The 139,471-nt window shown below is 38.0% G+C and overlaps 3 protein-coding genes and 2 long non-coding RNA genes across 8 annotated transcripts in view; 2 read left to right on the forward strand and 3 right to left on the reverse strand.

The window, feature by feature from the left end:
* LOC103142280 (cadherin-related family member 1-like) overlaps positions 1-4,102 on the reverse strand; it is a 19,170-nt gene extending 15,068 nt beyond the window's left edge. Inside the window, exons 1-4 of one of the 2 annotated variants that reach the window (XM_007558263.2) lie at positions 2,251-4,101; positions 1,172-1,267; positions 425-570; positions 289-339 (exon numbers count right to left, since the gene is read on the reverse strand). In XM_007558263.2, the coding sequence (XP_007558325.1) occupies positions 289-339; positions 425-570; positions 1,172-1,267; positions 2,251-2,311 (354 nt within the window). In that variant the 5' untranslated portion in view covers positions 2,312-4,101. Of the gene's footprint in view, positions 1-288; positions 340-424; positions 571-1,171; positions 1,268-2,250 lie in introns of both variants that reach the window. The other variant, XM_007558264.2, reaches the window with a different exon arrangement.
* Positions 1-8,214, forward strand: part of LOC107836899 (uncharacterized) — an 11,056-nt gene extending 2,842 nt beyond the window's left edge. Inside the window, exon 3 of the long non-coding RNA XR_001662873.1 lies at positions 7,346-8,214. This is a non-coding gene — a long non-coding RNA (uncharacterized LOC107836899). The remainder of the gene's footprint in view (positions 1-7,345) is intronic.
* On the reverse strand, positions 5,429-10,872 carry ghitm (growth hormone inducible transmembrane protein). The gene is made up of 9 exons (XM_007558265.2): positions 10,770-10,872; positions 9,599-9,760; positions 8,872-8,974; positions 8,661-8,772; positions 8,417-8,558; positions 8,201-8,309; positions 6,917-7,105; positions 6,176-6,347; positions 5,429-6,063 (listed from the first exon to the last, which is right to left on the reverse strand). The coding sequence occupies exons 2-9, from the start codon at positions 9,728-9,730 to the stop codon at positions 5,976-5,978; spliced, it is 1,047 nt and encodes a 348-aa protein (XP_007558327.1). The 5' UTR covers positions 9,731-9,760; positions 10,770-10,872; the 3' UTR covers positions 5,429-5,975.
* An 882-nt stretch (positions 10,873-11,754) lies between these two features.
* chst3b (carbohydrate (chondroitin 6) sulfotransferase 3b) lies at positions 11,755-20,926 on the forward strand. The gene is made up of 3 exons (XM_007558266.2): positions 11,755-12,029; positions 17,236-17,463; positions 18,035-20,926. Exons 2-3 carry the CDS (start codon positions 17,384-17,386, stop codon positions 19,248-19,250), a joined length of 1,296 nt encoding a protein of 431 aa, XP_007558328.1. The 5' UTR covers positions 11,755-12,029; positions 17,236-17,383; the 3' UTR covers positions 19,251-20,926.
* A 36,673-nt stretch (positions 20,927-57,599) lies between these two features.
* Positions 57,600-119,783, reverse strand: LOC103142283 (uncharacterized). Of its 3 annotated transcripts, XR_001662860.1 has the most exons (5): positions 119,470-119,783; positions 114,131-114,204; positions 113,928-114,051; positions 97,818-98,020; positions 97,558-97,728 (listed from the first exon to the last, which is right to left on the reverse strand). It is a non-coding gene; the product is annotated as an uncharacterized LOC103142283 (long non-coding RNA). The 3 variants fall into 3 exon arrangements; XR_001662861.1 differs by lacking the exons at positions 97,558-97,728; positions 97,818-98,020 and adding an exon at positions 57,600-58,561; XR_001662862.1 differs by lacking the exons at positions 97,558-97,728; positions 97,818-98,020 and adding an exon at positions 102,761-102,939.
* Between the last annotated feature and the right edge of the window lie 19,688 nt (positions 119,784-139,471).

The following is a 139,471-nucleotide window of genomic DNA, read 5'->3' on the forward strand; positions in this document are numbered from 1 at the left end:
ATTAAGTTGTTGACAGTCACTCACTTTGCATCAGAATTACACAAAAATATGAAGGAGTCAGCATAAATAAATAAAAGCATTCAGAAAATTAGTTTAAAAATTATGTTCTCCAATTAGATTTAAGAGGAAACAACACGTTACATAAATAAAACTCTCTGTTTTCTATTTTAAGTCGCCAATATTGTGCATAATATAAGAACACATGTACCTCTTCTAATTAATGCACGACATGTAAGTTGTTCAGCAACAATAATAATCGAGCCAACAAAATCTACACAGCAAACTTACTTTGTTGCGTCCATCTGTTATGCTGACAATCACTGAGATTTCATCTTGTTTCTGGAGAAAGAAGAGGATTACTGTTAAGTTCAGGTGAAAGATTCTAGCTTGCTTTAAAATCTAACATGTTCATCAGCAGGCTCACCTCTCTGTCCAGCTCCTGAATTAGAGTCACGTTTCCTGACTTGGGCTCCACCCTGAAATATTCAGTGGAGCCTTTTTCAAATGTGAGGCCGTATCGTACAGGATCCCCCTCTGGATCTGTCCCGTTCAGGATGTATATCTGTGTTCCTGTCAACCACCAAACGCGGGTGCAAATTTAAGGCTACATGCAGGAAAAGCATGACTTGAAGTTCATAGTTAGTTTATGAGTAGTTAAGTCAGATCAGCTACTGGATGAATAATTTTTATTTAGCTGCTTTCTGTTCCAATTAGCCCTGTCCCTGCAGAAGGAATAAATTCCCACAGCTTGATGCTACCACTGCCATGTTTCATGGCAGGGATGCATGTACATCTTGTATGTAGGCCAAAGATTTCAATACAAACGCTTGCCAGATGCATTTTTTTGCATTTTTATTTGCAGGATTGAAAATTGTGGCTTAGCTTCCTCAGCTCCATAATTATGCATTACTTTGTATTGGGGGTATGAATACTTTTGCAAGGCACTGTGTTGTTTTCTTCCTGCGATGCTTCGACATGCGTCACAATCCTAAAGGCATTATAACTGTGATAAGCCGCAGCGCCGGTACATATTCGAGAAATTTCAGGCTTAACAACCAAACAATGTGCAATGAATTGTTTTTCTCTGCCACACGTCATTATAAAATGTGTCACAAATTATTCAGATCTTAACATAAAAAGGTGGAAACATTCAAAAACACAGTGGACGTACCAACAGGTGTATCCTCAGAGATGCTGAACAAGGCCATGTTCCCACTTATGCTGCTAGGACCGTTGTCATAGAAATATGGAGCATAGTCTGATTGCCCTGCATGACAAGACAGATAAAAGAGATGAATAAAATCGTCTGAGAAGGAAAAAAAATAAGCAAAGAAAGGCATTCCATACACTCCACAAGTAAGATAAATAACACAAATCATATAGATGTTATTCAAGATTATGTTCAAAACATCGATGAGTATTCTATATGAATAACTGCTATGTGTGTACGGACTAAGAACAGCTGCAGTCATTCGCTAAAAACAGCAGAAATCCTAGACAAGAGTGGGAATAATGGAGTCATATCCTGTGTGTGTTATGCTCTCTGTATAAATACACAGCTCTGGAAAAAAAATTAAGACACGACGAAATGATCAGTTTCTCTGATTTTACTTTTTATAGGTGTATATTTGATTAAAATGGACATAGTTCTTTTATTCTATGAACTACTGACAACATGTCTCTGAAATTCCAAGCAAATATTTTGTATTCATTTGCACAAAATGAGAAATGGTCACAACAACCAAAAACATGCAGTGCTTTCAGATTTCAAATAATGCAGAGAAAACACGTTCATGTTCATTTAGAAACAACAATACTAATGTTTTAACTCAGGGAAAGTTCAGAAATCAATACTTGGTGGAATAACCATCAGGTTTTCATTGGGATGCTCTTCATAGTGAGCTCTTCATTTTTCCCAGAGCTGAATATATATCCATATATATAAAGTTTTATTGGAGAGCCTATGTGCCAGAATCATAGTGCAACAGAATCAAAGAGCATTTTACCAGAATCAACATAAGAAATAATTTATCCATGCACAAATTCAAGTTTAATTGTTGAAATTCAAATGTATATATCAAAATACGGTGAAGTAAATAACACACAAGCAGCCTGAACAGTTTACTGTAAGATGGACATGCCCTCTTTGTGCTAGAGGATTAAGCAGATAAGAGCAAGACAAGAAGTCTTAACCACACACACACACACACACGCACACACACGCAAGCAAAAGAAAAACAACAGTCTCACCCAAACTGTAGTGAAGTAGCAGGAGGAACATGAACGCATGCGTTTTCTTGTATTTCTTCATCCTGGCGCGGAGCTAAGGCTTGGCTGGCTCATGTGGAAGGCTTGGTGGAGGGAAAGCGAGCGGTGAGTGTCGTGCCCTTCTGGAGATGTCTCAGCAGGCTCAGAGAGGAGAGGCTGGGGCAGATTCTCAGGCACTAATCCAGTGACGCATCCCTTCTCTTTACAGGCATCTTCTGCCTCGCTGCTTGTGCTCCAACCTACCCGGGGAGGCAACAGATGCAGAGCTGGGAGTTGGGGTTTCACACGTTGCGGTGTGAAAATTACACTTCTGCACACACGTGACAATCTGTACATGGGCTGCCTGCATCAGTGATTACTGCTAACTCAGTTTCTAGGGTGCTGTTCAGTTTTGCGACAGGGAGTCGCATCATCAGGTGCACTGGGTTTCACGTGTTGCGAGCCAGAGCCAAGAAACTCAAGTGACCTGTGTGTTTACTGAGGTTAAACATGTCACATTTATGCTTTTTGTCTTGCCACACCATACCACTGTCATGAATGAAGGACTTCAATAACAACAGAAAAACTAACCACAGGGCCGTCTAATAAAAACAGGACTAAAAAACAAACATATATATTCATTCAAGTTAATTTTATTTCATAACTTTATAAGTAATGACATCTCTAAAGTAGTGACTGTACATTTCCACATCTACAGCAAAAGTTAAAAGTAGAAGAAGCTGAAAGTGTGACAAATAAGACTGTGAAAATCCATGTTTCTTTACACAGTTAAGACGGTGTTGCATTTTGCTGTCCGATTTTTTTGTTATTTTTTATCTTGAATGGCACTTGTGTTTTATAGACAATAAGTCAAATGCATTTGTGTAAATGACCCAATTTCCATTTGTTCAATTAACAATGAAAAAAAAGTGGAATTGCTCAGTCATAATCTTAAGACATACTAAGAAAAAAAAAAAAAATTGTTGCATGCTGAAAATGATGCTTTTCATTATGCGTGGTTGATGACAGTTGTTAAACGTCACGCTTTTTATTTTTGAACACTGTTTTTCACCTTGGCCGGAAAGGAGAGAGAGAGAGAGACAGACAAAGAGAGAGAGAGAGAGAGACAGAGAGAGCTTTTGCACCTTGTCTGAAAGAAGGTGTTGAGCGAGTGAACAGTTGTGTGACGTCTCAGAGAAGTGTGTGAACTGCACTGACTCATGCTGAGGTGCAGAGTGTGTACCTCCTGCATTCACAGCTATAAAAATAGTCTCCAGCTGAATATTAGTCAGTAAGTAGAGAAAGCAGAAGAGGTGGAGAAACACGGTGAGGATAATAGGAAATATATCAGAAAAAAAAAAACCCATTTTCTTTGAGAGTCCATGCATGCACCATCGCAGGAGATTATTACATGTTACACGGTTTTGTTAAATCTTTGTTTCATGCAAGAAACCATTAAACTCTTGATCCAAAAGTATTTAACATTTAGATTTTTCTTGATCAAATACAAGATCATTTAAGGCCTGGTGTTTCAAAGAGGAACGCACATTAAAGAGTTCAGTTTCGCGCAAGTCAACAAGAACGTAAGATGTGAAAAAGTAACTTAGTAAGACGAATCATTCCTCCTTCTCAGAACCTTCAAGAATCAAGTCTGCCTAAATGTTCCCGTTAAAGTTCATCAGTCCACTGCTTGTACGACATTCAACACCTTTGTTCTGTTTTTCAAAATAAAATTTGTTTGCACAAATGAACAAATATGTGTGTAATAAATCACTTTGTCAGTGCTGTGGGGAATTATCAGTGTACTTTAGCGACTTATCTAAATATGTAAACAAGAAAATGTCTTGGCTTTGCTCAGATTTTTAAACTTGCTTTACTTCAAATAGACGCACGATAATCCTGAAGCCTCTAAGCTTGTAAAAAAAATAAAAAATAACCTTGGAACCACACCAAACATTATTCATCAATTTAAAAATTGACTGGCAGATGGACGTTTCCATCCCAGTTGATGGCACATCACCTCACACCAAAAGCCTGCTCCAATCTCATCCATCACGCCCCTCTTCATCCCTCCCATTAGGGTCGTTTTCCTGCCTGGTATTTGTACCAAATCGTTCACATGATCTGAGCAGGTTTAAAGCAAAGAGCTTGGCAGCTGCTCGCTCCACGTGCCCGCGCCTCTTCCCAACACCTGTATATTTACAGATGTTAGCATCTGCTGCAAGTGCCCTGGTTTGATGGTTTAATTTTAGAGGAGCAGCCAGATGGTGGACAAGAGGATTACTAGGCTAAGCCTGCTTCACACCGACTTGTTTATGGGGGAAACGGGCTACAGGGTGGACCCCTGATGGTCCATCAGTCTGGCACAAACAAGCGAAGAGCGTGGATGACAAAACGGTAAAACCAGCAAGTATTTATCTGTCAGATTACTCAGCAGGAAGTTAAAGAAGGAAGCCGCAGGAGATCAGAGATTTATTGTTTGGAAACCTGAAGTTAGCAGGTTGCTGGATGTCATCAGTGGCTTCAGACTTTAAAAATGTCCTACAACACTTTTAAGAACGTGAACACGTTACTGTAAATGCGTCTCTTTCCAAACAGGGATTTTTAGAATGACTGCAAGAAGAAAGTCAACTGTGTTTTTAAAATATAATGTACAAAACCCTTTTAACTTTCAGAATTTTGCAGGTAAATTGTGTATAAATTGATATGTTCTCATTTATTTGTATTACTTTAATTAGTAGGAAATGGAAAATTGATCAACATTTGATGTGTATTCATGAGTTTGATGATAGCATTTGATAAAATGTAATGTTTATTGGTTGCTCACAATTGGTGACTATGATGTCTTAACGATGAAGCAGTTTACTTTACAGTAAAGCAAACTGTTAAAATGTGACCAATTTCATTGTGTGATCTCGATTAAATAACTCATTGAGATTGAAATGTCGTTTTAGCAGAAAAGAAATGCAAGTGTTTACATGACTGAAATGTTAATTATAATAATACATTTTTATCATTCTATTACTATTTAATTAGATCAAGTAGAATCTGGTAGAATAAGGCAAGAGAACAAGGGTAATGTGCCTTGGATATGCAAAATGTTAACTTATAAATTATAAATATGAAATAAAATCACCCCAGAAAGAAAAAAAAATGAAAAGATTCAGACAGAAACATCTCACAGAAGAGCTATTTTAAACTGTTTTAATTGGTGTTGAAGTAGTTTTGTGTCATTTATAAACATATGAACTAATGTCACGTATTCACCATGAAACTGAAGTGACATAACAGTGAATGCTTAATCAGAAGCGTACGCCGTTGTTCTAATGTGGAAGAGCTTTGGTCGACATGCAATACTTCTGCTTAAGTCTGTCAGCAAAAATAAATAGAAAACAAAGTATAATACAAAAACAGCTCCTCTATGTTAGACTGAGTGGTTTACCAGATCCCTGCACTCACAGAATAAACAATCCTTCAACATTCAATTAAGAGCTCCATCTCAGGGTGTAATCAAAACACATAAATTTGTCTTCTTGATTTGTAGTATCAACATGCAGCTCAGAATCTCATCCCCTTCTTCAACATTTTTCCAGAGCCTTTGTTATCATCTACCAGCCACATAAGATTTGTATTTAAAGGATAACACTTGTATGCTGACTTGAAACTTTGTTTAGTTCTGTGGAGGAAAAAAAAAAAAAAAAAAAAAAAAGTAAAACTCCAGTGGATGTCTACTTCCGTTTGCCGCCACCGCCGTTGGCCAGAATCATCACCAGCCTCATGAAAATGTTGAGCGTGTCCATGTAAATCCCCATACACCTGTGGGGTTAATCCACTCATGAGATGCACATACAACACATTACAAACTGAAATTGCAGAAAAATTAAACAAAACAAAAACAAAACAAAAAAACAAAACAGAAATTACTCACGCATTTATGGGGTCATATTTCTGTGCAGCATACAGTGGGTGTGTCTCCGCTCTCTTAATGACCTTCTGTGTGTCGTAGAGGAGGAACATGCTAAAGAGAACGAGGCCTCCGTAGACAGCGACAGAATACAGGCCTGCTCCAATCGCTGAGGTGGGTGGCAGAAACATCGACCCTGAAAATTAAAAATAAAAAAATTAAAAAAAAACCCGTAAGGGTCGCTTTGCTTTGAACAAGCAGGAGAATCAGGTGCAAGGGTAACCCCAGAAATGAGACTTTTATGAAAGAATGTTTTGATTTTGTCACGACTCATGTGATGGAAGCAGGAGCTCTTGTTAGATCAAACCAAAATTTAACATTCTTGAACAATCAAAGCGCTGTGTGGTGGAAAACTAACATTGGACATAATCCTCAAAACACCATCCCTACAGTCACTCATGGTAGGAGTGGCAGTGTGAAGCTGCAGGAACTGTTTTAATATGTATAGCAACATTTCATTTGAAACTGTATTTTTAATTAATTATCACTTTTTTTTTTCTTTGGGCACATCACTGCTAAATGTTAATGTGTTTGTTTTCAGTATTATAACAAGAAGGATCATTAAAGCTACTAGAATTTAAAAAAAAAGGCTAACAAGACTAATCACTACATCACTTTATGTATTGCATAATGAATAGCCTTCAGCCAACTTGTAGTTACCATTCTACTCATTATCACTGAGTGAGACATTTTAACTGTACTAACCAAGAGAGGAGGCGAAAACCACTCCAAAGCCGACAGCAAGCGGACCTCCCATGTTGAGGAACTTCTCACTTGGAGCGCACATAGCCACAGTGGACAGACCTCCCACGATGCCTGCAGTGTACCAGGCAGCCCTCATCATCAGAGGCCCACCCAGCAGAGTTAGCGGAGCGATGACAGCACCCATCACACCTTTTCAACAAATACAGCAACCAAATAAACATTACAAACAGCAGAAACAAAACAAATTCTCATAAAAAAAAAAAGGTAACTTGGATGTGTCTACATGAGCAGAGTCTGACTAATTAACCAGCTAAGAGTGGTTTGTTATACGCTTTTAACAAAAAGTGGTTTTCATTTGTGCAGAACAGGACAAAGTGATAATATTCAGCTTAAATACTGGCTAGCATTATATGCTATAATTCTACTTAGAAACATGGTAAGAATACAAAATATAAGGTAAAATTACTGCAACAAATAATATGTTAAGTTTTTACTTCCTGTTTTTAAAAAAAAATAAAGTAGTACAATGAAACCATAGTACTTTTATTCAAAGTGATTAGAGCTATTAGAACTATTATTTTACCAGCTTATACCTACAACAAACTAAACTTCAAAAGTTTAAAAAAAAAATCACATTTATTGATTTTCCCTTTCCTTTACTGCCCTCCGGTGCTTAAATAAAGTAACTGCATACCAGAAATTACAACGCATGTGAAAAATCTTGTTTTTCACCAACTTTACTGCTTTTTTCCCCCCAACGATGGCAATTTTTATTGAGCATAGGTTGCTAGGAAGAATGTTAAAATGAAATAGAAATAAATGCAAAGTTGTTTATCGCGAAAGAAAATGTATTTTGTCACAAAAAAAACAAAAAAAAAAAACAAAACAATATTTGCACCTTGTTTTAAGTCTGCCACAAAAATTGCATACCACCAACATTTTAAAGACAAGGCAGCTAATATTTTAACTCATTCTGAGGGAATTTGAAAATCAGACTACTCCTGTTCAAATAAAACATCAAAAACAGACTTAAATTGTGTGGGAAGCACCAGGATTGGACTACAGGTATTCCCTTAAATGCCTATAGGCTCCCTGGGATGTGTGGAAAAACAACTGTCCAGATTTAAAAAGGTTAGAGCTACCTTGAGTCCTGTGGCCTCTTGTTTGTATTTATGGGTGGGTGTCTAATAACACCAAAGCAATGAAGTTTGTGAAAGTCATTCTGTCATTTCTAAAACTTTTAGTCACAACTTTAAAAAAAACATGTTTTGTCTGCAAGCAAACCTGCATGCAGCATCCAAGCCAGATGCTTGGGCATCGGGCTGTGCTCATAGGAGATAGATCGAACCAGCATCCCCGCTCCAATCATTGCTGCAAAAGTTGCTCCGATTGCCTGGTAAATAAAGAACAGGCATTGCATTCAACAAGAAATAACAACTGATACCCAAATTAATTTAATATCCAAACAAAAAGGCTTCAAAGCGCAGCTACAAAACTCACCATCCAGGACCCCCTCATCATCAGACCCATCAGCGCCGGGTTCCTGCTAACAGCTACAGCCGACAGGGCCGTCAGCCCAATGCTGCCTGCAAAGTACATGTAGGTGGAGTGGATTCTGTCCTTCACATGCTGAGGCCAGATCCTAGACGAAGTGGAAAACGAGCCTTAGAAAGTACTGAACAGAACTGAAAATGTGCGATGCAATAAAGTGCAGCGTCTACTCGTAAGCATCCTCGTCACTCACATTGATTTCTCAATGGCGCCGATTTCATTGGACATGCCAAGACCGTAATAGCAAAGTGCTCCCAGGCCCACCACTGCACCTCCGGCAAGAACCATTCTTCCCATGCTGTCAACTGGCAAACAACACAAAAGACGATTTCATGTATAGTTTGTCAAAGCCACAATATCGTGTTGATTAGTAATACTTATGTATATTTGTGTAAAGCAATCACTTTTGATGGCTGTGTCGGTTGCTGGTTCAAAAGCTGCTTCCTTCAGCTGCTCCCTGCTGGTTTTTGCTCGGCGGAATCCAAATCTGGCCTTTGAGGCATAACCCTTTGGATGGAGGAAGAAATTTGACAAAAACTTGTAAATGCCGTTTTCTAACTGAAGTTTCAGGATCAATTTTCAGCTCACATGTAAATCAATACAAGTCAACAGCAAAACATTCCATTTTATCATCTATGAAATCTATTAACCCAATTTTAACCAGTACACATAATCAATGTGTCATAGTCAATAAACTGCACTCAAACATATTGAGTGTCAAAATAAGCCAAAGAATATCCAAAGATTTAATCACTTAGACCTAACTTACTGTACTTGCTGTACCTATAAAGGTAATAAAGCTTATGTGTGAAGTTTATAGGGCTTTCAAATCCTTTAATATTTTGAGAAAGCTCACCATGACGACAGACTGAGAATGTTTACTACGCATTAGGCTGTTGAGTATATTTAAATTGGTCAATTAATGATGAATATTAAACACCAATATTGCAATGATGCTATATTTTCAATACACCGTGCAACCCTACGTAAGATGCACAAAAGATCACAAAGTCAACTGGGAACAGTGTTGTGCCACCTTATGCTTCCTTCAAATCGATAAAACTGAACATAGAGGAACATTAGAGAGATTATGGATGTTTGCTAACCAAGAGTTCAGAACCTATACGGTACCTGCTGCGGCCTGAGGAGGGGTGGGCAGGCCTTCAGGGTGGGCGCTCTCAGGGCTGAGGAGCCCTGTGACAGCACAGGACGGAGCCCGACTAGCGGGAGACTCCTCAGGCATGTTAGCCTCGCCACCAACATGTCTGCAATTTCCTTCTACTTTGTAGTGACCTGAAAACACACACACACACACACACACACACACACACACACACAGACAGACATGTACACAAGTGTCATAAATATTTATTTGTACTTTATATGTATTTGATTAATTTAGCAATATTAATAAAGCTTTTATTCTTATCTAGCTTTTTCATCTATTTTGCAATGTCTTACATAAAATTTAAATTTTAAATGACTATTGCTTACTATTTACGTTTTGCATTTTTTTTTGGAAACTTATAGTTTCTATATTTAGGATGTTTTTTTCCTATAATTGCTTAAATATAATAAAAAATAATAATTACATTTCTACCTTTGTACAACACTTTATGTTACAGATAACCAGATGAAAAGTGCTCTACATATAAGATGCAATCATGACATGTTTGGTGTCAATCCCCAACAAAGGCCTGCTTGTTGTGTTTAAGAACCATTTGCTTTAAAATATAACTCACAACAACAACAACAACAAAACATATTTAAGGCCTTGCAGTAAGTTATTATTATTTATCAAAATGTTTTATGTTACAACCATTTTTAAAAATAAAGACACGAAAAGCTGCTTTCCGATGATAAATTGTTAACAAAATGAGAATTTAAAAGCTTGGTACATTTTGCAGGGCCAAAGACAAAAGCTAACGTATCTAATCAGTTGATTTGTGGTATATTTAAGAACTTGAAAACGCAAAACATTAGAACAGTAAGTTACTTAGAAAGAGTCCAAGAAAGGGAAACGTTTTCTCGAACCCTAAATTGATATAACTGTCACAGCAACATACCTATATAAGGGTATTGCCCGTTAAATAAAAAAACGAAACAAGAAATGCAGAACCAGTAATTTAATTCAGTGAGGTAGCTAACGTTACGTAGCAATGTTTAACTGCGTAGAGGATGCCTGAAACATTTCTGAGATTAACCTGATTTGCAATGATGAAACTAAATAAGTCACTTAGCAAACAGAGGAAGATATTTTGCATAGACAAAAATTCTTAAACACAAACTGAAGGCTTCTTACCGAGAGAAACAGAAAAACGTCCGAGGTTCACCTTCCTCGTTAGAAATGCGCGAGTCTCTGACGTAACTATTTTGCAACGAGCTGATAGACCTTCCGGAAGATTCTGGATTCTACGTCATCACCGAGCGACGGAATATCAATTGTAGTTCCGAATTGTTAAGCATTTTAATCGTAGGATTATGATATAAAGAAGCATGTAAACACACTAAAACGCTTTAAAAGCACCTCGTGTCTATATATATATATATAAAATGTAAATGTAAAATAGTTTATATAATCCAAAGGAACGGAAATCAGATTGTTGCATCATGTAGTACCCCGAAATTTTACTAGCTGTAACACTGCTGTAGCATATTTTTACTGAAGTAAAAATAAAAAAGTAATCATCAAAGAAATTACTCAAGAATGAGTAAAAAGTATCAAAAACTGATCAGCTACTGATCAGAACATCTGATTTACTTAAAAATTCTGTCAACAGATTATGTGCAGATTCGGGTATTTTTTTAAGACCAACATGAAAAAATAATATAAATAATTGACATAGTAGAAAAGGGTAAACTACTTCAAGTGGCGGTAAATTGTATTCACTGTATCTTCATAATTTACAAATGTCACAAAAGGCTCAGCAGATAGAAGAACATTAGAACAACAATTGCTGTGTTGTCATATACCCCATAAAGCTCTCAATAGGCAACTAATAAAGCAATATAATGCAGGGTAAACATTTCTCCACTAGATGGAGTCATTCTTCTTTAGCTGAGACAAAAAGATAACCGCTAAACCCTGAATTTTTAATTCCAAAACTACATGTTAAACACGTTATAAGCCACAAACCTACACTTTTTTTCCTCTAAATACTGATAAGAATGTGCGTGTAAAGTTTATTTGACGAGTAATCAATTTGTGGGTTCAATGCATGGGATCGTTGGTGGCGCGCCTCCTGCTTGAAGCTCCGCTCCTCTGTAGCCAAAGTTGATTCAGTGCGAATCAGTGAGTTGCAACTGCTGGAGTTCTCATTCACTTACAGAGGATGCTCTCCCCACCATCCTGATCAACATGGTTTTATTGAACTCCCGTGATTTGCTTAGCGGAACTCCACCAAACGCTTCTTCGTTGCGAATGGATCGTTTTCTGTCGCAGAATTAAAGGCGCATTTTGAAAGCAATGGAATCAGTTTCCCTGCCGAGCCGCACTTTGAGAAGAGGCTGAACAAGTGGAATGAAAGCGGGACGCCTTCCGACATCATAGCTCATCATAATGGTTGGTTCTTAACAAGTTTGAGTTTGACTTTACTGACAGCAACCTGCTGAAGAACAGGAACAAGTTCAAAGTTTACAATATATCTCAAACAGTAAAGTTACTCCAAATAAGACACTTGTGACTTTGCTCATGCGACTTTTATTAAGACGACATGGTTTAATTTGTCCTCATGACTTAGGGGGATGATTCAGTCAGATTTATTTATCTTGAGCTTGTTTCTCCTGTAGACTTTAGTTTTCTAAATAGTAATGTTGTTTATGCTTCTATAAATCAGTGCATGCAAGTGCTTTAAGTTTGCTGCGCAGTTTCTGCAACTTTTTCTCATCAAAAACCACACGGTTTAATACACTCATGAAACTGTGGGTGGCATTTGTATTCAACTTTGTTTGCCACTGGATGAAATCGAGCGCTACCAATCGTTTTGTAATTCGTAAATGTGGCCAATCTTAATCACTGCAGAAATACAGATGCTTTATGGAGGGAGATCTGTGAACAAACTGCATCATGAAAAGCAGGGCTAGGATGTAAAGCAATAACCCAACTTTTAACACTTGACTCTAGAAATAAAATTAGGCAAAAACGAAAACCTACTGACACACGAACCCTTTATTAAGCTTACGCAAGTTATGCACGACATCTTTATTCGGAGAAGCTGCCAATAGGTCTAGAAGCTACAGAGATCCACAGAGCAGGTGGAAGAAGATGTTGTAATACTATTTGCCATGCTCTCCATAGAGATGACCTGTATTTTTTTTTTTATGGACAGGGAAGCTGCTCTGAGTTTGTGGAAAGATGGTTGAGCTATAGAGCAATCCCAAAATAAAATCTGCAAAGACAGGGAAATCCTTCCAGCAAGACAGCGACCCCACACACTCAACCAAATCAGCGACAGAAAAGTTTGAATATATCTTAGTCAATTTCAAACAGCTATCCCTAACTGAGAATCTGTGGACATGAAACAAGAACAAGAGTGTTTTCACATTCTCTTTATCCAGTCTGATGTCCAATCTTTTGAAAGCCATATGCAAATATTGTGCTAATCGTTTTAGTTTTGCCAATGGCTTTACCTGTTATCGGTTTTATTTAACAGCTTGGCTCTCCAGTTTTATTTATGTGGGGAAGGATTACATAAAATATGCCCTGTGCATATACAGAGAACTGGTGGTTTATCTTGGTGGCTACTGAGCACAAAAAATTTGTTAATACCAAAAGCTATGGAATATACTCAATATTCATCAAGATACTTAAATGTGGCAAAAAAATAATAACCTTTTTCTAATAGCAGTTTTAAGCTGTAACTTTTCTAATTTTCTATATCAGCTAGCTGTACCACATCTCTAACATTAGCTTACACATAAACATGAATAACATGTTCTCTCATCAATAATAATAATAATAATAATAATAATAATAATAAAATCTGTTATTAAATTAAGCTACTACGACTTTCCGCCACCAGAAAGTGGAGTTGTGAGTGATGACAATTTGTGTTCCAATACTGAAAATGTTATTTGAATAGAAAACAGTGAAACTGACAAAACATGTGCATCCAAACAACAACATAAACCCATGTGAAATCCTGATATTTTAAAGGCTAAAATGTAAAACGATGCATGAAAACACAATAAGAAATTATTTCAGGAGATAATACTCCCCCACATCAAATTTATTTAACATAAATATTTCAAAAGCAATACATAATGAAGCTAATGTGTATTGGAGAGTAAATCTATTGCTGCCATTCACTGTTCACTATATATTCACCTGGTACAGCAGACTCAGTAGACAGTTTAGTGTTTAGTCAAAACATGTTTATTCTTCATTCACTGAAGCAAACAGAGCAACGTAGAATATTCAGAAATCTTACTCAAGTAAGAGAAGCGTTATTTCAAAAATATATAGAAAAAACATTAGAAGTATATTTTTTCCCAATAAGCGACTCATTTTTCAATGTTGTTTCAGAATTTAACATGTGAGAAGAAAGTGTAAATAAAAGATCATCCCTATTTATCCTTCAACTCATATGTCCTTTAGTCTTATCTTATCTTAAACAAAATAAAACAATAGTGCATGAAACTACATGTCAGTTTTCATGCATTTGGTGGAGAAGAGAAAAATTCAGACTTTTCTGTATTTGACTTCCAAATCACCAATCAGAAACGATCATGAAAAACATGCTAAAGATTTTTTTATTTTTTTTTTTACATTCTTTGTAAATAGGCCCTATTTGCATGCAAAGCCAAATTCCATAGTTGTAGTACAGTCACATGCAAAACAGGCTTGGGTGACTGCTGCTTAATTTGTCTCCACATAAGATTTACATTAAATAAGAGGCAGCTATTAAAGGCATTTTGTAACAAGATGATAAATGGTGCACAAGCGATTTTGTTATGAGCAGATGATCAAACGTGTCATATGCCTCAGTGGCTTGTGAATATTCACGAATGTCAGCTCAAGTGTCCCCCCCTTTTACACAGCAGATGCAATAAGCTGAGATAATTGGTGTACATCTAATTTACTATATAAATGACAAAACATCTGACTACTTATTTACTTGATGAATTGTGGATGTGAAATATCTTTTTCTTCCTGAAATTATATTATGTGGATAAAAATGCACATTTAGCTCTGCAGAAAGCTGTCAAAAAAGCTTGTAGGGTTTGTCAATAACTGTCTTCTTTGGGTCTTTTTGGTCTGTTACTTAGCTCAGGTGCTGCCATTTAGCACACGAGTGGCCGAGATAAAACTGGAAATTCTCTCAGGTGTAATACAACTTTGCTCCTGAAGAGTGTCGTTTCTCAGTCGAGGCCGATTGCGCACGAGTTACGACATCCGAGATCTAAGCCACTGATGGTGTGACGTGTAAATGACCAAGCAGTTTGTGTTCTGCTGCCTCACCCCAAAAGCAGGGTTCAGAGTCACTCCCGTGTAAAGACCCCTTTGTGGTCGTGGCATGCGGCAGAGTGGTGCAAGACGGCGCAGACTTTTCCTTCCGATGAAAACGCGTCTCATTGCACGGCTCACCTTTTTTCATTACATACTGTTCCACGTCAACAGTGCTTTCTCTCTGCCTCTACTGGAGCTGCAAAACTTCCTGTTCCCACTCGAAGAATTTCACAGGCACCGTCCAACCATTCCCTGTGTTTAGACTGCAGTCATTTGGACCTGCTTCTGTGCTCGCAACTGGCCGGGGCAGAGGTCGCAGCGGGATGTGAGAAGTGAAACGCTGCTTCTGCTAATACAAGAACCTGAAGGCACTCAGAGTTCAACGCAATTCAGAAAAGAGACTGGAAACGCTTACGTGAAAATGTAGGAGGTGGTTTCAAGTTGCATTGTTTATTAGCAGCAGCAGTTTGCTGGTGCGTCTCAAATTTGCCTCCGTGTTCAGGCTGTTTCGTTAACTGTGTTTGTGTTGTAGTTGATACACGAAAGCAAGGAAGGTAGGCAAGCATCTGCATCACCGTTGCCATTTTTCAGGGCTGAATGCCTTATTATAAATCTTTAGTGGCCCCCGAATAATTCAAATTTGAACAAAATATTGAGACAAATAAACAGCAACATGCCTGGAAGACCTATTGAAAAACAGCCAAATGTCTTTCAAAATTAAAATGGGCAATAGTTATAGATCATTTTCTTTTACTGAAGAATCCTTAAACTGCATGATGTTCACGAGAAATATAGTTGCGTTCAAGTGCATATAGCTTTTTCACCTCTTTTGGGGCATTCTGATTTATTATAATTATAAGTTATATGTTTTTTGAGAATTAATAATTAAAAAAAAATCCATAGAAATACAAAGGTAAAAATGACAAATCATGGTACAGATAAAGAGATATCATTTTGTGGACGAAATAAAAATAACTCAATAGAACATACACTGCATGTCACACTGAGCACACACACAGTGAAAAATGGTCAAGGCAGTGTTATGCTTTGGGGCGTCTTTTCTTTCACTGAGACTGGGAAGATGGCAGAGCTGCATAAAGGATTGTCCTGAAAGAAAACTTTTTTTGTGTTTTTAAAGGCTGCAAATTTTGACAATTTTTTTACATTGGAAAAAACAAAAACTAAAGCAAAACAAAACTGTATGTTCAGATAAGCTGCCTCAGTATGGCTTCATGTCCCTGTTTGTCAGGATTACACTAAACTCTTAAGATTAGTCAGGGATCTAAGACGCACTGCAATTATCTTTGAGGTAAACCAGTATCATTCTTTCAAAAATGAGCAGTATGTTAGCAAATAGCTGCTATTAAATCCGCCCTTTTCTTCATTTAACTACCAAGCACCTCCAGTCTAACGACTTATAAAAGTCTCCAGCGGCCTCCAGGTGTAGAGCTCTACAATTTATGGTGCTGTGACAACCAGGCCTTCGCTTTCAGTTTCAGCACAGCACAGTTTTAGTTCTCAGCATCTGGACCTGTGCAGTCTACACAGCTTAGTTGCTCAATGTCATTCAATGAGGACCACTGTTCACAATGTATTCTCCCAGTGTTATCAAAAACGAGAAGCTGTAGCTTTGGACTTCAGGCTGCTCTGCTGCCTACGTCTGTGGGTGGTAGACAGTATCACTTAAAGACCCGACAACCCGTGAGTTTTTTTGGCACGCAGCTTCGTAGAAGTGGGATAACAGTTTAATTGGAAAGATTGTGCTTGATTGCAGCCTGTCACTCATATTTTACTCTGCACTCGGTTGTTTGTCTGCTCAGTTTTTTAAAAGAACTTCTAGGCATGACTGACTCGTAAATACAGTGTCTCTATGTGCCCCAGCCCTCAGTCTGGCATGGTGGGTGGGCATGTTTCTAAAATGCACTGGTGCACTTAAAGATAACAAAGACTTCCTCATAACAAAGACTGGCTTATATCTGAGACTAACAATGTTTTTTTTTTTTTTTTACTTTTTACCTTATTATATGAAATGCTTTTGTGTTTTAGTAAATGCCTAAAACTCTCTTCTTTTGCAAAGGAGAGATACATGGCTGTGCACACTTATAAAAATTAGGGAAGCAAGAGTCTTTGGAACGTAAAAAGGCTTTGTGTAACGGTTCTTGTGACTCAGCATCACACTGCATTTTTGTGTCCACGCGATAGCATCAACTTCCCCCTACTAAATAAACATATCTAAAACACAGAGGCGTTTTTCACAACTGCCTGTCTTCAAATGTGCAGCATGTGATGCTGAGAGATTGATGTTGATTTCATTTTACAGGATGGGACATTGGCTACATTTGGGAACACAAATAACTGGAAGGCTCCTTAAGAAGGTGGCTGATGACCTGAAAGACTGGCAGAACCCATTTGGAAGCAGAGTGTAAAAAAAAAAGCAAAAAAACATCTAGACACAGCCGCGTCCGAGAATGAGAATCAAATACACAATACCCATTGTCTTCTTTGTGGCACTTGTTGTCATTGAGAAGGAAAACAGGATCATCTCGAGGTGAGTCCAATGTTCTCGTTTTGTCTCTTTGCCAATTTGTGCTCGCATCTCGTCCCATCCTACTTCCATTTCATGTCTGCAAACTAAATATTTTGTGTCATTGTGCTTGAAAGCTTTCATAATTACAAAGACAAATGTTAATAGAAATGCTAAAATCTCATGTCTACTTTAATTCCAGGATACAACTGATGATATCATGATATTTCTGGAGAATAAAAGTTTAGCCCCATGACCAACATATGGACCATTTGACTTTCATGAGATATTAGAGATTAGGGCCTCTGATCAAACAAAAATGACTTCGAGAGACCTCCTTGTAGCAGACATTAATTATTAGAGTCAGGTTTATGACTCCAATAGTTAATATCCACTATAAGGAAGAGATAATCAGTAAGAAAGAATGAGAAAGCTTTATGAAATTACCTTAAAAATTGATTAATGGTAAATATGAAATGCCAACAGGTACGCCTCAGCAAAGGTTATAGCAAATTAGATCTTTAAAACTCCACCACTGCAACTGCACTGCAAAACTGTCTTTAAATTTTAAAACTATGCTTTTTCATGTTTTTAGGGTGTCAGATAAGCTCAACCTGAAGCAGACCCCCCAAACTCCTCTACAGCCTGGTGCTTTCTCCCACTTAGTACTGAAGCACAATGTCTCCTTCCCCGCACTCAGCAAAGACTTCAAGGTGATGAAGCGGCGCCTAGAGAACTACAGCGAACACCAGGAGGTACCAAGAAAAGGAAGGAAACATGTTCTCCTGTTGGCCACCACCAGGACTGGATCCTCGTTTGTAGGCGAGTTTTTCAACCAGCAAAGTGACAACATGTTTTACCTATTCGAGCCTCTGTGGCATGTGGAGAAGATGTTGACGTTGGACACTGGAGGTACCAACGCCACTGCGTCGGCCAAGGCGTACCGTGACGTTCTCCAGCAGCTTTTTCTGTGCGACTTCTCCCTGCTGGAAAGCTTCATCGACCCGCTCCCTGTGAACCACATAACCACTAACCTCTTTCGCCGGGAGTCCAGCAGCTTTCTGTGTGAGGAGTCCGTCTGCAGCCCTGTTGTCAAAGGTGTTTTTGAGCGGTACCGCTGCAAGACGAGACGCTGTGGGCCCCTGAACCTGACCATGGCATCAGAGTCCTGCCTGAAGAAGGATCACAAGGTCATCAAGTCTGTAAGGGTTCGGCAGCTTGAAAATCTCCGTCCACTTACTGAGGATCCGCGTCTTGACATCAGATTCATCCAGCTGGTTCGGGATCCCCGGGCTGTGCTGGCCTCGCGAATGGTTGCGTTTGCTGCCAAGTATAAGAGCTGGAAGGAGTGGGCCCTGGGTGGGGAAGAGCCCCTCAATGAGGATGAGGTGAAGAAGCTCAAAGGCAACTGCGACAATATCCGGATGTCTGCGGAAGTTGGCCTCAGGCAACCCCCGTGGCTGCGTGGTCGGTACATGTTGGTGCGATATGAGGACATTGCTCGTTTTCCCATGAGGAAGGCAACGGAGATGTTTCGATTCTCTGGAATTCCTCTCACTCCACAAGTGAAAGCCTGGATCCTGAAGAACACCCAGGTTTCTAAGGAAACCAGCGGGGTTTATTCTACCCAGAAGAAATCCTCTGAACAAGTAGAGAAATGGAGGTTCAGTCTGCCATTCAAGATAGCCCAGGTTGTGCAGAGAGCTTGTGGGCCAACACTGAAGCTGTTTGGGTACAAATTTGTGAGCAGTGAAAAGATGCTAACAGACAAATCTATAAGTCTTATTGAAGATAAAGTCTTTAGGGTTTAAAATAAAAAAAATATCACAATAGCAGAACAAATAGAGGAAAAAGGACAGTTATTATTTTTTTTACTTTATTTTCTTGAAGTGAGGTTCAATGAAGTCATTATCAGTGATAGTTTCCTTACCTGTAGTAGACTAATGTCATATTAGTAAGTTTGCAGGAAGAGGGATGGGGTAGAGTCATTCAAACAGATCACATTTTAGATCATTTTAACAATATAAAAACTGAAAATGTTTAGATATGTGAATGGGTTAACCATCCCATCTGTGGTCATTGTGCTTCAGAGATTTGTGTTTATTCTAAGTCTTTTATATAATGTATAAGGCTGGAATTATTGTCTTGTTACTGCATTTCTTTTTGTCAACCTTAGTTCCTTTTTTAAAAAAAAAACCTACTCTGACTCATTTGTGCTGTTTCTCTTCCTATTTTCATTATCTCTGTTTCTAAGGTTTCCTTTTTTTTGTGCCAAATTCTAACTTGGTAAATTAAATTATTTTCATTTTTGGTTATGTCCTGCATTTGTCCAGTTTTCTGTTTTTTTTTTTTTTTTTTTTTTTTGCATGTTAGCTTCTTTCAAGTGTCCCTCTGTTGTATTATCTCTCAGATTTCTCTCTCAGCTTTTTCCACAGCATATGTCACCAGTCGTCCCATTATTGTACCAATAAGCACTCTGACCTGCAGATGTTCGTCTCCGTTCCCTCCTCTCATTGCAAACGTTGGCAGTTGTTTGTGCTTCTGGTTTCATTTCCGCCTACATTGAGGTTCTGTTCGCACTTTTCCTTGACATTATTCACGGTCAGGAGACTGCTTTTAAAGTTGTAAAGTGTAGATGGTTGATGGTTAATATAAAAGCATCAGATCATAAAAAATGAGTAACCCTGGTTAGCAATTAGCTTTCCAATGCTCATGTAGTTCATATAATTTTCTGTTTATTGATGCTGCATATAATTTATGGCAATATGACATCATTACAAGTAAGGGAACTTTGTTCTAGATTTATTTTTATACTTAATTTTTATATTTTTTATTTTGTTTTTATCTAATAACTTTGCAGAACCTCACTTCAAAATTTTTTGAAATATTCCTTTAAAACCTGTTTGCATTGATTATATTTATTGTGATCAGTCCTCGTAAAACAGATGATCTGTTTTCATACCTTTTGTACAATTTAACATAGTTTGAGGTCATTATTTATCCGAACTTTAAAGCTCAATAAAATACAGTTTAGCTCTTTTTACACTCACAACTACTGCAACCCCATTGTCTGTTTTTTGTTCTGAAAGACCAAAATTTTATAGCTGTGGCTTTGTGAACAACAATGAGCAGTTTAACTAAAACACTTCCAGGAACCTCCACTCATTGTTTTTTGTGAAGTTTTTTTTTTTCTGCAGGAACAACAAGAATTATGATTGCACCAAAGACACACAAACCTGAAATTGTGTTGTATTGCAGTGTCTTGCCATGCAAATAGTTTATCTTTTGACTTTGGGAAGTAATCTCTCATGAAAATGTGTCTATTTGTTTCTCTGTCTATACTGGCTGAATCTGCTCATTTTGCACCTTTGCAGAAGTTACTGTTTTACAAATCTGTATTTTGACTTTGTTGAGGAAACATTTTGTCACCTCCCTAAAATAATGGCTTATGTCTTTTTTTTATTTTTATTTTTTTGCCAAACGTAGTTTTGGCAAAAACAAAAAAATCTCTCCCTTTTTATTGTTAAAAGATGATTTAGGGAAAGACTCACTTTTAGAAAAAAAAAAAATAATAATAATAATAATAATTAATTAATTAATTAATTAAATTAGAAATTACTTAAGCCGTAAGTTTAGAAAGGTGACAATATTTTGCCATATGCTGTTCAAAATGTTTGCTAAAGATCACCTGAAGCAGATGTCGCTACTCTACTGTAAGCTAACATTCCAACTGCAGCTGGTTTGCAGGATTGTGCAAGGTTTCTCGACAGGTCTCTGTTGACACAGCTCTTTTGGCAGGTGTTGATAAGAGGCCACAATACCCTGATCTCTATTTATGTGCTGATGCTTGCCTTTTGTCTTTTGCAATAAATCGACTTTTAAATTAAATGCAAATTGTTATTTCTTGTAAATGGGGGGAAAAAAGAGAGAAGGAAAACAAAGAAAAAACCATAACGAACAAAAAAAAAACAAAAAAAAACACTGCAAACAGATCCGGAAACAGTCTCCAGTCCTGACCACAGTAAACTGGATGTGTTTCAAACTGGAGATTGTCTCCCAGACTTGCAGCTCCTGCCAACACGTAGGAGTAGTATTTAGTGAGAAAAGCTGAGATTTCAGCTTGTTGCATCAGTAATTGATGGACGATTGACTGAGAAAAGCACACATTACCACAGAAGCCCTGCTTTATCAATTAAAGTCTTAATCTGTTTTATAGCACTAAATTAATTCATGATTGTTGGTTGTAAAACAGAACTACCAGCTGGATGGTGTGAACCACTAAACAATGTTTTTAAATTCTTTTCAGACTGTGATAAACTAACAAGTGGTGACGATTTGACTGAGATGGATTATTAAACGATATGTTCATAAAGCCTCATCTTTTCAGCAAGCTGCTGTATGTCACTGAATAAGAAAATCATCAGAAAATAAAAACGGATTTCAATTAAAAAGTTTAAAAAACATTCAAATATTTTTAGCATTGATTGTGTATTTTTTATGATTATGGGGGAAACCTTACATTCTGTTTTTCAGACATTTTCATAATTACATGAAACTAACAAAAAGGGGTTTTTAATGGAAAGTCAGCCAACTGTAAATTAGATCTCCACACTGCACAGTATAGGTACTGAATACTTGATCTGGGCATCTTTTGCATAAATTACTCCATCAGTGTGGAGAAAGCCTGGCATGCTTTCACACTGGACATCAGGAATGGGTTAAAACAAGGACAGAGTTATCCTGAATACAGCCGTCTGTGGTTGTTCTTAAAGCTCCGACTTCAGCTGCAATTTACACCTCATGAAATTCCCTTAAATTCTTCAAAGAACTTCACTTAACAATTTTTTGAGGGTGCAGTTGAAGGTGCACCTTTTTCTACTACTCATTTTTCCTTTCACTCAACCTGAATTGCAGGCTCTTTAGCAATGGCCTCCATTTGGAGGATGTCATTGACTCTCTGGCAAACAGCTCTCAAGTTAGGACTTTTCCCTACGATTGAATTGGTCACAACATTTCTGTATTATTATTGATTTGATGCATTTCTGGGAATCTGAATCTTGGGTTGTCATGTGAAAACTTGTTTGTTTGTCGTCTTTCTCTGGATGGGTTTTTATTGAAATAAAATTTTGTTGCGCTCCTATCTGATAACAATAAAGGCATTTGGATTCTGATATAAACTACAATCATCAAAAATAGCAGAAATAAATGCTTGGAATAAATTGATCTGTGTGTAAGGAATTTATAAATATTAGTTTTACTTTTTGTTATTGAAATGCAGAAATAATTAATTTTTTGATGATCATCATCTGGTCAAAAAAATTATCCAAACACAAATTGTTTGGATAATTTTTTTATCCAAACAAATTATCATAAGGTTTGGCACTAAAAATGTCTGTGCTGTGATGGTGGGTGGCAAAGGTAAAATTATAACCGAAATAGCAAAAGTAAAACAAAAAAGCCAGTGAAAGGCCTGTTTATTGCAACAAATTATTACAATAAATGAGCTGTGAGGAAAGATGTGAACTGTGAAAACTCCCCTCCCTCCTGTCTTTTTTTAGTTTTTGTTCCATGTGTTGCTTTAAAATCTTCTGCCAGTCTAGGTGTGGATGTGTTCTCTGTCGTTTTACTTTACAAATTGAGCCAATAATTTTCTGTTTTTAGTCTGTTTGTCTTGGCATTAGCCACAGAGAAACCACTAAACGCTGCCATCATCTGTACGCATTTATGCATGTTTGGACTTGTAATATGTCCCCTTGTGGACGCCCGCCAAAGTCGGAGGAATTCCTCACCGTGTGACGCCTCCTCCAGTGGATGCTTCGAGGCTCATTCACTGCAAACGGGAGTCGGTTGAGTACGTTTTTAATCAAAAGATTCAAGAGCAAACTACAAGAATCAAGCTACAATCAAATCAGTACGTTTACCTCAGCTAAAACGATGGATTTAAATCATTCTCCCTTTTAATCCTTTACAAAAGCTTTACAAATGTTTGAGCTTTCAGCACCAAACTAGTGGAATAGCTGCAGCGGCAGCTGCCCTCACTGCCAGTGTGTTTACCACTGTGGGCCCGGCTATTTAAATCTCCCAAACCAGTAATTACCCCATCCTTACATATAGTGTGGTCTAAGCCATTTCAGTCCACCTGACCCCACCCGCATACACAACTGCAGCATTTATGCAGTCTTTCTCTAACTCCGATCCAGTTTTTTCTCCTTTTACACCAAAAATGATTTATTTGATTTAACGTCTATCCATTCATTCTCTGTTGAGCTTTACAGCTTGACAGCAATTTCACTCAGAATTACAAATCACTGTCTTGGTCTCAGTGGTTGTGCTATTTTTGAGGAGAAAAAAAAAAAAGTGATCCCGGGTCTTCAGAATCAAGAAAGAAATTGTTGCGAGAAGAGGCTCAGCATTCATAAACTCCTCTGCTGTGACTTAATGTGGGATGTGTTGAGGGTGGAGTCGCTGCTTGGTTGGAGCAAATATAGAATAACCACTTTCCGCTGAATTAAAGCCTTCTCAGCCCCCCTCCTCAGCCATCAAATGAGGGCATTTAGGTAAACCACACCCTCCTGCCTTTTTATACGGCTCTCTGCCACATCAACCGTGAGCAGTTTGAAATATGCAAAGCAGCCCAATCTGTGACAAACAGAGAAAACTGAGGTGATTCCAACGCGTCTCAGAGATGCACATAAAACTTGCGCCGCTGCTAAAGATAATGATGGCTGAAGAGAGGAGATGAATCTAAATACACGGCAAATGATCACATACTGAGGAATGCAATTCATAAAGCTCAAGTTGTTGCATGCGATAATGAGTGACTGCGCGAGACGCGGGAAGAGAAATTTACACTCCAGACTCACAGCAATAAACTGAGATAAGCAGAGAAAAACTGAGCAGTTCAGTCACCTAAAAGTGGTGTTTTGTTTTATGTAACTCTTCCACGGGAGTATTTTAGCCAAACATAACCTCTGTTCAGACAGTTGGCCAATTATTTGATTTAGTTATGTGAATGACACAATTCTTTTTTTTGCTGTCATGCTCTCTACAAGACAAATAAACACAACCTGTGTTTTAGGAGGCTATGAACAGCTGATGTACCAGACATAAAAAGATGAACTTCTCAATTTTCTTCTATGCAGTGCCTGTCACGATTCTTGGGTGTTTGGCTTGTGGCGCTTATGATGGGTTATTTAGGTTTCAGAGTTCATGTTAGGTCTGTTTTCACAGCTTGTTCTTGTGTTCCTGCTGAATAGTTTCTCTAGGATATTCCTTAGGTTATGTTATTGTCTTTCTGTTTTATTTCAGCCAGTTTTATTACATGTTCCCTTCATTCCTTGCTCGTCAAGTTTGTTTATGCCTAGTTTCATAGTTTATTCTTGAGCCTGGATTGTTTTTATTTTTTTTCCCCTGACGTTACTCCTGTTATGTTCTTTCAAAGTTAGTGTCTTGGTTTTGTTTTTACTCTTTGTTCGTTTCTCCGCTGTCTGGGAGGTTTTGCTATGTTTCATTTTTTTTTTCAAATTTGCATTCATTTTCTTAGATTCCTCTCAGGCCGGTTTCACCTTTAGATTCCTATTTTGTCTCAGTTCTGCTCCTGTGTCTCTCCAATTAAACCCAACAAATCCACATGTGGAACCCCATCTCAGATATCAGTTGCCTGTTTCTCCAGCTATTTAAGTTCCTGGCTGGATTCTCTGTTTTGTTTTGTTCTGTTTAATCCCATGGTTGTGCCACGCCTAATCAAGTTTTTGCCTTTTTAAAATAAATCATCACCATGTCACACTTCAGCAGTCCTTTGCACACTGACTCGGCAAGAAATCCCGTGACGTTGCATTCACGTCCATTAAACGTTTTCATGTATTGCATTGCCACACCCACAAACTTTCGTACAGTTTATTGGAATCTTATGTGATATACCATCAAAATAAAAAACAAAAATAATACACATGAAAATCGAAAACGTGCACTTGCCTTTTTGTTCATTCTCTTTGCATCAATAGCTTTCGCTCTAACAACAGCTTTGTAGACGTCTCTACAAGCTTTGCACGTCTAGAGACGGAAACTTTGACCTGTTCTCATTTGCAAAATAGTTCAAGCTCACTTCGATTGGATGGCAAGCAACTGTCAACAGCTTTTTTCAACTCTTGCCACAGATTTAGATTATTTTATCTATCCCATTGTTGCTCTGAGTTCATGTTTTGTATTGTTGTCATGTTGGAATGTGAACCTCCATTTGTTATTTTTATACAGAATCCAAGATTACTCTGTATTTAACTCCATCTGTCTTCTAATAGCCTCTGACCAGCTTCGAGGTTCATGCATTTTCTCACAATGATGCATCCACCAACATGTGGGAGACACTAACACCTAACCTGTGCGTCTGTGGAGCTCTCAGAGTCGCCATTGGCTGCTTCAAGATAAATGCCTTCCCTGCCTGGGAACAGTTGTGTTTTGACAGGTTTTTAAGTTCTATAATTTTCTTCCCCTATTCAGATGATGGGTTGAAAATGTTTGGATGTTGATTTATAACCTAACGCTGCGTTGAGATTAAAACCTTTCAACAAATTTCCCCCTGACCTGCATGTTGTGTTTTTTCTGTCAACATGACGATATTTGTTCATTCGCTAATGAAAACTTTGAGGCCTTCAAAGAACAGCTCAGTTTAAATTACACACTAGTGGATTTCACTATTAAGGCAGCTTCTGAATGCAGCTGGTTACACTGGATTTAATCCAGGAGGTTGTAGGGGGCAAATGTATGCTACAATTTTCTATTTATGTATATATATTTTTAAAATAGGTTAATAAATGAAGGGATATGAATACCTTTGCAAGGCATTGCATGAGCAAAACCTAAGAGCAAAAACATTTCAACACATTTTTCATCTCTATCTATATGCTTTCTCATCATCCAGAGAGAAGTTTGCTGTTGTTTCCTTATTCTGGGCAACAGAAAACTTTCAAAATCCCAATTAAGCAAGCTTTGAAATTAACTTATGGGCAGTTTTTTTTTAACTGCTCATCTGTTAAATAGCAATTTAAAATGTCAAAGTAATATGCCACATGGCATCATCTGAAGCTGCTCTCTTTTTTTGGTGGACTTCATTGTGGTTAACCACAGCTTAGTGACTTAGGACAAAACGGAAATGGATGCCTATTTTCTTGGCATTTAAACTCAACAAAATGTAGGAAGGTGTGGGCAGAGGCTCGAACTGTCTGACCATTACAGCCACTAAAATGTAAAAATGACACAAAATGACAATAATTGCAACCAACTGTGGTAGCAAGAAATGCAAAAAATAAGCTAAGAGAATGTTCTCTTTCTGATGTGCTGGTCAGAAATATTCTCATTAAACATATTTTGGAAATGCCACATCTTGGGTAAAAATGTGACTCTAAGTAAACTCAGTAAAATCCAGTTTGTAGTTATATTTCAGTACTGTGCATTTGTATTGCAATAAGGCTTTATGTGGCGAGGCTTTGTTTGATGATGAACTCTGGACAGTAAATCCTTTCAAAGGGCTAAATATCACCACATTTTGGAGTTAGAAAGAAAATATATGTTTTTGGAGCATAATTAAAATGTCCTTTGACTTAAAAAGGAGCCGTGCACGCCTCTCCAGAAACATTATTTATGCAACGTATGAATGATGACATTGCATTTAAAACAGCAGAGTGTGACTGTTAATTGGGTTGTTTTCTGAATGGAAAAAAGAAGAATGTGTCGAATGGATGCGTGGTGGTAACACAGAAAAGTACGAGACGGGCACTCTTAGTTTCCACCAGACTTGTTTTGCAGGAAAAGTATGTGAGAGTCATGAAAGTATAAACCAACTTTTTGTCCTAAAATTAGGAAACTGTTAGGAAACTATTAGAATTTTATCTTCCAGAGAAGGAACAAATCCAGGCTGAGTGCTGAAGGCACAACCCATTTCAAGCCACGGTGATGAAAGCCACGTTCAGTGGAATCAGTAGCTGCACAGTTGGGTGACAGGTATGAAAGTCTGCGTCCATTTTTTGTTATAAAGGATGTGGTGATGTCCATGGAAAACTTAGAACAGGTGTAAAGTTTTAACCACGAAAAATGAGTGCAGATTGATATTTTCTTCTCTGTATCTGAGCTAAATGAATGAGGACGTCTGAATGCAACTACCAACCAACTGTAATATTTTGGCTCCCATCTAAAAACAATGTGGGACATTTGCTTTAACCTGTCTGTCACTAGAGGACCCAAATTTGGGTCCTCTCTCGTGACAGCGGTGTCAAACTCCAGTCCTCAAGGGCCTCTGTCCTGCAACTTTTAGTTGTGCCTCTGCTGCACCACACCTGAAAAGAATAATTAGGTCATTAGCAAGGCTCAGGAGAACCGATCTACACAGGGAGGAGGTAATTAAGCCATTTCATTCCACTGTTTTTTACCTGTTTCACATCTAAACACTGCAGGACAGCGGCCCTTGAGGACTGGAGTTTGACACCCCTGTATTGTGAATGACAACCTGTGAATGACAGGTTAAGCGGCTTCTATGGTCTAAATAAAATGCTTTTCTGAGAAAACTGGTGACAGGTGGACCTCTAGAGTTTAATAGGACTACTTTTTTTGCCAGCTATGTTTAATTTGGGAATTTAATTTCCCTGTTTGTTTTCAACCATTGCAAGGTTGTGTAATATCAAAGAACAAAGCATCAAAGGAGAAATTTAAGTACTGAGGTTCATGCACATTAGAGTGACAACACCAGTCAGAATCAAAACAGATGTCAGGGTGTGCAACAGACTGATTTCAAATTCCTGGGTAGGGCATATTTCTGTTAGGAGGTCATGCTACTGCACTCAGACTACATTTTCTCTGATTTCCCATTCCTCCCTGGACAAAGTCTGACATAAAAAGACTTTCTTCTCCCCTTTGAGGTACAGTATGTCCTTCAAGGTGTTCCTCAATGGATATAAACTTTGGGGATTTACTGTCCAAATATGATAAAGTATTTGACTTATTTGCATAACTTTTAAAACTGTTTTCACAAGCTTTCCCCAGAACAGGCTTATCATTTCTTGACCTCAGCATGTATACAAAAAGCTGCCAAGTCGAGAAAGTACATGCTGAGAAAACATATGCTGAAAGATTTGACTCTAAATTTAGACCAACAATCAAGGTAAAAAAAATAAATAAAAAAGAGGTCTTTTCCATTTTGATAAAGCTGGTCAGAAAATGGCCTTGTCGATGGGGGTGGCTTGGGGACATGGGTATGGGGGGTTGGCAAAGTAAATCGCCGGGGTTAGGTCAGTAGGGTGTGCAAAGACAACAAGATGGCTTTTTGTATTCTTGTAGCTCCTTTTGTTTCCACATCTTTTGGAAAATTTCCCAGGGGATGAACTCGATCCTGCTTTAATATGGAGGCATACATTACAGGGCACTGCATTTAAACTCAGTAAGAACCAACACAACCTGAATATATTCTTCATAGTTTAGATTCAGATACAGATTTAGATATTGAGCACCAAACACAGTAGAGCCTTTCTGCATTTTGAAGCAAAGTTCTCGGGGAAGCCCCTTCACCTCCCCCCCTTCCCCCACAAAACTTCAGTCTTTTCTTTCATGAATACCTCCTTTTGTGTCAGAACCACTGAGCAAGAGTGAAAAGCCCTTCAGAAATAAATTTAGGGCTACTGAATGGGTCTCTCCATTTGTCCCACTCCACTGGCTTTGCTCCAAACACAGTGTAAGAGTCTTTCCTCTGCCAACACTTGTCACAGTAAAACATGCATTGCAGTCTGGGCCTCTGAAGGAGCAGGAGTTTAAGGAGTGGCTAATGAGAAACATCATGCATCAGCACAGAACTTCCTTATTCCCCATAAGATTATCAATTATAGATTAATCTCCAGCCTTAACGGCTTAATGACAGGCGTTTTCCTTGATGACACGTGAGAAATAACCTTGTGACTCTGCAGTGCGACTGCCAGAGACCAGTGACATCAGTAAAGATGGTGAAAAATGTTTGTAGGACAAACCAGAGTGACTAATGAATGTTGATATCAGTCATTCTGGACAAATCTCCATATTCTATATCGCTATACAGCCAATTCCACCAAAAAAACCCATCAAAAATATTGTTTTATTGTTAAACTGATTCTTTTACACACATAACATTTCTGTTATATCATTATTGTTTCATGGGTTGCATGCTGGATCAGCTGGTAGCAATGTTTTGTTTACATCTCTGAGCAGTTTGTATTCAAGGGATATAACTGACAAAAAACAAATGTAGATTTTTGATTTTTGCATTGATAAAACTGTCTGCTTAATCAGTCACCAATTGCTGCCTGTTTCAATAGAGTATAAATATGAAGTGACCGAACCTTTGAGCCATCAGCCACTCAACTTGAGCATTCAAGTCTACCTTGCCACCTCGTGTTGTCATATCCTGGGGGGTTTTGGGTAGTTTTAGTTTGCCTGCGTTTGCATTTTTTTACTTTTCTCACCTGTGATCAGCTTTAGCTTCTTTTCTTTTGATTAATCTTGTCTTTGTAGTTGTTTATTATTTAGGTTAGATCTGATGTTCATTCTTTGTGTTATGTTAGTTGTTCTTTGCTACAGTTCGATGTACATTTTCCCAGCTCCCCTGTTAGTGTTTGCTCCTCGTTGCTCCTTTGTGCCGTCTCCCTCTTCCTCAGCCTGCCTTCTGCTCTTTCCTCACAGCTGCATCCTGTTTGTAATTAATCAGATGTTGCTGTTATCAAGCTCCCGGTATTCAAGCTGCTAGGGAATCTTTGTTACCATGGTTCAGGCGACAAAGATTCACCTGAATCATGGACTCTGTCTCAGATCTCAGTAGCTAACTGTCTATCTTAATCATATAAATGTGTCAATAAATATCTGACTGAAAACAAAGCTATCTGATTGTAGTCAGAGATGGAAGACCTTAACATACATGAGTCTAAACCTCTGCCTTCATAATAAACAAACACACAGTTTTTAAACTCAACACCATTAAAAAAATAATAAAAAATCCATCCTGACAAACTAAAAATAGGTATGTAAAATAAAACACTTCTTTGTTTTCTTTCCTCTTTGTCTTTTGTTGTGTTTATCTCTACCACCACTAAATATACCTTGAGTGAAACTGCCAGGATAGTCAAGTCCTCATTCTTCACAGTGGTCACTCCTTCTGATTCCAGCAGTTAGACTGAAACATTTTTATACCTCTTTGGACGTGCCATTCCTCGGACACAAAGCGGCTCTATTTTCAGCACACAGGGCTGTGGTCTTCTGCAGTTTGTGGACTCAGATAAAGTGTGGTTGAAATTCCCTGTTGAGAAAGAAAATGTTGGGAAAAGAGGCCAATCTTTCAGTTGGGCTAACATTTACCTTCTTTCATTGCAAGATTCTTATCAAAAGATTGAGGTCCAGCCTGAAGAAAGAACTCAACAAAACCCGGCTTCATTGTCAGCATCCTAAGAACCTCCTCTGTCTTTTCTATGAGTAATTCAAGCTGGCTTGTAGTGACACTACAAGCCAGCTGCAACTAACACAGAGGAAAAGGGTTTAATTCTGGAAACAAGGTGGAGTTGTACAAAACACTGTGCGTAATCGGTGTTTCAGAGTGGCATAACTAATTTCAGTGGCAAAATGTAGAAAAGTTCAAAAGGTATAAATGCTTCCAAGGCATTGTGTAGATCAATAATTCTACTTGGGTCACAAATAAGTAAGCATGGGGTCTTGAGGTTGTCTTTAGAAAATAGCCCATATTCCAAAAATAATAAGTGCATGCATCCCGTAAACAGTGTAATAGAAAAAAAATATGCTGCTTATTTTGCAAGTGTACCACTTTTTAACTGTTATCAGAAAAAAAATGCTTGACTGCTGAATAATGAGTTGGGATTTCATACTTCTTGCATTTTTATGTTGTGGGGCAGAAGGGAACTGCTGGAGTTGATGTGGGTTTTAACATTTTTGCTTGGCCAGATCACAAAGTCAGTGGTTTTTGTTGTTTTTTTTGTTGTTTTTTTTTTTTTTTACAAGCAAAGTGTTGTTCAAAGGTGTCACTTTAGGGTACAAATTGAGCTTTAAACCACTGAGAGGGTCTCTGTGAGCCATTTCTGTATCTGCATTTTAATACAGCAGACTGACACTCCACAGCGGTAAAATATTGCCACTTAACTTTCAATAGAAACATTGTGTGCAAGACATAAGATAACAGGAAGCAAAATGAGCTCACTCACTTTAGAGCTCCCCCCACCATGTTACGGCAAACTTGAAAACTAGCTAGACAGAGTAGATCACAGCAAAAACACTAAACACATCTGAAGACAAATATGCGGTGCAAACAGCAAACAAGATCAGTTTTCTCATATATAAAATATATTAACAGCATAACAATCACAACTTATTTCTCAGGTCTTCAAAAGGGAATGAGAAACAGTAGTTTTACTTGGTTTAAGCATTCATTCCTTGTCACATCATCAGAACAGGATTAAAGAAAACTATGGAAATATGGAACGAGAAAATTCAATAACTTCTGTGTAATGAAAAAAAAAAGTTTGAATATTGTATATTTGGCTTAATGAAAACATTGGATTTTTTTTACAGATACTATGGCAACGGTTGTTTCTCTTTGCACGGTTGACGGCAGCGTGGCAAGTATTTGTGGTAGGATGTGGTTGGTGTGCATCATTTCCGAGAGAAAGGAGAGTAAAATCTTGACAGCAGAAGTAATTCTCTTTTAACAGATTAGGGATGTGTGAACGTTATTCTTTTGAATAGAATTTTAGCAGTTTTAAGAGGAAACAAAACAATTTAAACCATGGTTGGGTGAACCTTTTCATAAGCCTTGAGGAAAGATTCATAGCATTTGGTTTATTTTGTGTGACAGATCAGTACCGCATTTTGCATAATTGTGAAGAGGAAGAAAAACGATTTTTATGTTTTGTAAAAATAAGAATTTGCTTGACACCCCTTTTATTAAGGGGTATTATATTAATTCTAATACCCCTTAATAAAATCCAGACTAACTGCCTTCAAAAGTGCCCTGATTAGTAAAAAACAGTCCACCTCTGTGGGATGTCATATTGGTAATGGTTAAGCAGAGACATCATTGAATGCAGAACCTGTCAAGATACCAAAGGTACCTCAGGAGGAGATGCAGCAATCCACAGCTCAGGTGAAAAAAATCTGTCAACAGGACATCTATTAGTCATGCACTCCAAAATCTGGCCTTCGAGGTTGAAAGAAAACCATACAAAGTGAGATTTGCAGTTTGCCATAAATCATGTAAGGGACACTCAACAGGTGGAAGAAAGGCATCTACTTATAAGATGAAAATTGAACTTGGGAAATACCATGTATGGAGAAAATGCTACATTAACCTGAAAACATCACCTGTACATAAAAAACAAAACAAAAAACATGGTAGTGACAGCACCATGCTGTGGGGATGCTTTTCTTCAGCTTGAAAGAGTTGCTGAAATGGATGGTTTTGAATACAGGACAATTCTGGAGGAAAACCTCTTAGAGGCAACAAAGGATGTAAAACCAGAGCAAACATTCAGCTTCCAGCAGATCATCAAACATACGGCCAGAGTTACAGTAAAACGATCTGAAATGGAGTAAGACTCAGTCAAATCAAATGCTAAACCTAACTGTTTTCATTAGCTGTTGTATTATATTAAGATAGAATAGAGAGACAATGTGCTGCATCAGAGAAAGAAGAGTGTCAGTGATTTAGTAGGTTAGCATTTCTTTAAGAATTCGGATTTCAGACAGACTGGGTTGGTAAAGTGAAGACAGATGGAAAGGTTAATTCACCACCCCTGATTGTTGGTTTCAGAGCCTACCAGCATCATTCAAAATACAACAATTATATCTGATAATTTTAGTAGATTTTCCCTGAAATGAGCACCATATTTGGGGATTTGGTACAGCTGATATGCGTTTTTGACTGGTTTATTAAAATAAAAATGAATAAAAAAGATTCTGCAGGAAGCAATGTGACATCATGGCAAGTTTGTTATGTAATGTTTTAATTCTACCATCAAAAGTTAAATGTCTGTATGTAAAATGGGAAAAGGAGCAATTGAGCAAATGACTAATAAATCTCGATGCGCTCAGTCTGACTCATGTAGTTAATCTCAGGCTAAAAGTAAGATGATGTCATAAGACAAAACCAATATAGCTGATGTCTATTTTCAACACCAAACTGAGTCTATTTCATATTGACCCATGATTATTTTATTTTCTTTTATCAGGATTTGTACATTTGTAAAGCCACATTTGTGGAGTTCAGTAGTAACAATTTACAGTACAAAGTAACTTGCATAATGTGGAACTAAACATAGGCTTCTCTTATAAAATATGTTTATCTTAAGACCAAATTTCATTCATATTATTTAAAGCGTGGTTTGGTTTGTAAGTTCTCAAAAATATGTATCTACAGTGTTTGACTGTAAATTTTTTACATTAGCAGGAATATACTTCATAATGTGTTTTTTAAATTAACTTCAGCAAATCATAATTTTCCTTCTGTTAAAACCATAATTTGAAATGTTTGTGTGTGGGGTTGCCTACAGTTTCCTATCAATCAGCATTTCAATGTGTAAATATGTGCACATTTATGCGCTACGGATGGTCACTATGAGTAGAAGAACGCTACATAAAGCGAATCCTTTTACCATTTATATTTAATTGCTTCGTGGCAGAAAAAGGAAAACATTAAAATCTATATGTGTCATTGTAGGCAATGTGGACTTACAGTAAAAAATTGTATTGTATTCATAAACCTACCAACTTTTTTTCTTTTTATGTATTTTTGTACAAATATTTTTTTACCTGTAATTTTAATTTGCTCCCAAATGTCAGCAAAGCACTTGTGAGACTGGCACAAACCGATGCGCTAAAACAAAACAAACACCGCCGACCGGTCCTCCACTTTTCACGTCTGTTCCTCACTGGCGATTCTCACAAATTCCCCATTTTCAAAGCGGCCTTACATAACGTAGCTCTGCCAAGTTGGTGACTTTAAAGACAGTGGACTTGGAGGAACCTGTGAGAGCACAGCCATCTCATAAAGGAGATAATTCATATGTTTGTATTTTGGCTCCTTTCAAACCAAACTGTAAACTCCCACTGCGAGCGTCAGAGCACATCTGTGGCTCACAAAAAAAAATGAGTCAAAACTCTGGGTTTACGTGCAAACTTTAAATAAAATCCACCTCCAACCCTCCACTTTAGCTACCCCTGGCTTAACCAAATCAGTGATTTAGGAACAAAAATACAGAAAGCAACTCTATGGCAGAACAAACCCCAAGTATACAACACTGCACTGCGGGACTGGAAAACATGCTAACAGTTTACCAGATAGACCACCAAGGGAAACCAGTAAAAATAAAAAAATAAAAAAGCTGCTGCTTTTTGTGGCATTTATACATAAATTGTGACTTTCTTTTGGAACTTTTTAAAGCACTTTGATCTTTTAAGTCCTATTTGACAAATATGAAAATATCCTTTAACTCCCAGCAGAGCAATTTGGCATTTGGCCCCCGCTTAGTTTTCCCCACAAGAAGCAAAGTGATTCATTTTGCCACCACTCCCACTGACATTATCTGTCCATGTACGTTCTTAACTTCTTTCAGGGTCTCCACATGACATCATAATGATCTCCTTTTGGGCAAGTTTTGAGGTTAATTTACAGCCTTGCGCTCTTTGTAGTACATTTGTGTTGACAGACATATGAGAAATTATGAGACTCACCCTTTACTCTGTTTTAATTGTAGTTTTTTTGAAACTGAGTGGCAGGCATGGACCATTTCCTAAACTTTAATTCCCTCCTGCATTTTCAGATGTTGCTAAGTTTGCACAAAAATCTCAGCTATCCCAACCAACAACTGATTTAAAAAAAAAAGTCACACTCAGTACCATCTGTGTGGTTTTATTTTATGATTTTTCTTTTCCTGGTTGTCTATAGCAAAGAAGTGTGAGGAATTACTTCCCCAGCAGCACTAATCCCCCGTTAATGGTCAGCAGAAGCAACAGACCCCAAGGGACTGAGAGCCAAGGATTTCAAAGAGAAATCCTTTTCCAGGTAAAAAAAAAAATGAAAACACGTATGGGAAATTAAATTTGCTCTGTGTTCAGTCATCTGAGATTCTTTAATGCTTAGGAGGAGTAAAAATAAAACAAACAGAAAATGTGAAAGAATTCAATACTGAACGTGGGATGATCATTACTGTCATTTCTTGCAGGACTAAATGACTGAAGCTGCCGGGAAGGTTTGTTTCTCTAAAAGAAACAAGCACAGCTCTCCCTGGTGGCCTACGGCTGAACCAACAGACCATAATTGAAGATTCTTCCAACTTAGATCAGAATTTCTCCTGCCTGCAATTTGGTGATTTTTTTTGCTTTGGATGGATGAGAGAAACTGAGGAGCAAATTCATCAAACCGTATGAGTGTGCTGCATGTATGCACACCTCAGTTTGCTCATCCTTCAATTTTTTAAACCTGAAATGAGCTCCGGCTCCGGGGGCAGTTTGCTCACATTTAAATGACACAATATGCATGCACGTAGAAAAATGTCTATTCATATTTATGCATTTTCGGGTAAATTATAGTTAAAACAAATGGCAGTTTTGTTTGAATTACGCAGCTTATTCTGAAAAAAATATGGCCTGCTAACAGCTGACAGGGAAGGTAGAATTGATCCTCTTTTCAAGTGGGATCTGTGGGATATTTAAAAATATATATTTTCAAGTCTAAATTGTGTTTTTTTTCCCCAATACATAATGCAGACTATGAAATATTCCAGTTGACGTGAAAGTTAATAAACACAAGCAAAACATTAATTAACAAAAACAACTGATACACAAAATATGAGTCGATATACACATTTCCATCACAGTTTTATTATGAAATATTTATTGGTATTTTAAGCTATTATTTTGCTGTATGACTGTTTAAATGGTAGTCATTTATTTCAACAATAATTCAATGTTCTACATTTTGCCTCAAGTAGCGTTTTCAGAAAAACATCTTTGGACTTCATGAAAAAAATTGCCCTGGAGATGACGCTCTCAGTTATTTTCGACGAGTATCTGATATGACAACAGCAGATTTTCAGAGGAAAGAACCTCAAATGGGTCAAATTGATCCCTACAAATTGGACTTTGATGCCTCAGCATTTGTTTTGTGAAATCAGCTTGAAGAAATAAAGCTCACAAATAAGAAGCGGTTCTTCTTATTTTATGAATTTCACAAAATATGAAATAATTCTGGACAAATTCAAGGTCATATTTAAAGAAAGAGTATTACATATAAAGCTCAAACAGTACTTTTAAAAAGCAACTCCTCAATTTCATAACATATACATATCTGCATGATTCCAAGCTCTCTTACTGTTATTCATTTATTAATGTGCAAAGGTGAAGGATATGCTCCTGATTTTCTTCATGCTATAGCAATATTTCTCTCAGGATTGCCAACATTTTGATTGGTATTCTCCAGATTATTTGTTCTGCTCTTCCAATATTTATGCCCACAGTAATGGGTGACAGGTACTGCAAACATCCATTGGTCAAACCAAAAGAATGTTGAATCTTTAATCGCCCAACCCCTTTAGCTAATTCATAATTCAGGGAACCGGATTGCGGAGCATTCAACTTTTTCCTGACCACGCTCCGCTAAATGAAATGGTGTGGAAAGTGTGAGGTCATTAACCTGTTACTGGTATGTTCCCTCCTAATATTGGGGATAATGCATACCAGCCAAGTGTGACAAAAAAGAGGGAGAGCTCGCTCGCTCCCAGGTAGGTGCCGGCTCTTCGTTTCTGCAGGAAGCTTCACTTAGGACCATTAGGTTATGAAAAATTAATATCTATTTTAATTAGGAGGAATATCCCTTTAAATCTGGAGGAAATTTCCACTCTCCTGCTTGGGGGCCTGTAGAGTAAGAGAGCAGGCTTCCTGCTATTCTGCAGATCTGCAAATCCAATTTAAATAATAACAATAATAATATATTTTTATTCTTTTTTTTCTCTCTCTCTCTTTTCATTTCCAAGTGTCCCGGGATTTTCCTTCTGTACATCAGGAAACTTTCAAATCATTTAAATTAATTTCAGACAAAGATTACAGACTCAAATGGGAAATTAAATGCTTAAAAAAAATAAAGTTTAAATTAAATGTTTTTTTTTTTATTTATTTTTTCAATCATTTTAAAGTCTAATTAAAATGTTGATGAATTCCTATTCATTTTCACTGGAAAAAGATAGGGCTTACTTCCAGGTGTTCTTCTACATCCACAAAATGGAGTAAAGAAAATGGATTTTACCTGTTTGTCTGGTTCTTAAAAGTTTAACAAATCGTGTAAAAACTACTCATAACAACAGTGCAGTGTGTGTGCGTGTCTTTCTCCTTCTGTTTTCTCAAATAACCGAGAGGGAAGAACAAAATAAACATGATTATCAGCTGATCATCAACATATTGCCACGTTTGGGAACAAGCCGGGTCTTTGTGCCATCCTGCTTGTAACAAAATGTCAAAAAAATAAAAAAAATAAAAAATAAAAATACAAGGAATTCTGAAGAAGTTATCAAAAGATAAATTTTGTTTTCATGAGGAACAAAATTTTGTTTTCATGTATGCTTTTAAAACATTGTTTAAATTAAGTAATGTTGAAAATATTTTTTTTTTGTTCAGATCTGGTGATTCAGTATGGTTTTATGTTGTAAATTGAAACTAACCATTAAAGTATAATAACTACCAACTTTCAACAGATAATGCAACAAAACCATGATTTCTAGTTATTGATGATTTTTTATTTTATTTTACATACATAAATAATTCATTTTTTCTGTACATGTTGCTGATCATGAATGACTTGTCAGAAGTCAGAATAGTAACTCTTTTTTTTTGTTGCATCCGTTTGTTTGCAAGCCTTGCATTCATCTAAATAGACGTGATGTTTTCAGGACCCATCCTTTCACTGGATTCAAATGAGGCCAGAACTCCAGACACCTATTGATCCTTCAGCCTCCGCCGGATTTATTCCTCACAGTCTATACAAATCTGCTTTTCCTGCGCATCCTCTTGTACAAGAGGGGTTAATGTATTATACAAAGTGTTCAGATTCAGGGATTAGATCTCCCACCCCCCTCCAATTCCATCAGTCAATTCCCGGTGCTCTCCGGGGCATTCATCATTTTGACAGTTGCAGATAAGGCAATTATTTTCCTCAAGCAACTACAAAATGTAGACAAGTGCTGCTGTGACAGTGTGTCTGTTTGAGAGGGGGGGGAACACAAATATTATTGCAGCAGTCGATGACAGCACATATCGCTTGCTGCAAAGTGAATATCCTCCGTAACACAAAGGGAAACGGATGTTTGAAGTGTCCCAATTTTACATTTCGCCGTTCCTTTTTGTTTGCATGTGTGAATACTAACTGAGGCGCACTTTGAGGAACGCAGTTAAGCTTTAACAGTTAATGCCAAGCAGTTGTATTGATCTCAAGAACTGAAACAGAAGAACCCCAACTCTTTTTTTTCCCCAAGTGTTGGTAGAATGGAGTAATTGAGTTTTGCTTTCCGATTTTTATTTCTGTGCCTGATTTGCTTCATTTCTGAACCTACTTTTTAGAGATATGTTTCTTGAGTCTTTGTTGAAGTCCGGTAAAAATCATTTAATGGACTCTCTCTTCAGCTTCTTCTCTCAGAGCCCCTGGGGGGCAGCAGAGGACCTTAGTTTTTACAGCTGGAGCTGCTTACCGCTGACTTACACCACTGTCACTTTACTGCAAGACTCAAGTCAGGGAGCGTTTCAGGCTGCTGGTAAATCTTTCCCGGTGACACAGTAAAGTTTCTCTAACAAACAAACAGGCACAGACTTCAGAGGAGCTCGAACAGAGTTCAAATGTGCACAGAAAAGCCAGAGCTGACAGAAAAATGTTTGTTTAGATCCAGGTTTGGTGGTAGGCTGTCTTCAGTGGAAGGCAGAAAAAGTTTTGGTATCAGTTATTTGCTCTGAAATCACAAAGGGATTACCTGTGATGTAGAGTTAATAAAGAAGAGGAAAAAAAATGAATTATTAAAAAGATGCACGTCTGTCCTTCATCGTCTCAAAACTGTGTAGCGAGGGAGAGGATTTTGGAGAAATGTCCATTTAAATATTAGCAGAAGATCAATAAAGAAAAATAGTTGATATGCTCAGGAAACTGGATAGCATCTATGATTAATAGTTCAACCATTTACCAATGTATTGCTTTGCATCATGTCATTTAAAAAGCGTACTAACATGCTCACTAAATACAGTTAAATTGCCAAATGTCTGTGAAACAATCAAGAAAAATAATATATGTATTCTTTTTTTTCTCTTTTCCTGTGGCTGTAGTTATGTTATCTTGCGAGGTTAGACTTGTTGAAAATAACCAGACTTTCCCATTCAAAATGTTTGCATCTTATGATCTTTTTTTTGTATTTTACAACCTTTATCGCAAAAAATTTTACTTTTGAGGAAAAATGGAACTCATGATTAAACTGTGTTATTTTACCAATCAACTCATTCCACTGGATAACAATGTTTTTATTTTTTTTATTTTGCTTCACAAAAGTCATTTTTTAATTTGTCTTTCAGAAATGAGGTGGTGTGTTTGTTTTAAGAAGTTTGTGAACTACAAATATGCAGAACAAAAGTCTGTCACAAAATCTAGTCAATAATTTTGTAACAAGCACACATTTCCGTTTAAAAATGACTAAAGCAAAATAAAGGATTTTGTTCTCTGCTTTCATTTGGAAAGCAGAGAACAAAGCTTGACTTCCTGAATCTAAACAACTGCATGACAACAAATAATTACAAACACAGAGTGACATCGATGCATTTAATTTTGTCCTATCAAATTGTCGTCGTTTCCAAGTGTGGGTCAACACTAGTATGCAAGAATAGGCTTGTGTAAAGTGAGCCATTTTTTTTAATATAATAATCTATATAATCTATCCAAATATCCAGCACTCTAACATCCAGGTTTAAGTTTCTGTAAACTCAGTTTGCATTAGGTTGAAAGGTCTAAATCAAAAACAGAGATTTCTGTAGTGTAAAATGCTCATGCTGAAATCTGTTGTGTGCAAAACAAACAAAACTGAAATGTTTTTTTTTTTTTTAACAGAAATCCTTTGCGTAAATTCAGGTGCTTTTAAGAGTCGCTTCCTGGCCTGCAACCCGTCCTGATTTAGTCTGCTTGTTCCTGGGACAAGCAGGCTTTGGCCGCTTCCTAAAGGTTTAAACAACTCAGCAAAAAGATTCACTCCTCACTCTCAAATACCTTTTTAAACTTATTCTGAGCGTGTCTGCCAGATTTCGAGACACATTCTTGCTGAACTTCAGTGTGAAGAGAGCAGCGAGACGAGAAGAGGAGGAGGATGACGTAAGGCCGAGCTCAGATCTGTCATCGGATCAAAGAGGGGAACTTGTTCTCCCATCGCTGTCAGCACGTTTTAATGACCAAGGTGTGCCTCCCTAAAAAGAAAACTTTCCCATCCAGAGTGTCTTGATATAGACTCAAGGCCTAATCATTAACTTGCATGTAATTTGTGTGGAGAAAAACACTGAGAGCTGACATTATGCAGACATATTTTGGCCAAAGCTGCTCATGTTTGACACCAAGAATAAAACAAAAACGTAATTTATGGTCAAATTTGATTGGTCTAAAGCAACTCTGCTTGTTAATTTGTCGTTACTGCAGGGCGTTGCAGAAAATGAGAATAAACAAAAGTTAAACTGTGAGAAACGAGCATCAGAAAAAGGCGACGATTTCTGATCGTCAGACATCTTTAAAAACGTTTGACTGCTTTTAAGCTGTTGCTGCTCCCTGTCATCCAAAAGACAGTAAATACATCTTCATTCTGCAAGTAAGTCAAGTGCACAGCACTTGTAAGAATGCACAAGGAGAAATTAAAGCATGACAGGAAAGAAGCTAAACATGTTTCTTCTTCAAACAGTACAAACAGTGATTAGAAGACCTACAAAGGCTTCATGTGACTGAGCTGAGCTACTGCCACAATAAATCACACACGGAAAGAAGGCCAAGGCCTTTATGGGGAGTGCCTCCCATATATTGACTTCACATCATAGCAGTCCTCGTCTTGTAGGCCGCATTATAAATCCTGTTTCTAAAAGATATACGATATGTTTGAAGTGGAAGAGTTGCCTCTACTTTCCTGACTAAATTGTATCAGAATTAAAAAAGAAAAAGAAAAAAAAAACAAAAAAAAAACAAAAAACTTGCAACTAACCAAGCAGTTTGTCCGTAATCCTCGCAACACTTGAAAAATAACTTACCTCTTATTTTGTTTGAGTGTCGTTCCTTCCTGTGTGTGTCTGACAGGATGTGAGATGCGTTTAATGAATTAGGCAGCTTGTGCAGACTTCTGTAGGGTTGAAGAAGTGGTTTCAAAGACACAAAGAGAGAGAGAGAGAGAGAGGAAAAAAGAGAGAAAAGGGATCAGTTAACAGATGAGAAGCGGAGAATTCAAGCTGAACCAGGGATCGTCCCCCTTAAAACTGTCCCCCCCAAAAACAAGTTCCCCTCCCAGACAAAGCTCTGATCTTTCAGTTAAAAACAAGTCAGGACTCTCAAAATGTATTTATTTTTTTAAGCTGGAGACAATAATTTAGGTTTATATTCTCTACAAACGAAGGAAACTAATTAAATATAGTTTTTTATTTTTTTTATTTTTATGAAGATCATCTTAGCTGAGCTTTTAGAAATTAAATAAAAGTTAAATCAACAAAAAACAATTATGACACATATTTCCCATGGAGTAATAAAACAGCATGAGAAAGACGCTTTCTGTAGAGAGATTTACTGTTACAGAAACATAAAGAAAAACATGTATAGACAATGCAAGAAAATATCTATAAAAATCTGCAGATTTTTGAAGCAAACTTTAATTTTGGCTCCAACTTTCATTAATAAATCCTTACAAAGTGGCACATGAGTTGGGGAGTGTTGTTTTAAATTCGAATATACTTAGATCCTTAAAAAGATCAGATCGTTTATACAGTTTGAAACAACAGAAGTGTTAAAGGGTCAAGATCTTTCCAATTTTTCAGTGAAATTATTTGCATGGATCACTTTTAACACAGCCAAAAGTAACACATGGTGCAGCACAAAATGTTGTGGGAAAGAAAAAAGAAATACATTAAAAAAGAATGTGAACTGATTTAGCAAAACACAAAGATGTAACAACCAAAATATGTTTATTATAAATGTAGAACCAAAAAAAGGCTACCGCAGGTGTGAGGAAACACCAGAGGTCAATATAAACAAAAAAAAACAACCTTATTTTTAAAGATATAATCTATAATTGTGTAAAAAAAAATATAGATCCAGCACATTAAGATCAAAATAAAAATGCTATAGAACAAAACAAAAACATTTATAGTTAAATTTGATGGACAGACAAAGAAGCAAAGTAAAAAATATGGATGAAAATAAGACAGGATAAGTAAAATAAAAGTATGAGTCAGGTCGATACTGTGTGCTTTTACTTTTCTTTTAAAAACCCATCAGCCGCCCCCGTCTTCAGAGAAGATGTTCTAAAGGTAAGGCCATAATAATTTAATGAAACCTCACCATGAGCTTTAGGTTTTACTTTAGGTACCAATAAAAGACCCTCCTCAGAAGACCTGATGAGTCCCAAGTGCTTGTAAAGTAAGGATGTCAGGATAACAGGTTGAGTTAAAAGTGTTAATTGTTAAAAAAAAAAAAAAAAACAATAAAAAAGCACCTTGAACTGGTTTCTAAAATGCACAAGTGTGCAGAAAGTTTTAAGTCGATCTAATGTGGACTTGCTTTCTGGGCCTCGTCAGCGTTCTTGCAGCTAACTTTTATAGCAACTGTAAAGAAACTGTGTTCTTCTCAGAATGATCAAGCAGAGCACTGCAGCAATTAATCTGCTGCGTTTTTTTAAAGCCACAGATTATCTTTAGATTTACTGGAGAACATTCACTCTGGAAATATTGTACAGTTGAATTAAGCTTTTTTTTTTTTTTTATGCTATGTAAAAAATTTTTTTTTGATTTTGATTAAATATAACACACAAGTTAAATTAGATCTCACGGCCATTATCCAAACCAGTTGTGGGAGTTTGTCTCTTTGGGAGTAAAGAGCAAAATTTCAGTTTGGTCTTTAACATGAAGCAAACATGTCTGCCATCTGTGAATAATACCTGAAATCCAATAGTGAAACTCAATCAACTGGTATTTGGTCAATGGTCAATGATGAGACACGAAAGAAAGCAATTATGAAAATGAATTTAATGGAATCCAAAGACTTGATGACACCACCCAGTGGCAGCTTATAAACATGTGGTAATGTGGGACCCAGAAATCAACCTATAAATAATAAAACACTGGCCACACTTTCGCTTATATCTGACTTTTGTCTCAATGGGATCATAAAGTGTCCAGCATTGCCTTATTATGTATGTAACACTGACATATTCACAATTTTGTCTCAAAATAATCCAGACTGCTACTTATCTTTGACATTATTTTGGAAAAAAATAAAAAATAAAAAATCCTTCCTCCCAGCAGCTGTTAGACCATCACTATTCCCAACAAAATCAATAAGCGTTTACGTCCCTGCCAGCATTTACAGTTTTTTCTCATTTCAAATAACATTTCTGTTTTTATTTGCACCACTATGTTGTTTGAACAGATTTGTCACTTAATGTATTTTTTTTTTCTTAATGGATTTAAGTACACCATCTTTAATAACTGCACAGTGCTTTAGCTGTAATTTTGCATTACTGTGAAATGTTATTCTTAATTCTGTATTTATATATTGTCTGTAACTTTGCTGCTGCAGCGGCATCCCTCCCACCCCCCATCTGCTTTTATTCTACTCTACTATTCCAAACCTCATGCAAGCCATTCATATCATACATGTGTGCTAGTGCTACAGCACTGATGCTAACAGTTCCAAAAAATGCATAAAATGATCCATTGCATCACATGGAACACTGCGAAAATGCTGTGTCAGCTTAACTCGCCTGAGAATGCTGAATGCTTGAAAGTGAAACTGGCAGCTTGTTGCACTTCATGAATAGTGTGACAAACCTTTTCTGACCACTTTAAGGCCAGATGGTCAGTTGATCCTTAAATGTTTAGAGGAAAAACCCTTGATCCTAATTTACAGACACTGTTCTGAAGAAGAGTACATTAAAAATGACATACATATTTCAAAGACATGACAGGACTTTGTGTCAAACAAAATGTATTTCATTTCCTTATGCCAACACCTGCGTAGGGTGAGATAGTGCTGTTTCTGTGCTATGATTGGATCTTAAACCTGACTGATGTAGCTCATCAGTTTCCAATATTCAAGTGTTGATTTATCTAATTAAAAACTAAGTTTTTGGGGACAAAAATAATAAACATTGGATTCATCAACGTTACTTCTCAAAATATTAGAAGACCCATCCGAAAAGTTTTTGTTTCAACATGACTGTTGAAGTAAGAGCTTTCCCATTGATATATTTATTAAAAAGAAAACAATCCTGCAGGTTCCTGGTTATTCTTTAAGTCCTCACTCTGTGTTTCATTTGTCAGACAGAAACACGCTGGCAATTAATGCCTCTAAATTGTCTTTGCATAAGGGAACATATTTACATTTCCATTGCATGAATGGCGCAGAAACTATTATTGTGTCTAGAGTGACTTATTGCAAGTTTACAGCCAGCGATTTGGAACACAAACACACCCATCCAGACAGAGCCACACACTCACACATCAATACACACAGGCACACATACATATATAAATAAATACACACACACACACACACACACATGCATCCTTCAGAACCATTGATTCTGTTTTGAATAGTGTATTTTCTCCTCAGTCTAGATAGTCTTGCCACTGCCCGTGCCGTTAGTGCGCCAGGCATTTTCAAACTCTTTACATCCATTACATTCCACTAGGTAAATACCTAATGCTGGAAACATTTGTCAATGTATGCGCCTGGCTGAACAGAATAGATTATTGAGGTGGGGGGGCTGAGCAAAACACACTGCATTTCCAAGCAGCAGCATGCCTGTGACATATTAAAAACTTTACACCAGAGTCTGAGGAGTTTTTTTTTGTTTTCTTTTTTTTTTGCCCCTGCAACAAAGTTTGAATTTTTCAGGATAAAGCTTATAAACAAAGAGAGATGTTCACTGGGATAAGTGGGGATGACCCCATTTTCACAGCATCAACATGTCATTCCAACATCTTTATTTCCTTTGACTTTAAATGTGAGCGAATGTAAACAATATCACTTAACATTCTATAATAAATATGTTAAAGTAAAACTCCTTAAGAGAGGTTTCAGGCATTCAATATCATAGTTTGTCACAAGAATATGCCCGATATTCATTTTCTGTATAATGAATATATGTTGTGTGCAATTGCTTGAAGTGAGGTTTTTATTGTGCATTGCTTTTTGTGTCTGTATGATGATAGATGTCATTATCTGTTGATTTAGAACCACTGCAGCATCTGTTTAAGCTCTAAATGAGAGAGACTGAAAAGGGGAGACTTCAGAAGATTGCCTTATTCTCATTATTTTTAGATGTTCACTATCATTTTTGGTAATTGGAAGCTAAACAAATATGCAAATATGGTTATTTAAGGCAGTGTAACTGCTTAATGTTCTAAAACAACATGTTTCCTCTACTGTCTGGTAAAACTCTGGCAGAAATTTTCTCTTTAATTTTGAATTAATTTACTTCTTTCAGCAAGTCTAAAAATTAGCTGTAATGTTATCAAGTTTTTGTTGTCAAAAAAATACAGAAGGTACTGGATAATTATTACCAATACATTACAGTTAGTTTAACTATAAACAGTGAATCTTGGGTCATTATTATTTACTTCCTTCATAATGATAATGAATATGAATTGCATATGCTTTTAATCCTTAATTTTTTCATATAATTTCTCAAATTGCCATTTTCTTGGATACATTTTTCTACTAAAGTACATTAGTTGCCTTAAACTATATCTACATTTTAAAATACTTGTCAGAAAAAATGGTTTCCAATGAAAGTGAGGTTGGCAAAAAAAAAAAAAAAGAAGTGAATTAATCCTTGAACAAGAAATAATTATCAAACAATTCAAAGTGTTTATTGGGTGCTTTTAAAAAAAACATTTTTTTTAAATCATATTCAGTATGTTAGGCTGTTGTAGTCTTGTAATCATAACAAAAAAAACATGAGACTTAAATAGCATTTATCACTTTTACCATTTTTAAACTGTTCCATTTTTTTTTTTAATTACATGCATTTGGCATTCATCTGCGTGAATTTTTCCAAAGATATTTACTTGACACTGACAGTTTTTATGGCAAATACTACCTTTGCTAAAGGGTACCCGGAGAAAACCCACGCATGCACAGGGAGAACATGCAAACTCCATGCAGAAAGACCGGGGCCGGGAATCAAACCCAGAGCCTTCTTGCTGCAAGGCAACAGCTCTACCAACTGCGCCACTGTGCAGCCTGGAGCTAAACATTTGAAGCTTATTCCATGTGAAAACCAAGTTTATCGGGATTTCAAGCAGGAAAATTCCTGCTCAGTTTTGAAACCCTAATACTTATCAGTTGTAATGGAGAAACAAATGGAACACTAATATCAGCCATAAATATGGATAGAAATCTTAAGTATGTCTAAAATACTGAGCATGAGAGAAGACACTGTCAGCTTAAAGTTTCCAGCAGTTGTTCCAAAAGTTATATCATTAGCGCTGTTCGTGAAAGCAATGACATGAGTAAAACCTCGTCTCTTCTTTGGTATTCCAAGTATCTCTCTCCAAAGTGTGTTTGTTGTGGAATATTAAAGAATATTGTATTCTTTAAACCATGCTTTACAAATTTTCTGGACTTTGTCATCTTGTTCTCTGTACTGTCAAATCCATAACAAATTATAATTTTTTTCTCTTGCCCTTTGATGAAATAAACAAAGGCTCAGAAATAATAATAAAAAAAAAAAGGTCATCTTTTCATCCCTCTTGTGTAGCCTTCAGAAGACACCGCTTCAGTCGGAGCGTGGCTCATCTTTGAGAGTTGTAAAACATATTTCCATAGATTTGTTTCAGGTCATTTACATTTTTTTCCCCAACACAACATACTTCTATGCCCTTCAGTCTTTGATCCTCACTAATTAACAGAGAATAGGAATCTTGTGGCGGGACCGTCTTCAGAAAACATACACAATAAAGAAGTTGTGGCTAAGACCAGACAGGGTGATATCGGGTCCCTTATTTGGGAGGCATTTCCATTCATTCCTTCAATATTCCATTCCTGGTTCTGCTTCAGGGGTTTGTCTTTTGTGGAGCGCTGAATGGGAAAGCGAGGGAGCGTCTCCAGCTTCCGTTAATTAGAGCTTTATGCAAGCTTCCGCTTCTTGAAGAGTCAAAGTTTAAGCAGTGGGAGAAAAAGAAAAACAAACCCTCTGTTGTTGCTTCAAACTCTCTTGTCCACTGCGACTTCAAAGACGCTAAAAGGTAGAGCTGATTGTTGGGTTTGCGTGGCAGGTTGAAATCCTGAAAAGGAGAAATTTTCTATTTTCTTTTTACGGAGTAAGGCAGGTTCAGAAGCCCCCATTTTCAACCAAGATTCTTTGGACATTCTGAAATGACTTTCTAGAGACGTCTCCCCCCGTAGAGACGGACTGAGCCTAAACGGAATGGAATGTTCAGCCCTGACCGACTTACTGGTCGGAAATTCAAAAATCCGATTTCCTTTCTGGTTAGTGAATGCAACAAAGTACTGACAGTTTGCTGAATAACACCACTCTTTGGTGTGGAGTTTGTTACCGCAGGAGGAAGAGAGAGACTTTCAGCAGACAACAGGAAGGCTGATTACAGAAGATGAAAGGTGCTCGGTTTTATCATTTTGAGTGTTAAGCCTCTAACTGTCATGGAACCAACAGGATTGGGAAATGTTGGCTTTTTGGAAATCTCATAGTTAAGGTAAGGTTCTCCATACTCTAGAAATATACAGACATCACATTTGAAGTTATAGACACTAACCTTGCTAATCACCAACATAAGATGCTAAAGACATAGTTAAATCATTTTTTGCAGTGACTCCTTTCACAGATATGCATTAGCTAAACCATTAGCTAAACCTATGGTTCTTGTTAATCTATAAAAATATATTTTTAAATGCTGTTCTTATATCTTTACATGCTATAGTTTTTAAGGAGAGACTGGAATCAATAAAAGGGAATCGGCAGGTTAAAGCTTTCCAAAATAAAAATCAGTGCATCTGAATAGTCCTATATTTCAAGTGGAGCTCAAGGAGATGGCTCATTCAAGGAAATATTAGATGATTTTGCAGGAACACATGCAGGTTGTACACATGAAATGACCAACTGTTTGTGCAAGCTTAAATGAAGCACGAGAAAAAAAAAGAGAAGAAAAAGAAGTCCTGGGGTTTGTTATGACATGTTGCTATGGGTGTTCTTTTAAACCTTTAGATTTCCCTTTGCCTCATTAGTTAACACACTTTCTTAGTTTTGAACAATACCTTAGCTTGAGGTCTCCCAGCAGAAATCCCCCCGCTCCGTCGATACTTCCAGGGCCTGCAGCAGAGTTTCAGAGAGAAGGCCTGTCCCCCCTCTACCCCGTCCTAACAGCTTTAATACTTGTAATTATCTCTTGCTGGGGGAGGCTGGAAATTGGATTAGGGTGGTGAGTCTCAGCTGAATGAATTACCTCCATCTCCCCACTTGGTGGGCCACACGCTGATAAACTGCGGAAAAACGGATTTGGATTCAGCCTTAGCATTCATGGCTTCCTTGTGGAAAAATGAAATTTTCCAACAGAAGGGGCCAGCGTGCCAGCAGTATCTGTCCACAGCATGTTTCATCTGCTCCTGCTCTTCTGGAAATGCAATTACCTGCGTTATCGGGGCCTAAATGGTGACAGTTTGGCAGGGGAGCTGTTACACCTGCCAAAGGCATCCTTCCACGCTGTTTTTTGTTGCATTCAGTTTTCTTTCAGTGTGAAATTAGTTCTCCTCATTTCCACCTGTCAGAAGTAAAACAATTTCTGGATTTGCTTACAGGTAGAATACGACAGCTTGAGATTGAAGATGGAGGTACATATACCTAATTTTATTATCAAATTAGATTTTTATCCCCAATTTTCTCAAGATTTTGCCCTTGTCAGAAGAGACCAAAACTCTTCTGACCACCACAGTGATGTATGGTGGTGGCAGCACCATGCTGTAGAAATGCATTTTATCAGCAGACACAGTGAAGCCACTTGTAGTTAATGGGATGATGGATGGAAAGAACTACATGAAGAACAGCGGCTCTAAAACGCCTGACAGTGAGGTTTAGATGCTTTTACGTGGTACTTTAGGTCATCCACAGCGTCTATTTTTCTCTCTTTTCCTCTCCAAGTTGCAAATTTCCCATAAATGTGGAACTTTTTGTTCAGGACATTGTGTTCGTATTCTCTGTAGAAAAAGTTTGATGTTCTGAAAGCTAAAATTAGATGGGAAAAAAAGTGTTTCTTTGATTTTACAGAGACAAAAAAATTCTAATAATATAGTAATTGTCATAGCACTTAATAAGATGTCTTTATCTTCCAACTTTCATGCAGGTTTTATTTTTAATTAAGGAAAAATATGCCAAATGCCATAAAGATTTTCCAAGAGATTTATACGTATTTATACAAATGTTTGGTGAAAAAAAAATGAGAAAAGTGAAATGTTTTTAGGGGAAAATTTTAGGCTGAAAGAAGTGAAAACAAATTAGAGAAAAACAAATCAATCAAGCGGCAACACTGTTTTGTTTCTGTACTGTCAGGATGTCTTTCACATGAATCGCTGAACATAAATCAAAGATTGATACTAAATTATTTACCGACATCAACTCAACAACATGTGTCGTTTCTCTCAGAGGAGAAAAAAGGTGGCGGCCTGCCACTGTGCACCTCTAATACGACACAGTGAGTAATTAAACTTCAGGAATTTATTGTATTTTCTCTGACAACAAAAAAAAAAAGACAAAAAGACATTTCCCACACTTTTCATGTCTCCGGGTATATTTCCCAGTCAAATCCCTTAAAATGATCAGAAAGCATGAAACACTTCCCCAACATTTTCAGTCCAAATGAAGCCAAAATTACCTCAGACTGAGCTGAACCAAACAGATGAAGCTCTGAGAAGTTAAAGACTTTCACTTGAGCTGGAATGAGGCCAACTTTGTTTTCCCGTTGTTCATTAGGCGGAGGTTTAATTTCGGTTTCATATTTAATTTCCCGCTGTGTCATTGTGAGGAAGTCAGATCAAACGGAGGACAAACTGGCCCTACAAAAGCAGCACTCTCAAACAGAAACCCCCCCTTGTCGTTTCCACTTCCCATTCTTTTAACCCCCTACCGAGGACAATCCTGGAAGGTAGATAAAAAGAACAACAAAAGATAATTAAATCTAAAAAAGGAGGAGAAAATCTTTGTTTTCTCACTCAAACAGTTGGGGATAGATTTTAGCACAGTACGAGTTGGGCTAATGTATGCGATAGCCCGATGGGAGTCCTTCAACTTTTACATTCTGTCTCAGACACGCATGTGTAAGCGCAATATTACGCTTCCCTGTAATTGTAATATATTCCTATTTTTACCTCCGTACCTCGTTTGGAAACACAAATAAAGCAATACAGATTTTTTTTTTTTTTAAATCAGCAAAAGCCAAATTTACAAAAAACAAAAAAAAAAAAAAAATCTACAATTATCAATTTACACGTGGAGTGAAGTCTGCATTCATGTGCATTGTTGTCCCAACTCAGGTCAGTCCCATCAGTGACAAATTTAAAAGTATAATACAGTAATGCTTCACATAGACCGGGCTATTTAGGCGGGAATTTAATATTCATTGCTTTTGCAGCTTGGTTGGCTTTTAGGTGCTATCACCCTCATCCACCCTCCTCCCAGCCCCACCCACTCCCAGCTCCGCCGCCATTTACACCACTACATCCAGCAAACAGGGGCAAACGGCAGTGGCTGGGACAGACATCTGAACGCACATCTAGCCGTCTCTTTGACCCACCCTCCGTCAGTCATCCCCCCCCCCTATTCTCTGAGCAGGGCTGCCTCTCTCTGTCCCCCATCACTCTCCCTGTCCTTGTTTTTGATCTTCAAACGCTGGTAGGGATAATGACTACAAATCAGGGATGAAGGTGAGTGATCACAATGTGGCCCACCCATCCCAGCTGGCCTTTTTACTCCCCTCGTATGATGCATCTTCCTGACTCTTTCTGAGAACTCGCTGAACTGTACCGTAAGGATTTCGTGTGTGGTTCACGGGAGGCAGAATGTGGCAGGACACATCTTGTGTGGAAGACCTCCAAAAATAGGCATGAGCACACTGTTTCGACCTGATTTAATTTTGTGCTTGAACGTTGGCTCACGCAAGTTTTATAACAACTTTACTGATATTTTGGGAATGTGAGTAATGCTGTTTTTTTTTCCGTAACGCACAAACATCATAAAGTTAGTCAGTTTTTTTTTTTTTTAGCACAAAATAGCGCATTCAGCTAGCGATTTTCAATGATGACCTATTCAAAAAAAGGACAGGTTTTAAAAATGTTTAATACAAACAGCCCTTTGTGCAAAACTCATTCAGATGTTTCCATCTGTCAGGTTTTTTTTAATACATAGATTTCGGTTTGTAAAAAAAAAAAAAAAAATCATAAATACATGACAATAAATGTCTAAATTTCCAACTGCAATAAAAAAAAGAGAGAAACGTTTCATGAATGGCATTTAATTTAAAACATTTAGAATTTTTGGAGTTACTACACCATTATTCTGTACATTTTTAAATCAGAAGTTGGTAATTCCACACCTTGAGGATTGGTGTGTTGCATGTGTTAGATGTTTCTGTGATCGAACACAATTTAATATGTATTAATAGTTCAATAGTAGGCCGCCTGTTGAAGCTGGCGACAACACTGAGGAGATAAATCAATTATCTGAATCAGGTGCTGGAACAGGAATATGTCTAAATTGCACATAAACAACAAACTTCCAAATAACAACACCCCATCTTTGTTGGAAAAACTTCTTGTTCTAATGACAACGTTCATGCGACTTTAAGATCTCCTTTCTGTTTGGCCATCAAATCAAAAAGTGTCCTCCTACCAGGAGTCATATCCTTTCACATCATAAGTTTCTAATGGGCAGTTTAGATGATTCATGCCAATCAAACATCTGTTCTCTGTTCCCTTTGTCAAGAGGAGCACCTGTTGACCTCCGAATGACCTCTGCTGGTAAGCATTGTGGTGGGAGAAAGCTATACTATAGTTTCCTGTTTCAGACCGGAGATTGGGGAAAGAAAAAAAAAAACATGAAGAGGTTTTATGACTACTGTTTACCTTAGTGGAGAACTGCCTCTTCTCCCCCTCCCCCTTTTTTGTTCTTAATGTGCTGCCGAAAAAAATGTTTCACTAGGGAGCAGGAGGTGAAATTTTTCTCATCCAAATGGATGGCAATTTCCCACCATTTAGCACCTGAAGGTAATTAGCTTGAAGAGATTGCGGAGTGAGAAACACGTTCATGGAACATTAACTCTCGTACATTCTCCAGTTGCAGAGAATTAATAGGAAAGATTAAAGTTTAAAGAGAGCAAATGCCATTACCACACAAACCACCTCTCTGTGCCACCATCTTGGGCTAACTTTTCCCTCTCTTTATAATAAGTCTGCATTTCACAATGGCACTGGAGTCTGGTGTACAATAGCAGGTAATAAATGGTGGAAATGAGACAGTTCTTTAGGGTTGCTCCATGGTTCTGTATGAGATAATGGGGAGCCTCAATAGCCTGCAGCATTATTTTTCTCCTTAACAGCTTTCTGCTTGCTTCCACTACACTCTGATGCAGTATGCTAATAACCATTTCAAACACCCTTGTGCTCATGAGAATGCTAAGCAAATGCAGACTTCAATCTAATGAAGAATTTAACACCTTCAATTGTATAGGCCCCACTTATCTAGCCTTTAAATATCATTTTACACTGACTTTATTAGGTACACCTTTGCTAGTAACAATTTGGACCCCCCAACTGCCTTCAGAACTGCCGTTCTTCTTTGTAGCATACATTTAACAAAGTTGTGGAGACATTCCTCTGAGATGCTGGTCTATATTAACATTATAGCATCACACAGTTGCTACAGACCTGATCAGTTTCGTTGGGGAGCAGGAAGTGCCATGGATCTCAGATCCATATTTTAAATTTTCTGTTCCCTCTCATCCCAAAACTGCCCTACAGCATTGAGATCTTGTGACTGTAGAAGCCTCGTCATTTTTATGTCCATGGTTCTTAACCAAAAAAAATAAAAAATAGACTGCTCCCTCTTGGTTAGGTGTATCAAATGCAGGAGTTAAAATGTCATGTCTTGTAGATGAGTGAGGGTGGGATGGAATCATAGATGGATCGATGGATTGGGGTATCATCTTCTGTAACGGAGGCACTGTTTATGTCTGTTGTCATGAAGAAAGAGCAGAACCAAAAGGCAATCCTCTTGGCTTACTGGAGAGCTATGGTCCAACCTTCACCTACAGCTGTGGAACATGGATTATGAGAGAAAGAAAGAGATCCAACATGCAAGTGGGTGAAATGAGTTTTCATTGTAGGTGGCAGGGTTCCCTCGTAGAGAAAGAGTGAATCTCAGTCCCTTGGGAGAGGGTTGGCATGGTGTCACTGCTCTTTAGCATTGAGGAGTTTCCTCATGAGATCTTCTGGGTACATCCTGCTAGAAGGAGACTCTAGGGCAGAATCAAAACTTACTGATTTACTTAAACGTTCTCACTAAAACCAGGAAGATAGAGCAAATAACACCAGTTTTAAAGTCCCTACACTGGCTCCCTGTAGCTCAAAGAATAGACTTTAAAATACTGTTAGTTTATAAATCACTGAACGGTTTAGCACCACAATACCTTAAAGATCTGTTATTACTGTACCAACCGTCTAGACCCCTCAGATCTTCTGGTTCTGGTCTGCTCTGCATCCCCAGAACCAGAACCAAACGAGGAGAAGCAGCATTCAGTTTATATGCACCACAAATTTGGAACAAACTTCCAGAAAACTGTAAAACAGCTGAAACACTGGGTGCCTTTAAATCTCAACTTAAAACCCACCTGTTTAGAGTTGCTTATGGCTAAATTAGGGTTAGAGCCCCAGTTAGACGACATTTAACTGAAGTCCCAAAAGGGGTGCGGGTTTTAATGTTTTTATCTTTTTTAATCTTTTTCAAAATGTCTTTCTCTTTCTCACTGTTTATTCAATGTCACATGCTGCTTTTATTTTAATTATGTAAAGCACTTTGAAATGCCTTGCTGCTGAAATGTGCTATACAAATAAAATTTGATTGATCTGATTGATTGATTGATTGATTGCTAGGTATCATATCTGTGCTGGGGATATTATGGGATCCCCAGAATGATCTAGAGACCATCACTTGGGATTTTTGTTGTGGGATTTTTCCTAGAATTACCTCTCTGACACACTTATACAAAAGAAGAAGGATGGATAAATGGTACACGGTGGTCATAAAGGTTTGGCTAATAATACTCAGATTGACAAAGTTCTTAAATGGTCTTAAATGGCCCAGGAAAATAACACCATCTTCTTAACTGTAATTCAGAACAGGATGGATCCACGCCTTTGTGTTTTTAACCCCGAATTCTTACCCTATGGCAGATATTCATTGGCTAAGCCTTTGTGCAAACAGTTAATTTCCATTTCTGGTAAGCCTGTGGTTACTGAAGCCTCAGTTTCCTGTTCTTGGCCAGCAGGAGTGAGATCAGCTTCATGGTGTAAATGCCTAAATGCATCAATGTGCTACCATCCATACCAACAAGAAATTAAACATGTGTTCCTAATAAAGTGGCCAGTGAGTGTATGTGCAAAATGCAGAAAGAAATGCTCTGCTGTGTTTTAGAAGTACACTCATCTTGTAGCTTCTAAGCTTTCTGTGCTGAGGAACAGAGTATTCTAAAGTAGATCAAACCAATGCGATAAATCATACCTTTGTATTTAAAAACTGAAAGAAATTAAATTGAGACATGCTGGAATTTATTGCCCAGAAAATCCCATTCTACTATCTGATTTGAAAAGTCCAGTCCTCCAAGCTCTAGAAAATCTATTTTCCACATTTTAATACCCTGCATAACAGTCCTCATAATTCATTCGAGTGTGTTAAGCACAGTTTTATTAGATCTGAAACAAATTTTGGTGGGGGATCCTATAGGCCATTAACCATGGAGTAATTTTATCCTTGTTTCCTTAATGATGCCATAATGGCGAGTGAATTTCTTAACTAAAGACCAAAGAACATTTTGAAGGTCAGCTTCATCTACAGACTCCTTCATGCGCTTCTGTGAGAGATTGGAAAAGTCTTAGAATTTTGAAGAGTCATTAATAACGCTAAAGCTGAAGGCCTATTTGTGTTATAGCTTTCTACCTAGTAATGTAACAGTTTCTCCCTGTTCCTCTGCCCCTTTTCCTTGCTTCTCTCTGCTTTGCAGCGCCTCTCAAGCAGAAAGAATAGAGTGCTGATTGAGAGGGTGCAAATGGCAGCGCGGTGACAAACAGATCCCAGATGTGGGTGCCTCGATAATTTAAATTTTATGCCTTTGTTATCACTTTAATCATTTTCTTTATTCGTTTTGTCTCAGTGATCGGAGAAACAGTTGATAGGCCGAAATGTCCTGGGAACAATTTTTATTTGGTGTGTGGTGCAAAGTCTAATTAGAATTAGAATTTTGCTGAGCCTTGAAATGGTTGGTGCTTTATCCTGATCGCCTTAGATATTGTTCGAAGTCAGTCATTTGTCATAGCAGAGCATGCTGGGAAGGCTGTTGCTAATCAAGCCCCTATCTCCTTCACTCTTTTTCTGCTGCCATTGCACCTCTGTCCAAATAAATGCTGTTAGGTAAGGATGAATGCAGCCTTGGCTCTGACACTGAATGGTGTGGATGCCCCACAAAGCAGCATTTAAGACAAGTTAACCCAAAGTGGAACTTTAAAAGAAACTTAGAATTTTCATTTTTTTAAGGAACACCGACATTTTTTCTTTGCTCTTTGTAAGCTTATGATGTCTGGAAGTGTCTTAACTTATGAGCTTTTCACTGTGTTCGAGTGTTTTTACTTAATCTTCTTTTATTAAAGGCTTTGTGATTAGTTTATGTTCATATGTTTGAAATTCCATTTTCTGTACTTCATTTTAGTTAATTCTTCTGTTCAGTTTCTTTGCCAATTCCTGTTTCTAATTGTCAGGTGCCTCAACCTTTAGTTTTCTGGTTATATGGCTTTGTTAAGATGTCTGAGTGTGAGACAGATATTTCTAAAGCAGAACTAAACATGGAGAAGCAACATTCGGTTTCTATGCTCCACTAATCTGGAAAAGACCTCCAGAAAACTGCAAATTAACTAAAACACAGAGTTCCTTTAAATTAAGGTTACAAACTCACCTGTGCAAAATCTGCAAAACTGGTAGAGACATATTCCAAAGTACCAACAGCTGTAATGTTTTGCAAAAATGGTTCTACAAAATATTAAAATAGACCTGCTGAATCAAATGCACACCACACTTTCAATAGTTTAAATATCTGTTAATTTGCTTGGGTCTTCTACTTAACATTCCAATAAACTGCATTGCAATGTGTGCATTTATGAAAAAGTTCAAGCATTTTAAATCAAATACCAGAACTTTGGAAGTTTCACAAACGACATCTTTGGTACTGACCTGGACTCATCTCTAATGAATTATGAATTAAGTCAGACTCATTGTGAGTTATTTGAGTTTCTTGAACAATTATTTTCTGATAAAGAGGCCCAATATATTAAATACTGATTATCCTCGCAGTATCAGTGGGTGCAATATTGCAATAGCAAAGGAGTGCTTGTATACAATACATTGAATATATTTGTTTTAAGATTCATGCTATCAAAATTTGTCCAGTATGAATGCTAAAAGTCATGAAGAGACTTGAGTTCATTGTGAAACAGTGAAAAGAAAATGTGGATTATTTACTCTACTATCTACTAGTATCACCATTATATATATATGCTTACAATTTAAGAAGCTGCATTTCATATTCTTCTCAAAAAATGATTATTGTCAACTCTGAGAAAATATATGTAAACCAGTTTTATTGGGTACATTCAGAAATAAGTTACATTTAGTCGAAATGAATCGTAGATCCAGAGATGAAAGAGCTCCTTCTTTTACGTGAAAGGGAGAGCTGCGGAAACTGTCAGCGATTGTATTTAAAGAATCTAGGAGTCTGTAGAACTGCCCGAGTCTTTTGTCCACCAGGTGAGCAGGGGTTCATTCAAGAAATTGAAGCTGACAAGCCTTAACATTTAGAAATGTAACAATAAATGGCTTTTATGCAGACATGTCCCAATGCATTGGTGGCACACACCATCAGGAAGAAAGCCGTCGTTCACAGATGTCACACTCAGTGAATCTATCAGGGTAGGGGAGCCCTCACTAAAATAAGACCCCAAGAGGACTTCAGCCATCAATCAGACCCATCACATCACACCACTACCAGTATCTTAAATGTATATTATGCCCTTTATACTTGTGCGAGGTTTTTATGTTTTATTTTCTATTTCTGTTTCAGTTTTCTTTTTCATTTATAAACACTGTACAACCATTCTGTGACCCGTAAGTACATTCACAGACATCCAAAATCAGCTTTTTGTAAGTTCTTTAGGAATTGCCAGAAAGCCAGCATCTCCCTGCGACTCCTCTTTTTTCAGATGCTAAGAAATTACCCTCAGTGGGGGAAAAAAAAAAAAAAAACATAGCAAAATGTACCTTTAATAGCTCGAGACATTTTTCTTTTTCAGCAACAAGTTTAATTGGAAAGAAGTAGATTTGTCTTTGAATGGGCAGAAAAAGAAATAAATCGGTGTGACAAGATGATCGATTAGCTGTAACTCTACCTGACACAGAAATTAGGGTTTTTTAATGATGGGCTGCCTCTTCTTGGACATGAAATTCAAATGCTCTCCCAAAGTCTACCTTCAGCCATCACTTGTCTCCCTCGCTTGTACGCTCCAAACGCAGGCACTTTGTCTTTGTCACTGAAGAAAGGACATTGTTATTACCGACATGTCTTTGTATCAGCCAATTTCATTCCTTTACAAGTAACATCTCATTGAGTTTACCTATGCCGCTGGCTTATGTTTTATAACCTGCAGAAAAAGCTGGACGATTAGGATTACATTCTTACTTTATCTATCTTTTATTCTCTATCTAATTATTCTGCACTCATACGAAGGATTGTTTTAAATAAATGAAACTATACTGCTGACTGTATGAAATTATCTACAACCTTTCTATCTACGTATTTAATATATTTTGATACTAAAATAACCAACCATGAAGAGGCACTAATTTACAGTTCATAAAATGTGCATATTTCTCATTTACGACCAGAGCGAGGCATAACGTGGCACTTTTTTCTATCAAATTATAGGACAAAGAGCGTGATAAAGAGTCGGAGGACTTTTGAAGCTTAAAGGTAGCTTATGAGGCTCAGCAAGCAGGGGGGGTGGGATGTGGGGTCGGTGCTGGCTGAGAGGGTTAGGTGGTCGCAAGGTGTTCGCCTGTGAGAGTAGTGATGCAGCTCTCAACCGTCTGTCCACATGGCTGGAGGTATTGATCCAGTTATCATTGCTAGATCATCACTATATAGACTCAGGAGCACAGAGCACTGGGATGCCAACTGAGGCTCACTGACTGAGAGACTGCCTGGAGGAGAAAAGCTGCTGCGCTAAGGAACGAAGTGATATTAAAAAAAAAAAATAATAAAAAATTGCAGGGTTCACCACATGGCTGGTTCCAGCATTTTTAAAAGCTCTACAGAGTCTCTGAACGGGAATGCTTTTTCTTACCTAGCAGCCGCGTGAGCTTTAAATATTTGCTCAGGTACAAAGTTATCAATCTGAAATGTTCAAGGGCTCAAGGTTGAAACATAAGAAAGAAAAAGAAACGGTGTTGCTTTTTTTAAACATTCAGAAAAAAAAAAAGCTGTATCAAAGCAAAAACATCCTGGATGTGACGTGTCACCAACAGTAGTACGACAATAGATTCAGTCAGAGCAAGCTCCTACTGACGCCCTGTACTTCAAGACATAAGGAGTTTCTTCTGATTATCTGAATGGTGTAAAGTTGGGACTATCCAAACATTTAATGCTTTGTAGTTAATGTCTTGTGCCATAAGAAACAGCACTGCCTGTCATCCTGGCAGCAACCCTCTGGTCTGATTCTCCCAGTAGAATTGTATCTTCACACAACTGAACAGTGAAAATCGATGTAAGTTTATTTTCAGATATAGGATGGAGCTTTATTATTTGAAAGTAATCTCAGAACAGGGTCCCTGCTCCTCCGCAGTGAAAAACGTGGCTTTCCAGTCATCTGATTAGCATGACTTCTGGATGCCTCCCTTTGAAAGTTTTCCCAGGATGCCCCAAGGAGAGCAAACCGTCTGCGCTGCCCCTGGCCTTGAAATGCCTGGACATTCCCTGGAATGAGCTGGAGAGAGGAAGTTCTGGGTTTCCCTTCTGGATTCACATGGAAGACAATGGATGGATGGAAGCCACAAGTGTTAACACTGATTTTGTTGAATGTAAAGCATTAATTTATTAGCATTTAAGTCCAAGTCGTGCACCTAAAAACAAATCCTATTTGCATTTTTACCGTCTCCAAGCCTTCAGACAACACCAGCAAGATATAAAATGTTCAATGCTCTCTTAGACAGAACATGCAATAAGAATAGCAAATTGCCCGACGCCTTAAAGGTGAGGGCTTTCTGAGAGCAGAGGCTATAAAGCTCACCTCTCCTCACTACTAAACGTCCAATATTTCATTTGCTTGATCACCTCGCCTTAACAAAATCCCCTCATTACAGATTTATTGCAGCGTAGGTCACAGTGCAGTGGAGGTGCAGCATTCTCCAGATGTTTATGAATCCTAAGAGCTTTCTGCTTGCCCAACTTGCACAGTCTTTGTCTTATTTAGAAAGAAGAAAATGTGATATATGACAGGTGATAGTGCCCTCATTTGTTCTGTACATTGCCTCACGCACACACCCCACCACATGTCAGTGCCAGTCTCGGTCTACCAGCAACTGCCCTCCCCACACCCCTCCCCCCCGACCCGACCATGAGAATCAACCCCCACTCTCCCACAGCTCTCACTTCCACTCCACTACCTCCAACTCTCCAAAATGATTCTGTTGTCCCTGGCGTCCACCGCGAGGAGGTAGGCCCAGAGCTGTGGAGCACAGCCGCCACCACCGCCAGCATTGCCTCTGAAGGATAATGCTGTTTATTGCATTTGTCAGGTGTTTGCAGCAATACTTTGTAAGTCTATTGCCTACTTACTGCCTTGTACTTTAAGCTAGAGCTGATGTGCCTCAATTGTGCATTTCTGGTTGTGCTTTTTTTGGCAAATTGATTCATGGCTAAAGGCTTGTAAATAGGAAACGGCTAAAAAAATTGCCACATTATATTATTCTGTTTTCTTTTTCTCTTATTTCAGCTGACAGTGCCTTGCAAAAGGAGTGTTTACCGTTTGAGTTTTTTTGTTTTATTTTACATCCAATCAACTCAAACTTGAAAATATTTGATAATTTTTCCTAGACTCACATGAAGTAATGCTTATTTTTTTAAAGTTCAAGATAAATGATCGTTCTTCTTTGTTCAGTCACCTTGATTTGCGAGCGGCCGTCTTGGCTAACTTTTTTATTAACTAGGTGTAATCTTTCCTGTAAGACTCCCAGAGTATCCTTGCATTTTGGTTTTCCATGCTGAGGAACCGTTTACCCACAGCATGCTACTGCCACCACCATATTTCTTTGTGTGGACGGCGTGTCCATTATTTTTCCATCATTCATATCCTTTTGAATGTAAGGAAATAAGTTACATTTTTGTTTCGTCTGACCAAAAACGCACCTTCCACATGCTTGATGTTTTCCCCACACATATTGTGACAAATTGAAATTGTGGCCTCCAGGTTTTCTTTTAACAACTTACCAAAATATCTTAATTTTTAATAAAGACCCATAATTACAAATTATGGTGACTTCTGATTAATTTTCGCTGAGTTTTCTTTCATTCATGCAATATGATTCAGACTTTTATTTGTCAAAAGACTTGGAAAAGCATTTAAAATACATCTGCACTTCACAATTATGCACTTTTCTGTGTTAGTCCATCTAACAAATTCCCATCCAATAGATTTAAATTTGTAGTTGTTATGTGAAAAAAGGTAGACAAGTTTAAGAGGTATTATTTTTCCCCTTATTTTATCAACCTGGTTGTTCTTTACTGGACCAACTATTGTTAAAATAAGTGATTCCATTCAGTGTTTTCTTTTATAAAGCCACAGTAGCCTGGTATGTGAGTGCCACTGTAACATTATTGATGAGATCATTATTATGTATAGAATCCCTCAGTGAATAATATCCCATTATCTTTCATTTTTCCTGTTTTTGTCAGTGGATGTTGGAAAGGTTAGGCAATTTATTTTAATGTTAATACTGTCAGGCACTTACAGAGCCATGTCTTTGTTCCCAATGCATTTTCCACATGGGGCCATGATTGGTTTTAAACTAGACTACATCTTTGAACAAGCTATTCCAACAAATCTCAGTGCAATTCCTTTTCTTTTCATTCAGTTAACTTCAGGTCACATTAGCGCAAAAATACAGAAGCCCTAATAGTAAAGCTTATTCAAAATAATCCTGATCTGACCCACAATAAAAACAGAACCACAACAGAGTGCAGCTGAGATCTTCATTTTAAATCCTGCAGTGATACAAAACATAAGGCAGCTTGATAGTGATATAAATATACTTCCACCCATAGACAAAGGGAAGGGAGAGAAAAAAAATGCTCTGAACGCTTCAGTGCATTTAAATTTATACAAACTCTCCTTCTGACAGTGATGAATGTTACACTGTATTCTACAATATGTTTAATGCATAGGCCTGTTAAGTTTTCTATTCCTGTGCTGCGGCGTGGAGTCACCTCCTCTGCAGTTTACGAGATACCAGATAATAAAACCAGAGTCAAAACAAGAGTACATCAGTCAATATCCGCATGGATGTTTTCATCATGTACCTCGTGTATTCGATTCCGACGGTAGATTCGTAAGATACAACGTTAACATGAACTGTAGGAATAAATCTGCAGTTTTAATTTCTCTAGCATTTCGTGATTTATTTTCCTTCAAATGTACTTTTGCACAAAGAAATCCTCTGTTTAAGCACAGCTAACACTTTAAAGGGAAAACTGAGTTTAGGAACTGAATTTACTTTAATTACACACACTTCCCATATTTCAACTACTAGTATCATTGAAAAGCAATAGGAATAGATTGTTACCTCAGTGCCACAGTAAAACCTGTAGAGGATTTGCTTACCTTAACTTCTAGATGATTAAAATACTGCCAACATAAACAAATCACATAAAGAAGATGGAAGCTCAATAGGTTAAAAAAAGAGCACCTTTTCTGTACTTCATTGGGTCTAGATGTTTGTCTCTCTCTCACACACACACACACACACACACACACACGCACACACACACACACACACACACACACACACACACTTTTTTGCAGCCTGAATGAACCATGGACATTTCTTGATATGTTGTAGAAACTATATATATATTTATTTAAATACATTCCATTCTACTCTTTTGAGGGTTGTCCATTCTAAGTTTACTGTAAACACCTTACTGATAGTGGAAAAAAAGATAACTTTGTCTTCCTCACTCAGTAGCAACCTTGACACTGAAGAGTGTTTTTGTCAACATGAACTGGTGTCGCTTTGATAAAAAAAAGATCCGTCCATCTGTTTGTCTTTTGCTCATCCAAAATTGATGTAAGCATCAAGTATCCTGCATGGTTTTATTACACTTTACTGAATCAATTGATTAACTTCCCATGGTTATTTTACACATCGTTCACTCTTTTTGTGCTTTTTTTAAATCCATATGAGATTATTTTTGTTGTGATTTTTTTTAATATCACTATTGTACAACACGTTGCTTAATTTATAAAGTGTAGTAGCACCTTTAAGGCAGTCATGTCTAAATACAGGAACGAGAGAAAGTCATGTGTTCAAACAACACATAATGAAGGGTTACATCTTTAGCAGAATAGATTCCATGTCTAAATATAAAACACTTCTCCTGAAACAAACACTCTCTCCACAGAGACAATGTCTCAGACAACCTGTTACTATAATAGAGCATGACAGAGGTCAATTAATTAGATCCTGGGTGATAAACCGGATAAATAGGAGAGCCATGAGCTGCATCTCTGGAAGTTAACAGGCTAGGTTTATGACCTTGATACTGATCCAATATAACTCCACACTGGTAGTGTAAATACAATTAGATATGGATGTGTAATTAAGTAAAACCTTTACAAGTGTTTTCATTTGGGTGTCTTGAAGTGAGCGGTAATATACTGAAAAGTTTAGCGATTGCAAACTTGAAGGTGACAGCAATAAGTGATGTTTTACAAGATTACACAGATGTAATTAATACTGGTATGAAGTAGGGAGGACATTATGGATGCAAGAATTGTACAGTGACCTCTTAATGATCAGCGGGAAATACGAGTGACAAACAAAAGGTCTCTTTATATCTTTCTGTAGTTTCTTTTAACACAAGGGCACTGCTGTAAATTGCACCCGATTAAACAGCTTTTAAAACGGTACACTGTGGATACAGAGGTTCTTGGAGGTGCAATGTAATTTAAACACGGCAAACTGAGTGCAAAGGTAGGATGTGCTGCAGCTCCAGGTTTCATACAGGCAACCGTAAGAAGCAATTGTAGAATCTTGTTTAATGAGAGGGCTAAGCTAACAGGAGATCAAGAGTTAAATAAAATATTAAATATATCTGAATATATACATTTTTTTTTCTTTTTGCAAATCTGCTTTTATCCTATACATGTTTTTGCTGTACTGTCACCACTTACACAAGCAGGGACTGCAGCTCTAACTATATCCCAAACATGCAGTCCTTGAAATGAATATATTAGTTTTATTAAATGAACATAAAGTCTGTAACTCAACCAGTCTCACGGGTTATCAGAAAATTAGATCAACTTTAGCCTAATACTAAAATTAGGTAATTCAGTTGACAACGATTCACTAAAATATTGTTTGGTTTTTAAACTGCACTAAGAAGGAAGAGTGGTGGGTCAAAGGGGCGTCCAAGAGCAGAGCTGACCTTCCTGATGAACTTATCTAACCACTTCCTCTCATCTGTAGATAAACTGTTGATTCAACAGGGAGCATCATAGAACATATATGAGGCCACCACAGAGTCAGAACATTAAAATTAATAATAAGCTAGACAATAATTTCATAAGATACCCACCGAAAAAAAAAAATAAATAAAATATCAGTTATCCTGTAAACTGTATATGACAAATTCTTAAAGCACTTCACAATAGATATAGAAAAATATTGCTGTCAAATTCAACCAACACTTTAAGATATGTGAACTATTCGGCAAATAATTGGCAATTCGAACAAAACTCCAAAGAAACGTGAAAATGACTGAAATGCTGCTGTTTTTTTTTAATATGAAGTATATTTATAATATGAATATATTTTTGAAACATATATCTGGACAAGGCAGGCAACTTGAGCACCTGCGGAAAATCAACACAGTTTTTATGATGGTTGCATGAGTACTAGTCTAACAGTGATGCCAAAACATCATGTTAAAGCAACAAACCAGAGCAGGGTTATATTCTTCTTTAGTTTTATGAGCCGTACACAGAGGCAGGGTGATGTAAAGGCAGCTGTACCCTTCAGACAAGAGTAAAGACTGTAATATGTAAACAAAGCTGCTCAAAGCTGCACAGATTTACAGTCCTCCCTCACTATCAGTGAGCACAAGTCTCGCTTCTGGCTCAAATGCCTGCACCACCTCAGTGACGAGCTCTGATACATTTTACTCCTCACCAACCTTTATGGCAAGCTGGCAACTTCTGACTCAAAGGGATTTCGCTGCAAATTATGCCGATTTTTTTTTTTTTTTTTACCACACACAAACACTGATCTCCCCCCACCCTACTTAACAACAAAATTGCTTCTGTTGTCAGAGATGAAGCATATCCGCAGACTCTGGATATGCCATCTGTATCTTCACCCCTCCTTGAGATTAAGTAAGGTGGGGTAACCAAGGCGCGAAAGGTTTTTAACATCTGCGCTGGGCTGCTGTAAGTGATACTGAGGAGTTATAATTAAAGGTTCCGACTGAGGGAACAGTGTTTAATATGGAGCACCCCTCTGCTATCCATCTAAAGTAATGGGGTGCAGTGCAAGCACCCGACTGCCACTCCCCAGGCCCCATCTCACTGTCTCATCTTTACCCCACCTCTGATGGATGGGACAACCGGGGGCCAACTCCAAAACGACTTCGACAAATAGCGTACCAAGGATCTCTCTCTCTCACTCCCTCTCTCTGTCTCTTGCTTTTGGCTTTTCTCATTTAGCGGGCGTTGTGCTGCTCGTACAGTGGTGTATCCGGTAACCGGAAGGATGACTGATTCCAGACTGGGCCTAATTGAGAGAGTGTTGATGAGGATGATCTAAAGCAGTCCAAGTGACAAATATCAAAGGAGCTGACTCTCAGCAGATTGACCTTTTCGTACGGCGGTGAAAGAAAAATAAACTTGGTACGGCGAGATAAATCAAGCGCAGATCATTTCATTAACAAGAAGACCGCTTTATAGGTTAGACAGCGCTTGGAGACGAAGTCCATGATAAACCACGAGCTCCTTACATGAGCGTAATGTTCTCCATACACACCTGCAAACAGTTTCAATAAGGTGATTATTGACATTTTAAGAGATGTAGAGGGGGTAGGATTTTACTTGGGTGCATAAAATATATCTGATTTCCTGAATGATACTTTCCTCTCTTTATGCTGTGAAAATGAGCTTCAACTGCTTTAAAGTGCACCGATCATTTTTCATTTATGTGCCTGGAAATCACTGGTGACAGGTAAATTCTGACAGTAAAGAAAATCTACCCTCAGCCATTAGAGTTAACATTATGTTTCTTTGGCAATCCCTCATCATTTTTTGGGCCTCATTGACTATTTTTCTTTATAAGATATTAAGCATTCAAACCTCATTTACATCCTTATTTTTCAATTTGCTGCCGCAGTAGTTTAATTTATTCCATATAATTTCTTTTTCTGAAGGGGACATTAATCATTGCCTGTTCCTTTTAGTGCCTCTGGGATTTTTTTTCCCCTTCAAATCAATAAAATAAGGGGTCTTCCTTTGCTGAATATGATAAAATATTTTGCCAAGGGATATCAGCGTTCCAGCCAGCCGTGCTTCCTCCTTTTTGTTTTATTCATTCTCAGCTTCCCGGGCTTGTTTCTTTATCTGTTGACCTAATACTTGTACATATACAGTACAGTGGTAGGCTAAATGAAAATAAAAGGGGGGTGAAAGTGCAGCCACTCGTTTTATCATTCCCAGTCAGCGGCCTTCCCCTTGATCATCTTCATAAGACACTACGTAGTTTTTTTCCCCCCTCTCTTTTCATTTTTAATAGCTCATGTGAAATAGTCAAGTGTGAAGAAGGGGGAGGTTGTTATAGAAATTTAACTATCCTTTACAAATTGATTCACACTTCACCAGCGCACAAGGTCCAGTAGGTAAATTACCAGGAGGACACAATCTTAATTCTACGCCATCATGGCATTACTGCTCTGTCCGGAGATGATCCCAGCATGAATGGAAGTAGATACTTAAATAAAGGACTGGATCCTGTGATGACTCGCTTGCTTTCAGAAAAGACGGCAGAATCGATGTCACATCATAATAAATAGTCTTGTTTACTGTTAGACGTGATTTATGACTAATCCGACAACATGTTTAACCTTCAGTAAAAAAGGCACAGGGATCATAAAAAACCTTTTTTAGTGTGTACAGCCAAATGAACACTGGGGCCTTTCTTTAAATGGACGCACCCCCTCACAGTCAAAGTGCTCATTACTATGGAGCGTTAATCTATATTAAATTATTATAAAAATGGTCGTCCAAAAGAGTTCAAGTCAGCGTTTTCCAAACATCCAGTCCTAATGACATCATTCTTCTGCTGTCATTAAGGATATTAAAAATTCATTAAGAAGAAAAGTACTGCTGAGTGGTAACAAATCAGTGAGCATTTCCCCTTCAGAGTAAAGAGCACACCAAACTTTGAGGTATATTTTTAAGAGACATCATGTGGCTACATTTTAATGCCATCAAAAGGCCCAGTAAATGGACCACAATTCATTTGTTAAGGCATAAACAAAACTTGACATTATTGAACAACAACATAATTTGCTTCTCGAAGGAGAGAGTACTTCATAGAACAACACTACACTTCTTCATACCTGAAAAATGCAGTGGATCTTAAAAGTGTAGAGATCGGTGTCAGATTTCCAGGCTTATAATCATGAGCCTGGTGTAAAACCTTTTACACCTTTAGCTGTTATCCTGTACAATTCAACTGCAAATCAAACAAATCTGTAACACAATAATCAGAATCCAACACCAAAAACCTGACTGCATACTGATGCTAACTTCACTAACAAAAATGGCTCTGCCCATTTCTAAACCATCATCAACCTCATGCATGAAATTTGTTTATTAAGTTGACATGGTTATTATGCAATCTAGCCACTAGAGGGCAGTTCTGAGTAAGCTTCCTGATCCAAAGGACAATTGCGTACATCGTGAAGGTCGAGAAAATCTTGATAATGTACATTCCCGGAAGAAGACATGTTAAATATATTATGACTTGTGGGTGGAGAAATTCAGCCATTTTTGTCATCATCAACTTCTTTGCTCCTTTCAGTGGCCATAGCTATTCTGTGGCCCACCAGTTACCACCAGTATTGCAGTTTGTAACATTTGGATATGCATCTGCAAGCTCCCTGATGATAGACTAAAATATGTAAGAGATGGACCCATAAGACAGACAAAAATCTCCATATGTGACTGTATATTTAATGTGGAGCACTGATGGGCCTTTAGACCAATACGTCAATTAAATATTTAATGTAATCTAGTTTTCTTAGGTGCACATCCTGGCATTAAATATAGCGATTTTGATTATGTGTCAACTAAAAGCTCAGTTGACGCATATGGACATTTGGAAATTTGCATCGTAAATCCATGCTTGGCACAGATCATCAAAACTATCTTATAGTAAGGGGAAGGGATTGAAAATTTCCACTCTACGTAAACAGCATGGCCCATTGAAAACAATACCACAAAACCATGTTAAATTTTAGACCTTTGAAAGTATGGAATCACTTAAGTAAAACTGGCGTCTTTTGGCCACGTCAACAAAACAATAGCTAGTGGTAATGTTATGGTCTGGGTTTGCTTTCTTCAGATGGAAATGAGGCTTCGACCCAAGTCTTTCACATATAGAGCACTAAAGAGAAAGGAGAACTTATTTTTTCACCATCACAGAACTTAGTCTGACAGAAAATCTGCATAGTTACAGAACTCTGTAAACTTCTGAGAGCCAGAATAAGCACCAAGGTTCCAAAATATTTAAACTTTTAATTCATCTCGATCTCAATTGGCATTTCATTAAATTGACGAATTCTTGCTTTCCCCCCCCCCTGCAAAACAAGCATTTAAAAAAGGTGTGCAAGGATTACTCACATTCTGTTTGGTAGTGTTTTATAAGCTAATACCTGCCCATAATGTGTTTGTACTTTACATCTAGCAGTACTTAACATTTGCACTCCATTTTGTCGGTCAGGGCCCAGTGAGTATGTACAACAATTTCATTTATGCTATAGGGTTCTCTCAGCATTTTAATGGTCTCAACCGAATACACATCTCGTTGGATACGTACTGTATACACAGTACGCTGAATTTTATCGATGTAAGCCTGTGTTCAGTGCCACCACGGCCCATTGCTCTATCAAGTTTTCTATCAAGACGCTGAGGCTTCTGTGCCTGCAGCAGCCTGTCCGATTCAGCCGAGTAAAACAAGTGAAGTCTTCGACCCCTTTCAGTGTCTCCTGCACACATTACAGCTGAAATGCTTTTAGCTTGTACACTGGCATCTCTTCAAAGTCTCATTAAGTAACAAATCACACTGTTGGATTGCAGTAGAGTTTTTCTTTTTATTGCTAATAAAATAAGATGTTAAACAGACACTAAGAAATACTGTTGCATTTTTTCATGCCAGACTACCAATACCAAACGTAATTTTCTGTCATGTATGACATCTAAATATCTTTACTTGTGTATCGTGCCTATTATTCTTTGCATCCACACTCTTTGGCAACCCAGGTAAGAAAATGCTCGAAAAATACAATCGTTCTTTTTAAGTTTATTTAATTGAGAACAGCACAGTAAATAATGTTGCATCATAAAAGCAAAGCAACTGTTTTTTTTATGGAGAAAATGAACTTTCAACAATGTAACAGGTTTTTTTTTGTTCTATTTATACTTTACTTAAAGTTTTTTGTCCCACTTTGTGATATTATTTACTTAGTAATTCATCACCTTTAAGTTTGACCACTAAATATTTTAGATTCTCCACTAGAAAGGCACAACAGTAATCCAGACTCCTAAAAAAACGTGAGTTTTCAGTTAGTCACTATAACACCGAAGCAGATGCCACAGCATTGTCAGCAGCTAACGTCACCCAGTCATGAATATTCTCAGTGTTCACAAACTGTTTGCATCTTGTTAATCAATCTGTCTATTTCTTACCAGGTCACTGAAATGCATCCAGATAACGAAGCTAAAAAAAAAAGAAGAGGGGAAAAGAAGATCCACTTCCTTTCTTGCTTCAAAATAAGAATTTCAAATACGGATCAAAACTAATGTTAAATCATAATCCCCTAACATGGCTTGGACTAATGTGTGCATATAAGTGTGTATGCTTTGCTTGTTATAAGATTAGATCTATCATTTGATTTGTCCATGTAACTCTATTGAAACTGAAGACAGATAAACAGATAACGGATGAATGGTTTATTCTGTTGGAAACAAGCCCTTGGATTCACTTGGTGTCATGCTTCTTCTCCCACAGACAGCTAAAAGAAGAACTAGGGAGGGATATTTTAATCTAGCTGCTGTTACTTCATAGTTGTGCTCCGTCTATCTTACGACCACAACTATGAAGCTGAAAAATTCATGTTGTTTGGAGCTCTGTTCCTGAAAAACCCAGTCGGCTGTTTTGTGGTTGTTTTCATGGTTCAAACAAACCAGCAGGATGTGTGTGCTGCACGTGACTGGTGATGGACATTAGACAGCACGTTCCAGAGACGAAGCAGAGACAGGTGTTTCCGCAGCGAGACTGAACAATCAGGCTGTGTTGGATTCTCCGTTTCATTGAATAAAGTGATACATGTCATTTCGGTCTCAAAATGTTTATCTGTGTTTGAATTTCTTTTATTTTATGAATATTTTCTACCTTGAAAAAAATATATATCTGTGCCAACAACTTTAACACAACTCGCTAGTTTGAAGAAATGGCTAATTACATAAAATCTGGTGGATATTTTATGTAAAAACAAGAAAAAAACAATAACTGAAAAAACAACACAGTGTACTGGCTTGCTAAAAAACGATAGCACTGTTTTTCAGTTTTAAAAGTCTGAGAGGAAATGAGTGTACAATAGACCTCCACTTAGTCACAGTTCAGTATTTGTGGATTCACCCATTTGAAGTATTTTTCTGTGAAACCTAACTCTAAATTATTAATTGCAGATTGTTTTCTAAAATACATATTAAAAAAGTGTCTAATCTACTTGACATGCTATTGACAGGCGTTTGCAAAGCAGCCAATCCAAGAGCGACCTCCACTCTCCCTGGTGCTGATTGGCTGTGAAGCTATTAATTCATATTAAGGTACATGGTGTTTGAACTATTAAAATAAACAGTTCTAATTATCTTTGGAGGGGTCTCAAGTATTTGCTGATTTTAGCCTCTGTGTCCCCTACGCCCCTTTTTAGTGTTGCATCTTTTTTTGTTTTTCAAACTGGGGACATCGAACAAGTTACAGAGTGAAGTCAAAGAATTACAAACATTTTTAAAATTGGCACAGAAAAAGAGAATCTCACAAAACAGTTACTTTCTGCCCCGCCTACCCAGACTAACTCATCAACAACAGTTTGTGTTTTAAGAAATCAAACAGAGGGGTAATGACTAAGTGTGATGGCCGCAGCCTGCCTCGCACAGTGGGAGAGACATGGACATTGGAAAAGGATGTGGCTGAGAATGAGCGCCATAAAGCTGATGAGATCTTAGCAGGGTGATCCGACTTCAGTGTGAATTAGAGTTAAGGAGACCCTCCTGCTGGGCCCATACTTAGGACAATCTCCCTCACTATTAGACATTCATTGTTAATATGACATTTCCTGTGATCCTGGCTAATAGCAATCGCAGAAGGTGGGGTCTTTATGACAGTTACAGGAAAAACATGCCGCTATTTTGCCTTTTGCTTAATGCTCATCTCTCAGGAATTGCACAGTGGCATGGCAGGCAATGACACAGTCTCTTTTAATTCTCTTTCTGGTCTGTTTACACTCAGAAAAGGAGTTTAGAAATCAAGACGGCTGGGGACTCTTTAGGAGACACATTCAGCCACATCTACCCTAGAGCTGCTACTGTTTCAAAGCCATTATATTCTGATTGGAAATCTAATAAACAAATCATCTATGGTGGTAGGAAACAACTGCAGACATCAGGGGGCCGGAGAGTCACATTTTGTTTTACATCTGAAAGAACTGCATTTACACTTGGTGATCACCTTTACATCTGCTTTCCTAATCAGGGTATTGGTTTTGGATTTCTTCTAGTTTTTTCCCCATTTATTTTGCTTTACAAATTCAAAGGAATCCCATTATCTGTTTTTGCTTTGGTCCCATTACTCACACAGAACAATCTGCAATTAAAGTGGGTCTGGTTGCACCATTGATCATAATTTTCAGAACAGCTTTTATGTTTATGAGAAATCCCTCCAAAGAGCCGCCTGCTTCTCATAATTATGCATTTCAGTCTGAATTGAACTCACGAGGAAGTTGGGTTGTGAACAACAACGAACTGGAATGGGCGATCTCCTTAACTGTCTATTGTCAGTAGTGGGACAAACAACATAGCAGAGCTGAAAATCCATCAGAGCTGACAGGTTCATTACACACCAACATCAAACTGCTTTTGGTTGTCCGAACCATTTCGTCCACTATGTCCCTCTTGAAGTATTACAAACAACCTGAAATATTGCAGGTAGTTTTTTTTTTTTTTCCTGTGTGAATGGAGCACTTTTATTTTCTGATCTTTTGTGTTACCCGATTGAGTTCATCGAAAAGCAGGCAATTAATTTTTCATTTTGCAAAATGCATGTCCATACACCATCTCTAAAGTATTGATTTATAAATATATATTTTCCAGGTCTAGATTAGTATGGAAAGAGGAAGAGAAACTTTGAAGTTTCTAGAATTTACTCTTCATTCTTTTGCTCAAATGATAAAAACCTGAATTTTCAGACTCTGGACACTTGGATCTCAGAACCTCTTAGAAGATTTTAAATTGTATGTTATTTAGGTGCCAAATACCAAAACTTGTACTTATTTTTTAACAAACAAAAACATGTTTCAAACATCAATATTTAGCATAGTGTAATTTAGTGAAGTAATAATTGTTTGGATTTCAAACTGAGATGAGCTAAAGTGGTCAAGATGCCCTTTACCTTGGAAGCCATTGTGCTGATGCATTATTTTTAAAACACACAATATATCCCAAATAAATGTTCAGAAAGTTGTAGGAAAAAAAAACGAAAACCTACTGCTACTTGTTCATGTTTTAAGTGTGGGTCTGTGATTTTTTTTTTTTTTTTGTAAATGTACAGAAACCATCTAATGAGTGACATTAGCTACCCTCCATCACAATTACTGTAAAGTCTAAGTGCTAAATTTGAAATTACAATGAGGAATACCCAGGACGTTCATTATAAATGTTTGCTATTGTCGCAAAAGGAAAAAAAAAAAACACACTAAATCAGCTCCCACAGGACGGCCTGCTCCACCAGGTCTCACACTGCTCTGCCGTATCCTTTGATGCGTCTGGCTATAAATTCTGAGTGCTGCTCATCTGTTCATTGTGAAACAGTCTGCTTAAATACAGGATTGGACATTTAAATGATTTCACTAGTGACAGGCCTGCTGTGACAGAATAACAGATTCTGCTGAACAAATAGGCCGTGGAGGCTGCCGGGGTCCCTGGAGTCAGCGTCGAGCCCCGAGGCTCTGTTTTGTTAAGGACTTGTTTCAGTATGGCAGCACTTCTGGAAACATATTGGTCTTGTTACATTGAAGGAAATGCTAATTCTCACCGACTGTGTCTGGATTGTGGGTCTTTGTGTGCACGCTTGCTGTCACGCGGCTTTGCACATGGGCAAAGGGAGGAGCTAAATAAATAGATTTTTTTTAAACAATGAAATCACATCAAACCACCAATACAGAAGCATTATTTTATGCTTAAAACTGAACAAAACCCAGTGATAAAATGGTGTATGCCACCATAGAGGTATTAAGATTTTTGTCTCTCACACTAGATTAATATAAAGCGGCATACGCCACATTCATTCATCCCCTTCATGCTGGCCTTGGATTAAAATGATGCCTTATTTTAGGAGAGTGGCTGTACTTTGACAGGTTGTGTAGGTGTGAGTCCCTGAAGGTATTAATAAGTTTATGGCAGGATGATGAGGAGTAGGTCAGCTAGAATGTGCTTAAAAAAGTCAACCCAAGCTCTTTCTGAACTTACCTTTCTTTGTGTGGGGAATTGGACAAAAGCCATAGTTCCCTCTGGTCTGTCAAAGCTATTCTATAATCAACCAACCGTAGCCCTTCCTTTAAAGAATAGGAAGACATTATTCAACTTCCTCCTTCTGATCTTGGGGCCACAACAAACCATGTAAGCCATGGCTGACTGGTTAAAGCCAAAAAAAGAAAAAAAAGAAAAGAGGAACACAATGTCCTCCTGTCAGCAACCCCAGACACAGGGGCCTATGAGCCAGGCACCACGTGACCCCTGGACCACTACTTCAGCCACGGTGGCCACACCGCTGAGCGCTGCCACACAAAAAGAGGCCTTGAACCAAAAATGTTTCCGCTCTAACTTAAGGTCAAATGTGAAAAAGAGGGAGTCTTGTTATTTCAAACTGGAACCACAAGTGAAGGATATTTCTTAATCAAAGCCATTGCCACATATTTAGGAGCCTACTGAATGAAATAACTAGAGTAAATGTCATCCACGCACCAAGTAATTGGCTTTCAGCTGTTCTGCCTGCCAGTTGTCATTTAGGAAGGAATTTGTACAGCAAAAAGGCTTGAAGAGGTGAGATGAAGAGCTTATTTTGTGTGGATAATTGGCAAACCGAAGCTACCACAACACTTACAGCGTGAGCTCATTTCCACAACTGAGTGAAACTTAAGAGACTTAAAGCTCACCCACAACATTTACTGGCTAGATGGTCTCACTTTGCCAACAGAATACTTTAATTTAAAAAGGAGGCAGCGCTCCAACCTTGAGATTCTTGAGGGAATTGGCTTACCTAACAAAATGCAATGGATGGACATTTTTTATAGTAAACTATGCTGTATAAAAATGAACATAAATGAAAACTAAATGTATTTAAAAATTATCCAACTATGTTAATTTGTACAAAAAAAAAATGAATCGAATGTTTTACCTCATTAAGTTTGAATATGCCTTGAGTCGATGCTGAGGTTCAGATCACTAACTTTATCATCCCAAATATTGGTTACATTTTATGTTCCCTAAAAATTACACACTTGTTTCTCATGAGTAAATAAAATACAGCTGTGATTATGATGTAAAATATAATAAGTTCTCTAATTTTACGTATTTATTATAATGCTGGATTTTTCAAAGTGATATATTTAAACATAATATTGTATACTACTGCTGACTGTGTGATGTGTTTATAATATTTTTTATGTTTTATATGATGTAAATACTTTGAACTGCTTGGACACTTTTACAGATGAATGAAAACTAAGCTTTTCAATAGAGAACGTTCAATCCAAGCTTTCCAAATGGAATAAAACACAACTGTTAATTAGACCACACTTCAACAAAATGCCACCTCGTACTGTAGAAGCTCAATTGAAGCATTTTCCAAAACTGTTATTATCCACTAAGCAACATTGATTTTATAAATGTACTGCCAATGATCATGAAGTGAGGCACTGAATGTTAAATAGGTAGAGAGCCCCGTGGCAGTGGCCCCCTGTTACCACTTAGTCCTATTTGGCTGGCCTCACTCACACTCATAATTAAGGCCCCCTACTGTGAATATAAATGGCCCCTCAATCAATAGTGATAGAGAGAAATAAAGAGAGTGAGACATGAAGACCACAGGCATATCTCAGGGGCAAACATGATAGCATTATGAAAGGAGCAGCTTGAAAGCGGCTTTTACTCTGACAAGGGAGCTAACGTTGTAATTGTCCCTCGGGAGACCACGAGCTCTTGTTATTAGAAAACAATTTCTCCCTCTAGGCCACTTCTTCTCCAGCCTAAGGGCACAGACTCTGCCCCCCCACCCCCCTTCCTGGATCGTGTAATCCAGCAACAGAGTCTTGCGCAGTAAATAGATAACAGACACATTTTGTGTTGAAAAGTCTGGTTGAGGCGACGTCGTCTTTGTAGCTTCGTTTTAGCCGTCCTGTGCAAAGTATGCATCATTTCAAATAGTCACCTCAGTCCCTGCTTCATTTCAAAGGTTTATGTCCTGGAATGAATCTCCTTTGTCAAATCCATTGATCCTTGCAAATCTGGTGCAGTATTGCTGTTTGTTTAATAAATTGACCTGTAATGTAGATTAACTTAAGGAGGGGGAAGAATGGGGGTTAAAATAAGGAGAGAAAAAAAAATACCCATTAACATTTTGCCTTGTGAGTTTGTGTGGTTAATTTAAAACATTTAAGGCTGGAAATGAGCTTCTCCATCAAATGTCCCACTTCCATTTACATTTCTTGCATACAAGTCAATTTGTGGCTGCCCCACACCATAAATCATTGCCACCGGAGTGCTGTGTCTGTACCTCTAGACATTACCCTGGCGCGTGGTACTTAAAAAAAGCAATTTAGAACTCCATTTACTCAAAAACACTGTGCTTTCAGCAGACTCACACTCACACCAGCAAAATGAAGATTAAACAGCAATGCCTAAAAGAGTTTTATAGTAGATGAATGTCTTGCAATTGTTTCTTTTCTTCTTTTGTGTGATGCACCGTGCATAAAAAGGTTGAATTACCGGATGTTTTCTTAATACTACATGGACATCCCTTTCTTGAAGGCATTTTTTTTAAATAAAAAAAAAACTATGGTCCCACTCTTCACCTTGAAAAACTGGCAGCAAGAAAAAGAGAAATAAATCCACAGGTCTGTTTACTCTGCTTCCATTTACCATCAATAATGGGCTGATGAAAGAGATGCTATCTGACCAACCAGAAAGCAGTGGTCAGTAAAATAGGTACAATATTGTGTCACGTATCAGGAAATAATTGATGACCCCCTTCACAGGGATCTCAAACGGGGCATTGGGAAATCATTTTCAATCTATGGCTTAGCAGATGAAACAAATGCTCCTGGCTTGCTTTGTCAATTCTCACTCCTTAGGGTCAAACAAACAGCTTTTCCAGGGCCGACTCAAATTCTGGTGTGCAGGCAGCCAAGCTGAAAATGTCCCTTGTCCTCCACAAAATGATACGACAGATCATTGTGTATATACCAACAGTTTATTTGCCATTGAAGAAGTTATGATGAGAGAGGCCTTCATATTAATTGACCGAGTGACCCTTGCATTCCCACAGCCAGCAGCTGCGGTCATGGTCCGTGTCCATGCCCCCCTGCTCTCATTAATGCCATGGCTAACTCTTTATTAAGACAGAGAAGGAGGAGAGAGAGAGAGAGCGAGAGAGAAAATTGTATCAAATGTATCAAGAAACAAATTCAATTATTACAATGAATACATTTACAAATAAGCACTTACACCCGAAAGGAGACATCACTAATTAATTCCACTGACCAGATTATTGCAAATTGTATTTATTATGCCTCTTTTCTGAGTGCTCCATCTCTTTAACACAGCTGGAAGTTCACCTAAAGTGTCAAATCATATAGATACCTTCTACCTTCTGATGAAGGATCTAAGTCCATGACGGCTAAATACTGCTAAGATGCAGATCAGTCATGGAGTACAAGGTCCTTCTTTGGAAAGGGCTGCAGGAAATACGATTTACACAAAACATGTTTATTTAAATAATAATACAGTGTTTGATACAATAATACCAAATATTACAAATATTTTTAAATAAAACTAGTAAAAATGTTTGCATTAGTTGTGATACTTATAGGTGTTTAAGTATATTATATGGTGTTTTATGTTGAAAGTATTTCTTTTCAACATGTTGTTTTATATCATTTTAGTTTGGAAAAACCGAATAATTATGTTTTTGTTTTTTTTTTGTTTTTTTTCTGTATCAATCTTGATACAGAAAATAAATAGACCCTCGTGGAAAAAAAAGAAAACATTTAGTTGACAGGATCTGATAAGAAATTTTAAAAAATGTTAATACGTATTTATGTTACAATTCATAAAGCAAAAGGCATAAACATGAATATAACTTGTTGATTATAGTAAATACATGACAAAGGATTGATCAGTCAATGAAATATGATACCAAAAATGGACCAAGCCAGGTGATTTCATGTTTTGTCAAAAGCATCCGACACATAATTCAATTTATTAAAATGTTGCACAATTTCTAATTAAAATATTTCAGAGTCCTCTACTTCTTTGACAACGTCAAGATTTAATTTATCTATCAAGTATATTGCTAAATATAGTTTACACATCTCTTACAAGATCATTTTTAAATCTGTTTTGGTTACGATGCAGTTACAAGGAGACAAAGAGCTTATTAAAAATAAATGTGCTAGAAAATGTTGAAAATGTAAAATTTTCTATTTTTTACACCACTAAAGGTTCAATCTTGATGTGTTGTAAGCTAAACATCAAAACCGTTAACAGCAATTTAATATAACAAAACCAATTGAAACTTGATTTTAAGGTCTAAGAGTCTGAGGGTTAGCTAGAAAAGCTGCTAAAATGTGACTCAGGTTGGTGAGGCCAGTCAGTGTTTTAATGCTCTATTCAGCACGTCTGTGTCAACTCAGCAACTTCTTAACTGATTAGTTTAGCCTCGGTGCTACCAGGTGCCAGACAATGGAAACTACGGAGGAAATATTCACACAGCCCGAGCAGTGCCGCATTGCTGTGCCAATACAACTAATGAAACAATAAATTAAAATGTTTTACAATTATTTCTCAATGGAAGTGGCTGTAATTATTTGTTTACACTCTGTGTCTAAACATCTTAATTAAAAATATGATGTTTTTAATTAATTAAAATTGCAGCGGTCTCTGACACACTGCTGCAGCTTGTGTTTAAATAGCTGTCAGTGTGAAAATTTGTGACTGCTTTAATTGACTGACAAACTGAATTTCTTTTAAAAAACAAAAAGGGTGTTTAAATTTGTGAGACAGGGACAGAGTAATTAAATAAAGGCTTTAACACACAAGCATGAAATATATTCATATATTCTACCTGAAACAGCAACACACACACACACACACACACACAAATCTGACTGATCATAATGCGATGCAGAGAACTCCTTCATTGTTCGTCTAGGGCTTGGCTTGAAGTTAGCTGAGGGGAGGAAATCGACTGGCTTCGCACATGGGAGGCTCACATCGTGCACACTTGCTGTGTCCACAGGCCTCCTGCCCGCCTCTGTGAAACCAACAGTTTATCCTCGACCAGCAGGGCCCGGAGCACGCTCCGGAGGGGGGTCGCATTCTACAGCATTACCAAGACAATGGGGCCATATGGGGAGCAGAAGGAGCTCCTGCTTGCCTTTTCAGCACGCAACAAACAGCGCAGCGTATTATGTGTGGCAGCGGTCACTTTGAGGTTACTGTTTTTAGCATAACAACTGATGAGTGAGGGGGAAAGTCATTTTATTCCAATTTAGGGCTATTATTGGGACAACAGAAGGGGGTTAGATTTATGAGTTTTGCACAATGCGTCCCTCGGTCAACATGCTCACAATCGCCTGGGGGGATGATAATGACACTTCCTCATGTTCATCAAATCAGCATCACGGAAAACTGACCACTCAGAGGATTTCTGTATGTTGCCCTGATCACATAGGATCTTATTATTCTGTTCTTTGAGCTCCTTTAAATGCATATTTAGTACTGGATGTTGAAACAGGAAATCACATAAATAAATAAATAAATAAAAAACACCCCAAAAAAACACAAGCATACGACAAGTTCTGATGCTGACAAATCCAACAGGCACAAATGACAAAGTAAGCAGCTGTGACGTCACATGCAGGAAGCTGCAAAATGATGCAATTATAAATGTCTGAACATCTTGCATGTTGATTGGAGCATCACAGAGCTTGTGCCGGTAGACTGCGGATCCAATCCTTGTCTAGTGTATGGCATCTTCACACACAGCCAGCAGAGCAGAGAAGATCATATGGTGAAGTGTTGCTTGATCTGCGACAAGTGCGTCAATGCCAAGAGACTTTTTCTACTCCCCACCCTTTTTCTTTGAGGATGCGTTAAACGTCTCAGTTGTTTGCTTTTTTTTTTTTTCCTAGATTTTGCAAAAGCAGTAATAAATTCAGATGAATATATTTAGCCATAAAAGAAGATATTTTGGTTTTTGAACATAAGCTACAAAAATTTGCACTTTAAATTATTACTGGTACTCTCCAGTATGGTGTCAATAATTATTGGCCTATCAGCATGTAATGAATTGACTATACTCATGATCTGGCTCATAATGACTTTAGGACACCAAAGGGTCCTCTAAAGAAGATGAGAGCCTATTGATCCACAAGATAAATGCTCTTTAGGATGTTAATAGACTAATTTGCTTTAATGATTTCTCCTAGCACTTCCACAGTCAAGGACAGGATAATATACACTTAAAAAGGCATTCCGAGCAGAAGTGCGGCAACTGGACGCTTCCTGCATGAAAATGTGGGGCATTGGAGTCGCACGTTCGAAATTGATGATCAACCTCGCCATTAGTTTGTCTTTATTTGCTTCCTTTCGAGGTAATTATCATGGATTAATGTCGTTCTGTGATGCCTCGCAAAATAACATTAGCAGTATCTGTTTCCAGAATAACCTGCTCTGGTCTAATAAGCAGAATAATAACGCTTCCAGCTTTTTCTTTGATGCAGAACCAAGGTGTACGCCAAGCACATGGTCCGTGGGATGGATGGTTGATGCTTCATTTAAATAATTAATTGTCAGCTATCACACATCACCATTAAATTCGCAAGCGATACAGTGCCATGCAAAAGCAATAACAAAACTGGAACAACAAATTTCAACGAGTTGTATTGGGATATTGTGTGAGGACGTCGTTCCCAGCTGCGAAGAAAAGTTACAGACAGAAATCTGTGGTGGCGATTTGTATGAAGTCCACTTTACTCTGATATCACTAAATATAATTCACTGCAACTAATTGGCTTCATGCATCACCTAATTAACAGTATCGTATGCATCATTTGAAAATTAAAAGAGTATGACCCAGACGCCAACCTACCAAGTATGATTGTCAGCCTAATCTAACAGTCGAGGGCGAGAGCCTTAACTTTGGAGGAGCTGCATCAATCCACGGCTCAGGTGTGGAAATGTGTTGACAGGATAAATATCTGCCGAGTCCCGCAAGAAACCTGGCCTCCATTGAAGAGTGGCAAGTTTATCATGAATTGCAGATAGAAAGCCAACAGAATGCTGCTCTTCAGTTGTGACAAGATTTGTAGAGAACAAAACAAGCATCAGAAAGCAGGTGCTCTGGTCAGAGGAATCTAAAATTAAACTTTTACACCTATATTCAAAATACTATGTGTCACAAAGAATGAATATACTGCACACCATGCACACAAACACTGTGGTGGCAGCTTCATGCTGTGGACTTAGAGCAAAAGTGGTTAGAGATAAATACTTAGCAATTCTGGTAGAAAATATTTTAGAGACTGAAAATGATGCAAGGCAGTGGTAGTAATAACCTACTATATTTAGCTTTAGATGGTCCCATTTTGAAATCTCATTGTGACTTTTTGCTAATCTGACTGAGATTCAGCTTTTTTGCATAGAGAAATTGGAAAAAAAAACATAAGTCAGATACAAAGCTAGAAGTGACATACTGGAAATGATCAAAGTGCAAGGTAGTTTAAGTATCAGGAGCTGAATATAAATGCAGATTTTTAGATTTTCCATTTTTTTCTACTTCACAATCATATTCCACTTTCTATTTTATCGCAAAAATTCAAATATACGTTTAATTTTGTGGTTGTAACCTGATGAGATCTAAAAAAAAAAAAAAATGGGGGTGTAAATACTTTTCCTAGTTGCTGAATCATTGTTAATCATTTGCATTTTGTCATAAATGCTGTTTCTTATGCGCGACTTGACTTCTGCAAATCTTTGAGTAACTTCTGGGGATTGTAGTCCACCACCGGAGCACAATTATGCTCAGACAAAGGCAGTGTAGTCTGACACATCCGAGACAAGATGAGCTATTGCTGTACCAGTTTTAGGCACAAATGACATTGACTTCTGGGAGATGGAACTCTTTAACATGCTCTGCACCAACTGAGTCACATCTGCCGTTGACAAACAGCTAAGGAGTAACCTGAGTCTATGTTCTCTTTACTGGCAATTTTTACATTTTATCATTGAAGTCAATGAGCCAATCTGCAATTTACGCCACAGAGAGCGGGATGAGTGTATTCAGAACCCGGTCACACACCCAATCTCCTACTAAAGAGCAGCGATAATGTAATAATGCCTCACTGATGTGCCAGGCAGTAATGGTGCTGAACATCTCCCATTCATCCAACACTACCTGATCATTGCTTTAACGGAATAATACATTACTGCTGGAAATAGCTGTAAACGTCCAACTTTATCTTGGGAATGTGCTCTCCTTTTTACCTCGGGAAACGTTCGTGTCCCTCGGTAATAAAAGGCAGAGCTATCAGGATGAAATGAAAAAGAGATTGAAACCCTTCTGTCTCTGTCAGAAAGCGTGCGGATACACACACAGTATGGCCTTCCTTGTATTTTGTAGCCTACAGGCTGTTTGTATTATTATGATAGTAGTGTATTATGATCCTATGCTTTCTGCAGGAATAAAACCAAACATTTAAGTCAGTTGCTTTTTTTTTCTCCTATGACTGTAAAATAGGTTTGATTGAACATTATTTCTCGCTGTTTCTTAGTCCTGTCAATTCCTCCTTTCTTGACAAATTACAGTCAATAATAGCCATCCTAGAAGTGCTTAAATGGGCCAGGGCACACCAATGTTATGGCTGTTCATCCTATTTAAATTGCTTCCTACCTTATGTAATTACAGAAACAAGGTTTAAGAGAAGGTGGTTGGAACACAGAGGTGAAGGCAGGGATGCATACAGCATTAAGCTTTGAATATAGCCACATAAATGGCCAAGTGGAGAAAAGAGAGCTTTATTATAATTGAGAAAAGATAAAGAAAGAAGGAGGTGACATCTGCCATTAACCTTATATCAGGCCATTTTGTAAATCAATGTCACTCACATTTAATAACAAGTGTAATCACAGGAATTATGCTAATTTAATTTGATGCCTCCTGCATTATGCAAATTCCAGCCAAATATAATGAATCCTGACACCTGACCAGTGTGGTGTACAGCATGGGTGTTTCTTGTTATCGCAGAGTCACTGCTGACAGCATTTAAAGGGAAACATCAAACTACATAAGACGACCTTTGGTCGTGCTATTTTTTCTCTCCTTCATTTACCTTCTAAAGGAATGGTATTCCAGATTTTCATGTTTTATGTAAAATTCCATGCAGTTTTCCAGAGTTCTTGGACCTTTACATTAATTTTCAAAAACATTAGAGTGAATTTCTGACAATATTTCTACAGTGAACTGGTTCCACATATGGACCCTGGAAAAACCAGAGACAGGAAGAAAGGGACAAAGAACAAAGGAATGATAAAAGGGAGCAAAGGAGGTAAAGGACAAGAAAAGAAAAACATAAGGAAAGAAGGTAGACTTAAGGAAGAAAAGGAAGAACAAGTTAGAAGACAAGAAAAGAGACAAAAAAGTTCCTTCAGACACAATGAAAGAAGGACAGAAGGAGGAAAGGAAGTTAGGTAGGACATAAATGAAAGGAAAGAAATAACCAAGGAAGGAACTGAGGAGTAACAAAACACAGAAGGAATGGAAGAAGGACACAAGGAAGATTTAAGGAAAGAGCAATCGAGTAGGAACAAACTGTTGAATTAAAAGTACATTTTCATGATCTTAATTTACTTTTTCAAAACATGTCTAGACCTGAAAAAGACTAAACTCCAAGTCCAGATTTTTCCAGACTGGGTAAGAACCCTGGCAGTCAGACTGGTCAGACTTCATATCAAAGTCACACTGGGTGTTATTAAAAGGTCTTTGTGTAAATTTGTTCAGCAATTCAGAAAATGCCTCTGTAATAGACTTGGCTACGCTGAAATATCCGAATGAATGAAAAAAAAGAAACAACTAAACAAACACATGTCTGCCACAGAAGCAATTTTCTTTGTGCTGTATTAGTGACCAACATGTCTGCATGACCCACAGACTCTGACAACAACCCCACAGACACACCACTATAAGTGGTTCATAATAACAAGGGGTGGAGAGGTGGGGGACTCCGCGCTTCAGACGCACTCAGCTGGTTCACTGCAACCGAATGTTACAGAGTAAAACAGCATGTCATGCTGCCATTTGACACGGTGAAATAAGATTAGATGAGATCCATTTCAGAGTGCGGGAAGTGCAGTGGCAGGCCACGTTCTGCCGTGCAATCTGCAGCGGAAAAACATGGAGCAGGAGGTGGCACGAAAAGTGACAAGAAAATCACTTTAGGTCGATTCTGTTACATAGTGTATTGGATGTTTATTCTCCTATCAGATAAAATAGACATCCTTTAAATATGATTGTTTAGTGGGTAAAGATACAGTGTGAAATGCAAAATTATTCATTCATTTTGAACTTTTTCGCACAATAACCACAAACTTTAGTGTGTTTATTGAGGATTTAATTTGACAAAGTAGTGTATAATTGTGGATATGTGAGGAAAGCATGTTGTATGTTTGCATTCACCACACTTTTTCTGCACAAAATGTTGACAACCACGTATTATTCTCTTCTTCAGAGCTTTTGAGTTATTTTTATTGGTCTGGAGCAGAAAAGGCACTAAAGATTGTGGTTTTAATCTGAAAGAGTTGAAGTAATATTTTATCAAGACAGCACTTGGAAGAAGAAAGCCCAAATGTATCAAAAATGATCATCTATTTAGAAAGTAGAAAAATAAATAGAGGGAATGCAAAATCAATGTTATGTATTCTGCATGGAAAGACAAAACATAACTAAAAACTAGTCAGATCTATTAAAATATCAACATAAATCAATCATTTCTTACTCTCTTTATTGCATCCACTTTCAGACTGTTTCTGTTGGTAAGAATCTATATGCATGAAATGAGGAGTGTTACTAAGGAGTCCAATGGTGTGCTACCATTCCAGGATGTAAAATGAGCTTCGATCTGTCCCAGAGGTAGCCCATCAAGAGGTGGGAAGGTTAGTTGGTCGTCACACCCATCTAAACTCTGGTCTGTGAAAGACTGCCAGAATCAATGCTAATTATGCTGCCATCTGCGAGGTGCCTGTGCTAGCTTGACACCTGTTCACTTCCAAGTGACATGAAGAAACTTCAATCAGGCTACCAAACAAGATGCTAACACTGATAAGGAGGGAAATGATTGGTAAATGTATTGGCAGCAATTATTGTTGGTGCATAACCAAGTGAAAAGAGACGCGTGACACTTGATTCTCATTCTCTCCTATCGGAACGGAGCGTTAGCTTGTCTTCTGTCTTCTTGCTATGTCTTAGCTGCAGATGCAAATGCCTAATAGATCCATCCACGCTCACTCTAAAGTATGTTTGCAATTTATATCCCTAGGCTGTTGGAAAACCGTCCCTTTGCATATAATTTATCATGCAAAGACAATCCGTCACAAGACTTGATTAATATTTTCAGGGGAATCTTTTAAACTTTAGAGGCTCATCTAGCCAGCCACATTAGGCAGACAGCTCGCAAGAGGAAACCAATAAACTAGGTTTTGCTGTTTGCTCACTGAGACCTGGGGCTTGTCAATTCTTCGCCCCTTGAAAGAGATCTGCCGTTAAGGTGACATGAGAAACAAATGAGGCCAATTTCTCCTCCAATGTCCCATCTGATATGTCAATAAATGCCCTGCAGTTGCAGGATGCTCCAAGATAGATTTTTCCTCACAGCTAAGCAATCAGTGGAATACATTTAACTTTTCTCTCATAGGTGATCGGCTCGGGTAAAGCCAATGCACTAGTGTTAACTAGCAACTGAAGGTTTGATTTGTAAAATATCTGGAGTATTTTCTCCCCTATATTGAACACAGCAAAGTGATACATCGGAACTATCTTTTCTTAGTTGAATACAAAACTGTGGGGTGGACCAAGAGACCAGTCAACAGGACAATGGATATGATTTCAACAGTAAGCCTTATCTTACGTCTCATTTAAATTGTATTTTCATAATACAAAAGTAGGTATAAACCAATCAAGATTTTTGATCAGTTATCAATCTCTAAAACTGAATTTATACGTTGAACTTTGATTTTTATTTTAGTTAATCCACATTTCCAGTCTCTTGGCAGATCACGATAAGAAAAAAAGCTCAAGACAAATTACGAGCTGAGGAAGAATATATAAAAGAACCCGGTCTGTTTGACAAACTGGAAAAAATGCCAATACACAGTATAAAGACATATACATAAAGAAAGTTATAGTAAAATTTGTTTTTAGTGTTTTTTCTTTTCCATGTTATGGAATTGTTTAAATTTCATTTGAACTTCAATTTATTTGATTTGGATTTTATGTGATGAACTAATGCAATAGTAGTCAATAATTGTAAACAATATGTGGTTTTAAAAAGATTTTACAAAGCAAAAAATCCTGAAAGAGTGACCTGAATTTATACTCAGCTCCTGACAGAGGCAAACAGCCAACCCACCAAATGCTGGGCAAGCTACTGCTGCTGCTGCCAGAAAATGGATACATATCGTACCTGATATTATAACCGCCACAATATCTACCAATAGCATCGCCACTGGAAGATTTTTTTTCATATTGTGCAGCCTAGATTGTATTACCACAACCAAGTAAAATGTGATAGGGGGCATAAGGAGATACAACATGTGGATGGTTCAGGTCTTTATCTAGAGGAGAGTTCATGTAAGGTTAAAATGTGTTTTCAATCTTAAAATGCTATTTGGAAACATGTCCAGAAAAGCCTGGGAGTAGTTTATTTTAAAGAACCAAAAGCCTTGAACTAAGCGCAAGAGATTTAAAAACAATTCTGAAAAGCTTTATGTTCAAGCATTATTATGGTTAGAAGAAAAAACAAAGAACAATATGGCAAGCAGCAACAGAGTTTAGGAAAATATCTGGCTAGAAGGAGAAAAATATGTAAACTAAAATATGTTTGTCAGCTGTTGTGATAGCAACCGAAGAAATGAGAACCAGAAATGAAAGTAGATCCCGATTAGAAACAACACACTACAGATTCACGTGTGTTTGTGATCCTTATATGCAGAATTATAGCTTCATCTGCCGAGCTGCGGCATCAATAGGCATTCATTACGCATGCAGCTCATAAAGTCAAATGTTTTTCAATAAATATCATGGGAACAAGGCCCGAGATACTCCACGTTCAGAGACTTACAATAGCAGCATATGTTGAGGTGGATTGAGTCCTCAGGCTCCAATCTGGCTCTCAACCGTCCAACTTAAAAGATAAATCATGTGGGCTATTTTTCCATTATGTTAATCAAAACACTTGCCATATGCATTACTATTATTAGTTTGGTAGCAGCCGACATCCTGTTTTCAATGTGAAATTGTGAGGCTGAGCCTTAATTGATAAACACAGTTTTAGGATAGTGAAAGATAATTCAACAGCTGGCCCTTTTTATATCTCTTGTTAACACGTTATATATGTTTTATAGGGTGTCAATTGATTTTGTTTTATGTTGCAAGTTTATGAGGATGCTACAATGTGTAGTGAAAAACATAATTGACAAATAAGGTGATGCAATTGTATTTTTTTTTTTTTTTTTTTGTAATAACAACACAACATTCATTCCAGTCTATTTTCTGGGACCATTTATGCGTTGTCGTTACCAGTGACAGATGTGGTTTACGTGACTTTTAAGCAAAAACAAACAGGACAAGGTCTACGGTTCTGGCACTTAAAAGGAGTTTCAGAATGTGCGCTGACACATCTGAGCTGCGCTAATTGATAGCGAGACGCACGTGGAGCTTTAGACGGCATCTTAAATTCCAAGGTTGCACTTACAGCCTCGCTAGACGTCCTTGACTGGAGCCAGACGCAGATCTAAGGAGCGCTGTTGGCCCCAACAATGTCATTGTTATGGCCTTTTGTCATCTCAATTAGCAGGCTGGTGCTAAAACACAGAGCTCCAAATGGTGGCATCAGTGTTAACCCGGGACGCAACACAGTGCCCATAAAATCAGGCACTTATGCCGAGTGCTGACCACACTGTTTGTCTCTCATTACCTTCAGGCAGCAAAACGGGGCCCAGAGGTAACTCTAATGACCCTCTGTTTCACAAAGATTCTGCACAACACTCTGCTGCTGGGGGATGGAAGTATGAAATGAAGTGTCTGCTTTATTTTTCTGCACACAAGCCGAGCTTGTGAATTAAGTGTTTACCACAAGTATGTTCAAATAAATCTGAAAAAAATGATCTAATGACCTAAATCATGTCTAAAAATTATAAGTTTAATTGACAATAATAACAATTTTATCCTCCGCATTAATTCAGGAGGGGGAAAAATATGTTGAGAAATAAACTTTTAACACAATCACAAGGGCTACAATTACTAACACCCCTACCATTAATTATGAAATAAATTTAATTAAACCATTTTAAATACAATTAATCATAGTGTTAGGCCATCTTAAATTTATTTTCTGTGCCTTTTCATTTCAATAAAATGTAGATATCACATGACACCGCAACCTATTTCTCTTGGCTACTCTTCAAAATGGGAAAAACAGGACATAAAGTCATTCAAGGACAGATGGACAAGTTTACCTGTCCATCTGTCCTGAATGGACAGAGCATTAATTCAAAGTTAATGTTTAGTTTAGTTTATCAAAGTTTAGTTTATCAAGTTTATCTTGGTACAGCACACAGTGAGGAGGAAGCTAAGAGAGAACTACACTGCTCAAAAAAATAAAGGGAACACTCAAATAACACATCCTAGATCTGAATGAATGAAATATTCTTATTGAATACTTTGTTCTGTACAAAGTTGAATGTGCTGACAACAAAATCACACAAAAATCATCAATGGAAATCAAATTTATTAACCAATGGAGGCCTGGATTTGGAGCCACACACAAAATTAAAGTGAAATGTTCCCTTTATTTTTTTGAGCAGTTGTGCACAACTTTCAAGGGCTCTTCTGACAGAAAGTCATTTTGTCATTAAATATGTGCGTTCAAGTCATGCCAAAGAGTGGATGATTAAATTAGGCCCATTTTAAGGTCAATGTATTTCTTAATCAGTCGTCCTTTCCGACGATTGTTGGGACAAGGACTCCTCCAACTCTTCTGTAATTGATCCTCTTAACTGTTTCCACCGTCTGCCCTCATACACTTGTGGTTTATCGTTTCCTGCACTTTCAGCCCAGGCAGAGCACATAATGCTGTGCATGTTTAACAGTCATTTCCATAAGTAAGTGCAATTTCTGTACAGTTTGTTCCTGTGTAATGGAGTGAAATCTTGTTTGTATTCCCCCTTTATTTCACAAGGAAACCCACTCAAGCAGCTAGGAGGGAATTAAAGCAGCTAAAAATTAAAAAGCGGCACTATCTTTAACTGAATGTCACACTATTAGGAAATAAAATCAATTATTTGCATACTAAGTAGTTCTGTTTTTGTTATTTCATATTTTGCTTTTTTTCCCCCTTCTCCTCATTGTTAACATCTGAGTCTATAAGTGACCTTAACAAGAAAAAATGCAAATGACATGCGAAAGAAAATGGCTAACATTTATTTATCCTCGCTGTTCTCTTGTCTTGTTGGTGTCATTAGAACAGTTCGCTGCGTCCCATTCTCTCCCATTATCTCTGCTATCAACGCAGCACAGCAAGATTCCAGCAGGGCTATAAATACTTCCCCTGGACCACATACGGCTAGCACATCATCTCCCAGACACAGCTTAATGATGGAAAAAAAAAAATCTAATGTGTTTTTGCTCTCTTTCTTCAACACATTCTCACAACACCATGAAAAAAAGTCAGCCGGCTTGCAGAAGTTACACATACATTTAGCTATAAAAGAGGAAAGAAAGGAAGAAAGAGAGAGAGAGGAAAAGGAAAAATGCATCTGCTCCTAAGTGTCGGCGACGTCTAAGAAGGTGTGAGAGGAATGATAGATGTCTGTCTTGATCATCCAGCAGCGCAGGTTTTTGTCGATTGCATCAGGGTCACTGACTAGCTCGGCAAAGCCATTAGAGCGAGAATGCAAAAAGGACACTTTATCTGAATTCATTATAAATGGATCTATATCTTATGTTTAGGGCCAAGGACACGATTTGTATCACAATGCAAATATCTATCATTAAATGTTGACAGTTCATTTTTCCCTGGCAAAGAAAGAAAAATGTTTTCCGTGCAGCTCTCTTTCTGTGCTGTTCCTTTTCTGATGAAGGGCCACCGAGTAGTTGAAGCAGATTTGTTGTTTAAATTGAATGGTTTGTCATAATTTCATTGTTGGTGGGGGCGGAGGGGCTACCCGGTTTAATGATTTGCATGTATTGTAACATTACAGGTAAATAGTATGATAGATAGTTCATGTATAACTAGTAAACAGAAAATCAACAATATGTATTTCTGTTCGGGTTTTCTATTAGAGGGTGAAACAACAGAGTAAACTTTTTCAAACCAACAGCAAGTCTGCACAAATTGTATGTCGTCAACATCAAATTTCTAAGGTTTATAAACTGGGCGGAAGAGCCGCAAAGTTTTCTTTAAGTATTTTCTCGGTATGGAATATGAAGAATATTTGGATGCCCAGTCTTTATTGGGAGCACACTCACTCAGAAATTATATGGAAATGAGCAACGACTTCAAATATTAGGGGAAAAGGAGTGGCTAGTTTAAACCAGTTGTTTTTCTGCATTAAACCAATATCTGCATAAAGGAAGATAACAATGGCACCAATGGTACAAAGTTTTATACTCATAAAGCTGCATACTCGGTTAGTAAGCTTCCATCCATCCATCCTAGTGTAATATAAAAAAATGAAATTTATCACTATAGACATATAACTACATAATGACCCTTTTTATTTATAAAAAGAAGGAACACAAATGACTAAGAATTCTAGACATCTGGGGAGTTACGTAATAATAATAATAAAAAAAAACTTATATATAACCTAAACAAGTTTTAACACTGTCCAAACTCTGCTTAAAACAAACTCGCACATCCTAATTTTCCACAGCGGTGCTCGATGCATGGGGTTGAGTCGCTGTGCAAATGGCTGGGCATGTCAGTCAAAGAGCAAAAAGAGCATCCCATTGTGCTTCTATCTAAATAATGGCTATAAAGCGTACCTAACGGTGTTCTCTGAAACGTGCTCAGGTGGAAAGAACTAGACAAACAAGAGACAGCCACTGCAGTGCTGCATGACACAGAGGACAAAGTGAGGGCCTCATTTCCTCCTCCTAATCAGTGTTTACATCCATCCCACTGCTTGTGGTGGTGACTGGGGATAGTGTGTTCCCATCAGCAGTAGTAACCTAGCAGGACTGCAGTCTTGGCTAATTCTGATGAAAGCAGACATGCTCCATCCATCTCTTTCTTCCTACGTTTTTTTTTTATTTTTTTATTTCCCTTATGTCCCCCTTATCTCACCTCCCTCTTTGAATCTCTTTAATGTAGGTCGAGAAAATTACAACTAATTAGGGATGTAAATGGTGCCTTCTAACTCACTAACACTCTAAATTGTCTCTTACCTCAGCAGAAAAAAATGTGTCATAGGAGTCAATGTCAACTTTTACTGGTTTATGGGGTTATTAGCATTTTCGCATGCATCAGTTCTGGGGGTGTGTAGCGCCTACAGAGCCGAGGTATAAGCTGCGTTGCAGGAAATAAGTAGAGCTCTTTTAACCCTGCAATGCAAGATCAAGTTTTTGAGCAAATATATGCTATAAAAGGCACAAAGAGGCACAGCAGGCAAAGTCTACATACAACCTCATGAGCCTTAAAGCTTTCAGATTCCCCTTATACATATCTCGGTTAAGGGGTTTTGTTTGAGTTGCAGAAAGTGTAATTTCATTAATTTTGAGGTTATGTTCTCGCTGTATATTTCAGAGTCAGAAAATCTACAAATGTTCAGAGCATAAAGATTAAATAAATTGATCTATCCATTTGTGTTTTAAAGCAGACATATGATTTTAAAACTCAAAACAAGCCACTTGAGATTCGACAAGACCCATTTGAGCCACTCTAAAATGGTAATAGCCGGCAGTGCTGGACTTAGCATTATTATTATTTCCAATAGTTCCTGTCCATAGTTATTCACTTAATAAAATGTGGTTGTTTGCTTACCAGCTTTTCATAGCTGGTTATTTTTTGGGTGGAAATGTTGCATGAGCTCATCCGGCTTTCTGCCTCTTGTGTATTTTTTGTCCTAAATAGATAAACTAAAACAGACAAAGTTGAGTGGAATCATGTGTCTGGCCACAAGGCCGAAGCATGACCATAATGATTGAACGTATGAATGCAGCTCAATGGAAACAGCAGGAGATCAGAGCTTGCATTCTGGCTGAGCATGTTAAATATCTTTGTCACCATTCTAATGGTTATGGCCGAGATCCGAGTTCTGGCCGACAGAGGGGGCATAAGTGGACCTTATGTACCAACCTGTAGAGTTTTGGAGGAACCTGAAAATCAGGGATGAGAATAATTAGACCTATGCAAAGTGTTTTACTTTCCAATAAGCGTAATTTCTACATCAAACACCATTTAAGCTTATCTCAAATGTACGATCAACATGTAACAACTCCTGAATTCTGAAAAAATAAATAAATGAATGAATAAAATACTCTGAGGCTCATACATTGTGCTCGGCTGGTTATTGACTGACCGCCCAGGGTGGGGACCTCATCATTCTCTCAGCTGTTCCTACGTTTCATGCAGCTCAATCCATTTACATTTAAGCACAGCGCAGCTCGGCCTAATTAGTTCCACGGCTCCATTATTCTACATTGTGGTCAATTCATTCATCACCTTGGATTTTAGTTAAAAGCCCATTTTTTCTGAACTTAACACTGCTACCTGGCTTTTACCGTTTGCTTCTTTGAGATTAGATATGTTTGAGTTAACTAATGAAAAGAGTGACATCAGAGCAGTTACTTGTAACTTTTAGATACTAAATGACATGATTTGTATTTTTCACATACATGCAAACATGCAAAAAAGATAAGGGAAAGGAGTGTAATCATTTGAAGCACAGGAAGGGATAGTAATGATCCCTGCACTGAGTGACTTGGCTCACCCACTGGCATACTGGCTTGCATGGTCCATTGGCTGCAAACTTGCTGAGGTCTAATTCTTATATTACAGCTCAAAAATGGCAGGCAACCAGGAGACTAATTAATTCTCAGACGTGATTAGACACAATCATGTTTGAGTTGCCATCCAAGTACTTCCCGAGTTATTAGTACGTAAGGAAAGTTTGTGAAAACCTCTGCTGGTGTTGAGACAACAATAGATCGAAGATGTGTGGGCTGTGCTTTACACAAAGATTCCAAGCTGTGAATTTATTTTTGTTTTGCATACATCATTAAAAAACTGGGAAGGAGTAGAGAAATAAAAAGTGCAAAAACTCTGGTTTGTGTTTTTATCCTCTGTGCTGGACAACTTGTTGGTTGGACAGCACTGTACAAAACTAATAAGTCTAATGAATTTTATCTAATGAATCTCAGTCTATAAAAACTGAGATCTTAATATCAATGAGACATTTTAGCTGACTAAACAGATTTTTTTTTCCAATAAAAAGAGCACAATAATATAGCATGCGAGTTTCACTTCTTGAATGAGTAAAAGTGGCTGAAATCCAAAGAAAGAGCATTCAGAAACTCTGAAGAAACATTGCAAAAAAAAAACAAACAACAACCCAAAAACAAATTACTTTCAGAGATTACAATACGGTCCGACTCCTTGGAATCAACACACAAAGAAATGAGGGACGATGCTTTTGCACAGGACTGTATCCCACTTGTATTCACTTTACCAGTGCCAGGTTACCGCTATTTTACAGCATGTCTGTTATCTGCTGAACAGAAGTGCAATGAGTCGACCTCCCTGGAGAATTTAATGTCTGGTACAGTCTCTGAAAGCGGAAGCCATTTCCAGGCCAAGCCACCCCGGAGTCCCCAGCAGGGAGACATGAGCCAATCTCAGGCCCCGCCACGGTACCCACTGCCCTTTCACTCCCACATCCTTCCCTTTTTATCTGGAATCTATTTCCTTGCTCTCCACCACCCCCTCGAAACCCTCGTAAGGTAACTCCATTTGAAATTTTACATCTCCCCTTCTCTCTCTCTCGCTCTCTCTCTCTCCCCAGTTTCCTTCTCTCATGATGGATGAGCTCCACTCTGGGGTGTCTTAGCCTGTCCATCATGTGCTGCGATTAGGAATTAAAAATTGCAAACGTTTCACAAAAGCCACCCCCATTCTTTTTCTCCTCCAAACCCACCTTTCATCCAACCATCACCACCATTAACACCACATACCCACACAGCCTTACCTACTATCCCCTATTCAGATGCACCAAACACCTACATTTATCTAAGTGGGGAGGAAAAAAACATAATTTATTTTGTACTTCCCAGATAATTTAAGTTTTTCTCCCCCTTTCCTTTCAACAGGAATTCTCCATTTCCCTATAAAATGAAAATTCATCTAGAATTACATCTTATGTCATCATTATGTTTATTAAGCGTGGATGATGTATATGAACAGCGCTGGCTTGCCGCTGAGTGCTTAATGATGCATAAGATTAAGCCGAGGCTCTCAGCTGCGCTGTGACTCCCCTCTGGTACCCATACTGCCGAGGCATGCTGGGAGTACAAGCTCCAAACGGCCATCAGGTGAAAGGAACTAACATCTCTCTTTTTGTCTCTTTCTGTGTGTGTTTATGTTTTCCGCATGCCTGTGAATGGAGGACTGATTTCCCCATGCATGCGTGAGAACTGAAAAGGAGCGGAGCACTGTCATTGCATCTTATGGCATTTCTCCACCTACATTAGGAATATCTAGCGTCTTTTTTCCAGCTCACCGTGCTCTGATCTTGAGATTTTGCTATCTTTCTGCTTCTCTATCAATTCCTCGACCGTTTCTCTCCTTTTATCTTCCTCCTTCCCCTTTTCCCCTGTTTTGCCACAGCAATCTATGACAAAAACATTATCCTTCTGCTGCTAAACAATCCAATAAACCTCTCCACAGGGAGGAAGTTAACCTCTTGTCTGTTCGACTGATGCCTTCCTGACCACGTGACAGCTGCCACAGTAAATTCAAATCATTAGTCTCCCACCCACCCGCCTCCCCCTCCACCCATCAGAGGGGGGAAAAAAAACTTCTATTAGTAATGGAGACCCCGTAAGAGACCTTCCGCAGAGAGCTCTGCCTTCCCCAATTCCCAGTGGAGAAATCCTGTGCAAAAAACTAATTCTACTTTTAATAATCTGTCATCAGGACCAGAGGCAGTCATAAATTATGTGGGGGAGCATGTGCGAGAGGAAGCCACAAGAGGGAAATCAGGATTGGAAAGAAAATCGGAGCCTCAAGTTTTGACAAAACTTTCCGGAGAATAAATAATAACCTACAAACAGGATTGGTTGTTAAGTCACAGCTGAGTGAGTAGTCAAAGCCATTCCAATCAGCCAATGCAGATGAGGAGTTTATAGGTGGGGCTCCGTCGTTTGTTTCCCTGCACTCCTCCCTCTTTTTTTCTTTTTTTCTTTTATATGCAAGCCACCTTTTCTCATTCGTGTCTCCTTCAAGCTTATTATATTCAGAGCCTGTTGTCACACCCTGGGCTGGTTTTATACTTAACTCCTTGAGTGCCAAACCAAAGCCTACTTAAGTAGGGATTTTTCTACCAAAGTCGTCTCTGTGCTTCATCAGGCCTGTTGCTAGAACCAGCTGTTTAGTTCAGAAGCAATTCTTAAGTTGATAACATTTCAATGCCAAGTTGATGCCACATCATTAAATTGCAGTTTAACTACACAGATCATATTATTTATCCCTTCCCACCGTGTTCATGCAGGGCCACAGGGGAGCTAGTGCCTGTCTCCAGTGGTTATTGTACAAGTGGTAGACCCTGGACAGGTCAACAGTCCATCATAAGCCAAAACAGGCACACAGGACAAACACTCTCACATAAGGGTAATTTAAAGAGACCAATTAACCTAACAGTCATGTTTTTGGATTGTGGAAGAAAAGCAAAGTACCCAGATGCACATGGAGAACATGCAAACTACATGCAGAAAGACACAGGTCGTGGCATGAGTGCTTTAAGGGTGAATCTCACAACAGACCTGCTTAGTCCGTTTTAATTGAACTCAAGTTTGTTTGCCTAGAAAGTCCAGATTACGCATTCAGGTGTGAATGCACAATCAAACTTTGATACAGACCAAAAAAACAAACTCTGGTCCACCTACAAACCGAGGTCTGTAGGTTTGTGAACCGCACCAGAAGTGAATTCTGTCACAGTTTGAATGCATATGTGAACTCCAAGAGGAACGAAGAACACTCCAAAAGCAAGAAACAGATTATAGCGCAGTGCATTCTGGATCAATATCAAAGCAAATGTGTGACTCTACCACTAGCAAGAGAGATGTCTCGTGGTGTTTTGGAAAAGACAATCGAGAAATCCTACAACTACCAAAAACTGACGCGACTTTGTGTTTACATTTTGTTAAGAAGAAGATTGTCCTCAGTGACTTATTCGTATATTTTTGTGTCGCTTTCTCCAATGATTCTTGATTTAGCACCACCACAGGCAAAGGGGTGGACAGTTTTTTTTCAAAGGGTTTGGATCTTTTGCCACAGTGAAGTGTAAAAGCAAACTGCACAAATTTTGCAATTTTTGTTCCCAATCCAACCAAATCTACCAGTCTATGATATGTGAAGACACCGTGAATCTTATTGCAAATATGGAGAGACATCTACATTTACGACTAACTGAAAAATCAGGTGCTAAACAAGCTCTACCACTAAACCAATTTTAGTGCTGGAATTACTTTGATGACAGAAACTCCCGATGAAGATCCTTTTTGTCCTACAGACTTAAGTCTCTTTTCTGTTTGATGGAGAAAACATCCACTTGCTTGTGATGACAAGTAAACAGAAAGGCACTTCGTCCAACTAAAGGTATATGGGCGCTCTAAACCTTAACCAATCACTTTAACAAAGAAAGTGATCAGGGGAAGCATGGCGAGGGAGGACACATTTGAAACATGAGGAGGGTGCCTCGTGAGAAAGCGAGTATAAAACGCCATCAGCCACAAGGGTCCGCTCTTTGTTCCCCATGTCAATATCTGTGTAAACTATCGACATGCATCATAATCGTTCCCTTCTATCAAGTGTGGACTAAAGAACAATCTCCATTAGGTGACAGCGCCCCGGCAGGTTGATAAATGCTCCCTGACGAAAGGGAAGGAATTGTGTAAAATAAAGAGGCATGTTCCAACAAGTCTTGTCAAAATGGTATTGATTTAATCATCTGCAGAAATACACATTCTTGGTTAGTGTAGCGTGGCAGCGGAGACGGCAGAAGCTGGGATACGCTTTACAGTTGTTGACGCGGAGACGCTCTCCCTCATTGGCTTCACAGGTGATGAAACACACACTGAGCCGCTCTCTCTCCCTCTTCAATCAGATGTTATTCTGCAAAACAAGTGTCTGAAAATCTCTGCTCTATTTTTATTTAGCAGTGAGAAATGTAACTGAACGCGAGTGGGCGAGTCTATATGTACCAGACTGGTGTGACCGGCCGTCTCCTTGGCCTCTCAGCAGAATGCAGGGGCGATAGATAACAAAAGCCCTCCATCATCCAGACACACCAGTGGTGTTCCAGTAGCTGAAGTGAGGTGGCCAGAGGTCTTGGTGTGTTTATTTAACATCAGGGTATTGGAGGGAGTTGCTCACCTTGGGAGAAATGGATCCCCTCTTTCCCTCACTGTAAACAAAGTGGCAAAACAACTGGAGGTCTCATTGCTCTAAAGTAACAAGTTCATCAAGCAGGTGGGTGGGATCATCGCTGGAGCCTTGCAGGAGAAAGCAGATACTATAAAATATGTCTCTGCAGAAAAAAGCTGAGCGATGTGAAACAGGGGTGCTGCTACACCGAATGAATGAAAATAGTCCAGACTAATGTTCACTCATAGTATGACGTACAGTGTTATTTTTCATCAGATTTACCCTGTTTTTAGCTACATCCACTTCCCAGTCAGGTCTGAATAGCTTCCCTGTCCCTGCAGAAGAAAAGCGTCCCCACAGCATGATGCTGCCACCATTATATTTATAATTATTTTTGCCAATTCATTTTGCTGCAAACATGTAACAATCTGGAATGTGCTCAGGAATAGATAAACAGCAACAACACTGGTGACGATGTTAAAGATTGCACATGCACAATGAACAGTGTATTTTGAACTTTGAAAGTGAATTTTTAAACATAATAAGTAAACAGCGAAGCGTTGTTCCTTATTCCTTATATTTTCTTCCCAAGCAGTCATAACTTCTTATAGTCATTTAAAGATCTTTAGTCACTTTGCTGCTTAAGTATTAGAAATTTTACTGGGGCACAGTACCTGGGGTATATCCCATGGTAAAACAGTAAAAAAAAATAAAAATGTTGCTACAACTGTTACAAATTGCTAACCCAATCAGCAGTCGGTAGTCATTTTAATGAAAATCAAGCCTTGACTGCTGTTTTCTTACAACTGTAATCATTTAGGAGGTCAAAAGAGGTGGTATTATTTGTGCACAGCCCATCTGAGCAGTGATGAGGTGAACACAAGTAATGTGTATCAACCTACAAAGCAAAGATGTGCGCCTGCTGCGACTGCTGAGGGGGTTGGAGACAATCCCACGGTGACCTGACCTTGACATGTCTGAGTGAAATGGCGGTGGAGGCTAATACCTCATCATATTGAGTTTGACTTTGGGCTCACTGTGGTGGGCACCATAAAACAATGGATAGCCCTGTGGACAAACAGTCATAAAAAAGGAAAAGAATTAACAAGGATGACCAAACCAGCTTCAGTCTGCATGGGGAATATTAAAAATCCTGACATATATGACACATAAAATGAATTCATTGGGATTGTTGCGATGTTTTAGATGTCTGAAAACAAATTCAGACTTTTTTTTTTCCACCAGCATCACCACACACTTTAGAAAAATTCAATAGTTATTATCAGTACATCTATTCAAGCCATCCAATGTTGAGAAAATTGCTTTTATCCAAATCTCTTGGATAAAAGAGATTTTTTAAGGGTTTTTTTAAAATAACCCTTAAGAAAGAAAACTTTTTTTTAAAGATTTTTTTTTTTTAGGTATTATTGCATGACTTCTCTTGTCCACAGGATAACCATGACATGAGACAGAGACCTGATTCTCCTTAGCTCTCTTCAAAATGGGGAAGAGAGGTAAACATGCCATTTATAAATTAGGAAAAGGCTAAAAGGAAAGTGCTGCTTACCTAAACTTGCCCATATCAACAATCACAGTGATAACTAAAAATAACTGGATCTGTGACAAATGATACAAAATTGGCCCAAGTCCACTTTCCATCAGTGAGTAAAACAAATCTCCAAATCTCAGCATTTGAGAAGTGCTGAAAATTTTATGGCTTTTGAAACATTTCACCCATGGTGCCTAAAGGTATACAGCTTATTTTTCACCTCATATCCATTTTTACAGTGAAAACCTTTTTTGTCAATGTCAAAAACTATGATTAACAAAAGCAAAACTAAAGCTAATGATGGAAACACTCTTATCTGTCAGTTAAAGTGCTATTGTTGTGCCACGCAATCTTAGCCAACCACTCCATAAAATGTCTACAGTACAAAAAAACAGTCTACCTTTCTAAAATCAGGACATAACTCATCATATCAAGGCAAGAGCTGAGCTCCAGACATTATTCAGTCCAGGAGGACAACTGGAGAGGTGTGGGAGACACCTTGTGTGAGCACAGGACCTTTATATATTGCCTCCTGCTCCAAAGTAAGGACACAGAGAATGAAGATGACTGCCCTGTCACTGGAAAAAACAGATGAACCAGCCAGACCTGACTGAACTGTTCACTTACTGCAGCCACGGCCTCATGTAACAAACCGCAGGCCAAGCAACATCTTTTCAAATATAATTTTGATCAGTAGGGGTTTTGGTGCAGGTGTTCAGCTGTGCCTACTCTTACCAAGTCTGTCCAACACAATACAGGGATAACATGCTTGGTTTTCTTGGTAACTCATTCTACTGTTAGGGTGTTTTAAGGTAATGATGGTAAACAGAGTTTCTGTGCATTATGTAATAGAATCCATACAGGATATTGTGCTTCAGTGTAAAATGATTTTTCTTCCCTTTATATTTTTATGGTGAAATGTCTCACACTTTTGTCATTGTGGCTGATTTCCAGCAGCCTTTAGATATATATCTGCGCCATCACACCTGATTCAAATATTTAGGGTGCTAGCTTGACTCTGTATTCGTTGAAGACATGCTGAGTAGGAAATTTGATTCAGGTGTGTTGTACCACAAATGCATCTAAATGTTGCAGGACTCAAAGATGATGATGGGTCACATCCTTCTTTTTTTTCCCCCAGCCAGATTTAAACATCCCGTGACCATCTTGGAATAAAGCTAAAACTGGAATACGCTTATTCTCAAGTGATCAAACTGAAAAGATTAATCAAACAATAAGGTCTGTTCCTTTCCCCTGTCAGATTCCAAGCATTTGATATGAGGAATACATCGGCATAACATAGCAGGTGATAAAGTAGCACTGTTATTTGGTCATTGTTGTGCTATTTGAGTAGGACATGGGCACATTCTGCAGCACAAGTACATCTAAGTTGTGTGAGGTGGGTATAAACTTTCATCTAAAATAAATAACTGCTACATCAATATAACGTGCATATTTCAAAACCTGATTCATATAATTTACTCAAAACCTTGTATTCTGTCTAACATTTAGTCTGAGACAGGTAAAGTAGATCATTTATGATTTAAAGCTGCATCAAAATGAGCTCATACTCATATTAAGCTGGATAAAAGACAAATGCATCACTAAGAGATATCCATTCATCTCACTGTTAAGGCAATTTTAATCTTTATGTCAATAATGAAGATGTGTGTAGTATCAAGTAGTCAAGGTAATTAATAGGAATGTCACCAACATTGTATTAATAGCATCTTGCATGGCATCAATTTAGCGTAAATTGTCGTTTTGACAAGGCACTTTAATTAAAACTATCAAACCAGAATTAAAAGGAGCGTGGTGGTAATTTTGGGAGACTATCAAATAATGTTACCATCTGGTATTTTTGCATGTCTTATCCCTGCTAATTATAAGTGATGCTCAAAAGGTTAGAGGCATGTTGGCAGATTCAGTGATCACCAGCATACAGTCAGTGCAACAACCACAGGTCAGATGAAATAGGCAAGGAACTTAACGCGACAAACACAGTTCCATGCAAAACCTCTTGAACCTTTTCCCCATTCTCTCACACCACAACCAGAAACTTTCATGAATGTTATTGGGATTTTCTAAGATGTAATCACTACAGCAAAGTCGATTATTAGGAAGTGGGAAATGACACATGGTTTCCTAAATTTCTGGAATCTGAAAGAATTTGAATTCAGCTCATCTGAGCCCATACTTTATGTAGAACCACATTTTGCTTAAATTTTTAAGCTGTGTGCCCCTTATTGTTGGTAGGGACATGAGGTTCAAGTTATTCTTCTACACAGAACTACCAGACAATTCTTACTGAGAGGAAATTGCAAACTATTTAACTTTATTCAATAGTCAAGGGACTTCTGAACAGCACCACTCATGATGGAGAAGCTCTGCCACGTTACTTCTGATTTGATATTTTTATAGACTTTTTTTTCAGCATTGTTTTCTTTAGGTTGAGGCGTTGCGTGTTTGGGCAATTATTGTCTCAGGTTTTGGATGAAGTAGAGTAACAATACTTGGCAACAACTGATGCCGTCATCCACGAAGTTACTATGAAATATCATCTCTGCGATAAGCGTTTTTATTATTCCAGTTAACATGGAGGGATGTGAATTTAACAAACTAGCAGATTAGTATATATTAAAATGTCATTCAAAATTTTTGTTTTTACTTATTAATGATTTCAAGCGGATTCCAAAAATATTTTAACACGTTGGACAGTCTAGCACTTAAGAACTGTAATCTTAATACCTCGAAAAGGTTTAAGCTGCTAAAACCTCAAAAAGCAAGAAAAAGGTATGTTTCACATAGAGTGATGTCATTTTATGCATAAAATGATTTTTCTGAAAAAACATTGCTAAAATAAATATTATAAGTTTACATTAGCGAGTCCCATTTATTTCTCCGACTACACTGAATGATCAATACATGAGTCAGGTGGGAGAATGTCTGCATGAGTAAATGGATTGGTGCAGCGGATGTTTGCAACAGATGAGAGAGTGAACAGCCTGACCTCTTTGCTGACTTGTGTTTTCAGTCAGTCTTCCTGGTTACTATGCGTCATGGTTTGTTTCACTTGACGTGCAATTATTTTTCCCATTAAATACACAACATGTATTTCACTTAGTTCTTTTCTGAATGAATTTTCAATCAAAGGCCATTACACTCTTCAGACAGAGAAAGTTTAGAAAAATAACAAGGCGCAATGGGAAAGAAAATAATGCTCTGTCAAACGGAGATGGAAAACACAAAAATGATCATTTACAAGAAGCAGGTGATGCATATGTTAAAGTGTCAAGACGCAGCAGAGAAATTAATAGCTTTCTGCCATAAGCATTCTCTGATAAATATGATTACATTTGCATACTTCATTTTGCTCTTGATCTGCTGTCTTGGTGACTCTCGATGTTCTTCTGCACATGTTTCAAAACGAAGAGACAAAAAAAAATCATTACGATGCAACAAAACAAGCATTATGCATCTCGTCAAGAATTTTTCTATATCAAATGAAAAATTATGGCAACATATCAGTAAGTGTTCATACTTTAATTGGGAGTAGGTGCAAAACAAATGACTACGATACATTTAACTTACACATGCAGCGTTTAATTATCTGAACTACATCTGCAATGTAAACACTACAGTCTGAATAATGTGTGAATCAATGATTTGAGGAGTGCGTTGTGGGGTCAGTTTTCTAGGAAGTGTTTTATGCCTCATTAACTTATCAATAAAACCATCTGACACTGTCCGCCAGCCGGCCTGATGAGGAAGGCTGTCCATTCCTGGTGTGATAGTCTCGCATTTGTCCAACATCTTGACCTCAGCAAAAGAATCAACTTTTGAAAAAGATTGATAATGGAGGTCACCTTTTCATTAAACTGTAAATACTCTGTGTGTTTGTACTTGAAGTTACAATGTCTTGTAAGTTTTCAATCAAAGACTTCAATGGATTGAAATTGCATTGATAGACCAAGATAACGTGGAGCATATTTGTGGGGCGGAAAGGAAACAATTTCAAGTGGACATCCTTTGTAAAGATGATATGTTAAACCATTTATCATTTTCCTTCCATTTCACAAGTAAACTCTACTTTTTGTTGGCTGTTCACACATCTCAATAAACACATTCAAGTTTGTCTGTTCTCACGTGACAGCGCGAAAAAAATAAATTAGTATCAATACTTTTACGAAACACTGTATAAATCACCTTTGATCTGCCATGATCTAAATCTATTGGAGGTTTCTGTCACCGTTGGGATGCCTAATAAAGATCCTGCTCTGGTCGTGTTTATGCAATAGGTCACTGAACATACATACACACACATGCAAACGAACATTCGCTTCAAAAATGTGCAGAATCTTTTGCATACATAGTGGTCTTTTGAAGACAAATTTTAAAATAAAGTAACTTGCTCTTCATCCCCTATAAATAATTTTCCAAAACTGTTCCATAACATATGATTCTTTTGTTTCCTACAAATTGGATTTGACACATATTCATTCTCTTCGTTAGGGGAATCTCTAGGTGACAGTATTTGCACTTTTCCCCTGCTGTTTTCCAGTTCAGGATTCCAATTAACCTGTGCAAAGCGTGATGCCAATCACAGGACGCTGTATCGACAGCCGGCATAAAAAGAATAATGCTGAAAGGAGGATGTAGCTTACTGTGGCGGTGGCGCTGGTGGGTGGGGGTGGGTACTCCTCCCTCACTGGTGACAGAGAAGTTAGCTCCACTCATTTATCAAGTCCTCTCTGGCCACCGAGGGGCTGGCGACTCCCAGGGCCGCCTGCTGCTTGGGGGGCCGGTGCGCAATATGTGCATTTCAGGCCTCGGGTGGGCTGGCGAAAACTGCTGATGTGCTCAGTGCTGCTAAGTTTGATGGATTTGTTGTTGTCATTTGCTTTGGTTGTGTTCCCCGTAACAAAACAAAGAGAATCATTAACTCTTTTGTGCCACATGGAACTCTTATGGGTTGGGGATAATGCAGTACGAGATGGTGTACAGATGGGGTCAGCTGGAGTGTCCTGCTGCCGAAAGCCTTCCAGAATGGGGCGTTGAACATGCATGGACGATCCTCCATAGAGGGGCTGATTACAGAATGATTTAGTGGCCACCGATATCCCCTTTCTTTTTCAAGCCCCCGATCAGTGAGCTCATTTCAGCCACAAGAGTAAAACTGGCAGTGCTCTCCACTTATATTTATAGCCATTTGGTGTTTACCACCTTGTGTGACGTTCTGGCCAGGCTCACGTCCCAGCTATTAATGTGCATCACCGTTGGAGGCTTGTAGTTTCTACTGAGGCTGGCTGGCACAGGTTTCCCTCTCTATATGTGTGTTACAATCAATGCATTAAAAGTAGACATTTAACTAATATACACTGCTTGAACCAACCTGAAAACTTTACATTTGTAAAATTATTCAAAGACAATTATACTGAACAACTAAACTAGTTTAAAAAAAATAATAAACCGAGGAGGAGTGACTATGTCTCTTGTTTCTTTTAAGATGATTTTGTCCTAAAAGGCCACCCTTAAAAGAACACCACTTAAATTAGAAATTTGATGTCCAGTAATGCATCAAATTGACTAAAGTTTAACAAGACTTTTGAAAATTGATTGCGGATGAACACAACAAATTTCTGAGAATCCACCCTTTATAAGTATCAATTATTATGTATATAAAAGTTTTTAAACATACTAATTTCATGGATCTATCTTCTGGGCATTGTCAGTCGTGCTAATAAGAGTGATATGAGCGATTTTATTAAATACAATTATTTCTTAACAGGAGTGTCTGTTCCGTCTGAATGTATGCACTCATTAGAGGCTTCTGATATGAAAAGTGGGGCTTTTTGCCCAGGGCGCCCTTGTGTCAAGGGCAGCACTGAGGTGAACAAAGTAAATTGCCAGATATGCCCACACAACTTTGTTTAGCTATTTTCTTTGATTCTTTTAGTCAGCTTTGAGAGAAAGTTCCCTGAACTGTACACAGGGTAAATAGGTTTGGTAGTCAAACTGAAGATGATGTCTAATCTGCAGCTTATGATTCACTCAGTGGATAATACTATGCTAGGAAACATAAAAAAAAACATAAGAGGAAAACAGAAAGTACATATATATATAATTATTATTATTATTATTATGTTTTTCACATCTCTACCATGCTTACCAATAATTTTGAAGGGTATAGTAACTTTTGCAGTATAAAATATAATTTTTAGGTGTTTGACGTCTCTGATTTTCGAAAAGAAGACTTATTTCCTCAAGGGAGAGTTGAAGATAAAGACAAATCCTCTTATTTTTCTCTGTCAAGTCATCACAGGCCGAGACGAAATACAAATTGAGATAGTAGTAGTGGGCCATGGCAGTTTGCCGTTGACTGTGAGGGTTACAGGGGTGATTGAGTATGTGTTTGACTGCCCGAGGCCGAGGGCTAACACTACTGATACAAAGACAAGGTCGTCTCAGAGAGGGAGTAGCCTCAGCAGATAATCCCACAGTTCCTGACAACTCTGAACACAGGCAATACCGTAGAATATTTTTAAAAATGAAAGAACATTCTTTAGGGAACAACATCATCTGGAACAACAGAAGAATATGATAGAAAGGCCAACATTTTTTCTCTTTTTAAGCTTAAGCAGAGACTAATTTACAGTTTTGATGATTCTGTGTGGAACACAAATACTTAACTTGTGTACACAAGCAGTCATTATCTACTTTGGCATCAAATGAACAAACAAGAATAATGGCTACAATATCTAGCAGGAATATTTTATCAATACTGACCACAGACACAAGCCAACCTGTATGTTTCCTCCTTACTTTCATCAATAACGCAGAGGGGAAGCGTTATTTCCCACATAAAACTAATCTTTCCCTTTTATTGTATTTTAATGAAACCAAACTCGTTCTAAGGTGGTAATTCATTCCATTTGTTATGTTTGGACAACTCATTAACATTATCATTTATTATCATTAAATTGAAATTTTAAGCTTCTTCTCCCTTGAGATGCAGTGCGTTTCTTTTTCTTCATTTTGCATTAAAACAAATGTGGGCCTGCTGATGCATTAGATTAATGTGCTCACTCACTGCCTGCTGCAGAGCTCAATTCTGGCATGAAAAACAAGACTCAGTCTGTGTTTTGAGCCTCATCAAAAGACATTTTTGTTTGGTGGGAACGGGGTTTAAATTAGTGTATTTTACTGTTAGCTTTATGCACTCCTAACACAGTAAATGACTGTCAACACAAGCTAACTTTTAGATGGAATGTGATCTTGCTGAAACACCACATTATGCATTCCCAGAGATTTTATTTCTATGTGCACTAATTTACTAACATAATCATGCACATGTAAGGCATTAGCAGCCTTGATTTCATGTAACATTTGCAAACTCATAATGCTAATGACTTATTTAGACTTCCAGATCAAATTCAAAGTTCTTAATTCTTGCTGAGTTTGCTCCACCACATCAAGCCCATTGCTAATTACAAAGTTAGCTTTTTCCTGAATAAATAAAGTTGATTAATTAGCGAGTCAGAAGAAGTGAAGATGATGTATGCTGTATAAATCACTGTCATAAAGAACTTACTGAAACGTTTCATTTGCATTGCCTGACTTCTTAATTACATGCGCCCAAACTTTGCAGATTTAATGGAAAATGAATAACGTGAAGGGTGAGAGGTTTCACAGAAAATCTGCCAAGTAAAAAGAATCAAGATGTTGAAGTCAGGAGGGGATCTAAACAATACGCTTGTTAGCAACCTAGGACATGATTTATAAGACATGTTTAGCAGTTTTAACCGTATAAGCTCAATGACTGAATAAATAATTAAATACTTAGAAGCTGTTCCATGCCCTGCAGAGGGGCTGAAAAATAAAAATACCAATCAGAACATTACCTTTTGCCACAGCATCCTCATATGAGCATCATGGAGAGGTTTTGGGGTAAAAATGTCTAATTTATTATAACTTCCCTTGTGATCATTTTTATTCTCATATCCCATGTGTTGTTCCTATGTTTGTGGCTTCATTACAGGGCGACAGCCAATCTAACATTTTTGGCAAGGATCATTGACATGTGACAAAGACTTTGCAGAAAATTGTATCAAAGGCTTTCTTTAAGTCTAGAAAGACTGGCACCGGAACAATATTCATGCTTTTAAAGATACAGATGATACCATATTCACCATACACACTATTCACAGTCAAATCCATTTGTCTAATTTCATTTCCACTAAAACCTGAAACCATACTTAAATTTTGAACCTGCATTTTCAGTGTTATGAGACAAAGTTACAAAGAAATAAGTCAGATAGCTCTAGAGAAATACTCATTACAGCAATCAGCTTTTCCTTCGTGGCATGTCATCTAAGACACCTTCTTCCTATTCAGCAAGATTACAGTTGATGTTTAGGTGATATATAATCCCTGTGTGAGTGATGTTGTCAATTTGGCACTTGTATCCTATTTTGGTGGCCATCTGGGCTCACTAGATCGCCCCCTTGAGAGAAAAGGTTATAGATGATAATTATTCAGAAGTCATTTGGTTTTAGCGGTGTTTAGTGCTTATCTGCATTGCAGTTAAAATGCTGACACAATGCCCTTTATATTTTCTTTTTACAAAGTGTTTGGCAATATGAGACACCAATATACGGCCCACTGAAAGGGTTAATTTTTTATTTATTTTTTTTTTACCCAAAAAACACTTTCACTATTGAACAGTGTATGGTTAGAAAAGTAGCCATGCAAGACATGAAATAAATTATGATCAATTTCTTCTCTTAATGGGGTTGCTACGGGGGTTGGGCTGAGTGTTCACTTCTCTTTCCTTACAGATTACATGTGATGTGTTTGACAAATGTTAAGACTTATATGGGTTACCCAACATGCTGTTTCTGTGCAAGTCAGTCACTTATTGCTGAGGCACTCTGTCAAATTGATTATCCAGTCAACTAATTCCCAGTCTATGTCTAGCTAAAGTATGATGGAGTCATTGTGTCCCATGGGTGCAATTCTCATTTGGGAGTCTGTCTGTGTGAGTAAGTATTTATGTGAAAGAGGCTAACTAATCAGCAAAGTGGGCCAAAAACCGAATATTGGGTAATCTGGCGCATTTGTGGACACGCTTTGTAGCTCATCACAGCCAAATTAGAGGATAGCATTTTATAGAAGAAGACCATAAAGCAGAATGGCAATTTAGAGGTTGTTACATGACTACATTCAGCTGATTATATAAAGTAGTTTGCTCTCCCACAAGAACCTAGCTGGAGAAAGATTATCAATATTTTTTTAACACAGGCACTCAAAGAGCACACATTTTAAAAAAGGACAATTCAAATGAATATATATGTGGAATTTTGTTTCTTTTTTTGTTTTTTTACTTAACTAAAACAACTTTTGACCCATATTTCTTTTTGGCACTAATGCAGTTGTTGGTAAAGTTATATTTAATGGTAGGAGATAGATTTAATGTTTTAACCAAAAACTACACTGAACATTACAATTGTGTTTTTTCAACAAATACAGTGAATATTTTCTCTGTCAGCTTATCTGTAAAATGCTGAATTTGTATTTATATTTTTTGGGGTTTCTTTGCACAAGAAGTCTTAAGATTTTTTTGAATAAGAAAAATTAATAAATAAATTGCTATTCTTTTTGAGTAAGTAAAGTTTACTAAAACAGTGCCTTCAGGGGATTTATTTATTTATTTACTTTTTGGGTTACCTCACAAAGCTTTTGAATTCCAATACAATACGTTTTGCGTTCCCTCACAATAAGTCAGATTATGTAGCATCTTGAATACCGAGACAAACTTATGAGCAAAACAGGTCAAACTTGGGCTTCCCATTGCCAATCCTCAAACATAAACATGTCAGAAGAAAAGAAAGAAGAAAGTGCATTAAAATTATTTGGACTATTTTTGAGTTATTTTTTAATGTTAGTTGTGTCAAGGGTGTTTTTTCACGCTTTTCATGCATGAAAATTTAACTTTTGTGGGTTGATTTGCTGCCAAAACCTTATCTTCATGATCACCAAAGCAGTGTTTTCATGTTTAACGTAACAGAAGAAGTTCTTGGTTTACTTTAATTTACAATTTTGTTGTTTTGCTTGATCGCCAACCTTGCAGACTTTATGTTCAGCAGGTCAGTTCAGAGCCCAAGAAGGGCACAGTTCAATGCCAGTTGGTCACACAACAACACCTTCTTTATTTCCTGTTGGTGCAGAAAATATCTTTATTATGGTATCCCATGTGTCTCTGGCCAGGCAGAGTCCTCAGAGAGGAGAGCAGCGGGTGAAAGGGGTCATGTAGAACCAGACAGAGACACCGGCGTGACACTGTGACATGTTCAGATTCCCTCCAGTGAGCTGTGCAGTGCACGACAACATGAAACAAGAAAATGAGCCACAAACCTTTTTCTGACCCCGCAGCCACTCAAACATCTTCCCACACATGCTCAACACAGAAAAATATACAGATCAATAATTTTTATTTGTAATACAACTGTTTCTTTCAGCTTTTCGTTAAAGGAGATTTTGACAGAATAGTTGGAAATATGATTTTACGTGTTTTGGGGGGATGGCTGGACTGAAATAAGCATTTCCTTAGCCGAGTGTTCATCTTGTTTAGTGTAGAGAGCTGACAAGACTCCACTGAAAGGAAATTATACGTCCTCCACTGGGTCTTCTCTCTAAATGAGAACTATTGCCCCTATTAGATGAAGGTTAATAGTCATTTGGTGAAAAACACAGAAGATTTTCAATTGGATAGAGAAGAGAAACTCCACCAAGCAAACCTACATTTGTCGTGTGTTTTACAAGACCCCTAAATATTCTAGCTCACCCCAAACATGTTTCATTTTTTCCATATAAAAAAAGATATGTTGTTGTTCTTTTTTTTGTTGTTGTTGTTTTTTTTGTGCCCAGCAGGCAAGAATCAATGACATTTGAAATAATTGTTGTTACAGGGGTAATCTCTGGAGGGAGAATGGGGCAAAACTGTAGAGAAGATTTGAGTAAATTACTGTGTCAGCTTCTATTTATTTGCGACCGGATTGCCAGAGGCGGCACTTCAAGATAGCCATTAGGAGTCAGGGCAATAAAGACAGAGCATGTAGCCATTGTCGAAAAGTTAGCGTGTAATGCAGCAAGTTATCATCAAAGCGCTCCCCGTGGAGAGCGCGGGGCGCACACTGGGGAGAATACATGTGAGGAGAACCAATTATAGCTCCTCAAATCTCTCTTTCTCAGAGGGAGAGGTCATAAATAGATCGCTACAGTTGTGTACCCTCACTGTATATCTCTCCATATGGCGGATCTTCTCTGTGTGCATCATTAAAGGTACCAACCATCCTTAAACAGAGCACACATCCTATAGGTTCACGGAGTACAAAAAAAGTGCCTAAAGCGTTAAAATAAAGTTTAAAAGATTTGAAGGGTTTGTTGTAATGGAAACTTTTAAATGTCTCCTTTTAAATGGTAAATGCATGTAAAAATAAGCTTTAAATGAATTCATAATTTATTGTAGAAATGCAATCTCTCACTGGACATAAACACCCAAACTTTAGCATTACTCTTTATAAGGCGGGGAAAACACTATTTGACAGTAAGAAGTAGGCCTACTGTTTTTGTTTTACAAAATTATATTTGTCACAATTAGAGGCAACAATTAAGTTGATCCGTGTGTCAAACTAGACAACTAGAATTAGACTAATAAGTACATTACAACTTCCCAGTTGTCCGGGTGTTTAAGGAATTTAGAATATAAAATAAATATATATCTACTGGGCAACAAAGCCAGAATGTTGTGTACTCTATTGGACTAATCACCAGTCATTCAGTCATTTTATTATGACTGAAGTACACAAACTACCAGAACCTAACTCCAAAATTTACTACTGAATGCAGTATCTCACTGACCACAATTGACAGCATTTGCAATGCGGGATTTATAAAATTTGCACAAGTTATCAGTTGGACTGAGTTTTAAACTTTGACTAGGCCATTGTAACAAATCCACATTGTTTGGTATCAACAATTCCAGTACAGCTGTACTAGTGTGTGATAAATGTCATAAACATGTTGAAATATTACATGTAAGTGAAATATTACATGCAGGGAAGCTTTTAATAAAATGCATTTAACCCTCCTGTTGTCCTCGGGTCATTGTAAAGATGGGTCATTTTGACCCGAGGACAACAGGAGGGTTAAGACATTGGGTATTTTATAACATTTGAAATCACTTTTCTTAACAGTTCTCTGTTAATATGGCAGTTGTAGCAGCTTGTTATCTAAGTAATCACTCTGAATATTCATTATGTCAAAGCAATGTGCTCTATTTCAGGCATACAGTCTCAGAACATAACTATGTCCCTTGGGATATGCTGATTAAAATGCAAATTTTACTACCAATGCAAAAGTACACAGTTTGCTGCAAATTAAATCACATGAAGCTGCTTCAAATAACAGACAAGCATGAAGAAGTTAATCCTTTCCCTCGGTGAAAATGGCCTGTTTAGCTGTAGTTTTGAGGATATTAGCAGGAATAATGGTAAAACAATGAATATGTAAGAAAGTCTTAATCTGCAGGAAAGGACACCATTTTAATCCCCAGCCACTCAAATGTGGTACGATAACCAGCGGAGGCAGTGACTTTTAAATCCAGGACTTAAGAGAGCAGGAGGGAAGGATCAAATAATGAACAGGAAGTGGAGATGAAAAGGGAGCCTGCATTAATTAGATGACGGCGATGGGCTGCAGCAGCGAAGACAAGGCAGGGAGAGAGGGGATTGAAACTGTTTGTAGGGTCTGCCAAACAAATGGTGCAGGTCCCTGCGGGAAAGAGATTATTATGGGCTCTGTGTCTGTCAAACATCCAAACACAATACAAAAAAGGGAAGGGGAGGTGGGGACGGCGGGGGCCCCCGAGGCAGCACCGCGGCCTCAGAGGGCCCACGAGGACGCCGGCAGGCTCTCCACAGCAACACTGGTCCTGCCAAAGAATGTCTGTAATCCGCAGACTGACTGAGGTGATCCCGCGGCTCTCCCCGGCGCTGCAGCAGGCTTCCCCATTGTCAGCAACGCTCAAAGAAGGGAAGGGAGGAGAGGCGGCGAGGCACGGGGGAGGTGGTGTCCTTTCTCAGCCCGGCCTTATGAAAGCTCCCCGCCTTTGTCCAAAAATTACAATTGCTCTTTTCTGATCTTTTGTCGTGTCCTGTTGACAGTGGTTATTGACTAAGCGGTTGGACATGGAAAGGATATGACCTCTTACCCTCCCTTCTTCTTTTTTGTCATTGAGGGCTGAGGCCTTTTCGCTGGGGGGCTGACAACAACAGAGGAAGCATGTTTGAGGTTTACATGTAGCTTTATTCTTAAAAGGGATTTGATGAGGCCTATGCAGCCAAGAAAAACAAGTTAGGGTGGAAGTTTTGGTTCAGCAGAAACAAAAAAGTTGAAGAAAGAAGAGCAAGAAGAAAAAGAACAGACCTCCAGATTTTTTTTTTTTTTCCCTCCCGGTTTCTCCTCTCAAACAGATGCCAAGGCAGATGGTGGTGAATTAGCAGAAAATGGGCAAAAAAGAAGAAATGAGACAGTATATTATAGGTCCTGGGAGGACAGACGCGAAGAAATAAAGATTAAAGCAGCGCCACTTGCAGAGAGGAAAATCTCACCCAGGGGTTGGGGGAGGTCTAAGGTGTCATTTCTGAAACATCATGTACATCTGCATGATTTGCATGACGAGGGATATGTTCTGGGCAGAGTGTTGCAAAAGGCCCATCACGGAAGCAGCAGGACGTCACAGGGGGCACAGTGGGTGAAAAACACCTGATTGATGTGATGATGCTGCATGGGCTGGATGAGTTTAGGTGCCAAACGCAATTCAATTAAGTTCAGTTTAAGTAGAAATGCATTAATGTACAATGTCTTGCAAAAATAATTTAATGTTGTATATCAAGATGAAGCGAAGCATAATTGTGAAGTGAAAGGAAAATGATAAGTGCTTAGGTTCTGAAATCCCAGAGTTGATTCTCTAGAACCACCGTTTGCTGCAACTACAGCTGCAAAATCTGCATATTTTTTCACACACAGAAAAATAGAATACAAGGCGACAGAATCTAAGTTTGGTTTAGGTCTGGACATTGACTGGGCCATTACAACATAAAAATGTTCTTCTAGAAGGCACACTTCTGCCTCCATCTCTGATCTCCGTATTTAGCTCTTTCCATCCTCACATCAACTCTGATCAGCTTCCTTTTCCTTGCTTAGAAAAGCATCCCCACAACATGATGCCAGTCACCACCGTGTTTCACACAAAACTTAGCTTCTTAAAGCTTGTTTTCAATCTTGATTTTCTTTTATCTACACTTCAATTAAGTTTGTCACAAGCAGATTGTCCCACCTGAGCTGGAGATCTCTGCTGGTCCCCCAGAGTTACCACGGCCTTTCTGGCTGCTGCTCTGTTTCCTCGCCCATTTAGGTGCATGGTCAGGTTTTGGCAGGCTTGCTACTGTCTGCCTTGATTTCTTGCAAGACACAAAAGAAGTGAGGCAGAGCAGTCACAAAAAGATATTCATTAATAACACAAGTTCAGAACTTACTCACTCTGGTCTTCGCAGTCAACGAAGGTCCCAGGCCACATCATCAGGGTAGACCAGGTCCTTCAAAGGATGCAGCCCCTGAATTTGGACACAACCAAGGTCATACTCTGTCCATTCGCAGATGATGAATTGGAATGCACTCATAAAATGATCAAAACTTAGAATATTGCTCAAACCCTCGCCCTGCTTTAAGCCTCTCCATTTCTTTATCCCTATCTGATGTTATCCTTGGTCTTTGTTAACCAAATCACACACAGGCTGACTAATGGCGAACAAAGTGATTTATGAATGCAACTGCTTCCCCGAGGTTTTATTTTGGAATGTGAATGTAAAAGGATCAGAATACAGTTTGCTGGAGTGTTATTGCTGCTTACGATTTAAAGAAAAAAAAAAAAAGCACACTAATTTCACAGAAACCTAATAATGAAAATGTACACATATCATCATCGTGTGCACTTTAGACAACAGTCCTATTACTATACCTTCTTTTGGCCCTTGTGCTGCATTCTATAAATCTATAAATAGAAAGCATTTTCCAGCTATTTCTGCCAAGGATCCATTAGTTTGAGAGATTGACAGAAATAAAACTAGTGAGAGAGCAGACTGGGTTAAGACTACACAACATTACAACCAGTAATTCTGGCTGCCTATTAGATTTATCTGTTGCAGGCTGAAGGAGAGCACGCACTTTGTCTTCAGACATGAAAACAGCATCTCAAGTGTTACAATTCCAGAGGGGGTAAAGTGGAATTGCTGTTTTTACATTTCTGTAGCATTTTTTGCCCATAAGGAATATGGATAACAAATGAAATATTCAGCCACATTGTCTGATTTATCTCTTTTATTATCTGCAAATATCACCCTGGCAATTTAAAGGATAGCTCGCTTTATTCTGGGCCTTTTCGCTGGGGGCCTGACAACCTATCAACGTTATACAGCTTAAACAGGTCAGGATTGCATGAGCATTCCTATGTGAGAGGTTTTGAGCTTGCAGAATTTCTAAATAGAAACCACAAAAAGAGAGAAGGCAAAAGAAGGGAAAAAAAAGAACAGGAAGCATTTTTTATAGGAAGCTATGGCGCTATCTCCCTGGCAAAATGATAAATTTGCACGGCGTCCATTTTTGAATTGGAGGAACAAAATCGTATCCATTTTAATTTAAGTGGAAACTTCTCTAAATTTCTCAGAATGTAAATAAATGAACTCTTCTTGAGAAGGTGGCTAAGAGGCAGAGGCTGGGATCTAGCTAAAGTTTCTGAAGCGTCCAGTGCTCCATTTTGTCTGGAAGCACTAAAATATAAAGTCTATTTTGAAATTCTACACACAACATCCCAAATACATTAATATTAAAAAACCTTCAAAATTAGGAATTACATGTTCATGCATTACATCAAATTTAATTGATACCAAAATGGTTGAAGGGATAATCAAAACAATGTATTAAAATGGACCAGTTTCTCTCCACAGAAAGAAACTTCTACATTATTTCTATAATATAAGACTCAGATTGGGTTTGAAGTTTAATGGTTTTAACCAAACACCATGTGTTAGAATGATTAAAATATCCATGAATTCATTGTCTACCTACTGGCCCAGACGGGGACCCTCCACTGGTGCTTATTCCCACCAGTGGAGGGTGTTCAACCTAGACAGTTCATCCCATGGCAACACAGAGACACAGAGGACAAGCAACCATGCACACACTCACACCTAAGGACATTTAGAAAGACCGATAACCTTGCAGTCATGTTTTTGCACTGTGTGACGAAGTCGGCGTACCCAACTATATTACTGTGGGAATTTTGGATATGGTGTTCATTTCTGTTTCTTGAAAGAGTTCGATATCTGCTTCTAATCTCATTGGTGTTTGTTGAGCAGGTTGACTCCTCGGAGATCTACACTCTGTCTCAGAAGAGAAATTGTAAAGAATCTCATTGTATAGAGGTACCAGTTCAGAGAACAGTTACAAAGTTCTGCAATGCCACATATACACTATGTCACAGTGAAGACATAGTATACAACAACTGGGTTTTTCAAAAGATTTGGCGGTCAGTGGGGATGCAAAGAGGCTGACAGTAACACAAAAGGAGCTGAAGGGATTTCTAACAAGGATTGGTTGTGTTTTGCATGAAACAAGAATCTTTTGTGTCCTTCATATATCAGAAACGGAGCTAAAACCTCCCAAAGCCTTGTAAGGGACTGTGCTATGGTCTGACGCCTCACCAAAAGAACACTAGGCCCACAAACATGGTGGAGGGGCCATCATGCTGTGGGGTCACTTTGTTCAGATGGAGTTGTGGTCTTGTCAAGGTGGAGGTCATTTTTTAACAGTTCCAAATACCTGACCACAGATCCTCTCATTTCTGCCAAAAAGAATCAAAAATGAAAATAGATTTTGTTTGTTTTATGTTTCTGTAATGAGCTTTATTTGTTGAGTAAAACTCCATCATATTAAATGGATATTAATCTCTGGTCCCTTGCCTATTTTACTCAAATCTGGTAACTGAGAAAGTCTTAATACTTCAGTATCTATAGGTGCTTGTTTGATAAAGTTACAAGAAACGTAGCATACCACCATATTACTCATTTATTTCTTTACCACATAAAGAAAGATGTTGCAATAAACATTTCTGAATGTTCCATTGTTGTTGGCCAGTAAGTGAAACACATTTTATAGTAACGTGTGCAGCCCTGTTGCAAAAACAGCACCGTCAGTAAAAACGCATTGTAAACTTGGCTGAGAGGCTCAGGGAGGGTTTGCCCTATGACCTTGAAAGAAACCCTCTGCTGCAGGTGTCCCTGTTCCTTCCAGGTACTCTGCCGCCCCTCCTCCTCTCCGCATTCCCAAACACACTGCGTGGCTAAAGATAGTTATTCCACCTTGAACCGATCTGTATCGCCTCCCCTGAGAGCACAGGTCCCTCCTGTGAAACCTCATACGGTACAGCATTTCTTACTTCCTAAAAGGGGAATGAAATGGCAGGGGAGAATATTCAGCAAGCCTCACTTTAAATCAAGATAAAAGACTGAAATGAAAAATAATAGGAGGAACAAACCCCTGGATAACCCAGGGATCCTAATGGAAACACATGGCTGAAGGCTGAGGAGTTGTCAGCAGCCAACAATGTGCCGTTCCCTTCTTGATAATCTGGCCTGCCATGAAATTAGAATAGCAAATACCTCCTGACAAAGACGCATGTTCCTTCTCCTTTGTGAAACCATTAAAGAAGGAGGGAAAAAAATATCAAGTAGTGACTCTGAATGCCACATAACTTCAATTTAAATTTACACCGCTACGCAAAGAGAAGTGATATGCACTCAAAAAATTTAATAACCTATTAAGTTACGACTTCAATTTCATTTTATGAATATTTTCCTAGGGGAGCACAGCCATCACCAGAGAAAGATCGAAATTTAAAAAAGATAAATAGTGCCATTAATCTACAACATTTCTCTTCCATTATCCCTGAAAATGAGGAGTTATTTTTGCTCAGATCCTCACGTAATTAGCTCCTTACACTTGACTCACTAGCCAGAAAATGACCATGTTCAGAAAATTAAAAATTTGTCATTAAGTGGAATTTAACATAATATCATTTATCTTTATATATTCCTCGGCTGACAAGAGGCAGCCTTGGATGTTGATCAGGGTTTTGTATTGCAGGACTTGTGACTGTGAAAGGAGCAGGACTGTGTAGTCTTACCACGTGAATATCGGAGATTTTCACCGCTTTCATGTGGAAAATTTATCCTACTAATGGCGCTGTCATTTAAAATAGGGGATTGCCATTTGTGCTCAAATGAAAGGGGAACTGAAACACTGTGTTATATTGTTGCACTCTATTATGAAGACAGATGTTAACAACTAATTATGTGTCCATTTTGGTTTCAAAATGCGAGCTATGTACTTACTTTTCATGTAAAAAGCTTTCTAAAAAAATATGCTAACTGTTTGAGGGAATGATAGAAAAAAAAGATATTAATTTAGGCAATTAAAAAATGAGAAAAACAGTAGATTTAAAATTTTCCGAGCTAAAAAAAAATTAATGCTTGCAAAGTAATAAAGAAATAAATCCTATTTTATAATCTGCCTTTTTAATCAAGGTCTGAGCCAAAGTTGAATCAACTGTCTCTTTTAGCATTATGTTTCTTTCTGGTCTGCAATTTGCAAAGATTAAACTGGTTAATTACCACGCTGTCAGAACCACAATCTGCACAGATTATACATGATCCAAAGGCGATAAAGTCTAAAATAAAATCTTTGATAATGTGTTATCCCACATAGCCATTAAATATATGAGTTGTTGCTTGTCTGAAACATCTCACACATGCTCGAGTCAAAACCTCAAAATGGTTGTTCTGCTCCTCCAGCTACTCCTGAATATTTTGGTTTGTGACAGGGAGCACCACCTTGTAAAAGGTCTAAACAACCCTCAGACGGGTGTCAACAGTCAGCACGGAGCAGGTGGTAGCACTTTTGCCATCTTGGGTTCAAATCCCAACTGTTTACAAGGAATATGCATGTTCTCCTTGTGCCTCTATGAATTCTGTTTGGGTACTCCAGCTTCCTCCAACAACCATAAAATATGACTTTTGAGTTACCGTACTTTCCGCACTATAAGGCACACCTAAAAACCTTCAATTTCCTCAAAAGCCGACGGTGCACCTTATATATATATCAATATTGAGCCACAACAGGCCTAGCAACTACAGTAAGCAGCCGCTGACTTCATTTTCTCCCGTAGAAGAAGAAGCGTGCGGTGCATGCTGGGATAGTTGTCAGAATGCTGGTTTGTAACCTATTAATAAAGTTTGACTGACCAATCTACCTACCAATCGTCTAGAATCAGGTCGTCTGCAGGTCATTTAGCACCACGTTCTCCACGAACATGCTGGGCAGGAACGGTGAACGGTGACCATCGTCCGGCCAGGCGGAAGGCTCTCCTCGCCAGCTGGAGTCATACTGTTTTGTTGACATTCCCTTTAGTGCAGCTCCATCTAGTGGGTACATAACGTAACTCCAGCCTCTACTGTAGCGTCTACTCTATGCGCCTTATAATGCGGTGAGCCTTATATATAAAAAAGTTTTAAAATAGGCCATTCATTGAAGGTCCGCCTTATAGTCCTTATAGTGCGGAAAATACGGTAACTGGTCTTTCCATTGTTAGAAGGATCTGTGTTGTCCTGTAATCCTGACACCTCTTTATCATAACCAGCAAGATCTTCTTCAACAATTTGAAGTACAGCAAACTCATCTATTGCATCTAGGCTTCAGTAACCACATGCATCAACCCAATCTTAATAAGATTAAGATATTAAATATTTCGCATACATTGCACTCACCTCCACGCCCCATTTCCTTTTGGAGCATGCATTCTCCGACACAGTGGCGAGCCAAGCCCAGTGTTTTCCGGTTACAACGCCCCTTTGAAAGGAAGCGCGGCAAAGGGAGCGTCGTCTGACAGGCGGTCAGTGGCAGCTTGTCCTGAATCGTCTGACAACTTGCCTGGCTCACAACAGAAGCGCTTCTCTTTGGACCAAGTGTCTTTCCAAACCGCGAGTCATAAAAACCTGTCTATCTCTGCAGCTGCTTGTACAAGTTGCAAAGTTGTGTGTTAGCTAGTAGAGCATTGTCGTTTGAAACTCTGTTGTGGATTGCCTGTAAAGTGCGGAGTGGAGTTTTTGTTTTTGTTACTTTTTTTTGGATGGATTGAACTGGCAAGGACAAAAACCTGGACTGGATTATTTTGTTTCGAACTGACGATAAAGGAATAAAACATAAGCTATGTCCCTCTTTAAGATAAAGAATTGATTATTATTGCATAAGTAGTATTTTTTCTCTGTGTGTAAATACATTTGAGTCTTGTGGGGAAAAAATAGTGGCTTATAAGTAATAAGTACTTATCTGTTTAACATCCTTTGTGCAGGTTTTGTTTCCAACAGTAAACAAATATGAACGTTCCTCTTATTTGTCAGGAGAGAGAACAGGCTGGCTTCCCAAAAACTTGATTAAACATAACCATCACACTTCCACTGCCACCCCTAAACATGGAGTATAGGACATAAGGCTTCCATCACTAGTGTTGGGAAACTTTGGTCATACCAATCCCATTACGAATCCACAATAACTACCCTTAAATGGTCATGAAATTTTACATGTGATGTTTGTCATAAACTTGAACTCAAATACACAGAACACTATTTTGCTGATTTTGACCTCCGTTTGTTTTCTTTGCATGTGAAAATGATGTGCAATTTTGGTTCACCTATGGCCGGTAATCATAAAATCTAAACTCTTAAAGGAACTTGTTAAGAACTGGAGCATATTTGTGTAATAGTTGCAAAAAATAATAACTTCTTCTTAGGCTATAAAAGTTAATGACAAAATTACTTTGGAAATCCAAATGTAAATCCGATCACGATGCATTTAAAATGATGTAATCAACAACTGAAACATACAGAGAATAATTTGGAGGGGACGTTCAGTTCTGTGTGGTTCTGTCATTTACTTAGTTCAATACAAAAACATGTTGGTCATCATCTCACAACACAGCAGGCTATCCATTAAGATCTAATTGATCATCAGATAGAATGGAAGGAAGAAATGGAGTTGATAATGGTGAGAGAAACCATTTTGTCTCACTCCCATTACAGAGTAACAACATTCTTGTTTAGTTATTATTCTCCTGTGACTATGAAAACACAAACTGAAGGGCCACATGCTGCACTCCACTTTCCCACTAAAAAAACTTTCAGTTCTCATAATAGACCCGGGGAATTTCATAAGCCATTAGGTGCATGTACACTGACAATTTTATTAAAAAAAAAAAAAAAAAAAAAAACTATTTTACTGAAAATAAGTAAAACAGCTCAATGAAGGAAAAAGTATGAGATTAATATTCACTCTTCATTAATTTGATACCATCTTATAGCCTCAGGTAAATTATCACCATACACATCTAAACATATAAGTAGTCAAATGAGAATGTCACTTCAATAAGATTATGCTGCCTCTCACCCCCTACATGTTTTCCTAAAATATTAATGAGATTTAAAGCTATAAAAATAATTTCATATTAGTACTCGTACCACAACGAATCATTGTGGGACTTCTTTTCCCGCTGATGCAGTATCAAGACACTGACCTCAATTAGACTGGAGCTGATTAATTTCACCACATTTAGAAATTATTTGAGGGGATCACCTGAAATCATGTCTGAGTTAACTGGAAAAGCATTCACATCTGGTTCATTTCACAATAAAAGACATTTGCAAAAATTCTTATTTAGCCAAAAGAAAGAGATTCCAGTAGGCCTCAGCATGAAATCTGCATTCAGTGATATTAAATAAAACCTGCATTCTTGCTGCTGAATCAATCCTTAAACTTAAACTTCATGCTGGGATTCAAACTCCTAGGATATGTTTGCAGGCTCTTCTCCAGTTTAGGGCTTGCAGCCACAAGATGGTGGTTGTATCACAATAAATTTAGAAAAGTTAAAGGGATGTGAATCCTTTGATTGCTGTACTGTGAGGTTACAATAAGATTTCAGTACCTTTAAAACTATGGCAATCACTGCACACTTTATAGAACACAGAAATGTGTTATGAATTGACATTTTGAATGTGGCAACAAGAATGTTGGTTGACAGATACTAGAAAAGCATGAGCCTGGTAATCAATGACATGTAATGGCAAAAAGTACAATTGTAAGAATGTAACAAAGTCACTGCTAACATTTCTTACCCTGTCTCCCTCCGCAACACAACCAAGCAACCTTACATGCAAGCCACACATCCATTCAGCTCCCCAGGGCCCAAACCAATCTCTCCTGTCTTTATGTAGGCAGTGTCTCTGCTTCAAACTGCATCAAAGCCATTAATCCATCTGCCGAACATGACTATGACTGATCTGGTTGCCAAACAATCAATTTGTACCTCTCTCCCACTCGCTCCTCTGGTGTGGAAGTACAAAATATCATGAAATGGTATCAATGGTATAGTTCCAGCACAATGAAATAATAGAGTAATAAGGCAATCGCTGTTTGACCTTGGAGGACAGTTAATTCATCTGCCCATCTGTCTTAATTATTTCTTCTGAAATAGATACAGAAGACAACCTGAACATTTCATTCATCCCCGGATGACATTTCCATTTTTTTATCTGAAGGGAGATGCCATTTTTCTTTTGGGATGCTGCATTTCTTTTCCATCATGATTTTTCGGGATTGGTAAAAAAAAAAAAAAAAAACATGAATGAAGATTAATCAGTTTGCTGAACTTAAATCTCGAGGTCAGGGCCAAGTGAGTGAAGACTGAAGAGAGAAAGCTGAACGTGAACCTTTGTGAGAGCAGTTTACAGCACATAAAACAATACTCAACTAAGTGCAAAGCGTACCAAAAAATAGTTGCATTGAAAATGAATAGTTCAATTAATTAAAAAAAAACAAAAAAGTTGCATTGAAAATGAATAGTTCAATTAATTAAAAAAAAACAAAAACAAAAAAAAAAAAAACCCTCAGGTTCAATGGGGAATCAAAAATAACACAGAACTAGCCTGTATGAGAAAACCAAGTAGGAGACAGGCCTTGACTGTATGCAGCCATGACACAGAGGGAAAGCTACTAGGTAGTTCTGGAAACACAGAAGTAAACACCAGTGGCATAAATCTCTGTAAACAAGAAGTAAAATATAATAGATTATTAACCAAATGCTAAGAAAAAAAACAACAAAAAATCAGGAACTAAGGTCGAGCAAATGTAACTTCCAACTAAGCATATTAAAAAAATAGAATGAACTACAAGGAATCTTACACTTAAGAATTGGACTGAATATGAAAAGACTGATGAATCCTAAAATAAAGAGAAACACAAGACCAAAGCTCATGAAACTTTTCATGCACAAAATTGTGGCAATAAAGCTCATTCTGATCCTGATACTTTTTAAGGTCTTTATAAACACTACCTTCAAAGATTTACACGGTGAATGATGTGGATTGCATATTATAATACTAAATAAAACCCACTCTTAAAACAAAATCTGACCCAGACCCTCAGTGTTAGAGGGCCTGGGTAATTTATGTCATCAGAAATTAAGTCATTAGTTTAATTTTCATATTCAAGTTTTTGCAAAAGCAAGGTTAGGTCAAACACAATTTCACCTTTGGACCTTTTCAGTAGGAGTTTGGTCTTTGAAGAACTTTTCACAGTCTGATTTTTTTCCCCCCTTCATATCTAGGATATCACAGCAACGTCTATTTAGTATTTGTTGTGGAGATTTCATAATCAGAAAGAAATTAGCAACATTTAAAAGTAGAAACATTAGAACAAATCTCTGTTCCTGGCATTGTAATACTTTGGTTCAAGCCTTTTAATAAAGGGTTGACAAAAGTAAAGACCTCTAAAGTGGGTAATAACTGAAGTGAAGTTTGTTGGCGAAGTGAAATCTGTGCCTCTGCCTGTCCTTCAGGGCTAAATCACTGAAGTCTGAAGCTGACTGCTGTCACTAAGCAGCAGTTGGAGGGACTTGTGGCTTGTCAGTCTCAGATGTTTTTTTCAGCGGGAGTTTGGTATGTGACAGATGATTCAAAACCAAAGTGGAGTGCTGACTGCCAGACACTGAAAGACCCAGGCTTTGATGTAGAATGATGTCAGAGAACATCTTTTTCTCTCTTTTTCACACTTGTTCATATTTCATATTTGCTAAGGTGCACTATAAAAAGAGATTTATTTTATCAGCTCATACCTCAATAAATTTTTTCTAATTAAGGAAGCGTTCCTTTTTCACACCATCAACAGGGTGTTCCAGAAGAACGACAAATCCTTGAAAATGTTGTCCTTTTGATCATGTTACCACCACAAATTTCAGTGTTTTCAGCTGGATTTTATTTGATCAGCACAAAGGAGCACTCTGTTGTAAATGTAAAATCATTCATCCTCTTTAACGTTTGGTGACTTTACTTTGTAGAACCAGTTTTCTTGACAATTCCAGATGCAAGTGGATCATGTCTCTATTAGCTCTGTCATTTTTCCAGCCTCCAACAGATTTTTGTCCAGGAATAATCAATGTTTAGCTTTGTCATCCCATCATCTCTGAACAGTTTCACTGTCCTCCTAAGGAACTCCTACACCACAGCATGATGCTGCCTCCACCTTTTGTTACTGGGTGCGTTCAGGATTATGTGCAGTGTTTGTTTTACTTTGGGTTTGCTGTGCAAAACCCATTTCAGTTTTGGAAGAATGGGTTGCACAGTGCTATGTGAAATGTTTAATGCTCAAAATGTGTATAAACACACATTTCAGATTTTATTTTTTGTTTAAAGAAAAGGAAACAATTTACCCTTTTCATTTCTCCTCACAGTGATGGAATGATTTATTTCTCTAACACCTAAAATCACAATAAAAAAACAAAAATACAGTACAATTTATGGCTGCAATGTTTCAAAAAATATTAAAAAGTTTAAGCAATAGTGGGACTTTTTCAAAGTACTGAACCATAATGCCTTGACCAGCATGAAGATTTTGAACAGACCAAAACGAGAGAAAACGCACAGCAGGGGGGACCCAGAGAAGAACACTGAGTTTGATGTGTCCCTTTCGGATGTTTCAGGCTTCCAGCAGCCTCACGGATAAAGACGCCCACAGTGAGGCGTGTGAGAATGCAAAGGAGGCCATCTGATAGCAGCGAGCAGAAGGTAGAAAAGGGTGTGTGTGTGTGTGTGTGTGTGTGTGTGTGTGTGTGTCTGGTGAGAGGCAGCCTTGGAGCATTTGTCAGGAGGCAGCGACAAAAGGAGGGGTGGAAGGGGCCTTGCTCGCCACTATTCAGAGACAATTTGTAAGCCTGGCTGTTGAAGACAGGCCAAAGACTCGTGAACAGCTGGAGCCCCACCGTGATTGATAAATGTGGGCCTCAAAGAACTTCATTTTGATATGAATGAAGACAAAAGCATGACAACATTCGGCGAGCGTTTAATATTACCGTCATTAAGTGGCGACGGTGGACGAGCGCCCTGTCGTCAGCTGGGAATACGCAATGCCAAAAGGGAGGTCCTCCTGGTAATTAACATTTTTATAGCAAAAAAACCTGTTTTGGAACAGATTTGTAATTAATTCAGGTTTCAAGCTTATTAAAAGAACACTTAATCTGCTTTTAGAGGTTTACATTACACAAAGGAGTAATTATCAGAAAGCAATGTCCCTTTGATGGCAAAGCCATGCATTTTGAGACAATTTCTTAAAAGATTTTTATTTGTTTATTTATTTATTTTTTTTAAGTTTCGTAATACTTTGGAAGTCCTGTGGTCTGATTCCATGCAGGACATTTTGTCATTCTAATCACACCATAACCAAATTACAGCACGTATCGACTGTGCGCCATAAAGAGATGTTGCTGCTTCTCCGTCACAGGCTTTTGCAGACGTTGTGACCCATGCTCACATGGGTCAGCGCAAACATGGCTGACCAGCTCCGATACACGCAGTTACTGGGTTCACTGGCTGTTAAACCTCTTTATTAACACCTGATTTATTTTTCATCACGCCTAAGATTAAAAAAAAATAAATAAAAAATTCCTTCCAGTTGGGATTTTTGTAAAACAAGGAAATTCATTCCCTTTTTGCCTATTGATTGCACATTTTCAAATAAAGCATTTTATCAACATAGGGTGGGATTTTTCATCTGTTTTATAGAACTGAGAGAGTAAACTATGCACATCCATCCCTGACCTATTTAATGGCTGAATAGTGCCAAAGACCTACTTGAGTAAAATTGAAAAGTTTTCCACCATTAAGTGATATATATGGCTGTGACAGAGGTCCATAAAAATTGAGAATTGTTCTGTTTTAATTTAAATTCCATCCGAGACACTCCTCAAAGTGACAAAAGAGGGGTGGCGGGGGGACATCCATCCGGTAATACAGTTGAGAATTTGCTGCCAGGACTCACGATGAATGAGTGAATACTGATGAAGTTTGAAATAATAATAAAAAAAATAACTCCATCGCGTACTGGTTTCTACATCACTTCAGTGGAGGATGGGATGGAGAAAGGAGAGGGGAGTGGGCTTTTTCTAGGTTTCCATGGAGAGAGGCACCTTTCTCAATATTCAGAATCCCAGTGTTCTGTGCCGACTTTCAAAAGGAGATCAATCTCACTTTGAAGCGCTGGAGACTTCATTTGTTTGTGAAGGATGTGAGGTGCTGCCTAAATGACTACGCCAATTCTTCAAAACCCACTTGCAGTTGACACCCGGTGGCTCTGAATTCATTGTGCCTTCTTTTTTTTATTTTGAGGGTGAGGGGGGTGTACTCAAGTTCACAGACACATGACTGAGTCCAGCATTCTGACGATAAAAGGTTTAGCCTGCTGGCAGATCTGTTTTCACCAAAAGATGATAAGCTGGGGTCAGAAATAGAAACTGTACCAAAAAAAATATATATATAAACACGCAAGAAATGCTACATTAAAAAGAACTAACGGAGATTTGCCAATCAGGCTTTTCATGTCTTATACCAGTTTTATTTTATTTTTATTTTTATTTTTTTTAGATTTGAGCTGCTCATACAGTTTCATTTACTTTTCAACTAAAATATATGTCCATAGGGTTCTTTACATGAGTCATAGATTTGAGTCCAACTGAAAATTAAATAACTACAAATGTAACTGTGTTTATGCATAGATTTATAACCTTTACCTGATTTTTATCGGATTTGAGAAAACTGCATCAAAAAAAAAATTGTGGTGTTCTTTGTTTTGGTGCTGTTAATAAAATGGGTAATAAATACGATTATTCATTGACAAGCAACAAAAAAAATGACTGATTCCATTCCCAGCCCAATAGAGTAAGGCATCTTTCTAATTTTAAACTAAATAATCCTAAAAAAAAATGGGACCAATTAAATATGCCATTAGCAATATGTTGTTTTCATTTATTTATTTTTATCTTTTTAATTGCTGATGTAATACTGAAATGTCTCTGACATGTTTAATAGTTTGCTATTCACAGAAAAATTCAAAATCAGATTATTTCATTTGTTTTGCTTTTTGCCAACATTGATGGATATTTGGTCCTTCATGATGAAAAGAAAAACAAAACATAATATTGTTGAACGCTTAATTATTCTATTATAAACACATAATGTTTATAATATTATGTGTTATAAACACATAATATTTATATGTGTTTATAATATAAATATATTATAAAGTTCCTTTTATTAAAAAATAAAAGGAACTTAAAAGTGTGTGCAATAACCCTAACTAGCCAGAATTACATGCTTTTTTTTTTAATCTACCAATAAGGTGTAAATGTAATAATTATGACATTAATGGTTTTTAAGGCACAAAGTTTAAAAAATAAAATAAAATAAATGCTAAAATAACATGAAATAAAACAGGGTAAGAGGTTCAGAGAAGAAAATCTCATTCAGTCTCAAGAATAAAATCGTTCCTTGGTGAGTAATCTAGTCTACAAAAAAGAAAAAAACAAAACAAAAACAAAAAAACTGGGAATTTCTCAAAATTTAAACATTTGCCATCAATCAATTACGTTACATTACGTGACCATTCAAATTAGTCAGGGAAACACAAACGACATGAAGCAAAAGATTCTGACACAAATTCTACAGTGTCGTATGACTTCTTAGAGGAAATTTCAGAATAAGAACTGAGCATAAATATAATGTCCAAGACGGATTGCGGTTTAACTTTTGTTTAAATGTTTTCTTGGTTTCTCTCTGAAGACTAAAGAAAGGACTTTGATGGTGAAAAGAAAAATAACAGATTATTTCAAAGTTTCAACCGTAACAGTCAGTTCTCTGATCCGAACTGCCTTGTCGTCATCTTTGCGAACCAGAAAGTCTCTCTTGACCTGCATTTCTCATCTCAGCTGATCAGTTTTGGATTTGATTCCAACCAGTCAAAAATATTCTTGGCTTGTTTCACCCAAGACTTCCCTTTTTATTTTTGCCCTATTTCTTTAAGCCAGGGCAGGACAAATCACCAGCCTGATCAGCCAAATCTAAGCTTAGGGTTAGCCAATAGAAAAAAAAAATATATATATATATATAGTAACTGCAGTGAAAATTCTGCTGTTGAAACATAATTTATCATTTAAAGTTAACAAGTCATAGATTATTTTAAAATGCTTCCTGAATCAGAAATATAGTGTGGAACCGTTTAAATACGAGGCAGACAGGCGTTCTCAGAATATATCTTTCAAACAAAACTCTTCAGGGTTATAATAACATTAAAACATTTTGAAGATTCATGAGTAATAAGTTGTTTGGCCATTAAAATGGTGATCTAAGGATGTTTGAATAAACACATAGATACGTGTGAAAGGTCATATTTGACGCGTTTGTGGTGACTTCATATTAATTTTATCAGAATGTACTGAGAAGAAGGCTTTAATAGACATTCAATAAATGGTAATTAACTTTGTGAAAATAGTATTTGTGTGAATGCGTGACTAGTTCCTCACATGTTTGAAACTGTATCTGTTATCTTTTTATAATATGTTGAGTATTTTTACTAGATTACAACCCACACTTTCTTTTTATTAGATTAGCCACAGCATGCTTAAAAACAAACAAACAAACAAACAAACAAACAAACAAACAAACAAACAAACAAACAAACAAACAAACAAACAAACAAACAAACCTTCTAGAATAAGTAATGTAAATATGTTTACAGTGATTTTTATTGGAAGCAGAGTAAACATTTCTGCTGCTTAATAGAGTTACACCATCTGTTATGAATGGTGGTCTGATTTCCAGCATTACTAGGAATTTCCTGAGTGGCCCGGGCTTAAGGAGCAGCACGCTGAGCCATTCTTCTCCCAGTTTTAGCGGTGCAATGGCCCGTTCCTTTCCCTCACAGTGTGTTTAGATGAGGACCCTCCATGTCTGCTCAGTTGTGCCTGGTTTACCAACACTATTGATTGCAGGTGATGTTCTGGACAGAGTCCATCTGACCTCTGTAGAGGCTTAAATACATCATTGTCCAGAGAGCGGCCTCCTGAGACTTCAGTTATACTGTGTGTGCAGCACTGATGAAGTGGCAACACACACACACGCACGCACACACACACACACACACACAAAAAAGTCAAGAGGACACATGGATAAGCACTTCTTACTCCTTTTCACTGCTCTGCAAAATCTAAAAATACGGCTGGAGGAAAGATAACAACTCGGCGTCGGCTTTTTCCTCAGCAAAGCGGCTCGGACATTTGTCGGCTGGACACAGAAAACGCGATAAGGGGAAGCTGAGGCGTCTCAGAGCATGTTGCGATTACATCGTCCTTCTCTTATCGTCGTTATCAGGCTGATCTGCTCGTCTTTGTTGCTTTGCTGTGAGTTCTAATTGGTTTTATTAATCAGCAATCATGTTAACAGTCTCGCTAATCTGTGTCGCAACCGTTTGTTTCATATACACCTCAGAGGCATTGATGGAAATCCAATGAGACATAAGTTTACCTGCCATGAAAGTACCCCAGCAGCAGCCAGCAGCACAATGTAAGGGGCTAAGGGGGTAGGCTTTAAATTAATTAACATCAAAGCTCTTGTAGCACTTTATTTCTATAAACAAACGTTCTAATGCATGGTAATTAATTAAATATGCCAAGCTTCCTCTCTTTTCATGCTTAGTTTTGTTCCTGTTATATTGTTTCGAATGTTTATCTCCAGCTAGTTGACATGTCAGTCCATGACTAAAGGATGAAAATCATGCTTTGTCTTATTTTCTTATAATGAGCCTAATTTGTAAAATTACAGTGTTTTATTCTGAGAATTAGAATTGAGCTCAAAGATCTAACTCTTTACCATTTGAGATTTTACTGTTGATATTAATTATTTGTTTTCTTTCTTTAGAAAGTACTCCTTAGTCTCCTCCATTTGCCCCAATTCATAAGCAATCAGATGAACAAATAATAATAAAAAAGGCAAATTCCTTCAAACAGGCTGTGATGGGTGTAATAAAACATGAACTCAAGGCCATCAAGTAAATGTTTTAGTAAAAATGTCAGTTTGGTTGAACAGCACTTATCATTGTAATTTATTTGTTTAATACAATGTGCATAAAATGTGTATTTCATAGAAAATAAATGAACTGTGTCAATTTCTCCTTTCAATTCCATTGAGTTCAATACAATTCACTATGATTCTTTTCGGTTTAATCAAATCAGTACAAATAAAAAATATATATATATAAAAAATCTGTTTAATTCAGGTCACTTTATTTATTAATACAGCACCGGATAACATGTGACATCACAAGCCACTTTACAGGACAGACAGGTTGTGTTCACATATAGTTGTAGACTCTAAATCAGTTCAATTCACATCAATTCAAATCATTCCAGTATAATTCAGTCATATGATCATAATCCAGTTAAAAAATACAAACCAATTTGAGCCTTATTGCAGAAAAGGCAATGCAAGTTTAACTGCGTAACTCATAGCAATTCAGGCAATTCAATGTACATTACATGATGAAAACCTAAAACAACAAACATTACGTTTTCTCAAATGTTATCAAAAATCATCATCATAAAATATTTGAATGAGCATTAAATTACTCTATGTTCCAGATATTAATTAAAGGCAATTTGAAACAAACTGGGATTTTAGCTTTGATTTGAAGGAACTCTGGTTTCTTTTTGTTTTTTGTTTTGTTTTTGATTAATTCGGATTAGACCTGAACCAGAACACCAGATTTCAAGCCTAAATAGTAGTGAAGCTTCGTCCTGAGTCCTTAATCGTTTGTCTTTTGGTCCAAAAATAGCTGGTTCAAAAACTTTAGTTTTTCTTTTTCTACGCAGCTGGACAAAGTTATTGCACGTTATTGCATTTACTTGGTTTAAGCCTTTGCTTAACCTTTTAATGGATTTATATTCACCCGGTGACATTGTAATTACAGATATGCATCATTTGTGTATTTGTGGTAACAAGTCTTATTACCGTGTTATACTGTGAGCTAGCAGAAGCATACAGACATGAAATAAGGAAGGCCCAAAGATGGAACCTTGGGGCAACCCGCATGTAATGTGCACAAAGACCCCCTGTTCTTTAGGTAAGACTCAAACCAGACCCCGAATGTCCAGCCCAGCACTCCAGTCGCACAACAAGACGCCTCCTTTTGTTTCCCAGATTCACATTTTATATCTGCACTGCTCAAATGCCCAGCTCTGCATCAGAGACGCTCATGGTTGATGATTTTCAAATGTATTCACGGCTCTTCCAAATGAAGGGCACAAAAGGCTGAGCAATCAGTCCAAGGCTGGCTGCTTTTGGCCCAGAGAGGAGAGCGATACTTTGCAAGTGGAAGGCAAGCATGGCTGATCTGAATCATGAAGAATAATGTTTAGCCTGGCACATGATTAGGGATGTTAATTTCTTTGCAGTGGGGGTAGGGGCAAAGGGGGCTGGCACTTGATGATGTCACTTTGACTATTTGAACAATCTGGCAGGCCCAATGCTGGAAAAAAAAAAAAAAAAAACACTGCTCAATTTGCTGGGGCTCCTGCTCCATTTGCCTGTTAATGAGCGCTGTTGTTGGAGGTACCCATGTGTACCATGTCATGAGGTGAGCAGGCAGCACCTTCATCTGACGCTCTGACCACAGAGGAAAATGGCAGCCGCTGTGACAGATGTTTCTGCAGTCCTGGGGAGGAGGCCATGAGAGACCTGTACAGTCAGAGGGCCTGGATGAATCGCTTGCAACAACTGCTGCGACATGTGTTCGCCTCTGCGTACATCCAGCTCACTCTGAAACAAGGAGGCTGCTCTTTCTTCAAAAAGACAACAAAAACAACAAGCGAACGTCAACGTGACTAAATGAAGATGTGATGAACTTGGAGTTTAAAACAGTATGCGTGCACATATATATATATATATATATGTATATGTATTTTTTTAAAAACCCAAGAACGTATTTCAGTTTAAAGCATTAAAGTGTTGTGTCCTGGTGTTTCATTCAGAGGGAGGAGCCCTCAGTGTCACAGGATTAATGGTCAGGGTAAACTCATTACGTTACAGCATGACAATAGCACTTAATTACTAATGAAAGGATGGGCACACACTGCAGCCTGGTCTAGTGGATTACTTGATCTATCACTGAATAAACCATCCAAGGGACTCATTTTAAACTTAAAATGTTACTTTGACAAGGGATGTTGAGAAACAAGTTTTTTTTTTTTTTGAGCTTTGATTAGCAGCAGGGAGAAGGAACTTGGTGCTGTTGTTAATTATGACTTTGTTGTTAATAGTGTACCCGGAATTTCAGGATGGCCTTTCGGTTTAGTTTGTCGGCCAAGTTTCACAATGTTCTCAGTTTTCCTATTTTCTTTCTGTTTCTTATATTTTGTTCTCTAGCAAACCTCTTAGGCCTTTCACACTACAACTGTATTTATAAAGAGATTACACTACACACACACACGGACTGCATTTTCTTTGTAGCTGACTTCTGGGGAGTGTCGTTTTCAGGGGATTTCGTTCTGCAATATTGAAAACAAATGCATATGCCACACTGTTCAGAATATAGGTAAAAAAACAAAAACTGAATATTTTTCTTTAATTTGACAACTATGCTATGGCTTGTGGGTTTATTGCATACATCCTGCACAAAACAGAGTGACGTTTGAGGCTGCAACATTATAAAATGACAAATATTCAATGAATATGAGTATTTTTGAAAAATATTTGTGCTTAATATTAAAAAAAAAAAAAATCTCGACAAACTCTGAAAACAGAGCTGGCCACACGTTGAATGAAATTTGTGAGTAGTTCTTTTGTACTCTGCAACAGCATTACCCCATGCATTAATAGTGCCAGCCATAAAAAAAAGACAGGCAACTGGACTGAATTTCAATGACGAAAACACCGATCTGATAGAAGTATAAATACAGTGTAATTCAGCAAGGTTTCATGCCTGGTTAAGCATGTACATGTTCTGGCAGGCCCACTAACTGATACTACTTCAGAGCAATATTTCAGAGCACATCAACATCCTGGTGAAATTAACTCTGATGTGCGAGCAGACCGCGGGTCCGACGCTCTGAGCTGTCTCATGATTATATAGAGACGGATAGAGCGGAGTTGTGCAGGAAAACTCCCCGCAGTCTGCAAGCTGTCTTGGCAAATTTAAATACACCTCTGAGAAAAAAACGGATGGCAAAAAAACAAAAACAAAAAAAACAAAAAACAAAAACAAACGCTCTCTAATGTTTGCACTGCTGGAAAATAGGTAATAGATGCGACGCCCTGAGAGTGTTTTCAGAGGCAGTTGGTTTTTCCTGTCTGATTGCTGAATCTGGGGTTGATATACAGATGTAAATTCGCTGCTCAGGAGCACACTCCTCCGCCTCCTCTTTTCCCTCCCTCTGTCTTCTCTTCCATCTGGCAGACAATAGTTTAAAATTCTTAATCCATGAGCAACCATTGAACATTAGTGCAGTGCAAATTACAGATGTTTTACGGTCCCCCCCACCCTCCTCCCTCTATATTTTTTCCCCTGTTTTGATCTGTGCATCCCACTGTCACTCAGTGTCGCATGCACATCCCTTGCTCCTCTGCATTCATTAGACACCCTGTGCCATCATGGCACCATATGACACTGTCATCATTTGGTAATTAAACCTTTGCTCGTTTAAATATGAAAAGCTGGCAAGGGTGTGATCATAAACAATGTTGCGCAAAGCAGATTTGCCAGACTAAATGAGAATCCGAGCAGCATCATGCCAAAGATGTTTTATTTATTACTAATTCAGGGAGCCTACGCAGTTTGGAAAAGAATGGAGTTTGATGCGAATCTTGCATGAAAAAATATTTATGTCTCTTGGCCTTCCTCTACCCATCCATCCATCCATCCATTCATCCATTCATCCATCCATCTGAGAAAAAATTAGATTTTCATGTATAACTTACGATCATCTCTTGGGCCAAATCAAAACTGAAAATAAATGTAACAAAAGTGACTCTTTTGCCACACAAAAGAGTCACTGTGACTCATTAGATGTTATGCAAACAGGCCCAGAAACATCTACTGCAATGGTCGTAGTCACAGCCTCTCCCTGTTCAGTGATAATATATGCAATAACACTTGGACGGAAGAGGGACTTTTAAATTCTACCTCTCAATCACAAATACTGCGCATAACATCGGAGCACTGTTCAGCCTCCTATCTTATAAACACAGTTGTACGCCTGATCATGTTGGACCTCCAGACAATAAAATTTCCTCCGCGCATGCAGGACGAGCATCAGCCCCGGCTCTCATCTCCATTCACAGAGGCCTCCGTCACTGAAGATTTAGTCAAACGGCTGTGAAGAGGAGGGTATAGCCCGTGCCATTACAAGCCAAACCACGGCTTTTTATTGCCGCCTAACAATCTTCCTCAGAGTCGTCCTTTTAGCGCGGCTCCGGGTTGAGAAAGTGCATGGGAGGAGGCCATTCAGTCACATTATGGCTTTCCATAGATCAAGGTCACAATTTTCATGATCATTACACCACTGAAGGTGACAGGAAGCATTTACAGAAGTGATCAGGAGCTTATGTGGGAGTTGCTCATCCGTAGATTTCTGTGGAGAGGAAGATGTGTGTGTACACAGACCCCCCCCCCACCCTCTACGCACACACACACACAAACTAATCAGCCAATCACACAGTGCAGCCATCATTCCTCATATTATCATGAAATCATCACACTAAAGAAAGCAAGGGCAAAGACAGAGGGAAGAGGAACAAAAACAAACTGACAAAAGGGGGGAATTAGTAGTGGTGCCACCAAGGGGAGATCAGGGGGACATTTGCCACCTCCATAAATTTACTGGCTCCCTTCCACAGTCCAACCCATCAAGGCAGTCACATGTCCGTACCAGTTTATGTAATTATTGACAGAAAGAGTTGTAGCTTTATTTATTTATTTATTTATTGATGATTATTTGTAATTGTTGTCCTTTTACAGTGTATTTATCACTGGCTCCAGAACCCACTCGGCTGCAGGTTCTCCAATGAAGTGCAAGTCAGTTGAAAAATGTATTTCATTAAAATGTGAATGTCACGTGTCATACATTTTGATATAGCTTCTTGCGTTGTTTATATCAGTTGATTTTGACTATTGTGGTTTACATCTAATGAAAACCTGAAGTTCAATAAACAGGTTGGACACCAGTAGTCTGTATATTGCAGTTATCCCTGCTGCTTGTGCACTTTTTTCTTCCACACTTTTTCCTTCCACTAAACTTTGCCTTAAAACAGCATAATGAACATCCATAAACATGTATTAATACATGTATATGGAGTTTTATGTTTTTCAATTAACTGACGAGAAGAGATTAGCTTTTTGATAACTTTTTTTATTTTATTTTATTTATTAAGATGAACCTCTAGGTACTGCCATGATAAAGATGTATATGGAGTTTCATGTTTTCAATTAACTGACGAGAAGAGATTAGCGTTTTGATAATTTTTTAAAATTTTATTTATTGAGATGAACCTCTAGGTACTGCCATGATAAAGACAATCCTGACAGTCTGTCATGGTGTTGCAGTTTCTTTGTGCTACCTCAGGATTATCAGTTGTCCCCCATGTGGCCGCCTCCCTGAAAACTTTCTGGACGCGCCTCTGGAAGTTAGAGAAACCGACTTGGCTCATAGAAACATACATTTTCTTTTTGCTCAAAGCCTGCAGCTATGGGGTGCATGACTGCTACATTATGCATGCACATGCCAAAGGCTAACACATGTCAGCGGCCCACTGGACAGAAGCTCTGTTTCCCATATTGCTGACATGTGATTGGAAGCTGTTGGCTGTCTGGTTGGGGCAGAAGCAGCTGGCAGGGCTCCGCCGAGCCGCCTCAGGCTGATCTCTGCTGCACACACAGTCACACACGCGCGCGGCAGAAGACTGATCCACTGGAGGATCCTGCTTCTCCCACAGTGATGAACACAGGGCCTTGTGGGGAGGGATGGCTCATAGTGCTGTTCCTTCATCCACTCAGAGACAGGCTTCTGTGCAGATCTGCTGCTTGTTGCAAACAGCAAAGATGATTCTCTGCCGGGCAGAACTTTGAAATGAAAGAAGAGTTAAAACACGCTGCTCAAACTGAACCTACAAACGTGAGGAACCAATTTGCATGCATTTTTGGGGTAGATTTTTGGTTGCTAAAAATCTAATTTAAATGCTTTGGAAAGCAGTTATTATAAACAACCTTCTTTGTTGTGTTACAGAAGGGCTTTTCCAGAAATAGTGCCTGCTTTCTTTAACTCCTAATCCCCTAACTAACTATCCACACTTTAAGTTACAACCAGAGGGGGCACACATTTAACTAGTCATGTGGAAACTTTGATGGGGAGGAAATGGGATTTAGTCCTTGTTCCCAGTACGATAAATGCAACACTTTTTTTTTTTAAATGACAAGATACAGTCCTATTTTAATCCGACCCTGCAGGGCACATTTAACAGTTACTTACCAAATCTGCATAATGAAGAAAAACCTATGCTTTGTCTCACAATTTAGTGGATTAAATCGTGCTGAGAGATGCAAAGACAGTCATACAACGACATTTTTAGTTATTTAGATATAAACGACACATAATAATAATAATAATAATAATAATAATAATAATAATAATAATAACATTTAATCTTTAAATCCCGTTCTTTGAGCAACTTGATCTAATTTGCATTCTGATTCTTAAAACATAAAATCTCCTAAACCGCTGGGAGTTTGTGTGTTGAATGTTGTGCAACCATCAGCTGAACAGCCGACCTGAAAACTCTACAGCTATCAGAGGAGTTTTAATTGGAGCTAAGCCGAACATGAAGGCAGGTGGTAGATTTAAAGTGATTGGGAGGCGGCTTTTTTCTTTTTTTATTTTTTTTCCTCTACCCGAATTTATTTTATACTGACAGAGAGAGAGAGAAGCAGCACGGTCCATCCTCTGTGGGTTTTATCATCTGAAATATACGCCCCTGCATGGCAATCGTAAACTTTCGCATTGACTTTTACGTCTACGGTTAATTTTTGATGATTCGCAATTAAAAGGGTGATCTGAGCGGGGTGCACTCTCAAGCAAAGCAGCAATGCGNTCTGACGTAGTTCTGGTGATGATCCAAGCAGCTGTGTTTTGGAAAGGCTGAAGTGTGTGAATGATTTTAAGGAAAACGACCTGAGAAGCATCATATGCTACATCTGTTTGCGTCCCCCTTCCACTCAACAATATTCATGTGAACCTGTGACATTAAAGAAATCACAGAACGACAGGACAACCAAAGGACAAAAGGTCATTCAAGAACAGTCATCAACATTTTGTTTCTGAAGCCTATTGAAATCTAGTATAATTTCCAATAATAATAATAATAATAATAATAATAATAATAATAATAATAATAATAATAATAATACATATTTTTGTCATGTAGAACACATATCTAGAATCAAACTTGATTTGAAAGTTTTGAGAGTCAAAAAGGAATAAAACTGTAGTTATTCTAAGAATATTATAGCTTTAGGTTGCAATTTTAAATGCAAATGCACAGGAAAAAATATTTTCATAGTTAGTTAGTTAGTTAGTTAGTTAGTTAGTTAGTTAGTTAGTTAGTTAGTTAGTTAGTTAAAAACTTACTTAACTTGGGAAAATTCACTTGTTACAACAGAAAAAAGTTGGACATGTAACAAAGCAAAGTGGTCAAATAGACTGCTATTATAGTATTATATTATATTATATCATATTATATTATATTATATTATATTATATTATATTATATTTTGTGCATTTTGTATTGCAATTAAATGTTGTTGTTTTTTAATATGCCAGCCTATAATAAAATTACAATTATTTAAAATCTTGTTACCAGGAAGTGCAGGCAATATGCACTCATATGTAAAATGTTAACAGGATCGTGATTAGAACAGTGAATAAAACAACAGTAAGCATAAATAAAAGCAACGGGATCAGGCTCTTTAATTTTGCGTTTAAACCGGGGAGTCGATGGAAATCAGTTGCAATAATTCAATTAATTATGAACAAAATTAAAAGCCAGTGCAAAAATCAATCTTTCAGAGTGAAGCTCCATCTGCTCACGCCTGCGAGATTTGTAGTACGGGATCCATAAAGGTATATAGTAGCCAGGATGGATGCGGTGAGGAAGTCTAACATAAACCACCGCAGTAAGGAGGTCTTTTTTTTTTAGTGGAGGTGGAGATGACAGACATTTGTAACCACTGTAGTAAAAAAAATAAAAACCCAGACAGCGCTGATACTTTCAGAATTATTTATTTAAAACATGCATCCAATGAAATGTTGATCTCTTAGAAATCTCGTTGTGTAAACCAACCAATAGAACCTCTCCTTTAAGACCAAAACAACTTACAACCAGAGGAGTCAGCTCCCTTCTGCAGCCAAATTCTCATCGATTGGTGACGCCGGTCTTAACGCAAGACGATCATCGAACAAGCCTGCGTTCAAAGGGAAACATTGAGATAAAACTGATAGGACAACTCTGTGAGTAAAAGGTCTTTACCAACACTCAGACGCCTCCATCCTCCTGATCCTGAGCGAGTGTGCGCCATAATGTGCGGAGCTGCATGCTGGACCAGCGATGCTGCTTCTCTCCTCTCCTCTCCTCCTCCTTCTCCTCCTCTTCCACCTCCTCCATGCCACCTCTCCTCTCTGCACAGGCCATTAAGAAGCGGGGCAAAAGATAAATTGCTCTCTGTCAATACATTACACCTCTCCTAATGGGTGCACGCCAGGCTCCGAAAACATTTTTGCAAACTCTTGACATGCGGTGGCATCGTCTTAAACGCTGCAGCTGTGAGCCAGAGAGAGAAATACAGGGTTGTGTTTCGGTTTAAAATTGGAGGTACTGCTTCTTTCCTCAAGTTTATTTTTTTTTCTGAATCTCAGATTTTGCCCCCTGACCCCCCGCAAAAGAAGAAAAAGAAGAAAAAAAAAAGAATGAAGCTAAAAGTTACAGTAACGTTTCCTGTTTAATTTGATCCTGATTGCCCCGGTTAGGAACTCTCTGACCCTCGCATTGTAATTGCTGAACAGGGTGGCCTCCTAGAATAAAGAGCGAATGAGAGAGAGAGAGAGAGAGAGAGAGAGAGAGAGAGAGAGAGAGAGAGAGAGAGACCCGGGCCACACCGCACGTGCTGTTCAAACAAAAGTCAAACAATAAATAAAAAACACAAAATTGGGATTCCCCTCGACCCCCTATTTTCTCTCCCTCCTTAATTTTATTTTTTTTTTACATTAGATGGGTGGCGGTGATGGTTGGGAGCAGGAGGAGAGAAAAGTGGGGGTGTAAAACTGAAGAAGGGGGTGACGATGGGGTTGAGGGGGCG

The sequence above is a fragment of the Poecilia formosa genome, unplaced genomic scaffold (genome assembly GCF_000485575.1).
Source record: "Poecilia formosa unplaced genomic scaffold, Poecilia_formosa-5.1.2 Scaffold95, whole genome shotgun sequence".
NCBI lineage: Eukaryota > Metazoa > Chordata > Actinopteri > Cyprinodontiformes > Poeciliidae > Poecilia > Poecilia formosa.

Coding starts and splice junctions, on each gene's coding strand:
- ghitm (XM_007558265.2), bottom strand. CDS start 9,730: ATGTTGGTGGCGAGGCTAACATGCCTGAGGAGTCTCCCGCTAGTCGGG. Junction 8,773..8,871: donor AACCGACACAGCCATCAAAA/GTGATTGCTTTA, acceptor GTTGTTTGCCAG/TTGACAGCATGGGAAGAATG. Junction 7,106..8,200: donor GGCTTGGATGCTGCATGCAG/GTTTGCTTGCAG, acceptor TTTGTTGAAAAG/GTGTGATGGGTGCTGTCATC.
- chst3b (XM_007558266.2), top strand. CDS start 17,384: ATGAGAATCAAATACACAATACCCATTGTCTTCTTTGTGGCACTTGTT. Junction 17,464..18,034: donor GAAAACAGGATCATCTCGAG/GTGAGTCCAATG, acceptor TCATGTTTTTAG/GGTGTCAGATAAGCTCAACC.